This window comes from Paralichthys olivaceus, chromosome 5 (genome assembly GCF_024713975.1).
Source record: "Paralichthys olivaceus isolate ysfri-2021 chromosome 5, ASM2471397v2, whole genome shotgun sequence".
NCBI lineage: Eukaryota > Metazoa > Chordata > Actinopteri > Pleuronectiformes > Paralichthyidae > Paralichthys > Paralichthys olivaceus.
The window spans coordinates 23,728,202-23,872,380 of NC_091097.1; the positions used below are offsets into that span (position 1 = coordinate 23,728,202).

Here is a 144,179-nt window from a genome sequence, read left to right on the forward strand (position 1 = left end):
AATAGCAATAGGCAGGTTTTAGGCTTGAGTTAAATTCTATTGACGGCAAGTCCATTCACACACTTATTTCATCATGACAGAGCATGTAACATCTCATTCATTGGTTATTCAAAGTTCTCATTTTTGTGCAAGTTCTCCTCTACATCAGATGTAAAGGAATCTCTGTGTGTATGTTCAAGTGATAGTAAAAAATGTCACCCGTGAGTTTAATCAGGATTAAACATTGATGTAGGGGCGGCTGTGGCATATAGTGGTTCATTCATTCAACCAGGAGGTCAGCAGTTCGATCTCAGTCTTTCCCATTTGCATGCTGAAATGTCCTTGGTCAAGATACTGAACGCCTAATGGCCCCTCATAGAAAAAAGTGCTGCCCATAGATGCACTTTATGAATGTGTGTGTGAAACTCTACTGTAAAGTGCTTTAAGTGGTCATCAAGACTAAAAAAGTGCATATAAATACAGACCACTTACCATTTATGAGCAAAGACGTAATTTGCCACGCCCACTTTTAACAACTCAATGGTACCAAGATTTATAATTATTGGACAAATTCTCAAAGAGTTATTGCCAAATGCACAAAGTCTCACCCTTCGTAAAAATATTATATTATTAAATATTTTGGTTGATGACGGTTATGCTTTTCTACCCATCTTGCTCTATTATAGAAGAAATGTGTATCTCAGTCCCCAAAGGCTGCATAACAAGTTTGGTCAAAATCCAAAAGGTGTTATTTAATGTTTGCTTTGGGTTGACAATTTTGATCCCACACTTTGCCCTGAACCTTGATCATATGTACTGTTATTAAGTCAAAGCCTACTGCCCAAGTGAAGTCATGATCCATGGGTGTTGAAGACTAAAGTCATATAAGTCCACAACTCTTCACCATGCTGCTCAAAAATGGCCAGTTTTCTTTACTTCTAGAAACACATTGGCTTCATCACGGATCTATTCTGTAGGAAATGTTTTGTTTACTTTCATTGAATACAGCACTTCACATCAGAAATCTACTGAGATTTATTTACATCAATAAAGCAATCAGTAAAACGTCCCTTTTTTATTCAAAACATCCCAAATATTGACCTCAAATATATAATTTTTCCTCAAAGTTTGACTTGGCTTTAGCAGTTTACAGAACACAAATATATAAAGTTACGGCTTTAACAATTTCTGTTCTTTCATTGTAAGCAAGCATGATGCTCTCAAGGAAGACTTTGAAAATCAGAGGTGAAGGTGTAGCATAAATGTTCAGCCACATGGTGGCAGCACATGTTTGGGTTTAGTTGTCATCATCATCATCGAACACATCAGCCACAGTCCTGTGGATGGAGACAAAGTGTAGAAACAGAATGTAGTTTTATTAATGTTTTAACATTAACAGACTTCAATTAAGTAAATTTGTCTTACTTGTAGATTGATCCAGTCACCTCATCAAGAAAACCTCCTGAAAAAGGAAGACAAGTAAGTGTGAGCTGGAGCGTTGCTCATCAAATCCACAAAGTCTTACATTTCTCATTAGAGGGGAAACTGTTGCCTTGCACTGGCATCCTATAACATTCTGCTGTTTATACTGAACTTTCCTCTGGGAGTTCCTGTTGGGTCACCTTTGGCTCCTCAACTTAACCTTCAGCTATTAGTGTATTTCAGTGGGACTTATCTTTTTATGAATATGAGCCAAGCCATTCATAACAGCAGTAACAGTTAATTGGGCAACAGGAAAGCTTTCTTTTTGTAATATGAGACTGTAAAAAAGAAATCTGTGTTTACTTACCAGGCTGGCAAAGAGTTTGGCAAACGGGACACACATGACAGAAACTGCACATCTGTGAACAAGAATGCACAAAATGCACATTTAAGCAGTTCCATAATATCAAAAAACAAGTCTTTCAACTTAAATCTATCTTTTTTGACATTGCTTAAACTAATATGTGGTTAGTGTTCACATTTGGGAATCACTATATAACTTTGACTGAGAATCAGCGCCCTCTGAAACCACATGTGGTGATTAATTTAGTTGGGCTCCATATCTGTATGATAAATGGTTTTCATGTATAGAAAAACAAAGCTAATCAATCTCTGGACCAACTCTGTAGTCCAACTCACTGAAATGAAACACAACTGAATGATTAATATTCCTATTGATCGCTGGCCTCCTGACCTGGAAGCACTACTGTAGTAACAAATACACTTAACTCTTTAGTGTTTTGAAACTTTCCTTATATGCTAATATTGGAGATAAATGCTGGTTTTTGATGACTTCTCAGTCTTTGTGACTGTTCTACAATTCGGGAGTATTCTTGAACTTGATGGGCCCAATTCTGGCAATTAAATATAATTAAGTTACACATTTCTTGCAGGAGATTGTACCCAATCACCAAAAATACATAGTGCAAGATTGATCGTATTATTAGACACTGTTATTGTTATATTGGTTTAATACTCATCTTTCTCCCTTCTTTGGTACCATCCTAATTACTACCACCTTTAGAGATCACCTATATATATATCCTAACCATCAAACATAATATGTTGTTGCACAACCCATTTCTGAAAAAATGTGTTGCATGTTCAGAATGAAAAGCATACTAATAATTCAAACTTGTGTGAAAAGTTTGACTTACTAAATCAAAATCAAATGCCAATCTTAATTACAATTTGTAAAATACAATGTCAAACGTTTGACTCATTGTGTCATGGATATGCCTCAGCGTGTTTGTTTTTTTTCTCTCCAATTTTGCAATTACAATAAAGGCTAACAATTTGGAACACGACAACATATATTTCAACATCACCATACATACCCATACAAAAATTGATGTACAACTATGATGTTGTGATAAATTAAATTAAATAATTTTTTTAATGAAATAAATCAATATTACCATCTTGGTTTTGTGTAAGTATATTACTAATCAGCAGTAAACACTGTGTACACTGGTCTAATGGGAATGTCAATAATTGATCAGATGTTTGGTGATAAACCTAAGCATTAGACAATTTAAATGTTAACCAGATGATGCAATATAGTGTATTTTCTCACCTTGCAGTCATCACAGTGTTCAGACTTGTCTCCCTCTTCACAAGGACATTTGTCACACCTGTCACAGTGCTGGAAGAGGACACATTTAGTCAAAGATAAGTCTAGGGAGCAGATCATCAGAGAGGGCTGCATGAAGCAGGATTATAAATAATAGAGTGGGACCACGTAGAGTGCTGGATATTACTTACATTTTATCATAAAGAAACAAATCTCAGCTATTTAATCTTTTGCAAAATTAGTCTCCTACACTGCAACACGTTTAATGACAATTTAATTACAGGCATACCTCACAGAATTCACAATATGAGCACACAGAGCCCTTGTGATAAGCATCATCATCGTCATCATCATCGTCATCATCATCGTCATCGTCATCATCATCATCATCATCATCATCGTCGTCGTCATCGTCGTCGTCATCTGCACACAACATTGATAGTAAATATATTACTTCTAGACTGAAATACTTGAACAGGTCTCATACTCAATGCCAAACAAAACACATGAAACACTATTGATTAAACATAAAGTGATGCTAGTTATAGTTATTTTCATGAAATGGAAGCACAAATAAAAAACCTCTTGTCCATCATTCAAAGCGCTTTACAACTTATTGATCAATAGATTACCCTACGGTCTATTCTCTACCTCCTGAGCCAATTTAAATGTACATAGCTTTACAAATCACAAATGACAATAATAACATAAATTAGCAATGTTTTCTTTAAATATGCAGCTATTACACTATAACTACCCTAAATCTAAATTCTCAATTACATTTTCTCATGATGATGATTATTAATGAGACGGTTTGGGAATTAGTTTTGAGAATGGTTTATCTTTTTAAAATCACCCAAAAAAATTTGCCGGATCAGTGTCCTCACTTTTATTAAGACTGTTGCAGACATGCAATATTTGTGCCCTGACCCTTACTATTGACTGCCCCCCCAACACACACACACACAGGACACACTCCATATACAACATACCATAGTCAGAAGAGATACGTACTCACAGGTTTCATTGGTCTTGTATCCATTCAGATAAAATGACCAAACATATTTGTACATGTTTCTAGTTAAAGTAGTGATTTATCTTTGCAATATTCTTTGTCTTTGGTAAAAGAAATGCATTTGAGCAGTGCATGATCATTTGATTTATTTAATGAATGAAAGTAGGGTTAAAGGCATATGGACAGTGGTGATTTTCATATTTTGCACATATGAATGTTCACAGTCATCACAAAATCACATTTTAGATATACAAGGCAAAAAAGCTGACAACCATTTCATCTCTTGACAATATGATATTTGAAAGAACTTTTACTACTTCCTCTATACAAAGAGATGTTTCTCTCTTTTTCCAAACGCTCTCTCCCTGGATGTCTAAAAAATCATCCAAAAATCAACTTTTGTAACATTTCATAACAAATGAGAAATTAAACATATGTTCAACTTGGTTTACAAATGACTCAAATATTTCTAATTCATTATATATCATTGCCAAATACACAAAGAATGGTAATGGGAAACTGCATAAAACTCAAAACAAATACCATCATGTAAGCAACTGAAATGTCATCCAAAGTTCTAATTGTATCTAATGATTCAGAACATCAGCATTTTAGAAAATATAAAGAAGTAACATTATTACATTATTCATAGATACATTGAAGGTTATTATATTATCTTATCTGTGTTGAGTAATTTTACAAGTGCACAGACCAGATTTGAAAATTAAATTCTCTGTATTAGATGCCTTTTCAACAGACAGCGGCATACATGATCCACAGAGAAAGAAAGAGATTGAGAGATATGGAGAAAGAGAGAAACCTGATATCTGTTGGTATTCTAAGCTTTTTAAATGAATAAATTTAGGTAGTGGCCCTCCTGCACCTCCCCTCACGCTTTATTCTGCCTCTGTCTGTTTTATTGCACCCAGGCCCCCCCAAGCTACCTCCAATATCACTGTCTCTCTCTCTTTCTCTGTAGTTTCACAAAAAGACGCAAATGCAGGTCAATCTGATCCAAAACAAATGAGAAAGGAAGATCCTGGAGGAGGAATCATTCTGGAGGAACCATTCTTTCAAACAAAACACAAATCAAAAGATCTTGGACTAGTGACCCCAATGACTGATTCCCAAGTCAGGCTTGGTTTGTGTGAAATTGTTTTTTGTTCTTTCTCTCTCTCAAATCAATGCTTCTGTAGTCCCCAAGTTCATATCTAGTGTACTGTACGAAGGACTTCGGACAGTTGGACTTCAGGTGGGCCAGTTCAATTTCCCCAGAGTGCTCATAACTCTAGTTAAGCAGGGAAAAGAACACAGTGTCAGAGACAGCAAGGAAATGAACAGCTGGAAAGGGGTGTAGGAGGGACTTTGATTACCAATGATCTCTCAGACATTAAAATAAGAACAGAAAAAGAGATGATGAGGTTGAAAGAATGTTTTAGAAGGGCAGTGACATCTGTCTTACCCCCTATTCTTCACACGCTCTTGCAATGTACATGCACCTTTTTGAATTTGAAATGCTCCAACTGCACGTCAAAGCATCAACCATCCGTGAGACCAGGACTTTAAAATAACATACAGTATGTGTATCTTTACTGCATCAAAGCTGTGGCCCTAACAGCATATTGCCAATAACTGTTCTGAAACAGCTGATGCTTTAACAGTATACAGTCTACAGTGTGCTTCAGGTGCAAAATAGACAAAAGCATATGAGAACTTAGGAACTGCTGCATTTTAAAGTGACTGACCTCCATGATCGTCATCGTCGTCGTCATCATCATCATCATCGTCATCATCGTCGTCATCATCGTCGTCATCGTCGTCATCATCATCATCATCATCATCGTCGTCATCATCGTCATCATCGTCATCATCGTCGTCGTCATCGTCATCATCGTCGTCATCGTCGTCATCGTCATCATCGTCATCATCATCATCATCGTCATCGTCGTCATCGTCGTCATCGTCGTCATCGTCGTCGTCGTCATCATCATCGTCATCATCATCATCATCATCATCATCATCGTCGTCATCATCGTCGTCATCATCGTCGTCATCATCGTCGTCATCATCGTCGTCATCGTCATCATCATCGTCGTCGTCATCATCATCGTCGTCGTCATCGTCGTCATCATCGTCGTCATCATCGTCGTCGTCATCATCATCGTCGTCATCATCATCATCATCATCGTCATCATCATCATCATCGTCTGCCACCAGACCTTGCTCAGAGCGGAATGGTAGATCTTGCGCCTTGGCAGTTGGAGCCAGTGGGGTATGGAAGGAGCAGAGCAGCGCCAGAAGCAGCGCAAGAATCAAACTTCTAATTGATGCCATGTTCAGAGCTACAACCAGGCCAATTAGGGAAGAATTAACCTGGAATGACTGCTGGAGTCCAGCACCAAAGCTCTTTGCCTATTTGTCTCACACACAACCTCACAAAATAAAACCAATTAACTACCACACAAATAAATATTTGCTACAGTTGGGAATGGACACCAATTATAATGGTATCTAATAGACAAGGTCCAGGGCAGATAAGATACTCCAAGCTGAGATCCACACACTTGTTCCCAAGTCCTGGCAAAAAAGATCCTTAGAGAAAAAGGGCTCCCCCCTTTGAATCTGGGACAGCGACAAGACAGGGTGTTGTTTAGTCCAGTGCAGTACTTGTGTGATCAACTTGCAATAAGAAGCTGAGAGGAGCACTGTCAGTAACTGGTCAATGCTGGAGACATAAAGAGGACTACTGTAAGAGTGACAGAAAGAGAGTGAGACCTTCCAGTGGGGTAAGCTTGGAGGGGGTGGCAGTCAGACTGACTGACAGGGGCAAATGTTAGTGGCCAGGCCTGCACTGTCCATAGGTTAAGTTACTCAGAGAAGATGGGAGTGATTGGAGAGGGGTATAAGGAACGTGTGGAGCATACTAGTTTTTCCATCATCATCAAATCTTCAAGTTTAACTTTAGAAGTTGTGATGACCATATATTGTGAGAAAAAGGAGAGGGATCAGTTGGTTTGGAGCTAGAATAACACGTAGTTATTCGATGTACAGACAGATTCCCCACTAGCAGCAGTGCCTGGGAATGAAAAGGTTAAGTTGTTTTGAGGTTGAACTTGTCTGTCCTTCCAATGCATATATATATATATATATATATATATATATATAAATAAACACTGGCCATTTGGCAGATATTTATCCCATAAGTGGATGTTAGAAATGATTTAATTACTGCCTTAAAGAATGAATTCAGGGAGAATCATAATCACTTGGTAATTTCATGTGCATTTGGGGCTTCTCAAAGGACCCAGTTTGAAAGCATTCTTGTTCTACCATCAAGTGAATGGATGCATCGTATGCAATGTTTTAGGTTAGTCAACCATAACACCAATGGAGGTTTAAAAAAACATGAATCACTCATCTGTGCGTGGATTCTAATCGCAATCTCCAGAATGGAAGCCGGGTGTGTGCACCCAGGGCTATGGGCTATGCCTAAGACCTAAGATTTATGGTGTTATATTTACACATGGAAAGAGGTTGAGTAAATAGCTCAATGGTTCTCTTTTGTTTCCCCAACCCTCCCTTTAAATTAAAATAAGCATTATAGCTTAGACCAAATCTCTAAATTTTACAAAGTTAAAGCCTACACATTTAATCAACTAGATGTAGATTTTTGTGTGGATTTACATCACACAGAATTCTATGAGAAATTATCAAAATGATCATAAAAGACATACGAAAGAAAAAAAAAGTTTTAATATCTGATCCTTCCAATTTTTCCATTTTGCATAATGGTGCTAACTATGAGACAGACAAACAATTGCTAGTGAAAGCAAAACCTCTTTGATGTAGTAATACATTTACATTTATGTAACTGACATTAAATCTCTCAGTTACCCCGCTTCCTGCATTGACACTTAATATTGATATTAATATCAGTGGTACTCTGCATAATCATCCAAATGGAACTTAATTCCTAGAGACACTAACCTGAGATAACCTCTTTAATATCCCATCTAGTGGACAGATTGCCATACAATTTCCTGAAAAGATTCATGGGCCTAAATTGACTAATCTAGGCTTTTCCCCTGCCCTCAGCACAAGACATTTTTGTTGAATTTAAAGTTAGTGTTAGCCCTAACCCTAACATCATATTGTCAGGCGTGCAGCATTACAGTCTGTAGGGGTTGCCAGCGAGTCCTCAGATTGTGGGTCACACCTGCAGGAGCTGTCTTAAAGCTTCACTATTGCCATCATGCTGATGTAGCCAGTGTATATGCACAACCAAGCACATATTTCAAGCCTAGACTGTGATCTCTAGCCCATCTACTTGTCTGTCCCTCCTTCTACATGTTGCCCCCAAAATAGATGGATTTCTGTGGGGAGGAGTTGACAACCACTCTATTTAAAACCAAACACTGTCAGAGTCAGTGTAATGTGAGCCTCCCTGGCTCTGTCCGTGTGGATCCAGTACACCCTCTGTCAATTCTCACTGACACATGCATGAAGAAAGAAGTCAATGACAGACACCCTCTAAAACACCACCTTAACCAAACTTCCATTAAAATCAATACAAATAAGTAATGTTTTAGATGCCATTTTGTGTGTTCTCTGGAGGAAATTCAGATTGTGGCTTAAAATGTTTTTAAATAGCAGAATCAAAACAAAAATGATGTTATGCCTGTTGATTTAAAACTTCACTCTGATCTTGATGGTTAACGATTTGGTCAGTTAAATTACATTTACCTTAAATAAGTTGAAAACTGTTGCATCCTGTACCTCTTGTTATCTCCTTCCTCTATATTCATTGGTGGAACTGAGAGCTAAAGTATGTAAATATTGATGTTTAATGTACTGTACAAACATTGCTCTCAACTGAATATGAGTCAGTTAATTACATTATTATTTCTGGAACTTGTCACAGGTTTGCTTTTCATTATTGGTCAGCCAGGACACCCAAACTAGGGAGAACATGAAGGCTAATGATCTGGGCTAGACCTGTTCTAGATTCTCATATGGTACCTAAGTCAAACAGCTGAAACGGATACTATAGATGACTACACGGCCAATAAATGCCATCCTGGTGCATTTAACCAAGTAAAGACTTGAATCACTTATATCTCTCACTATTCACTGCTTTAGAGAGTGAATAAGTTCATAATTTAGTTTCTAATGGTGATAGATTAGTTGCATTGCGAAACAGCAGAGTTGGAAAGAGCAAAGGACAGAAGGAAGAAGGTCAGATCAAGATGCAGACTGCAAAGTGGCTGAAAGTGGAGATGAGCTCAGACATGCCAAAGACATTTCTTCTCTCTTAGTTTGGAACACTAACTCTGCCTGCATTGACCCACTTGACCCATTTAGTTAACTGCCACTACTGTTTAACTCTTTCTCCCAATATAGTCTTAAAGAAAACATGCCAGGTATCATCAGTTTGGAATTAAATTTGGTCCATATCTGACACTTACTTTTCTTTGGCTTGGGGTGGATATTGACATCTGAGTAGAGACCCCAACACACAACTTAATTTAATTCCAAAATGCATAGTACAAAACCTAAAGAATGGGTGTTATTTAAGGTGCCAGGCAGGGTGTTGTGAGGTGAAGAGATGATATTGCATCAACCCATTCATGAACCAGGTCTAACATTCCCCAGCAGGATTCCTTTGCCTCCCTGAATCTGATACAGTGCCACATCTAACTCAAGCTCTTTCCATTTAAGGACTGTCTAAAGTTGGAAATCACCTTCCATGATAAAATTACACAGGGGGACTGGTGTGTGTGTGCGTGTGTGTGTGTGTGTGTGTGTCAACTTTCTCCCCGACGGGAAGTTTGTTTTGCAGCCAGGCAAAAACAAAACATGGGCACAGACTTGGGCATAAGACAACATTTACATTACACAAATACATGAATACATCAGATAACAACAGAAAACTAAGAGCTTGTAAAACCATCATCAAAGCCAAATATGAGACCCTCATTAGTCATCAGGAGTGAACAGGATATGTCTAATCAACTAGGTCATGATTACAATTTAATAGTTTGATGGCCTGAGTTATAAAATCATTTTTCAACCTGTCAGACTCTGGTAATCTGTATCTTCTGCCTGAGGGCAGCAGCTCAAATTCAGCAAAGAGAAGATGTTGAAGACACTGAAAGATTTCTCAAGCCTTAGCTGTAGCTATCTTACCAAAGGTGAGAGACAGGTCAGGTAACTTAACGCCAATGATCTTACAGGCAACCGGGAGGATGTGTTGGAACTTATTCTTGTCCCCGATACAGAGATTACCAAACCAGGTGATGAAGCCAAAGGTAAGAACAGACTCCATTGAGTTGTTAAAAAAGTGTCATCAATTTACTGCACACACCCAGCTAATTGAGCTTCTGGAGGAAATTAAGACATTGCTGTGCTGTTTTCTTCCTTCTCACCTATAAATCCCTTCATGCCCTTGCCCCACCATACCTAACTGTCCCCCGCCACCTCTACACTCTGCTCTGAAAGTGTCCTCAATCTCTGAACCTTTGGAGATAGAGCCTTCTGTGTTGCAGCCCCAACCCTCCGGAACTCTCTTCCTGATGAAATCTGCAATGCTGCATCCCTGGACAGCTATCAATGCTCAGTCTATTTCTGTCCTGTTTTGTACCAATTACTTTCTTTTTGTCTCTACCTACACATGTAAAGCATCCTTGGGTCTCTTGAAAGGCGCTATATAAATTCAAGTTATTATTATTATTTTTATTACTTAGTACTATTTTCATGGAATGTCATGAATGTTATCGACAAACATACCCAGGTACTTGAAACTCTGGACTTGTTCAACAACCTCTCCATTGACAGCAGTTTGAATTGTTGGAAATGACTTTGTTCTAAAATCTAGGAGATCTGATCGTAGCTACAGGCACAATTGGTGATGTTTTCCACAGTGTGGGCACCTTTTGCTGCTCAAAGGAACATTTGACTATGTTGTGGAAGATAAAAGACAATTAATCTGCACAGTGTTTAAGTAGATGACCAGAGATATTGACAGGGCCAGGGGTCTCATTTATAAAACAGTGCGTTGGATTCATGCTAAAAGTGTATGTGCGCACAAAACCTGGAAATGGTGTATGCAAAAGAAAATTCCCATCTATAAAACCGTGCACATGCATACCTAAACGCAAGTGTTAATGTTGTTAGTGAGGTGGAGGTGAAGAGTGATTTAATGGGACAGTAGTGTTGTCACTACTAAAGAAAATACGCTGCTGTTCATACAATGTGTGAGAGTGAGGATGATAGAGAGAACGGCAAAGGTTGATCCTTTGCCAAAGGAAACAGAGTTGTCATTAACTCCAATGTGCATTGTCCAATCAACCACAAAATTCTGTCAGCTCCATATGTCAATTCACCGTGAAAAGAATGTTCTTTTTTTTACTCCACTGTGCACTGTCCAATTGGAGCCAAAATGAAAACCTGAGATCATAGTCCAGGCCTTAACAGCTTCATATGTCAATATAAACTCAGGGTCATAATGCCACCTACTAACTGACAGTGAAAAGGACTTTTTTTTGACTCAACTGACTATTGTCCAATCGGCATCAAATTCTGTCACATGATCAGAGTCCAAGCCTTAAGAGATCTATTAGTCTGTAGCCTATGCAGTGATACTAATAGCGCCACCTAGTGATCAATGTGATAAAAGTTGTAATGACAGTGTGAAGGCCCTATTGAAATTGTAATGTTTATTATTATTATTAGGGCCCGAGCACTGATAGTGCGAAGGGGCATTATGAAAAATGCAAAAGGAAGTCAGCCATTTTGGATTTAGTGGCCATTTTGGCCATTTTACAGGTTGTGTATTTTAACGAACTCCTACTAGAGCTCATCAGAACAACTTTAAAATCGATAAAGTGTCATCTCAACAACATGGAGATTGAAACCACCTCCATTTTTTTGTGTGCGTCACACAGTCTGACCGTGGCATGGCGTCAAACTTTGATAATTCGCCAAAAATGTATTGTAACTCCACTGTGCATTGTCCAATCAGCCTCAAAACCCATTCACACGATCACAGTCCCATATTCAATATTGACTCATCGTGACAGCGCCACCAGCTGGCAACAGGAAGTGACATGTTTTATACATGAATGCACTGCTGCTGGCTGCAAAATTTAAACCAATGATCACAATCCATGCCTGAACAACTTCATGAGTCAAAAGTAATACAGGGTCATAGTGCCACCTACTGTACAGTGTGAAAATTAAGTTGTTTTTAACTCCACTGTGCATTGTCCAATCGGCACCAAAATTTAAAGCAATGACCACAGTCCCGACCTGAACAGATCCATGAATCAATATTGACTCATCATCACAGCGCCACCAACTGGCGACATGAAGTGATATGTTTTATACTCTAATGCATGACTGCTGGCTGCTTTGCAATATACAGCTCAAATGAGCTCAGTCAGCTGTAAGAACATGATCAGGATTGAGACATTACCTCACAATCAAATGATGCGTGATTGGTGGGCTTGGTTCAACGTTGCGTGACAGACACAGGAACTGAAGCGTTTATCCTTCCCACGGTGCGCTAAACGCATGCAACACAGAACTGTTTTGCCCGGTCCCTGACCACCCTCACCGGCGACTGCATCAGACCCCGAGTTCGCAAGTGCTCGGACCTGCTCAGTGCTGCTTTGCAGCCCTAGTTATTATTATTTTCAGGCAAGTGATTTGCCTTTTTGAGGGCTTAAACAACTTTGCAGGCTCTTCAAAAGTAGTGAGTAATTTGAAAATGGGCGAGGCAAAATGGCTGAACAGCGCCACCTACAACGTACTAGAATGCAGCCCTTGAGTTTGCTTTCACCGATCTAGACAAAAATTGGTACACAGGTGAATCATAACCAGTCAAACCAAAAAGTCTCAAGAAGCATTATGAAAAACGCAACAGGAAGTTGGCCACTTTGGCCATTTTACAGGTTGTGAGTTTTAACAAACTCCTCCTAGAGCTTTCATCAAATCAACTTCAACTTTGGTGAATGTATCTTAACAAGATGGAGATTGAAATGACCCTGATTTTGATTTTTCGTCACAGGGTGTGACTGTGGCGTGGCGTCAAAGTTTGACTACACACCATCAAAACACAAGGTTGTTGTATCTCAGAGATGCATGGTCCAATCTACTCCAAACTGAACATGGAAGACAAGAGTCCCAGCCTGATGACATCTGCATAGAAATCATGACTACCCCCAGTGCCCCCTGGTGCCAACAGGAAGTCTTGTTTTTGCATGTGTATATGTATGTATTTTGTAACTTTGATGATTCGCCAAAAAAGAGGGCTTTATTATAACTCTTCTGTGCATTGTCCTATCAGCCTCAAAATCCATACACACGATCACTTTTCTGACATTCTCCGTTACATGAGGCATCTATTGCACTTCTGTCCATCCTGGGACTGGGATCCCTCACATGTGTCTGTCTGCTAGGTTTCTACATTTTTTTCCTGTGAGTAGTTTTTCCCTACTCTTCTTGAGGGTTAAGGGCAAAATAATAAAAAATAATATAACAAATATTAATATTTAATATTCTTTATGATAACTTAATATATCAAAGTAAATCGGGGCACCACCCTTCAAATGAGGGGAAAAGATAGCCAATTTATTGAATAAGTCTCATCAAATTACTGACTACAAATTTGGAACTCTGATTAATAATTAAATAAATAACTATAATCAAAATTACCACAACAATAGCTGGCAAAGTTGAAGGATATGGAGTTCTTGACAGTGTAGAGGTTTGCAAAATTCACACTTATGCACCATTAAGAAAAACATTTATTATGAAAAAAAATAAAAGTATAAACACACAAGAAACAAAAGATGTACTTACTATATACAGATGTGTATGTGAGTATGCATGTGTGTGTGAGTGAGTGACTGAGATTCAAAATGGCGGCTGGCCACTATGAAGACAAAAGGTCCTCTGGAGTGGTGAGACCATGTGGCTGAGATCACATGTAGGTGTTAAGTTTGTGGAGATGAGTGTGTGAGGTGTTGGTGCCAGGTTAAAGAAAGTAGTTAGATGCATGCAAAGACGTGATCAGCATAACAGAACTAACATTAACTTTCAAATAACATATTACCAAATATCACAACAACACAAGTCAAACTTATAAACATCACATCAAATAGAAATAGGATTAAACAGTCCTTTGCTTAGCCTAGCGTAATAATGAAGCCCAGTTGTGTTACCCGTCCATGAAAAAGGGGAAAAGGTCATTTTTGGATGTGATGTTTGAAGTCCAGTGAAGTGGTCTTGTTGATTTGTGGATCCTGTTGTGCATCTGCTGGTCAGACCTTGTGTCGTGGCCAGTTGTGCTGAAGTTCTTAGGCAGGCTCTTGCGTTGCTGCCTTTGGAAGGTTTTAGCAGCCTGCTCCAGGCAGGCCTGCTGGAAGTTGAAGAGCTTGTGTTGGGAGGAAGTCTCCCTGGCTGGGAGAGCGGGAGCAGTACCTACTCCTCCAGGAGCAGTCAGCAGGGAAGAGGCAGAAGAGATAGAGGAGAGGGGAAACTCGGCTTTTATTGGCCTTGTGACCTCATGGGTCATGGGGCACACAGTGACCAATAGTGGTTGAAAGTTGTCTCCAGGAGCAGTTTTACCACCTATGTGCGAGGATGAAGCACCCTGGGAGACTGAGTTCTGGAAGCTCTCCTTTGTCTTCAGAGCAAAGGAGACATGTTGTCAGGCTTTTGGCTACACATGTAGGCCCAACTATGGTTCACAGATACCAGGCCCCAACCACTGAATCAAAGAAGGGGACATACAGGGGATTCATACTCACTTAGCTCAACAGTCAATATACGATAAGGCAAGAAGGGTTAAAAGGGGGAGGAATAAAGGGGACACTATGTTCTGAAAGGTAGTTGTCAACAATGTAAAGAGGTGGTACGGTCTTTAACAACAATCAGGATCTAATACAATACAACAGTTTGTAAAATAGGCAGAACAGGGTTCAAATGTTTCACTTCCTCAAATAGTGTATGTGGTGGTTGGGTGTGGTTAGGGCGCCAGCTGCTGGACAACAGGGAGGAGTGGCTCAGCCAGTGATCGGACAGGTGTACAGAATCAGGTAATCAGTCAGTCAATAAGAGCACGCTGGTAACCTGGGTCTGGTTCTCTTGCAGTAGGCTGGGTTCCTGAAACGGAGCAGACATGTGGATGTGTGTGGGTCCAGAGACCCAAGTATATGTGTGTGCCTGAAAAGGCTTGTAAGCCAAATAAAGGACTGTGAAACGCCATTCTCTCCTCTCGTCTTTACCCGGAGTGGGCGAAGTACTTCCACAGTGTAGTTTCTTTGTTACTTTGCAGATCAGCACTGTTTACATATAGTTGCTCAGATGTTAAGTTTCAGGTTGTTAAAGGATCTTTAAAAACTCAAAGCCAATCCATAAGAGAGCTGTGACCGCTCCTGTTCTACCTGTCACCCCAACCGGTTGAGGCAGATGACCGCCCACATTGAGTCTGGTTCTAGAGGTTTCTCCCTGTTAATGAGGGAGTTTTTCTCTCCAGTCGCCAGAGTGCTGCTCATTGTGGAAACTTTTGGGTTTCTCTATATTAATAAGATTTTAAGGTCTTGACCTTCTATGTAAAGTGCCTGTATGTATATTATGATTTGGGGCTATAAAAATAAAATTGAATTGAATTGAGCATGAAATTAGATGTTATGTCTAGTTTAGAAAAATGAAATATCTCCTTGCTGTCATCTGACCTAGTGAGTCAACTTTTTCAAGTTATTAGATGGAATTTCAAAGAAAAGTGAAAATCCTAGCAACAAATTAACAAACAAATGCTGTTAGACATAAATGTGATTTATTTCAAAGAGGATTACATAACGTTTTCCATACATACAACATAAAATGTATGTACCTGTAGGTATATGTAATGATGAGTTCAGTTTGTTAAAACGTGCTGCCCATAGATGCACTATATGAATGTGTGGTTGAATGGGTGAATGGCAAAAAAGATTGTCATCAAGATGAGAAAAAGCGCTACATCAATGGAGACCATTTACCATTTAATATCTACTATTTCAAAATACACAGGACAATGACAATCTCAATTTTGTAACATAAAACAAATGATTTGTAATTCAGCATCCATGGAAGGCTACACAGAAAATCTAGTTTCCTTGTAGCACTCTAAATCACTGAAACTGCAGACTTACTGGAATGAGGTTTTGTTTTGTGTAATCAAAACACTTCAGCATACATTTAACTACATAAATAGCACATCTGAAAAAAACAGCAGCTCCTAAGAGCGTAACAATGTAAAGCTTTTGCTGAAAGAACACAATGCAAAATAAATTAACAATCAGTACTGTATGTAATGTAACAATTGACAGATTCCTGCAATTTGTGCGTTTGTTGCCACTGTTCACTATGATAAACCACCACTTCCAATACATCGCTGATGTTTCAGAGAAATAGCTCAGCTTTATTCAGTGAAAGACAACTATCACTGGCTTGTCAAAACAGGGATGCTATTTGGACTGATGATTTCACATTTACATTAAGGCAGTGCTTTTGTCCTCTGACCTCAGCCAGAATTGCTCTGTTCTTGAGAAAGGCTGAACAAGCACTGCTACATTGCTTTGTCAACATTAAAGTCTTACTTGTTAGAACTTTCATTGGATAGCAGCAGCTGGACAAAGTGAGGCACCTCCTGCTTCAGACCAGCCCTGCATCCATGGTCATCTTGTAAAAGGCTCCTCTCTGACTGATGAGATTAGAAGGGGTGTCAAACTCTACCATTTCACCCTTGTCCAATACCAGGATCCTGGGGGAGACAGAAAACTGATCAAATTATTTCTGTTAAAGTAGCACAAAGAAGTACCAATACTCCCAGTACTACCCTTTCTTCTATTTTGAAAATAGCTGTGTGTGTGTGTGCGTGCATGTGAAGGTGGTGTATAGTACCTGTTGTAGTCCATGATTGTGTGAAGGCGATGCGCTATTGTCAGGATGGTGCACTCCTTAAACTGAGATCGGATGGTGGACTGAATCAGGTTGTCTGTCTCCATATCTACAGCTGCTGTGGCCTCATCTAGAACTAGGATCTTGGTTTTCCTTAACAGAGCTCTGGACAGGCACAGCAACTGCCGCTGACCCACACTAGCAAGAAAAGACAGAAGGGTTTCAACAAACTAGAGACAGCACAGTACTTAACTCCTATGGTGTGTTTGGGCCCAAGTCCAGGTCCTTGTGGTCTTGGTCAGGGTTTTTTCTGGATTGTTCCATTTCATTATGTGGTCCTCTCAGGGCCAGCCAAAACTAAATGGGTAGTTGACTAACAATGAGGCCATGTTAGTAACATTGTCTGGGGACAAATGTGCTCTAGTTGATCACTCCAGGGGTGCACTTTGACACCCTTGCTATTTATGCTCTCCAGCATTGTCTGTTAAAGAGTATGGTTGAGTCAATAAATATATTCAAAAATGCTGATGACTTAGTGATTGTCAGTATTCTGCAGGACCATGAGTTTGGATTTGGTCCAGTCTTATTGATTAATACCAAAAACATCCTGCCACAGCACTGACCTCCATCAATGGCACAGCTGTGGAAAAATAGAGTTCCTGAAAATCCTATATTTAGCGTTTACTAAGTCAGTTCCAGCTTTTGCAGTGACCTTCTGGTTTGGCCACAGTGTGGCTATCAAGAACAGGTTAGGGAAGATAGTAAAGTAGTAACTTGAATAACCTTAGTCATGTTTATGAAGTTAAAGCCATTTAGACAGCAAATACTATTTTGGCAGACACTCAACAACCTCTTCAATCAGATTTTTTTCTCCTGATGTTCCAGGGAAGAGGAACATCTTCTAGCAGATCTGGGTCTAGGGTCTAGCAAATGCCTAAAATCATTTGTCCCATCAGCTGTTGAGTTTTTGATTGAGTTCAACAAAACTGCACCAACAGGATTATCAAGACACTCCACCCATTTCTTTGGCAACACCTTTTAAGAGCTGTGACTTGCCTGGCTTACCACCTAATGGGGCAGATTTACATGTTAATGGAAACTTTCAGTCGGCAAAGTGCAAGTCTGAATGTCACAGTGCAAGTCAAGCTTGACTCAGCTTATGAAATGGAGATATGACCTATGTAGATGGCTATATAAATTATTGATTCCACACTATGTGCGACCTCTGTAAAGCTTTGCTGACTCTTATGTGGTTGTTCTGAAGCTGTCGTGAAGCTGATCTTCCAAGAAAGGCCACGCTCAACATTAACAAATAAAAGCCAATTCCTGACAAATGCATCTATTTTTACTGCTGTTTTGTCTGTCTGATCACCAGCTCGTCACTGAAAGTCAAGAGTTCCTGCAAATATCTCAGATTGCAAGTGTACCAGAAAAAGTACTATCTGTGCAGGAAGTCTTGACTGTCACTGAATAATAAAACCAGCAAGTAGAAGCAAATGGCATAAATATACTAAATGTAATTAGTAAATAAGAGTAGCATTAGTGTTTTCACTAGAGAGGTGGAAATTACTCTGACTATTGTTAGTTGAATGCATTTGTGCTGTGGAATAACACAGATGAAGTGTTAAGACTGGGTCAACAGAAAATACACAGTCTGCAATTGAGGTAAACAAAACCTGGCTGTATATAAAGCAACTATACCTGAGGTTCTCTCCCCCTTCACTGCACTCATGACTGAGTTTGTCAGGTAGGCTGGACACATAGTTTTTGAGATGGGAGAACTCCAGAGCCTGCCATAATTCCTCATCAGTGTAGCTGCCAAAGGGATCCAGGTTCATCCTCAGAGAGCCTGAAAACAGCACTGGGTCCTGAGGAGAGATATGTATATCAGTGCTTTATTGAGGTTTAGCTTCAACATTCCTCTTTTGGAAAGCTGATAGTTAGGACTAACAGAGGAAAGCCACAGATCAACCCATTAGTTATGCTGCTGTATCTTATCTCTGTGATTCATCTGTATCACACAACTATTTCTCATTATCCTTGTACCTCCTCTCTCCTGTAGTTTGAGCTTTTCCTCTCTGTCCTCATTTTGATGGTATTTCTGATTAATAAGTGTACTGATATTACTGAAAATGCCGTTACAGCTATGGGTATCACAATTATTCTTGTTATCATACCAACTTGTTTGACAGTGCTTAAATATAATAGTTCCACTGTTACTGTGCTCTCTCTTCTCGCTCCCCCATATCTCCGCATTAGAGTGCATGAGATAATGTATGCTGTGATCTGGAGATGTACAAGTAGAATAAAATTGAATCCCATCATGACACGTCTGGATTTCTAGGGTGAGGGACAAGTTAGCTATTTCCTATTTCCTTAGAGAGGTGATGCCAACGAAACTAGGAGGACTAAGGCTACACCTGATAACCAAACTATGTGCTTCACAGACACACCAAAGCATTATTGTGAGTTATGCCCTGTGTGTCAATAAAATGATACTAGGTACACAATGGACTAATATACACATACTGTATGCATCCTACAACTGGAAATACCAAACATAGTCTGTGTTATTCATTAATAATATTAATAGTAACAATAATAATACTGATAATTTGATGTCTAGCACGTTTTCAATAACAATCAGAATAAAAGTAATAAGATACAGATAATAGAAGAAACAGAAATCACATGATAAAAGCTCTTTTATTAAGATCTGTCTTAAGCAGTGAGATAATCAATTGGCTATGTTTAAAGGCTAAAAACCCAATTGCACAACCTTCTTAATGTGAGGTTTGAAGCACAGGTTTCAGTCAAAGACCACACCCAGATTTCTGGCTGTTTACTTGGTAAATGGTGGTAGTTCACCAAGGTTTGACGTGATTTCATTTATTCTATAAGTTGGACCAAAGACAATTACATTGGATCTGGAGAGGTTTAGTTGGAGAAAGTTGTTTGCCATCCAGTGTTTTAATTCAGCAAGGTACTTGACAAGAGTTTGATTTGTTATCAGGACTGGTGTGCACAGGAAGGAGATGATTTGATAATTGGCTAATTATTAATAATCATCAAATATGATTCTTAACAATAATTATATTATTAATTAAAGCTAATAATGACAGGGCACCACCCTGGTATCAGGGACCAATAATCAAAGTGTAAAAATCTATCTCAATTTGGGAAGTGCAATATGCAATATTAATGATTATAAAATGAAACAGTAAAGGTTTAAGTCTGAGCACTGAACACAATCCAGCTGTATTCACAGTTATACACGAATAATCACAAGATGCTAGTTCTTTAATTACAAATAGAATTTATTAAACATAGCAACATCAATTCAAATCAATAATACTATCTCAAAAGAAGTCTACTATACTAAAGTAACACAAGCAACTATAATGACTGAAACACACATGTAACACCTGTGGTGTGTGTGTGTGTGTGTGAGAGAGAGTTAAAGGAGGGGGAAACAAAGATGCCATACTCGGTCACGTTGGTGACGTTGTATTTTGCCAAATCCAAAATGGCGGCTGAACAACGTCATTTAATCAAAGGGAGGTAGAGAACAAAGGACAACGTGACCTAACTCGTGGCTCAAGTCGCACAATGATGAGCGATGTGACTCGATCACGCTATCCAGTCCCGAGGATGTACATAACCGTCATTATGTGGGTCTGAGTTTGTGTGTGTAAGTGGGTTAGGAGAGAAAGAGAGAGACAGGAAAGAAACAATATGCGGTGATTCTAACACGCGGTAACCAGGCGGTGAACTGAGGTCCGTCCAGCTGGGTACGGGTCCTATATATACATATAAAATACCCGCTATTGCTCTAATGGTGACGTGTCCTAACAGTGCACCAGCACTGTAGGAAGCGCGGAATCTATACACTGCACAATAGCACAGTAAATACACAGCAAGAACGAGGACCCAGTGGTCCGACACAATTTAACCCACAACTATCAAATTAGTCTCTGCCCAGGCTTAAGCATCTTACTTGGTGCTGCTCCACGGTTCGTTTAGCACGGTCCGTGGCTGAAAGCATGCTGTGACTGTTATATTGTCTAACCCGGGACAACGGCGATGAGCCTCAGTGGCAGCAGTCGGAAACAGTGATGTCGACAAAAAGGAGGGAATTCTGTCCATTCTCCTCGACAAACTCTTTTCTCCTTCTGCAGGCAAAATAGCTGACCGCAGCTGACAGTGGATCCTATAAAGTCTGTAAACTCGACCCGCGAGTGAAAGACGTGGGCCTAGGTCTTTTAAAAATAAAATAAAAGACAACTCAAAACGAAACTGAAAGTAAAACGAATGTCTGCAGGTTCCCATTTGGCGACGGGATCCTACAGAGCGACTTCGAGAGGTCCTTGTAGTCACAGCGGCGCAGAGGAAAAAGTCTCTCAGCCAGTGTGAGGCCAGAGTCTGAATTCAAACAGCGGTTTGCAACTCTGTGCAGCGGAATGTATAACATGATGCAAATTAGCCGCTAAAGTTAGCTGCCAGCATTTGGCTGCTTAGCGCATTGGGATGGAGCCCATCATTTCTGAAGAAGGAAGAGTGCCCTAATAACAAATTGAAATTGACGACAAAGCCAAGACTGTGAGCTGAGCAGTCTGTCATCTGTCATGAAACCTTATGTTCTTCTGTGTCCTCTCTGCACTGACCTGCGGAATGATGGTGATCCTGGACCGGAGCTCATAGAGGCCCAGCTTGGCAATGTCTACCCCATCAATGAAGATCTGGCCCTCTGCTCCCTCGATGATCCGGAATATCCCCAGAGTTAGGGATGATTTCCCTGCTCCAGTGCGCCCCACAATCCCTACCTTATGGAGAGATGTATCAACAAATGTTACAGGCCACAGACATACTGTCTGTACATCCAAAGACATACACACATACATTCACATGGATATAACTTATATACATGGCACACAATACCACATCAGTTCAACCACAATCAGTGGCTTCAGGGTAACGATGTTGAGCCAGACCTTTTCTCCTCCATTAATACAGATGGTGATGTTACGAATGGCCAGGTCTAGATCATGGCGGTAGCGAAGGCTGAAGCCTCTGATGTCTATGCATCCATTAGTAGGCCACCCTGGAGAAAGACTGGAGGGCTCATGATTCCACTCGGCCTAATGATCAGATGACACACATTTAAATAAGCATGTGAACAATAATGTGTACGAAGTATTTGAATGTATCCGCTAATAGATATGGAGCGAGATTCTTCACTTAACCCTCCATCTGCATAGTGGTGAGTAGATAATGAGTGAATATTCATTTTTCTGTGAACTATCCCTTGTAATGGAAAATTGTACCCTTTTATTATACCCACTATACCATATACTATATACTGTATTGACCACACTATATATCTCTTCTGCATACCATGTGTAACTGCCAAGAAGACCTTTGGTGACCTACTTTATGGCAGATTTCACTCACAAAGACCGTAAAGAGGCCCTCAGCCTGTTCTCTTATGTCCTGAGATTTTACCTCACTCTGTTCACACACACACACACACACGCACGCACGCATGCATGCACGCACGCACGCACGCACAAAAAGCACACGCCTGCGGTTTCTTTGTCATTCCCTCTACAGAATGCTCTTTGCATGCTGTATTATTGTCTGACCTTCTCTGCAAGGAATAAAATACACTCAAAAGACTACTACTCCACGATTTCTTTTTCAGAAGTCTCGCCAGGTCGAATTTCCATCACACCCTTTAACTTGGCTCAAACATACTGGTGTAAGAGGCGCAACTTACTCATTTTTGGCACAGCTCTGCGAGTGTTTATTCACATGACTTTTTCTCCAACAGCCGAACCACATAACATAAAACTAGTCATTAAGCCAATAACCTAACCATATACTAAATGTTATTACACACCAAACAGGCTTCGGTGAATTCTGTCCATATAGTGTCCACTACATTGTAGAGTCATATGTCATATAAAGCATTGTTTTGTAGCTCAAGAAGATGAAAAATGCTGTTTCACCACATGTTCTCAGAAATGATCCCATTTGCTTTAAAATGCTTCCATGTTGTTTCTTTCTCTACATGTTTAGTATCACACAGCCTGGAAACCTATACCTAAACACTCTGTGTTATGCTTGTGGGATCATAGAAACCTACATGAGGTTTTTTTTTTTAACCATAGTTCTAATTGATTTGAATCTTTAAACTGTAAATAGACTGCATTTATGTAGCACTTAGTCTTAACTCCAAACTCAAAGTACTGGGGTGGGTATGGCCGAGGGGGTAGAGCAGTCCTTGGGCAAGATACTGAGCCCTTCTCATAGAGAAAATACAGCACATAGCTGCACTGTACAAATGTATGTGTGATAGGGTGAACGGCAAAAGCTGTACTGTAAAGCGCATTGAGTGGTAATCAAGACTAGAATAGTGCTATATAAATACAGACTTTCATACGGCACTTCCATTAGGGACAATTTCATAGTATCTTGTCCAAGGACACAACATGTGGACCTGAGGTGCTGGGAATTGAAATGTTCTACCTCGTGAGCCAGCCACAGATCATCTGTATCCCTACAGTATATGTTGATAAAGGAGAAATGCAATGCTACATCAAGTTTCTTGAAACTTAAAGTGTGCCATTTCTGTGCATAACCTACAGCACAAGGACAGGTGTGTTGTGTGAGACTTAAAATCATCATCTTTATTTTGTTTGCATTCTATAAAATCACCATCTTAATGTCTGAGTGAGACAAGTCAGACCAACCTTTTGAGCTGTTTGATGCTCTGTGTAACGTCCAATTGTTTTCATCATGCATCATGTGTATATATACATATACAGTTAAATTAAAAAAGAAACAGGATTCTAATCAAAGATTCCTCAACATTAACATAAACCACAGTCCAAATCCAGCACAAACAATTAATGTAAACTTTCCTCCAAAAACCTAAAAGTGACAATGGTTCTTAGAATTATTTGATTCCTGTAAAGTTTGTTTCTGTGTACCTCTTTCTCTGTGTCACTGTACTCTTTCACTTTCTCCACAGCCACTATGTTGGTCTCCACATCAGAGGACATCCTCACTAGCCAGGTCAGAGAGGCGGTCAGCTACAAATGGACACAGAAGAGCAAACCATTATCCTTTAGGGTCAGTTCACACAATAAGCATGCAATGTCTCCTCTTCTACCACTGTTTGCATCTGTCCATACAGATTTTCAATATTTAAACAAATTATGTTGTAGAAGATGCTGTTTTTCTCATATTTTCTTCAAAATCCAGATGTGTGGGGTGGTACCGACCTGAGTTCATGGTTAGGCACAACAAAACTTTTGGCTAGTCAGCACCATGTAGTAATATTTCTGTTGGTTTGTGTAACAGGCCTGGATCTTTAGGTCAATATAAAATAAATGGTTAAATTTATACTTAAGTGGTCTTAACAAGTACTTTACCCATACATTATACAAGTGCCTATTCTATGTATTATTTACTTCAATGTTTAAGTATGAAGAGTTTTAATTATCAAATGAATAATTCACTGCTGGAAAGATGGCCTTCTAGAAAAACTGGACTGTCAATCCTAGAGGTCACTAAAAGATGGACTGTGGTTCAGATCTGGACCCAAATGCCTTCATATACTGACCTCGGCCCATAACTATAATGGCCCAGGAATCTCCTAGACCAATTGTATGCCTTGAAGATCATGTCACATGACGACACTCAAATATATGAATTTCAATAAACATTCTGAGAAGATTTGATGAGGGAAATGGAATGTAACAGTGACCTCCCACTCCAGGAGTAAATTGGTGTATCATAAAGAGTTTTATGAGTGTTAAGGCTGGAACCTGGCCAACCGGCTACAATATGAATTGTGAGCGTGAGACATTTAAAGGTACAGTGTGTAGAATTTTGTAATATCTAGTGTTGAAATTGCATGTTGCAGCTGAACACCCCTCACCTCAACCTCTCCTTCCAAACATGAAAAAGAACCTGTGGTAGCTTCAGTTGTCATAAAAACTCAAAAGGTGTTTAGTTTGTCCAGTCTGGACTAATGTAAAAAACATGGCGGCCTCCGTAGAGAGGATCCCCTCGATTTAAATATAAAGTATTTGAATATAAAGATCCTTTTCTGGGGTAAAGAAAACTACAATTCATACAATTTAGATGAAACGAACTAGTGAAAACATCATGAGGATTATTCTACATTAAATTTCTGCCAATAGTTCCTTTCACCTAAATCTTACACACTGGAAATGTGAATTTCCAGAACCACACTTTTGAGCTCCATTCACACATCAGGGAGCTGCCACTACTAGGCTAGAGCACGCTTCTCTCACTGAACTGTGGGGTTAGTGGGGGTAGGATATAAGAGGAAAAGAAAGGAAGAGAGAAGCAGGTGTTAGCAGTATAATTCTTAAGATGTTTTGAAATTCTTTAAAAAATTGGTTGTGACAATAAGGTGAGAGTGACTTAATAAGAAAAAGGGAACCTACATTTAAATTTTTTCTAAAATGCACTTCATTTTAGGATGCTCATATTTAAAATTGTATGGATTTGTATGGATTCTATTTGTAACTTGACATGGAAAAAGATACATATTTACATATTTATAATCCCTCCAGTTAATGTGAAAATTGTCAAATTTAAAATGTTATACATTTAGGGAACTGATACCCATGAGTGTGGGAAATGTGGTGCAGCGTGATTGAATTTAAGGGACTGCTGACCGCCTTAGCAGAGGCATGTGCTCTACTAAGTGACACTCTAGTTGTATTACACTTTCTTTGGTTTTACAGTCAGTTGTTGACTCTACAACAATGTTGATACCTCTAACGTATCATAATGCTAATAAGACATTGTCCTGCCTCGCATAGAGAATTGCGAGGCAGCTGACTCCGTCCAATTTCGTGCCACCTCTGCCAGTCCACATTACAGTGTACAAGGATATAGTGGTCAACCGGTTATATGGATAAGAGATTGGGACAGAATCGTATTTGGGTTGTAATTAGTTATTTTCATATACGTTTGCACTGTACAAACCTTTGTTCGTTTTTTAACAGATTTTACCGCCTCTGTCAGTAATTCACTGCTCCTCTCTGTGTCTCTGTCATTTGCACGGCCAACTGCGTCAGGCCAAACCGAGCACGCCCTTTCCAAAAAAACTGCTGTTAACTTTGTGAAGTGACTGTCGTAGTGTGTCAAATAAAATACAATTATTGCAATAATAGTTTCTTTACTACGCAAATATTAATTCTGTGCGCTAACAACTTATTTATCTTGTGCACACAAGATAATTATCTTATAAGTAATTATTATGTGTGCCAAGTGTGAAAAAAGATATGTAGTCCACAGACAGGCAGACAGTTCTAGAAGTAGTTAAAACGTAAAAATTTTGATATTGAAATTAAAGTTATTTACTATATTACTAATATAATATATGAAAAAAAAACAAGTAGATTCAATGCATCAATTATTTTTTTCATGTTATAAGCTAAAAGGCTGTATGTTTCATGGGTATATCAATTCATGTATACTTATTTATTTAACATTTATTTGGATTGAGTAGACTGAGATCAATCATGATATTAAATCCTCAGATTACCCACTCCTATATGTCCATGGCATTCCAGGGGATAGTTCAACTACTTCACTTTGAGCATGTCATATCATATACAGGCAGTCACAAGTTGTATATAACGGTTTCTTGACTCTAACTCCAACCACCAAAACAAAAAAACTCCTATAAATGTGTCTCGTGAGTAACTCATATGACTTACATAGCTTATGCATGCCGTCTCTTAGCTTTATGTTCATAATTCAATACAGACTCATATACAGGTGTGAGTATAGGTGTTTACCTGGAGCGCATAAGAGATGGATAAACCCATAATGCCGGGACTGAGGCTCTCTCGAGCTATGACAGCAAACAAAGCAGCAGATGACACAATGCAGTTTCCTACAAACTCCAGACGAACTGCCAACCACCTTGAAAAACACAGATTGACAATAACAAAGAGCACAATTACCTGAGACATTCATTGCAACTAAATATGATATATTATTTGAAGAAATCAAAACAAAATCTGCTCACTTTTTTACTAAAGACTACATATCAACATCAACAACAGCAGCTATATTTGAATTAAGAATACCCCGACCTGTTTGCTACTATGCTGGGATAGTAAGCCTTCTGGTTGCGGTCCACCCGCTGGTCACTCCCAAAGATGAAGCGCTCCTGCTCGCCAAAGGCTCGGATGACAGAGATGCCCAGCAGTGTTTCATTGAAGTGGGTGTAGATGGGTGAACGGCTGACTGATTCCAGACGCTTGAATTGACGAGATGACGCCACGTAAAACCTCTGGACAGATGTAGGACAGACATATCTGAGAAGTGCAATCACAATAAGTAATGAAAGGCATTGGAGGGGCAACGCATACCCTGTCCATGCTGTATATATCACAATCAGGAAATACTAACTTTTTAAAACCATAATTACATTTTTTATGAAGTCATTACTATGTCATTTGTACCATAAAATGATGAATGGTTGGTTAATCTATATGAACATTAGATTGTGTCTTTAGTCTTATTTGTTGCCAAATTTCATGTATCGCTATACTAAATGACATAATATTATGATTTCATAGCGATCATTATGACATCATTCCTACCAAATGATCCATAATTATTCTTCAATCAATATACATTTTAAGTTGTGTGCATAGTCCTATATGATGCAGAGATACTTAAAAATGCATTTTTGAACAATGTAATTCCTGACTTATTTGTGAGTTTTTCATGATATCACTGCAGTGTTTATTGCGGAGACTGTGGTGGCCCGCCATAGTCTAATATGTCCTTCCAAAGTTCCATATTGATCCTTTATTTCTTCTTTTAACATAAGCATGGTTAATTGAGTGTTTTCTGCCGAGCCTCTAACCTGCTGTCGCACATGCCTGTCTCCCTCTTACACAAACACATTACCTGTCTATCACAGCCAGACCAATAATTAGCAGCACCAGTAGCAGTCCCGCCAACTTTGGGGGCGGCAGAATTCAGCATAAATTCTCAATTTTCAGTGTTTTCTTTCATGTGACCAGAATGCAAGGAAACTGATTAAAATTATATATAATGCAGCTACAAATAGGAGGACATTAGATGAAGGGAAGAGCCTTGTTGTCTGACCCTCAAAATATTTAACTAACCTGTACAAAAAAGTAGAGCAGTCCAAGAACAGGAATGATGATGGCTACCAGCGGTGTGGCAATAAGAATGACAACACAAGCAGCCATCACACTGAACATAGAGCCCATGAACATCTTAGCAATGCTGGGGATCACTGAGTCAATTGTATCCATCTCCTTGGAAAAGCGGTTGACAAGGTTGCCACTGGGGGTTCGCTCAAAGAAGGACATAGGGGAGCGCAGGACGTCATACAGTAGGGACTGGTGGAGACAACGGGATGCAAGGATGCCCCCAATGGACATGGAGAGGGAGTAACCAAAGACTGCCATACCTGCAAAAAGTTGGGTTTATTGTGTAAGATATGCTTTATGAATTTAAAACAACCACACCCACAATCTGATTCAAAGTCTGATGTATCTGAAAAGCATGTGTTTCAATAAAATCGTTGTGTCTCACCTCAGCTGACTGACAGACATGAATGTGATTCACTTTCAGTCAAGAATAAGTCCTACATCCCCCCCATAAAATGAATTGTAAACTGGCCGAAAAATAATAATAACCCTGTTATACTATGACGACGAGCAAAAAAGATGAGAGGAGAGATGACTGGAGAGGAGAGAGGAGAATAGTGGACTGGAGAGGAGGAGAAAAGATGAATGAAGAGAAGGTTAGTGTAGTATTTCTGTTCATTGTTTAAAAATAATACAATAACATGGCTGTCTTATGTCTAATGTATACGTGCAAATTTAAAGATACTTATGTATACTCTATATAATTTGAAATACTTATGCAATTATATTTTTTTAAAAAAGGGAAAAAAAAGAGTATACTGTATAAAGTTATATAAAATATGTTTACATTATCAGTCTACATATGTTTGGTGTAAATGACAAGAAAAAGCATAAAAACGAAATGTCAGAAGTCTATGTGCAATTTGTATTACTCGTCCTACTTGATTTTTAGATTGCTATGTTTATACCTGCTTTGACATTTGAATTTACCAATGGGGATTAATAAAGTATTTCTGATTCTTATATATAGTAATTTATCTTGTTTAATTTAACTTTACTTGATATTCTTCATTTTTCATGCTTGTTGATTATCTTGCCGTTGCAATGCTGTTAATTTCCCAATCTAGGGACAATAGAGGAATTCTGATTGGGATTCTGATTGTCACAATGTGTAGTTTTGTCCTCCATTTTTCTGCATTGTATATCTGCTTCCCTCACCACTCCTCACCCTGAGATAGGCCGAGAGCTCCATACACCCCTAGTCTCATCAGTCTGTCAGGCTGAGTGCCATTAACCACAGGATCATCTGTCCAAAGGCTTAGCCAGTAGTTGGAGAGGAGGGAGACCAGGTGATGGGCAAGGAACAGCAGCAAACTGATACAAGACAGAAGCACCCCGATGGCTTTCAGATAGGCCCAGAACACAGAGAGGTTGACCTGGGGAGAGAGAGGATGCATGGCTATGGTTAGGACGATAGCATAAAATACTGCATATAGATTAACAATGATGGATTCATTGGGCCTCATTCACCAACCGTTCTTAAGAAGAAATTTCTTCTTAAAACCCACTTACGCAGTTTTATGAAGATGGACAGATGATTTTTTTCTCTGGGATTTGTTCTCATGAACAGAATCTATGCACACTGAAGAGCACTCTCATGCAAACTTGACAACTGAAATGCTTGTGCAATATAATAAATAATGATGTTTTTGACTTTATCTCTACAGTTGTATGATATTAAAATGACCATAATATTTGACCATCTTATCCTAAAAAAACATACTATATTATAATTATTTTATATGCATCAAAATATGTAGAAGGGGAGCACACACACAGAACATTTGGTCTTCACTGCAAAAGAAAACACTCTCAAACATGATAAAAAGGAGAATATTTCATCACAAAAACAGTTGTCTATCTTTAGGTTTTACAAATGTTTAAATGTGTGAGAGTTGTACTGCTACAGCTTTTAGTTAAAATGTTCAGTCTAAGTGCCTTTTAATTCTGAAAAAAAGAGTTTGTAGCTAATGACGTTGCCACCGGGGCCCAACAGTAGCCAGAGACAAACCACTCACTTTTTAACATGCTTTTATTCTTTAACACTTGAGCAAACCTCAATTAAACTAAACATAAAGTGGCCAGCAGTTTCTGCTGGCGTGGCAGCTCAGCTCGTTCTGTCCACGTGTCTCTCTCCCTGTGGAAGCACGCACTGAGCCTGACCTATACCTGAATAGGATTTAACACATATTGTCTGAACCTGGCCCGACAAATCAGGTCCTGGTTAGGCTTAGGTCGAGTATCCACAGATGCTCAACTGAAGGTTCACCTGCAGTGCTGTGTTTCCAGTGAAATGCAGCTCCAGCTCAGATAACTGGTTTTCCCTTCCCCCCCTCTCTCTTCTGTGTTTGACAATATTAACTTTGACTTTTAATCTGAAAGTATTTTATTTACCTCAATTATGACTATGTCTTACTTTATGTCCACTGCTGCTGACACTACAAAATATACCATTTTTGTTCAACCATTCCTGTATTCTTAAATGTTCTTTTCAGTTTCTGTGATTTCTTAAGAACAAATTTAAGAAATATGATGTTGGTGAATGAGGCCCATTGATTGGACGTTGAGAATATAAAAACTCCACCTACTCGTCCTTTGCTGGCCTTGTCAGCTTCTGTCAGCTTGCCCACCTCTGGGTTCTTGGCCTTCTTGCTCAGCTCCTTGCCCCTCTGGGACAGCTTGGAAACATCTGACATGCTTCTTAAACATGTAACAATAAAAAAAAGAGTTATTAAGTAGTATTCATCATGAAGTGCAAAACAAGTCATAATTGGCCTCATACAAAAACCATTCCAGACATATGTATTATTATGTGGAAGTATGAGTCATTAAAGGGACTTTTCTTCAGAACTTGCTAATTATCTCGTAATTACAATTATCTGAAGAAATACATATATAAAAAATTGAAAAACAAACCATAAGAGTAGGACAATGATGTTTACCTGTGGGATATTGAATTGATTGGACATATTTAGAAAAGGCTCACACCTTACCCTATACAAAAGGTTTCGCAATTCACACTGCATGTCGGGCCAAAACAAAAGGAATATTTAAGCACAAGGAAATACTACTTAAATTATCAGAGAGCCAGGCGGGGAAGTGAAACAAAAGTTCCAAAAATTCAGACACATTTTCAGGTTTTACCTTAGTGGTGAGCATATATATATATATTTTTTTTAATACTCTCAAAGCACGGTATTTGTAGCAGAGGGCAAAGTAAGAATTATATGACAAATAAAACACTTTGAACTTTAAATTGCACCGCCCCTAATCAATCTTGTGGCCGGAATAGAGTTACAGCCAATCAGGTTAGGTTGACGCACACAGCACAGAGTGTAGCAGCAGCAGCACACATGCTGATGTTTGGGCTCCTGCAGAGAAGTGGACAACTGCATCAATGCAGTGACAGAACATAATCATTTTCCTCTATTTTAACTGTTTTAGTTGGTTTCCACTGCTGAAAAATTATAACAAGGGCTGCTTACAGATCAGGACAGATGCACATTAAAGGTCTGGTCATCCTGTCTCTGTCTGAGTCTGCTTCCTCCTCACTCCCCCTCTGACCTGCGCTCACTTAACACTTTACCAATAAACACCATCACTGATCACAAGTTAATAAGACAAGTACAGGTATCAACTGATATGTTAAAAGTACAAGGGTACGGGGAATTCCGGTTGCCTCCCATCTAAACTTCATATTTTCGACTAATTATTAACAAATGCTATATGAACAAACTTAGCCCATCAGTGTGGCATCTAGAACCAGTAAAACGAAAAAGCTTGAATATGATGCATCACCAGCTGGCACTGCTAACATCAACTATACTAGCTTGGCTAGCAGAGCTACAGGCGAACCTGCTAACCAAGCTGCTATCGACTCCAAACTAGACGGGACACACACCACGGTGACCAACCACGAGCAGCATTTATCTGACCTGAAGTCTGGTTTGAACCAGCTGCAGTCTTCAGTTCACCACCTCCTGTCTGCATTGTCATGCATTGTCACCGCACCATCTCCAAAATGTTTGCACGTATGGGTCAGAGTGGAAGTGCACACATCTCGTCAAATTAGTTTTTCTAAATCCCAACGTTGGGCGTGAGAAATGACATACGCAAGTTTTCATGTCCCATTTTGTGCATATGCAATGGTTATAAATGAAGCCCCTAGTCCGGATGGATTCACAGTTGAATTTAACAAGACACCACCTCTCTCCAGTTTTGCGTAATATGTATGTGGAGGTGACTGGGAGAGCAGTCACGGACAGAGATGCACAGAGACACTCAACTAACCTGAGCTGCAAAGCCAGGGGCCAGCTGAAATAGTAGGCACTAGTTTAAAGTTTGTGAATTCATGTTTTCACATTATTTAATACAGTGATGCTGAAACACGAATGGTTTGTCTCTGGCTGCTGTGGTGAGAGCCCCATGGCATGGTCAACTGCCACACCGGCGCCCAACGCAGGGCTCCATGCAGTCAGAGATGCGGACCTGCAGGAGGAGATGGCACTGGCACGAGTGGTGGAGGACTTTGTGGCCGTCTACCCGAAGCAGGCAGAGGAGAACAGATGGCGGTTGGAGGCGCTCCAGAAGCAGGTGGAGAGAAAAACGCGATAATGGAACCACTCTCTGCTCCACTCCACTCTTCTCCTCTCCAGTCATCTCCCCTCTCTTTTCTCCCCGCTCCAGTCATCTCTCCTCTCTTTTCTCCGCTCCTCTCCAGTCATCTCTCCTCTCTTTTCTCCCCGCTCCAGTCATCTCTCCTCTCTTTTCTCCGCTCCTCTCCAGTCATCTCTCCTCTCTTTTCTCCCCGCTCCAGTCATCTCTCCTCTCTTTTCTCCGCTCCTCTCCAGTCATCTCTTCTCTCTTTTCTCCCCGCTCCAGTCATCTCTCCTCTCTTTTCTCCGCTCCTCTCCAGTCATCTCTCCTCTCTTTTCTCCGCTCCTCTCCAGTCATCTCTCCTCTCTTTTCTCCGCTCCTCTCCAGTCATCTCTTCTCTCTTTTCTCCCCGCTCCAGTCATCTCTCCTCTCTTTTCTCCGCTCCTCTCCAGTCATCTCTCCTCTCCTCTCCTGGTTCAACTCTGGTTCCGGAAACATAGGCTGGGATGTCGATCCTCCACACCTCGTCACACTCATCTCCCAAAACTGAACACAACCATGTGCATATTGCATATGTGCATATTCATTAAGGCAAACATACTAAATGGACAGCGCATGTTATTCTTCACACAATCCTCAGTGCGCACCGTTAGTAGATCAGCTTGCATGTTTTTCTGCAGGTGAAATCAAGTTTGCACATGTTTTTACAAGTGCAAACCTTTAGTAGATCAGGCCCATTTATCTACACAACATCCAGTTAGTCAACTTTGTTTCTCATAACAAGAGCAGGAGAAGCACCGGGTGTAAGCGCATCTTCATCACTTCCTGGCTGCTGAATCTGTAAGATGAATTGGTCCTGACCAAGCTCCTTTATCCTCATTTTTTTTTTTCCTTGTTGGGGTGTTTTTTTGTAAAGAAATACCGGATTTGCCACAGTTCCCCTGAAGCCGGTCAGCTCGCAGCACAAGTAACTCACTGACAGCGGATGTAACTGAGATGGCATCGGCCAATCACATTGGATTTAAAAACGTAAATCAGAAAGCTGCGTCCCATGGAAAATCTGCAACAAACAATTAAAGAGAAGCCTCAGGTCCTGTGGTTGCAAAAGCTATCAGGACCCCATTCACATCAATTTGGTTGGTGCCCTACACCCGAAAGTTTATAGAACAAAATTTAGACAGAATTTAATCAAATACAATTTGAAAAGATTTACATTGAATGCTCATAGGTGCTTATGGTCTACCAGGAGCGTTGTACGAGTAAAATATAATTATATCATTAAATTATGTTCAACATTTTCATCCAGGCCATTTTGTCTCAGGATGTTGGAGGGGGCAGCACCCCAGCTACCCGTATTAACCAGCCTGACTCCACAGCCCAGTTCATGGTTGAGGTATAGGACTCAGACTCCAGTGTTGGGGCAGTTTTCTCCCAATGCTCTGCATCTGACCAAAAGCTCCATCCCTGCGCTTTCTTTTCCAGTTGGCTGACATCGGCTGAGAAGTTGACATGGGGAGTCAAGAATGGATGTCAGTCATCCTGGTTTTCAAGAATGGAGGCACTGGCTGGAGGGTTCAACTCAACCATTTTTGGTATGGACAGATCATTAAAATTTGTCTTACGCCTGCAGGCTCAACTTATGCCAGGCTCGGTGGGAATTTTGCTGGGGCAAGTTCAATTTTACCCTTACCTTCCAGCCAGGTTCCAGGAATGTCATGCCCGATACCCTGTAATGACAGTTCGCCCGTGGAAGAGGCTCCTAAGGACACCATCCTACTATAGTCATGTGTCGTGGGAGTAGCCAGTTGGGAGGTGCAAACGGTGGTCCAAGGACGTTCATCCGACTACCGAGGTATGTCCGCTGGGTCGGCTGTTTGTGCGTCTACCAGATCTCCAGTTGGGACACGCCTCAAAAGTTGCATTTCATCCAGGTGTTTACTAAACCTTAACTCCAGTAATGCTTCTGGTGGCCCTCCATGTCCGTTGACACCAAAGAGTATGTTTCTGGCTGCTCCGTCTGTGCCCACAACAAGGCTTCTCACTGTGCTCCGGCTGGTGTCCTCCGACCCCTTCCCAAATTACCATATGCTCTTGAAACTGCCACTCATCCAACATGTTTTTAGGCTGCATGGCTTTCTGCCAGGTGTTGGGGCGTCAGCCAGCTTATCATCGGGTTACTACCCATTAACCAACAGCCAGTCGGAGCGGCCAAACCAAGACCTTGAGCCTGCTCTTCCTTGTGTCACTCTTACCCAGACCACTGCTCGGTGTCAAAGAATGGCCAACCACCATTGCACTCAAGCACCTGACGACTAGCCCAGCCAGAAGGTTTGGCTAACTTACAGTGACCTCCCACTTCAAACTGACTCCCGGAAACTGGCCTGCAGGTATATTGGCCCTTATGAGATTGAACACATTATTAATCCCAGTGTGGTTAAATTGAAGCTGCCTCCTATCTGAATGTCTACCCGTCTTTCCATGTGTCACTCCTTAAGCCAGTTTCCACCAGCCCTCTTAGTCCTCCAGCCAAACCCCTTCCATCTTGTGTTATTGACAATCACCCTGCATCTACCATCTGGTGGTCGGTGGATGTGCGAAGGTGACGTTGGGGTTTCCAGTACTTGTTGGATTGGGAGGGGTATGGGCCAGAGGAGTGTTCATGGATATCTCACTCACTAATTTTGGATCCTGCTCTCCTCAGACTTCTTTGCCCAGTACCCGGACATGCTTGGAATGCCACCAGGAGGCATCCCTAGAGGGGGGTACTGTGATGATTCCGTTTTTTTTTTTTTACCTACCTGTGCTCGTCTCTGCTTTTGGGTCCAAACTAAACCAAAACATAACACTTTTGGGGGCAGCAACAGCGAAAGCTCCATCTCTTTTTTAGATTAGAAAGGGGGACTGAAAGGCATTCTTGGAGCAATTGGTTGTGGGTAAGACAGCCAGAAATTTGCGGTAATCAAGCCAAGAGGTGATAAAAACATTACATAACTGTTTCTAGGTCAGTTTTAAATGAACATGGCTTAGCTATAGTTCTTATCTGATAGAATGTGCACAGAGGCTTCCCTAATTATAGTTAAGGAAGAAGTTTCTAGATTTGGTCACCCCACCATCTCTAAGACACGATTCAACCCCCGCTTTTAACATCTGCCCTGACTGATTAGATCACAAGTGGACGGCGCCAAGTACACGTATGATTTCACCCAAATGCGTCTTTTGTGTCTTGAGATCCTCAGACCATATTCAAAGCTGGTCTTGAACACATGTGGTAACAAATCAAATATATATTTCAAATATTATACTTGATTTAATCTCAACGTTCCCGTGTTCAGGAACATCCTAAAATTAGCAATTTAAATTTAGCTTGAAGTAGGCCCGGGCCGATAATCAATAAATCAATTAATCGCACGATAAATTAAAATTAACGCGATCATTTTTCCGGCCTCGATATATATCGCCATGTGCATGCGTGTTTGTTTTTCTCTTCTCTCGCCTCCAAGCAGGCTGGATGACAAGAGGGTTCACTCTGTGCTCGGTCTCAGCACCTGGGGGCGTTTGCTGCAGAATGAACGGAGTGAACCCTCTTGTCAGTCATCCAGCCTCTTTGTCTCTGTGGGGGGAGGCGGGGCCGCTAGCATTAGCCACACATGCTACACACACAGAGTGCAGCGAGTGAGAGTCGTGCGGAGCACCGCGAGGAGAAAAGATGATTGCAAAGTCAAATGCCACAGCCCCGGTGTGGGAAGGGTTCGGCTTCTAACCGAATGAGCAAGGTGAGCCCATCAACACGGACGAGCCAGTTCAAAAGTGGTGGCAACAAAAAAAGGCAACACAACAAAGTTGCATGCCCACATAAAGCATAACCACCCGACCCAGTTTAACCAGCTGGGGAAACAAAGTGTACCTCGAGATGCAGAGCCTTCGTCCTGACAGTCAACACTCACTCAGGCGTTCGGTCAACAAAGTAAATATAAACGGAACAGTGCAAAATGGTGTTCGCTCACAGAAAGTGAAGTTCACTACATCGCAAAAGGTCAAAATCACTGAGAAATAAAATTTTATTGTATTTGAAAGGGTGTGCATCATTATGATATATTATCATGTTGACAATAATATCGTTTATCGGCAATAATTCGTGTGACAATATATCGTCCAGCAAAATTTGTTATCGTCCCAGGCCTAGCTTGAAGAAGGATTGTGGAATGGTACTTAGAACACAAAAAGAAAAAAGTCAGGATTAGGAAATAAACATGTTCTTACCTAACGTCTATTCTGTATTAACAAATTCCATGTGCAGATCCAAATTGACAATTAATTGCTCCTTTGACTGGTGATGTATCTTATTCAAATGCATTATAGATGTCCATTGTTGTGCAGTTCCACTCACCCAAAATGAGCAGTTGTGCAGTTGTTCTCTAGTTTATCGGTTCCACTCTTTGTCACAGATTCTAGATGCAGGAAATAACCAAACAACTTCTATGACATACGACTGATCCCAAAAACATCTGTAAAGATTGCAGCAGCCAGCTACAACCGAATCGCAGTTGATCTTCAAAAGCAGATTTCTTCTTTATCAGCATTGCATGATTATTGCTTATGATCAAGGAAATTTAAAGAATACTTCTTGATATTGTATATTTAGATTTCTATCTGTGAGCCAAGATAGAGCCAAGTACAATGTTTCTTACCATTATTTTGAGCATGGTCGACAGCACTATATGTCTGCAGGAACTCAGCAAATGCTCCCTCTGTGGCCATGAGCTGCTGATAGGAGCCCATCTCGGTGACCTCGCCGTCCACCATCACTATGATCAGGTCAACCTGGGGCAGGTAGCTCAGCCCATGGGTCACCAACACACGAGTCTGCAAATACACAGACCTTCTTATCATCCTTTGGTGTAAAAGGTGATTCCTGAACCATTTCAAAGCCAGCATTATCATTGTCATTCATAAACCTTCATAACCTTTCAATGTTTTTTAGGGAGGGACTATTCTTGAAAACTAACAAAACTGCACACACATCCAATCTGGATATTTACAGGATCTTGGATGGGTGGGGTTTAATGGCTCAATTGGCAGATGAAGGGTTGTGTCCTTTCTCTAGTTTGTATCAGAAAACTGTCATACTACATTAAAAAAAAATCACTAGAAGGTTGCAGCTAAAAATGGTAAATACAAAAACGATCACTAGCACAGCTTATAATTGAAGATCTTACATTGACAGATAAGACAAATGACAGATGTGTTCATTATGACAATTTTAAGCCAGTGCAATAAAGGATGCATTTTAGATTGCCTGTAGTTTGTCACATTCCCCCTTTTGGCCCAGTTTTTGAATCCTGCTGTATAAAATTGAAAAGAAGAAGAGGGAATAAATGTTGTAAATGATTACAAACTATAGGAGTCGGGGCGCCATATAACTCACCTGGTAAAGCTGGTGCCCAATACAGAGGCTTCAAGCCCGGACCATGTTGGATTCCGCCTTGCGGCCCTTTCCCGTGTGTCACCCCCATTCATTCTCTGTCCCCTTTTCACACTTAACTGTCTGTCCTATCAAATAAAGGCCAAAAAGCCCCCGAATAACTATAGGTGTCATGTGGTCATGTTGATGAATGAAAGTCAGGACATCGAATATAAAATACATTCAAATCTGTCAATGCTCACATAGTACCTGCCTAAAACAACATTGATCGTCATGACTATAAAGGAATGAGCAACAAATTGAACACATGCAATGTTACTTTATAATAAATCTCAATATGGTGCTGTACATTGGTTTAGGTTGAAATCCTATACAGACCTTGTCTTTCAAAAGTCCCTTCTGGCCAATAACTTGATCAAAGATGTGTTTTCCTACATGAGCATCAACAGCAGACAGCGGGTCATCCAGTAGGTAGATAGCTCGGTCACAGTAAACAGCCCTGGCAAGACTCACTCTCTGCTTCTGGCCTCCAGACAGATTAACTCCCTGAACATAAGAGACACATAGATAGAGACATAAATAGAAATGAAGAGCAGGGGGAAAATGTATAACCTGTGCAAGAACTGTAAATACACCGATCATACTATGCTAACTTATTCATAGTGATGCCATGATGACAAAATTATACTGCCATATGATCAATTCATTGAACTATGCATGACGTTTTTTTCTGCTCAATAAGCTTTAGATAAGAATAGAATAAAAACATGAAACACAAAATTAAAAAAATTAGCTAAACAAACACATGGACATGTCATATAATCCATTAAAAAGGTTAATGTCAATGTATGTGGGTAAATCTCATTGGCCTCTTTTTAGAGTTAAAGGGATAGTTCACCCATAAAATTCACTCATCTACTCACTACTATGCAGATAGAGGGGCGGGGGGTGTAACTGGCGACCGATACTTCATCTGAAATAAAGGTCGCCACTTCAATTGTATCAGATTCGGCTGGAACAAAGTTTACTCCTGAAACTCCAGAAGTCTTTCGAGGACTTAAACACTTTACCCACGCCTACATCAGCAAAGTGGTGAGTAATTGAGTAAATTTAAATTTTTCGGGGACTATCCCCTAAGGGTATTGGTAGCATTTACGTTAAAGGACTTCTTAACATTTTTTGTTACTAGAAAGCACATCCCAGATTTGAAAGGCTCAAACTAGCTTTAGAGAGGATTGGCGCTATCTGCCAGGATACTCCTCACTTTCTTCCTTGTCCTTTCTGTAAAGACTTTTGCCAATGGCTTTTGGGGTTTGCTAACTTTTTTCCTTGCAATTGGCTCTCTGCCACAGTGCTCCAGATCCCGGATGTAAACTGCGGGCCTGGTCAAGGCAATGTCAGCTGGAACGCCATACTGAGCAAACCAGCTGCTGATAAACGCCCAAGCCACATGAGCTACCTCTGTTGAAACCAATAGGATGGTTTTCGGCCATCAAGTAGTCCTATCCACCATGGTGAGAAGGTGTGTGAACTCCTGAGAGGTGGGCAGGGGCCCAACCAGGTCCAGGTCAACATGGTTGAACCTTGTTTCGGGTATTAAGAATTGTGTCAGGGGGGCCTGAGTGTGGTGGTGGACTTTAGAGTGTTGGCACACCACACGTTTCAGCCCACTTCCGAACGTACTTAAGACCATGCCAGACAAAGTTGGCTGCTTTTATGAGGGATTTTTGCCTGGGTGTGACAGGCCATGGGCAGCATTGCAATTCTACCCCCTCTGGTTGTGTCTGGCCTGTGGAAACATCACACAGACATTTGTGCCAGCAGCACCAAAAGCAACATCCTCCAACTCCTCGGCGTATTCAGCGCCTGAACGTCAAGCGTCTGGATCAGAAACTTGATCTGTCGCCACGTGAGAATAGTCCAATCCTAAATGGGCAGCATAGGTAACCACTGGGGAGAGACAATCAGCCACCGGGTTGTGCTTGATGGCACATGTATATCCGTGATGAACTCCGATATGAAAGAAAAATGGCACTGCTGCCGAGCAGACCACAGCGCTGCCACTTTAGCCATTGCAAATGTTAATGGTTTGTGGTCCGCGTACGCTGTGAAATTTCAGCCCTCCAGCAGAAAATGAAAGTGTTAGATAGCGAGGTAGATGCCAAGCAGCTCCCGATCGAAGGTACTGTACTTCCACTCACTGGAGCGCAGCTGTCTGCTGAAGAAATGCTGAAGCGGCTGCCAGGCCCTATTGACCCGCTGATCATGCACCGCCGTAACTGCATAGCGATGAATCTGATAATGCTGGCAGGTTGAACTTCTTCAGCTGCCACAGGAAGTACATCCTCTGTTGGGCTTTTTTGGTGAGCGAGCCTATGTTCAGTTCCCACTCCAGGTCCTGGGTGACAAAGGTGGCCAGGAAGCAAAATAGCACCACGGTGCCCACTGGAGAGTCACACAGAGCGATAGGGGCAGGTGAGACTTGGCTCTTCCTAAGGTCCACAGATCTGTACTAATTTGAGTGCGTTTAGCTCTAAGTTGTCACTGTACCATGTCACCAGTTGGTCGATCTCCCACCCGAAATGAGTCCAATGAGGGTGGTGTAGTCCACGAACTTCAGGGGCTTGATGGACTGTTGACTGGAGAGGAGAAAGAACACAGCCTTGGGGGGATCCTGTGCTGATGGACCTGGGGTCAGAGACATGTTTTCACAGGCTCAATCCCTGCCTCCTTTCAGACAGGAAGTCTCTGATCCACCTGCAGATGGAGTCAGGCACACTCAGCTGTGAGAGCTTGTCCTGGGGAATGAGGTGAAGAGCCATGTTTACCACATCGTCTACAGATCTGTTGGCTCTGTAGGTGAACTGTAGAGGGCATAGCAGGGGGTTGGTGATGTCCTTGTAATGGAACAGGACAAGGTGTTCAAAAGACTTAATTACCACAGAAGTCAGGGTGACGGGCCTGTAGTCCTTAAGTCCTGTGATATTTTGGGGATGGGGCAGGGGGTGGCACATGACATGTCTCCAGTTAGGTGTTAAAAATGTCTGTGAACACTAGAGACAGCTGATCGGCACAGTGCTTAAGGATGGATGGGGAGACAGTCAGCTCGGGCTGCCTTGCGGGGGTTCTGTCTCCTGAAGAGCTTGTCAACATCCCTCTCCAGGATGGAAAGGGGTGATACTTTGGTAGAGGGGGAAGGGGGCACTGTGGCATGTGTCTTTCCCTTCTGCAGCAGTAAGACTGTACAACCAGCTCTACTTCCAGTAAAACTATATGCACCACCATTATGGACTGCACTTTACTTTCACTTCTCAACTGTGCAATATTCAATTTGCCATAATCATCTGACTGTGCAATACAAATGGTTCATGTGCAATACATTCACTGTAGATATTCTCTCACATAATATAGTTCTTTACACTGTATATATATTAATTTAATTCGATTTATATTTTTCTATATTTCTTTTATATTTCTACTTATTACTGCTGTTGTCTTTTTGCTGCTGTAATATTGCAAATTTCCCCATTGTGGGACTAATAAAGGCGTTCCATGTCGCGGTCTGCTCTGAACAACCAACAGCCTTCCAACTACAGCGCAGATTCCGGTGTGTTGATCCACACAGCCAGGTTTCTGTGAAGTACAAGATGGTAGATGAAGAAAAGTGTACATGTCCCTGTCTGCGGAGATGGACAAGTGCTCAAGCGCCGCTCCCCCTCCTAAGTTTCACTGAGTGAGCAAAGGTGAGTGCACGTTTAACCAGAATGTTCATTAATTCCACAGATGAACACAAAAGAGACGTAAATAGATCTGTTGGAGTTGTTCCCTTGAGGTTCATGAGCTCTTCTCTGGTGAAAGAGCTGCGGGTATCGCAGCAGAAAACTGTGTTGATACACAAAACCAGACAAAAAAGTATGCACAAACACACCGAGGCAGCCATTCGCCGTGCCATCTTGATTGACTGCCATGAGCTGTCCACTTGACACTGGATTACCTGGGATGGCTGTTAACAATCGATCCAGACCTTCTCCTGAAGGTCTTTTTGTTTGAAATTCGAACATTCATTCAAATGTGGGTGAAAGCATTAGAAAGCATTTTAAATAAATTGTGTAACATGTCAAATTTATTTGAACTTTGAAGACTGTTTGATCGTTAGTTGATACCTTCTCCCCAATCTCAGTCTCGTCTCCAGCAGGAAGCATCTCGAGATCAGTCTGAAATGCACATGCCTCCACCACATGCTGATACCAGGCCTCTCTCCACTCTTGACCAAACACTATGTTGTCTCTCAGAGTGGAATTCTGGATCCATGACTGCTGGGGAACGTAGGCCACCAAGCCCTGCAGGGTGACACTCACTGTTATTTGCATTGTGTTCTGTAGTTGAAAAAAGCAGTCAGATAGAGCACAGTCCTACCACTCAGAGTGAACCATTTTAATTAAATATCCCCATGGGCTATGGTTATGCAGGTTTTAGACCTCGATGATCACTCACATCAACTCTAATCTCTTTCAGCTGCTCTGGACGTCCTACCCATTCACAAGGAAATTATCAACTTCTGTGAGTTGGAGAAACTATAAATTTAACCTGTTGGCTGCTGTTGTGTTAGGGTCACTGTGTTTTAAAGGTCTCATATTGTACACCTTTTGAAGTTAATAGAGAAACCCAACAGTTCCCACAATGAGCAAGCACTTTGGTGACTGCGGAGAGAAAAAGAAACCCTCGTTAACTGGAAGAAACCTCGACCAGAACGAGACTCAATGTGGGCCATCTGCCTTGACCGGTTGGGTGAGCAGAGAAAAATGAGGAGAGGAGAGATGGGTGGTAAGAGGGGAGAGAAGAGAGACGGAAAGGGGGGAGAAGCAGGATCTTCTATTCTGAATTTTACAGTGAGCCAATGCTGAGAAGCCAAGACAGGAGCAATATGATCTCTCCTTCTAGTTCCTGTCAGCACTCGTGCTGGAGTTTTTGGAACAACTGGAGGCTTTTCACAGACTTCCTGTGACATTCTTATAATAAACAATTACAGTAACCCAGTCTAAAGGTAACAGATGAATGGACGGGTTTCTCAGCATCCTTCTGAGATAGGATGTACCTAATTTGGAGGAAAGCTGGTGGAAGAAAGCTGTGCTCAAAAATTGCTTTATATATGGGTCAAATTACATGTCCTGGTCAAACCTGACTCGAAGGTTCCTCACAGTGGAGCTGGGGGCCGAGCTAGTACCATCCAAGGTGACTATCTGGTCACACAGTGTTACTCTGAGATGTTTAGGGCCAAGTACAATGACCTCAGTTTTGTCTGAATTTAGAAGTAGGACGTTTTGGGTCATCCAGGCCTTGATGTTCTTGAGACATTCCTGAAATTGAACTAAGTGATTAGATTCATCAGGCTTCATAGAAATGTACAGCTGGGTGTCTTCTGCGTAACAATGGAAGTGTATGTGGTGCTTTCTCATGATGTTGCCTAAGGGGAGCATGTATAAGGTGAAGAGTATCCAAGGACAGAACCTTGTGGAACTCCATGACTGGATTTTCTAAATAAAAGGCCTGGATGGTAATAGGACCTTACCAGGAAGCCTGAAGGAGGCTGGATTTTTGAAACTAAAAGCACCCAGGTGGTAAAAATCCCCCTGATAGTTACAGGAAGTTACCAGGAAACCCGAAAGGAGGCTGGCACAATTTATCTCTCTCAAATTGGCACAGTCTCTGTCTCATCAACCTGGATTCCAACCTGTAATCATGCAGCTTTTATAGATGTCTCTCTCAAGCCAGCAGCAAGCACTAGGCACACATTAAAAATTTCTCATGAGAAATGTTTGCGTTCATTCTATCATTTCAGTACCTAGTTCAATGCTCATTTAGACATCACTCAGCTGTCACCTGCTTCTGGCCAAGAAATCCCTTATATGCATGGCTTAGATGGTAAATGGTCTGTATTTATATAGGGCTTTACTAGTCTTGATGACCATGGTTGGAGGACGACTGCTCTATTGCTCAGCCACAGCCACTCTGGCTTTGTGCATTCCTAGACTCAGAGCTAAAGAGTTTGGGGATTTTGTTGGACACTAGGGACATTTTGCTTGTGTTTAATTGTTGTAGAGTTCTTAGTTTCTGGTATTATTTGGAAATTATGCTCCCTGTGTGTCCCCAGCTTTATTTCCTGTATTTGTCCTTTTTCCAGCCCTTGTGATCATTTACACCTGTTCAATCATCCCTGCCTCCCTTTTGTTTATAAATCTCTGTGCTTCCCTTTGTCATCTTTCCCTGGTTCATCGTTTTTTCTTAATTGATCTTGTCATCCTGTCCAGTTATTCCCAGCTTACCGTGTTTGACATGTTCCTATTTCAGCTTTTTGCAGTCTTTTTAGGTTTCCAGTGTTTTTCTGTTATTGGACTTTGTTTTTTTAACCCTGGTTGCTGTATGTAATTTTGCCGTAGTCAAAGGACACTTTTGGTCATTGGATATTTGCATGCTCCTTGCTTGTGTTTGTTGCCTGACTTGAACTGGCAACCTTTGTTCTATACTGCGAGTAAAGACTGTATTTTACCTATGCTCTCGTCTCCTGTATGTTCTTAGTTTCTTTCTAGTGTCACAGTTCAATTTTACTTTTATAGTGCCAAAACACAACATGCAGTATCTCAATGCACTTTACAGAGTAAGATTGAGACATTACGATATAATAGAGAAAAACCTGACAGTTTCTGCAATGACCAAAAACTCAGCCCAACTGGTTGGGTTGAGGGGAGAGAATTAGGGGAGAGAGGGGACAGAGGAGGTAAGGTTGTGAGAGAAAATAGAAGGCGGTGAGAGAGACCAAGGACAGTTCAATTGCTGTATTTAAGCACTGTCAGATTGGTTGTTGTAATGACAATAAAAGAAAATACCAATGAATTTAATGGTGTTATCAATAAGAGCAGCAAATATCACATTGTGGTTATTAGGATTACTATTATTATTGTAGTAGTAGTATAATGGTTGAGTAGTAGTGTCAGATCTGCATCCTCCAGCTGGGTACAGAGAGATGACAGGAGCAAAAAAAGGATAAACTGGGGGTGGGGGGTGGAGGGGATGTACATAGTGGAAGAGAAAACAAGAGAAACAGACAGATGTGTGTATCATGGGAGTTCCTAAAGAAGTCTTCAAATATAGCAGTATAAGTAAGGGATGGTAAACAGATGTTAAATTAACACTGGTTAGTGTTTTCTGCATACTGCTATGTGTACCAATTCTGTATATTTTCTTGCCTGAAGAAACTGTGATTTCTGTCTGTATTTTAGAATCTGAGATACAGAAATTAAATGATAAATTATAATGAATTATCTTTAAGTGCTTGTTTGAGCCTTGGAAATCTCATGATATAAATAATTGTTGGAATAACCAGCGGACACAGTGTCAGTGTGATTGAGTGAGAGCAGCCACCTTGACAGCCACAGTTCCTTCACGTTTGTCCATCTCACCAAGCAGAGCAGACAACAGCGAGGACTTTCCTGAACCCACGTGTCCCACCACAGCTACCAGAGAGCCTTCAGGGATACACAGATTCATCCTGCACAAACATGGAATTTTAGCTCAGTTCACTCTAATTTAACATGACAAACTAAAATCAATGTGTTGTTTAAGTAAGTATGTAAATAGTTGCATGAGAATTCAAATTAACTTTTTTGTGGATTTTTGAGGGGGGGGGGAATAAGCCAAAAAATAGAAGTGATATGTTTTTATACTCTAAGGGCCTGATCTACTAAAGCTTTGCATGTGTAAAAACGTGTACAAACCTGATTTCACCCACAAAAAAAACATGCAAGCTGATCTAATAATGATGCGCACTGAGGATTGCGTGCAGAATAACACGCACTGTCCATTTAGTACATTTGCGTCAATGAATATGCAATATCAGCCGTTTCTGACAGAGTGCGCAAAATATTGGGAAGAGTAGATGCAAATACTTTAATTTAGCACACGCATTGTGATTTACAAAGCCTGAAAATATTTGTAGCTGCTTGTGACTGCGTCTATATTTAACACATTTGAAAGGTAGGTGCTAATCAGCACAGCGTTGTGCACAGATGGCTGCAGTTATTGTGGTGAGGAGATGGCATGGAAGAAGACAGAGAGAAAAGTTTTTTTATGCTCATCGCAGAAAGTGAACTGCACCTGCAGCTCAATATTGGTCAGAGGCATCTCTTCCGAAATTTTATTATGAGCTATTTTTTCTTTTGTTCTTCTTCTTATGTCCTGCCATCATCTCTTAATTTCATTGGTTGTTCTTTTTGTTTTACCAACAGCATTTACTTTCTCGCAGATACTCTCCCATATCAAGTTTCTTTGAGTAATATTAATATTTCTTTGTTGTAGCGCAATAACATGTTTGTTTGCCTCTTCCACTAACACCTCCAATCCCATGGCATTAAGTTTCGCTTGGGGCTTGCGTTCACTCTGCTCTCTGTAATGCTCCATGGCGGAAACCAGTAATGCACGTAAAACACATATTTAAATACTGCTGCCTCTACCATGTTTGCACCTGTTCATTTACGCAATTATTTTTAGTAGATCGTCCGTAAAACGCCCACCAACCAAAAGAGCAATATTTTATAATGCACATGCAATTTAACACTCATTATTTGGGATCTTAGTAGATCAGGCTTTAAGAGTATAAAAGCATGTCAATTCTATTTAATGATTGCTGTGGGCATTTTATACCAAAAAGACAAGCTTTAGAAGATGTCTGCTTTATTTGATCAACTCAGACTCCTGAAGCCTAGTTTCAGCTTCCACTGCACTTTAGAGGGAAATTGCACATGGAACAAAAACATTAACATGTACTGATACTTGGAAACTGGGACGAGCTCTCAGAACAGACAATTTCAGCAGTTATGTAGAAAATCACAGGGCATGTGATAACTTAATTGCAGCCATGTCTTTTAATTGAACGTGTGGACAATCCCATATGCTTAACATTAAACCATTTGTATTTCTTTGCTTCTATATTCACAAAAAAAACAAAACACCCACCTCTTGAGTGTTGGGGATTCAGTTTTGGACCAGCTGAAAACCCCATCCACTATGGTGATACTGTGTGGGGCTGGGAGGAACAAAGAAGAAATATATTATCATACTGCGGTGAAATGGATATATATATATACAGTGGGTCTGAGACCTATTTTTTCATTTAAGTGAATGAGAAAGACCACAGTGTATATACATATTAATATACATATAGATACTGTGCATAAATTGATGGTGCAGCATGAATGTATAGCTCTAACGAGTCAGAGAGCTCAACAAACATACAGTATTAATAGAAAGCGACTCATGAGATAAAAACAAAGACTCACAGCCTGCTACTGCTTTATGATCCACATTGTCTTCCTGAAGCTCCTCGTGGGATAGAAACACTCTTAGCCGCTTCAAGGAAACACTAGCCTAGAGACAGATACAGAGTGAGGAAAACCCACAAAGACAAGGACCCTGTAAAGACATTGTACTAATATCCTTCATGAGAGATCCAATCAGAAGTGGACAAGTTTGTCTGTTCCCACCTGGCATTAAAATGTATCTAGAATGTAAATCTTAAATGGTCTGTATTTATATAGCGCTTTTCTAGTCTTGATCACTCAAAGCACTTTACAGCTGTTTTTTGCCATGTACCCATTCACACAAACATTCATACAGTGCATCTATGGGCAGCACTTTGTCTATGAATACGGCACAGCCGCCAGGGGCAATTTGGGGTTCAGTATCTTGCCCAAGTACGCTTCGGCATGCAGAACGGGGGAATGGGATGAAGACTAAGATCTAGTGAGACAGTGACCCGCTCTACCCACTGAGCCAGAGCCATATCCTTGAGATCAACACTCATTTCCCTGCTCTATATGCCAATACACACTTACGTCAATCTGTCCACGCAGACCAAATACATTTTTTAAACCTGTCTGTGAGTTCACAGATGTGTCTGTTATTCGATTCATTGCGAAACTTAAGCGGGTAACAGGATGTCAGCTGAGGCAGTACTTAATATGTGACAGAAGCTCTTTCCTACTGACTTCTCCTGGAGGAGAGGTGGATATCTCTCCTGCTCAGCCAGCCAAGGAGACTTCCTCCTTACCCAAAGCTCTCCAACCTCCAAGCAGGCCTGCCTGAAGCATAATGCTAAAACCTTCCAAAAGGCAGCGTCGTAAGAGCCATTGGCCACGACACAATGTCTGACCAGCAGATGCATGACAACAGGAACCACAACCAGCAAGACCACTTCACTGGACTTTAAACAGCACATCAAAAAGGACCTTTTCCCCTTTTCACTGATGGGTAACACAACTGGGCTTTATAATTACATTAGGCTAAGCAAAGGATTGTTTAATTCTATTTCGTGTCACGTTTATAAGTTTGATTTGTGTTGTTGTGATATTTGGTAATACGTTATTTGAAAGCTAATGTATGTTGCCAGTAAATTGCCAGTTCTAATAAGATCATAATCTTAGCATATTCAAAAAGTATGGACAGAAATAATGGGGTCAGACGCAACAGACGGTAACAAGAAAACAAAACACTAGCAACCACGTTAGGGGCATTGAAATTGTAACCATAACACAATTATCGTGGGCAACAACTATGAGCAGACAAATCTTTACACAATTAGTGTTTTGAGGTTGGGGATTAGGGTATGGTTAGGGTTAGGTGTTTGCACACAGAAGTTGGGTCTTTTATCAAACTTATACTAAGATAGTAAATTCAAAGCCCAGCATGGTTTCCACAGTCATCAATTTGTGTGTATTGAGTCCAACATTCCAGACCCAGCATCCAGTTTTAAGAAAATGGACCTGTGGGTGCATTTTTGGCTAATAGAGGGGTGTCTGACACACCCGGGTGATCCACACTCTCAGTTATTACCCAGAGAGATGCTATTAACAGGGATGGGCAAAGATACATCCAAATGTATTTGAAAATAAAACACCACATATCCTAGTGTATCAAAATAAACTACAAACACACACACAATATACATATATATAATATATATACATATATAATATACACACACAAACACACAATATACATATATATAACACACACACACACACACACTATATACATATATAATATATATATACACATATATAATATATATACATATATAATATATATATACATACCGTGCACAATCCTCAAAAACGTAGGCTGAAAGTAGCAAGCTAACGTTTACTGTGAGGGCTGCTAACATTACTCAGGTTAAATAGTTAAGACACCGTAATTTTCATTTAGCCTGGGATACTGGAACAGCAATTAACAATTAGGGTACAGAATTATAACGTTTTATGCTAAAAATCGATGCAGAGCTGGCAGCCAACACATTTCTCCCCTTATGCTTCTTCGTTGGGTCTGGCTTTGTGCTGGATCATCCTGGATCCTCATTTTTACTGAATCTCAATGTTCTGATCTCAACATGCCAGAACAAATTACTGAGTAGACACCAATACAAATTACAAAAAAACATTTGTTTTAAGGCAGTCTGGGTTGATTGCCAGGGGTCCCTCACTATCGCAGCTCCATCAATATATGTGATGTGAATGGCAAAACTGAACTGTAAAGCGCTTTGTGTGCTCAATAAATATAAAATATAGACCTTCAAACAATAAAGAAAAATACGTGACTGAGTATTGAACATGTAAATAGCAGCCCACCAACCTGAACCATACTACTGATAACTATTGGTAGCATGTTGAGAGGAAAACGCAGGATGTTGAAAAGTGCCAGTGACACAAAAGCCTTCTGAGCATCAAGTATGTTATGTTCATCGATCAGCACATACACAGTGAAAGTGGATAGGGCAACCTGTACAGAGAGAAAAACATCTGAATGTGATTATACCCCAATTCACTTTGTTCCAATGGCGTCTAGCAGAATTGGAACATGAGCACAAAATTAGACAAGTGACATGTGTGATCTTGTTATTCCATCATCTTGTCCAGTCTGTATAACTGCTGGTGTTGTACAAGTTAAACATCATAATAGAAAGATCAGATGATGATGTCTTGTGTAATTTAGAATGAAACTGTGCAGTTAGTTCTTATATTGTGGTGAATGTATTTTACTCACCAGGAAAGGCGCACAGACCCAGGTGAAGGTGGACATTGCACCCAGATAGGCAGCCTTCTTTAAGACCTGCAATTCACTTTCACGGATATCTGACACCTTGTCCTTGAAGGTCAATTCCCAGGCGTACAGCTTCAGCACTTTTATGCCATTCAGCATCTCATTCATCAGCTTAATGCGATCATCCTTACTCTTCATCTGAGCCACCTGCTCAACACACATGAGCAAAATATTTAACACAACAAATGTAAGCCCCACAGTGAAACAAACTGACAGATGGTTATTTCTGGATCCTGGTTAGAAGTGGCTGTTGATAAAGCTGGACACTGTGATACCTCCCAGTAAAGCCAAAGCCCATTTATCTTACATCAACTGTGAAGTCCCACCTGGTAGGTTTTGGTTTTCATGGCGATAACAGCATTAATCGGAACCATAAGAATCATCACAGTCACTCCAGCCAGCACTGATGGACCCAGGGTCTGTACAGAAAGAGATAAAAACACTTTCTTATTCAGCTGGCACATGCTGACTTAAAGATTTATCGAACATACAGAAAATGTCAAATTTTATGTGAAATACAGCAAAGTCAAATACTCATATGCATACATAGTAACATAATGCTGTGCGGTATTTTCCCGTGACCTTCAAATTAGAAGTTGAGTTGAGAGCCTACTCTTAGTTTGGCCAAGTCAAACCTTTTGACATGGAAATACAACAAAACTAATAATAAAATAAAAAAACATGATACCCAAAATATCAACTGGCACCACCTCGTTGACATTATTGGGCCATTTTGTGTCAAAAACATTTCAGCTGTACAATCACATTTACCATTGCTCAAGAATAATTAAGGGAACACTTAACATCAGATCTTGATGAGTGAATTACAATGTTTAACTTGTTGAGAACAAAATGTCCTTACCATGATCAATGGAAACCAAAATAAACCCATTGAGCTGGATTCAAAACCACACCCAACATCAAAGTCAATAATTTAAATCACAGGCCAACTCATAATGTGACTTAGTAGTGTGTATGGCCTCTGTGTGCCTATACGTACTCCTGACAACATCTGGGCATGCTCCTGATGAGTCAGCAGATGGTGTCCTGGGGGATCTCCAACCAAACCTGGATCAGGGCATCGGTGAGCTCCTGGACAGTCTATGGCTCTGCTTGGCAGCGTTGAATACACCGATAAATAACGTCCCATAGGTGCTCAATTGGATTTAGGTTAGGGAAACTTGAGGGCCAGTTAATGGCACCAATGCCTTCATCATCTAGGGACTGCCTACACACTTTGGCCACATGAGGTTGGGCATTGTACTGCACCAGGAGGAACCCAGCCTAAAGTCTGACAATCACTCTGGGGATTTAATCCTGGTACCTAACAGCAGTCAGGGTACCGTTGGCTATGACTATGAAGTAGGTCTGGGCGACCCTCCAAGGATATACTGTGAGTAACAGACACACATCCAGTCCCACAGTCAAGTTTTTTTTACATTTACATATATATTCAGTAGGCCTAGCCATTTTAACAGTTAACCAAGTGTGATTATTCAGAATTAACATTAAAGATATCAACCTGGCATACTTTAACTGTGACCTGTAAGACTTTTTATGTAAGATATGTAAGATTCAAACTACACTTGGAATTCTTGTGTGCAGGGTTTCTCATTATAGATATCTGCAATTCAATTCAATTATTATCATTATTTATTTATTATTAATATCTTTAATTCCAGTTGTAGAATGTAATTCTGGCTAGTCATATTTCAAGTTCATGATATCTACAACACCACTCTGACTAGTTAGTTTAAGGACCCTGAACTGAGCCGAATTAAAGATATGTTGAACTTAAATTATGACTGGTCAGAATTAATTGTAGGTATCTGAAACTGGATTTATAGTCTTATAATATAAATATAAATCACTGATTCTTCAGAAGTGGGACAAAACAGGATCCAATGTGATCCGATGTTAGCGGTTCCTGGTTCACTTGTGTTATCTATGTCTGACTGAAAATCCAGAGTTTCTGAAGGAGTAGGAAGTGATCAGATCTAAGTCTTTGGTTTGGCTTTGAGCCTGGGACACGGGTTCTCCTCGAGAATCGATTTGACAATGGAGCTAAGCAGTAGGCTTTTGCAGCCAGCAAATCCCGGAGTAGTTTATTGTCTTGGATCTGGTAGAGGTCAGAGATCCTAGTTTCTAGTCAGTTGTTTGTAGGAGAAGAAATACAAAGATATGGTTTCACTTGACCAGTGCAGCAGTATCTCTGAATAAGCTAAAATCTGGGTGTCTGTCAATTAAAATTACTTAAAGGTGCAGTGTGTAGAATTTTGTGATATCTAGTGTTGAAGTTGCATGTTGCAGCTGAACACCCCTCACCTCACCCTCTCCTTCCAAACATGAAAATAACCTTTGGTAGCTTCAGTTGTCACAAAAACTCAAAAGGTGTTTAGTTTGTTCAGTCTGGATTAATGTAAAAAACATGACGGCCTCCGTAGAGAGGGTCCCCTCCATGTAAATATAAAGTATTTAAATATAAAGGGCCTTTTCTGGGTTAAATAAAACTATAATTCATACAATTTAGATGAAATGAACTAGTGAAAACATCATGAGGATTATTCTACATTAAATCTCTGCCAATAGATCCCTTTCACCTAAATCTTACACACTGGACCTTTAATCCAGTCAAAACAGATGGTGAAAACAAGCAGGATCCTATGAGTGTAACATAAAAGTCAATTTAGGAGAGCCTCACAGTCAGACTTTTCAGCAGGCAGCATACTCTCTGAAATGTTTCTCATATAATGTTAAAGCTATTTTAACAGTATTCTTCCCGCAGGAAATAATTGCTAACACAATTTCTCTGCAGCCATGTCAGTAGTATACAGGAAAGTTATCAAAACTTCATTCACACACTAGTTGATGGCTTTGTAAGTACAGCAGCCACATTGCGAGCAACCATTGAAATTGTCACCCCTCTCAAAAAGAAGGTAGTAAACCTATCAAGATCATTTTCACCTAGCCTGGGAAGACAGTCTAAAAAGAAAGACCTCCAACTGCCAGGGGAAAAAAGTCACCACCTCTTCCCCATGAATAGCACAGATACAATGTCCAGTACAGAAACGTTAGACCCACCAGATTTATATTTAGATTACTAGTCTCTCCCTCTAAACTAGGCCTACTTTACTAGCAGCCCCCCGGGCTGGATATGGCCTGCAAGACTGCCTGCAAATCAGCCTAGCTTGATATGAAAAAATAAAACTAAGAGACATGCTTCTAATACACTTTGGGACATCTAACCCAGAGCCATTGAGTTTCAGGGTTGTCTCAATCAGACCTGAATGATAAGACTTTATGTTATGCACCAGTGTTGGCTCCTGCAAGCCACTCGTTACTTGCACACTGGGCTGGCAGCCCAGAGACACAGCAAAACTTCTCTCTCAAAGCAGAAGCACCATAAAGTTTAATATGAAAACTGCCAAATCCTAAGCGAATAGAATGAAAAGTATTTACTTTGCCAGCCGCAATGAGCAATATACCAGTGTGATTATTGTCAACTTTTCGTAGAGTGGAGCTGCTGGCAAAGGCAGGGAAGCTTTTGGAAATTCAAAAAGCAGCGTTTATGTCTATCGCTGTTGTCATGACCCAGCTCCCAGGGCATGACAAATACAGAGGTGGATACAATGGATGACAGTAGTTTCAAGTATTTATTATAAATTAAACAACTAAGTATTAATGATAAAGGTGTAGTGTGTATGTCATCTAAATCTAAACTCTGTGCACACACAAAACGCCAGTCATAACAGACTTTATAGCAAACCTTCACTGAGGTATTACGAGACTTCAGCATTCCTATTAAAGTACTGCTGTTTTCTCGTGACCCATTTTCCATGAATCCTGAGGCAGACTTCTGTGTACAAGCAAAAGAGGCAACGTCTTGCATTGATGAGAGTACCCTTAAGATGGACATGCTTGATGTCCAGTCTTCATTTGCTTTGAAACAGCACTTGCAATTTGAGGGTGCTGTAACCTTTTGATCGAACCATGTTCTATCTGCTGTAAGCACCTTATGTTTGCTTGCTTGATAATATCATGAGTCGGCCCATTTTTTCTGAACATTTGAGCCTGTAAACATTTTCAAGTAGAGCCCTAAATTAAAATTATTAACCCCAAAAATAGTCATAATAGGTCCAATTTAAGTTTTTTTTTTCTTTTTTTCTTCACAACACAGGAACAGCACTGTTACCAATGACCTATTCATGACCTCAGATAATGGACATTTCGTAATACCTGCTGGATCTTATTGCGCTGTTTGGCACCATAGATCATAAGATTCTGACTGGAACAACATGTAGGGATAAAAAGACCTGAATGAGGCTGGATTAGTACTTATCAGATAGATACAATGGATTTGTTTGCATTTACCAACATAAATGAACAATATGTTTAACTAGACTTCCAATGGCATTTATGGATGGCAGTAGTATATTCTGCAACATGCACCTTACAGTTAATTTAATATGGTCCGTCAATGCTTTCACAGTACTATTGCAGTGCCCACTCTAAACATACCTGTTTGGAATTGGCTGTATACTTGGCCTATTGTAATACTGGTGGCCGCTTTCTTTCTGAAACTGTAAGCGTTTTTAGAATATTGTCTTGTGGTTGTTGTTGGTTTTGATCCCACTGTCAACAGAAATGGCAGAGTGCATGTTGTAGGACTAGCATACAGCCAGTGAGTTGGCAAAAGAAAGATTCAAGTATATCCCGGTCCAGGCAACATGTGGCAAATGAAAGCTAGTTAGTAGTACCATTTTCACAGCTTTTCCTCTGGCTATTGGGCTGGATAGAAACCAGAGTTTCCCAAGACTCCTAATAGTATCAGTTATTGTCTCGTTGTCCTGTTGGAGCAAAATTGATTGCTTAAGTCTAATATAATTTGTGCCCTCATGATCAATAGTATTACGGACAGTTGGATGGGTGTCAGTAAGAACATGAGTACCATGTTGGCGCCAGTCCAGACTTACGAAACTCCATTTGGAATTTTCACAAACCGTACAATGGAGTTCCCAACTAAAAGAAACTCTGTTTCCCCATCTGCACAGCTTCCACAGTAGACAGAGAGGTTTACAAGAGCTGCATCAAGGCTGACAGTATTCCTTGTAAGACTTTTCCACAGGTGTGCCATCTACAGGCACAGCAGAATGCAGGCTGGCGACCAGTGACTGCACTCCAGCTGATGCCTCACACTGGCCCATTTTGCTATGGGCTCTCCAGAATAGTAAGTCGGACATTGGGCTCTGTTTACCGCTGGAGAAAGTCATTGAAGGTCACAGTAGTTCAGATTTAATACTGGAAATCTCAGACACAGATACCATGGGCTCACCCTATTAAAAAGTGACCAGCTATGGCTAGCCAAGCCTCCCTAAAAAATACAAACCCAGGTAAACTAGCATCTTGTTATCACTCACTCACAAATGAAACACCAGTCGATGGTTTATATTTTTTATCCATGATCTTGTGGCAACAGCCAGAGACGAGCCAGTTCTTTTCAATATCTTCTCCTGTCTCTCTGCTCATATTCCCTCTTATCTGGCAGGTCTGCAGCTGCCTCTTAAACCTGAGAAGTAATCAGCAAACACCCCTCAGCTGCGCCTTTTACTCTCTGACTAATAAGGTTCTCTCAGAGCCACCTCTATGCCGTGTGTGTGTGTGTGTGTGTGTGTGTGTGTGTGTGTGTGTGTGTGTGTGTGTGTACCTGCCAGAGGAAGTAGAGGGCCAGCACCACCTGCAGGGGGGCAGACCATATCATGTTGATGTAAGTGATGAGGTCCATGAAGCGCTGAGCATCCACTGACATCAGGTTGACGATCTCTCCCACTGTGGAGGAGCGTCGTGCTGCGCTGCTTAAAATCAAAGCCTAAAAGAGCAGGTTCATGTCAGCACAAGTCCATAAAAAAGGTGGGACTCTAACAAAACTCATGTACTTCACTGCTAGTAATTTAGTCTATTTATTCTGTTTCAACTCTAAAATTACTCAAAGTAGCATTGAGTAGCCTGTACCTTCCTGTAGACAGCTCCAATGATGGCAGTGCGCAAACGCATGCCTGAGACAAAGCAGACGTGAAAGTACTTCTGGAGGATGAGCGACTGCACAGAAGTACATATAAAGAGCAGAGCGGTGTAGAAGTAGCCCTGCCATGAGGGGGCACTGGGGTTGGTAACGAAGTGAATCAGCAGCCTGCATGGGATTGAGCGAAGGACGTCAACATTATGGACACGCTTAAAACAATTTTATGCACTTACTGTATCTTAAAATAACAAATAATCTTAGATGTTAACTTGAATAGGCATAATCGTATCCCTTTCATTCCCACTTAGCTCCAATGGCTGATAATTAGTGTCACCAATTGACTATCCGAGCAAGTGTGAAATATGGTCACAAGCTTCCTATCTGTTCATGATTAATGGAGCTTAATAATGGCCAGGAAATTGTCCCAGAATATTATGAGGTCACAGTGAAGCTAACCTTTAGGATATAAAAAATGAATGAATTTGGTTTGACATAATTACAAATAAAAACTGAACAGGCAGGTCAACAGAGGAACACAACCCCATATCTTATCAGCAGTTAGCTTTGTATAGGGTGTTAGCTTTGTCATAGGGAAAAAGAGAGGCAGACATTGCTTCATGTAAGAACAGAGGGAGAGAGAACAGGTTTCTCCATATCATACATTTTCACAATTGCTATCCACTCTCCCTTTGTTGGTGGTTCCTTGTCTACCATTTCTTGTTTGGATCATGAGCTTTGACATCTGACAACCAAAATCACATCCAACTGCACATTCAGACCAAATGAAAAGAAATGCCCTCAAGGTGTTCTGAGATAAAGCAACCCAGCAATAAGATATATCTTAAATTTCTCACCGGAGGATCTCAGGCCCGACAAACATGAGGATATCCTGAATGAGCTTATAAAGGCAGGAGATGAGGAAGTAGGGACCAAATGTTCGACACAATACCCAGAATAGGGAGGGCTCTTTAGTTTTCTGGGTGTTTTTTACAATCAAGATTTCGGACTCTTGCACAGCTCCTCCCTCTTTGTCCTCGCTGTGTGGAACCTGTTTGGTGGAGTACAGCGTTTTCTGCTCTGCACTGCGAAGAAAAAAAAAGGAGGGGAAAAATGTTTTGAACTCCACGATAACTTTCTATTAAAATACTGCCATCATTCATTTTTTGTCCATTTCATTCAAGGGATTTTTACAGTTGAGTCTGAAAAGATGCAAATGTGATTACATCAAAAGTTAACATGAAAAAGAAAAGCCTTCACAATAAGTTGGCCAGCAGTTCTGCAATATTCATTTTCTATTTCTTTGCAGACAAAACCATGTGATTATTAGAAAGCTAAATTAACTACTTTCCAACAGACTTCAAGCACAAAACAATCTTTACATTATATAAAGTGCTTTTAAATAACAGTAGAAAAAAGACCACTTTGAGCAGTCAAGACAGATTCCTAAAATTGATCTAAGGGCCCATATCACACACCTATTGGGATTTCATTTGAGGTATTGGTACCCCCAAGATGATATATCAGTGCTTTAAAGTCGAAAAAACAGCTGCAGTGTGTGTCTGGCGCTGCAGACAGCACAGGCTGTTTTTGCCTGCGTTATTAATTATTTACGAGGCCCTCCTCTGATTGGTTGTCTGCACTCTGAGTGACACGCGAGTTGCGTTGTTATGTTTGGATACACCTGTAGAACACCAGCCACACATTCACAGTCGGAAACAACAGGATGTTTCTGAACGGTAAGTCACACTGTCTCGTGTTTGTATACGTTTTTGAAGGACAGTCAGCCAATGTAGGAGTGAGTAGGGAGTTTCAGTATAGTTACAGTCCCGAGTTAGAGTACGGAGTAACGCTACATCACTGCTGCAGGTAGTAATAGTTTACTCAGTTCCTAATAATGTTTGGATTGAAAGCTCAGTTCATGTAACAAAATGCTTATTTAGAAAACACTGTATTGATATGATACCAGTTGCTTTAGTGTTGTCATTGTCTTAGCTAACTGAAAAAAAAGGTTGCTGAAGAATATATTCTGCAGATGCAGATTTTATCAGGGTAACAATGCTGAAAATTTCTGTTCATGTTCTTGTGATTCCCTGCTGTACTGCAACTGACCTTTTGACCCTCTGGCACTCCGTGTTCCAGCAGTGCACCAAGTGCGGAACCACTCTTTGAGAGCAGTCCTCAGGATTTAGAGACCACAGGTTCTTCTCCTCTAGAGGCTGCTTGTAGCCAGCCACCATCATCCTGGTAAAGACAAAATGGGGGGGGAAGAGGACAGAAGCATTGCATTTAACCGATGAACCACCAGATCCTTATTTCCTCCCTTCAGGATCTTGGTGTTTCAGGCTCTGCACTCTCCCTGCTCTCATCCTTCCTCACAGACTGTATCTACCAGGTACCTTGGAAAAGATCTGTGTCAGAACCTTGTCCACTCACTACTGCTTTTTTCTCTGTACACCAACTCTCTTGGATCTGTCATTCACTCACACGGCTTTTCCTTCCACAGCTACGCAGATGACACCCAACTAATTCTCTCTTTTGCCCAATCTGAAACACAGGTAGCAGCAGGAATCTCTGCCTAACTGACTGACGTCTCTCAGTGGATGTCCACATGCCACCTGAAAATCACTCTTGATAAGACAGAGTTACTTTTCCTTCCAGGAAAAGACTCTCCCACCCATGACCTTACAATCACCATCAACAACTCTGTTGTAGCCCCCACCCAGAATGCAATTAACCTGAGTGTGACACTTGTCAAGTCTCCCTTATCACCAACATTGCTGCAACAACCCACTCATGTAGATACATGCTGCACAATATCATATATATATATATATAATACACTTATTGTAAGTCCGAAATGTAAAAGCATTCAACCCTAGTGATACAACATACAGCATTCATAAGTTCATCAAGACATTAAAATAAGTGGACAATGAGTGATTTCAGAAAAAGAAGAAAGCACACGTGAGAACACAGCCACTGAACTCAAGCAAATTACCTTGTTAGACTGAACCAAGTAAGCAAAAGTTATTCTGTATTGTGTGTGTGTGTGTGTGTGTTGATAGAATAAGCAGGGTACGCCCCTGTATTGCTTTTCATTTCTTTGCTCACCTGGTGATCCACCAAAAGCTGATTCTGGAGAGGAAAGAAGCTCCACGCTCAGGGCATGGGTTCTGAAGAAAACAAATACTGTGTTACACCCAGATCTTGAAGAGGCACAGTTATTTCAGTATATATAGTGGGTTGGCTGATGAGCAACTACAAGGACAGAAAAATCACTGTGGCCACAAGCTTCATTATTTCCCGAGATACAGTGATCCTGACACGGCTGTCAACTAACATGGTTATCCATTCACATTATAAACGCCTAACCTTCCGCTGGAATCTTAAAACACAGTATAAATGACCTTGTTTCGAGGCGAATATTAATGTCGGGGCTTGCAGACACCTGGATGACACCACAGGAGCAGTATGGAGGCATGTTATGTTTTATCACATCAGAAGGACACCACTAACTTCAATTGTACTGGATTCTGCTCTAACAAGGTTTACCCCTGAAAGTCCACAAGTGTTTTGTGGACTCAAAACCCTTCAACCACCCCTCATTAGGCATAGCAGTAAGTAGATAATGAGTGAATTATCTTTTCTTGTTGAACTATCCCTCTAAATTCATCAACCCCCACCATATTGCACACACTCATGGATATCAGTCCCCGAAATAAGCCTGATTTTTTATGTTTAGATCCATGCATTATTCTCTAGGAAAATGATAAAGATGTTAAAAACCTGCCTCTCACAATTCTGATGAAAATGTTTGTTCTCAGACCCATTCACTCCACCAGGTTTTTGTGGTGACTTGCCCAGTAGTTTTTGTGTAATGCTGCTAAGTAACAGACAATCAAACACACACAGGTGAAAACATAACTTCTTGGCGGAGGTAATAATTTTCTCCCCAAAAAAAAAAATACAGCAAAGGACAGAAGTCAGAATCATGTCCATTCTTCCATTTGTTTGTTCTAATGTTAAAATAAAATCTATTTGTTGCGAAATCCTATTAATAGCTAATGGTTCAATGTTGAAAACGCTATTGAAAACATCCTTTTATTACAGGTCAAATTCTATTTGGAGAGAAACCTTACTTGAATGGTGCACAGCACTGTGTTTTCTCTATACTTAGCTTCTGTTGTAAACAGCTAAGTTGGTTTAAAAGAAAAGCCTTGTGTAGTTGGATTTGTCTTTTCCTAACTCCTTGCAGATTGTTGGTGTCTCTCCTTGACCTCATGATACCTCATTTTCCATCTGGGTCAAAAATAGTGTTTAGGACGTATTTTTGTTTTGTTTTACTTTTTGACAACAGCATCTGTCCTGAAGCAAGTGTGAAATACTGTAATCCGCTCAGCTTTTAATATAAGAGAGTTTCCAGAGGCACAGTAGCCACTTTAAAGCAAGTTCATATTTTAACCAGGTCTAAATCACTGAGTAGATATATAAACATTTTTAAGTTTTGGAGATTGCAGTTATTTTGACTTTGTGTGAGGGAGAGGAGAGTGAAAGAATGATATAGATGTACAGCGTGAGGTGACCTTACCGAGTCTTTTACAATCTGGGAGAAGAGGGGTGGCTGGTCACTCAGGCAGGACAGGAACAGAGCAACCAGTAGCAAAGCATAGTAACTATAGAAGGTGGTGTACCGCCACAAACACACTGACCGTTGCTAAAATCAAAAACAGATCAAGCTTTTAACCCACAGAACATGATAGTGATATTAAAATTCTTGGTTCATCTGCCATAATATTGCCGGGACTTACTAATCATATCAAACCAGTAATACATTCAGAGATTTATTATCAATGGTGTTACTATATTTACTTCGGCCTTAATCGTTCTTGACTGACCTGGTCCAGGGCCTGGAGGATTTTAGACCTGAAGGTGACTGTGGCACAGAGCAGTGCCAGCAGCCAGTAGATCAGCAACACTCCAGATGACTGCACCCCTTTAATCCGTTCATACTGGATTAATAATGAGGCCAGCAACTGGAACACATACACATTTAAACATAAGAATGGACATAATCACTTAAAACAAACACCTATATTACACCAAAATTTCATGTGGTGTCATAAAGAGAGCGCTCGCATTTATTGCTGACCACAGTAAAGCTGCATTCTTCCAGTTTTGTTTGCAGCTGCTTCTGCTTCTTCACAACCTCAAGATGTTTAAAGGGGACATATACAATTTTCACTGGGTTTTTTTACATTTATTTGGGTCTTTGGGGTGGCTACCAATGCAGACAAATGTGAATATTACCACAGCTCCCCCTAATCATTCCAAAAATAGCTGTCTATCTGTGGAACACATTTCTCAAGAACCAGTCATCGTATTGGCTTCACACATTTGTATTGTTAAGAAAGTACAGGTTTGAATTTAGTGTGATTTGGACACATAGGTTCAATATTACTAAAATGGCTGGAATGTATCAATGTAAGTTGCGTTGTTGATCCTGTTCATGGCAATCAATGGCAATGACAACTCATTATCCCCTTCAGGGCTCTGTGTAATGAGTTGAGCTTCATCAAACTCTGAATAAAAAGGTGAACAGCACTTTGTGCAGCAGTGGTGGCACCGAGTACCGCAGCCTGTCTTTACTTGCCAGGGCTCAGTGACAGCAGGTCCCTGTTGCTACTTCTAGTACAAGTTACTTCAATTGTATTGGATTTGGCTGCAACCCCTGAGACTCCTAAAGAGTTTTTTGGACTTAAACACTTCACCCACTCCTCCATCTGCATATTGGCGAGTAGAGTGAATTTTTCTTTTTCGGTGAACTATTTCTATAAAAGCACTGCCTGAAAATTTCATAATTTGCAGCCAATTAATAGTCAGTTTAATTTAATTAAGAGCTGCGGGAGCATTCATTTTATCATTTCATTTAGAGCATTCATTTTATTTATTCCTTATATCTAGATGCCTTGTTTGATGCGAGTACAGGGGGGTTTCAATTATCAGGTTTACCAGATTTATGAAATGTTCTCATGGATTCCATCCTCTTACCAACTGGATAAATCTGGAGAGGATATACTATTCAAATGTGTATCCAGTTTGTCTGTAAGGATCATATCTCTAGGTGACAGTGGGTGTGGATTGTTTAACTACAATTCATTATACCAGCTGATTTCTGCCTCTATCGTTGTTAATTGTTGATGATGCTTCTGTGAAAAGCAGGCTGAGATTAGTCAGAAAATATATTTTGTTTGTTTTCTAGTTATAGTAGGCCTACAATTAAAGGTCCAGTGTGTAAGATTTAGGTGAAAGGGAACTATTGGAAGAAATTTAATGTAGAATGATCCTCATGATGTTTTCACTAGTTCATTTCATCTACATTTCAACATTCTCCCAGCACAACAGAGGGGAGGGATGAGCAGTGGCCCATTAGCATTTAAAGGAATATGCAGTCTGAACAGGGCACTTCACAGATTGAAAGCTTGAAAAGAGCTTTGCGATGCTTCATCCTTTTGGTATTTTGACCAAAGTATATCACATATATTTAATTAAGACCCCCAAAAAATGGCAAATTGTGGAAATGGGGCATGATATGTCTCCTTTAAGGGTTTCATGTCTTATAAGAGAGCAATCTTATACTAAGTACACTTTTTTATTTCCAAAACTACACACATGCTATTTAAAATTCTCCTTATATCATTTAATCTTAATTTCCTTAAAACTATAATTTAAAAAAGAACATTCCAATTCCAGATCATTACAAAAGAAGACACCCGTCAACAAAAAATTTGAAAAACGAACTAACCATGGTGAAGCCGAGTATAGTTGGACTGACTATGTGGTAGGTTGCAGGGACACCGCCATGACTTCTTTCCCAGAATGAATAGAAAACATCTGACCAGCAGATTATCCACAGTAAAGAACCAACAGCCTGAGGAGAGAAGTACAGCTCAGTTTTCTGACATGACACAACCAATCTCTTTTACTTTTGTAAATCAAAAACCCCCCCATTCACAGTCCCTTCACTTAAGCTGCTTTCAGACATGCACTGAACCCCAGAGAATCTCCAGACATTCTCCAGATGGGCCGTATGTTAGAACGCAAATGTCAGAGTGGCAGGAGGTTCCTCTGCACCACCCCTCACCTGAACACTGCAGAGACTTCTGTGTTGTTGTGAACGCTTTCGAAAGGAAAACATTTTCAAAGTAATTTGTTCCAACATTCTCCGGAGTTCATATCTGAAAACGGCCTCAGTGATTATTCAGCAGTGTAAAAGTGAGAAATGAGCCATGGGCTGAACATGTCTAGCTCTCTTTCATGTGCTTCTCATCTATTTTTGAAAATGTTCATGTGTATTGCTGATCACTATATATGTCTTCTTGGAGACTGTCTTAAAATGTGGGAAGTTATTTTCATATTTAAATCATATCACATCTGCCCTCTCTATATGACACTGACTTTTGATTTCCTTTTATAAGGTGTAACTGACAGAGTAGATTAACAGTGAGAGTACAAGTATTAAAATAATAACAGTACACATAACAATATGGGATTTGTTTTTTTTTGAAAAATGTCTACTTAAAATAATCAAGGTTCACAGCACTCACAGTTTTAGCTTTGTTGAGGTAATTCATACATATGTAGCCACAGTCGTGGCTGCGGAGGTAGATGAGATAGATGGGGGCACATATCCAGAGGTAGAGGCATGGCAGCCACACAAGGACAGTGTTCTGGAAACACTGGGTGAGATCTGGATTTTGAGTGTACCAGGTATGGTTCCAATCCTGGTACAGGCAAGAAAAAGAGACAATAGGGAACAAAATGTTTTTATGTTATTAAAAGAAAGTAACTGGTCTGTTTTCATATAGCACTTTTCTAGTGTCGATGACAACTCAAAGCGCTTTACATTACAGTATTTGCTATTCACCCTTTCACACGTGCAGCACTTTCTCCATCACAACTCAATCACACAATGACGGCACAATGACGGCACAGCCCTCAGGGGCAATGTTGCGTTCAGTTAGCCCAAAGGGACACTAAGGAGCACGGAATTATTATTTTCATTCATACAGGCATAAAATGTGACCACATAAGTAAGGTGAGTAAATTACTTTATTGTCCTATCAAAGAATCATCTACAAAATAGTCAGACAAATTGGGCAGCTGATATGCAGCCATACACTGTCAAGAACACAGACTTTCAACACATGAGCTGGAACATGAAAATCACAGTACTCGCTGGGACTGTCGCAACGTGAAGCTAAAAAACTGCTAATGTGAATACAAATACAACACAGTTCAACACCTGATCTTCTAAACACTGCACCTTAATGATATTTAAATGTTTTGGGAAGTAAGCCTATGCTGTACATTTCTAAAGTTACGCTGTCAGCTGCTAATATGTTCATGTGTATAATATATAGTTTCAAATTGATGAAAATTAAAAAGTTTTAAATTGTATGAACACTGCAATCTAATGGATATTTATTGACTTCTATATACAGTTGCACCCTACTCAACAAGCAGTGCTGCACTGCAGATAGCTGTTGAGAGGTGCTACCGGAAGCGCTGCAAGCGGAAGTAGCGAGGCTATCGCTTACACCGCGCGTGCAAACGTGAACACGGCTCCAGAGGAGGATATCAGAGGACGTTTAGGCTAAAAACGTGGTGTAAATGAGGCTGTTTTGAGTCGAATTTGAATGTCGGGGCTTATGGACACTTGGATGACACCACAGGAGCAGTATCGTAGCTCTGTCGTGCTTCACACAAACTGATGCTCACGTTTATTTTAATCATTAATTGACGATTTCAGATCATGACTCAAGGGGGGGCTAATATGTGTCTGCCCTGATCCTGAAGCAGCGCCCGTGATAAATGTGCAGGGGCGGCCCCAAATAATCTAAAACCAAGTCAACAGAGTTTTCCCTTTGGCCATCTGTGTCCCTGTCTGGTTCCGGCACTTCTCTCATCTCAACTCAAGATTATGTTTTACTTTTTAATAGGCTGTTGATTAATCATGGTAATGACTGTATTGCAAAATCCATGTCACGGCCCATTATCCTATCAGTGATAACTCTGATACCGGGAGGGCTGGGAAATAACAGATAAAAACCACATTTATAAGCCCTAAGCCACCGAATTTTGCTCATGTCGATTGGATAGTTTAATACTTTCCCCAATGCGTGCATTTACTAACTGTCGGGTTGCCACTATGTTCCGTGCCATATCACCCTGCCGCATGTCCTCCCTCCACCGCTGACCTGCACTCACCTTACACTAACAACAAACACTAACACTATTCTGAGGTTATGAGGACACATAGGCTACAGGACCTGTGTTTGTTCCATTCGTGATCGGACATCCTCAAGTGATGATTTTACAAAATGTGATCGTCAGTCTGGGTGAAGTGCGACAGGGACGGGGAGGTATGCAACAATCGTTCCTTAATCGTGATCAAGGCAAGTTGGAAATAACGGCGATGTTGATTTGAAGTCAGACGGGACAGAGAGCGGTCCCCCTCAGTGTCATTGCAAGCACAAGCAATGATCATTTTAAACAGTAATACAACATGCACTGAATGTAGGTTTGCTAATCATACACGGAAAAGAAATCATTCTTTAATTGCAACAGATTGCCTCACAGTGGTTTTAGCAGAACTGCATACTTCATACAACTATTACATATCATCCTCCTCGTTGTCATTAATGACAAATACTCTGAGTGTTTTCATTGTAACAACTTCTCTGTCAGAGCTGAAACACGATGGTTACACAAACTGTTCCATCTCTTTTTCTTTGTCGACCTTGGCATTAAGATCTGACCTTAATAGAACAATTCAAGGAACTTCTACCGGCGTGCAGAGGAAATGTGTGGCTCACCTGAAGAGAAGGGACTCTCTCTTAGTAAATCACATTCACAACTGTCAAAACGAGCAGCTTGATTTTTTGGGGGGTTTTTTTATGATTACCTCTGATTTGATTGGTCACGAAATGCAGTCCCTCATACACGAAGTTACAGATCCCATTGCGGGGCTTATTGAATAACGATAGAACATAACAAAGACCAGCGTTTAACATTCTCCGCAGACTTACAGCAGAAGTTCTTGCGGGAACAACCGCTTGTGTGTGTTTCGACCGGAATGCAAATTCAACAGCACCCAGCGAGGTTCAAAATAAACTCACCCAGAAAGGATCGGAACTATCCAGCTTGCAGAACCCGTCAAGCCCCATTCTTCTTCTTCTTCTTCTTCTTCTTCTTTTTCTTCTTCGTCTTCTTCTTCTTGTTCTTGTTCTTGTTCTTCTTCTTCTTACAATTGGCAAACCAGCTTATAGGTGCATTACTGACACCTTCTGGACTGGAGTGTGGTGCAGTAGATTGGCAGTAAACAAAGCTAAACTTAAATACAAAGTATATGCCTTGATGTCTTTCCTTACAGTGTTTTTAATGTCATATTTTGCTTTCGTCTGTTAATCCTTCGAAGTTTGTTTTGTTTCTTTTCAGCATTTCATTGAAAATGCAGCCTCACTGGGACCGTGGCGGCTTTCCTGTCGTTTGCATTCTTCAACACCACTCTGGACTTCCTCAACACAAAGAAAGAATTTCATTGTACAGTACTGGATATGCATCTATGGATATATTTTGTGTATGAGAAAGGTTCTGCAAATAGATGCACTGCGGAATGGGTGAAGGTAAAACTGTAAAGTGCTTTGAGTGGTCATCAAGACTAGAAAAGCACTATGTAAATACAGACCATTTATATATAACAATAGACGTTTTGAACTTTGGTACCATCTTGTCTTAATGTATTCATTTTTGCTGCAGACTGGTGTCTATGGATGCTATCACAAATTCCCATGGTGGTATAAGTGACATTGAAACAGTGGGGCAGACATTTTTGACCATCCTCAACATTACATCTGTACAGCACCATTAGGAGAATAGTGCCTGTCTAATTCCACACATACACCCTTCTCTCCCAGCAATACCCAAGGTCAGGGTATAGATAAAAGGCCAACTAGCAGTACAATGTAGTGTCTACGCTCATGGACTTTCATATCTTATTTAGATGCCCCAGACAAAGAGGCACCAAACTCCAACTTTTTTGTGTATTACACCCGTGGCAAGACGCAAGGACACAACGTGATTTAGGTATGCATGCTGTTGGGACCTATGGTTGGGACCTAGTATTTGTGAACAGTAGTTTGGCCTACATGTGTAGGTGTTTGTACCCTAGTGGTTGAATGTACTTATCGCTTTGGATAAAAGTGTCAGCTAGATAAAATGTAATATAGCCAAAGCCTGCAACCACATGTTTCCTTTGTCTCCCAGGGTGCTTCATCTTCACACCTATGTGTTCAACCTGCCCCTATTGGTCACTGTGTGCCCCATGAAGTCACCAGGCCTGTAAAAGCCCAGTTCCCTCTCTTTTCTACTCACTGCTCCTGGAGAAGAGAGGTACCTCTCCCTACCCAAGCTCTACTAACCTCCAAGCGGGCCTGCCTGAAGCAGACTGCTGAAACCTTCCAAAAGGACTTGCCTACGCACAAGTGATTGGCCACGACACAGTGAATGACCAGCAGATGCACAGTAACAGGAGCCACAATCAGCAAGACTGCTTCACTGGACATCAAACAGTACTTTCAAAAGGACCTTTCCCTCTTTTCATGAACTGGTACAACTTAGCTAAGCAAAGGACTGTTAAATTATATTTCGTGTGATGTTTATAAGTTTTACACACACACACACACACACACACACACACACACATATAGTAAGTACAATTTATTTAGTTTCTGTGTCTATACTATTAATACTTTCTCAATAAATGTTTTTCTTTGACACACATGTTTTCATTAATGTTGCATTAGGGTGAATTTTCTCAACCTCTGCACTGTCAAGAATTCAATATCCTTCAATTTGCTAACTCCTGACATGGTAATTGTCATTAAGGTTATTGATTTAATTATTAATAAGAATTCCAAATCTGTAGTCAGTAATTTTATGACAATCAATAAGTTGAATCTTTTGAAGGGTGGTGTTTCAAAAAGGGATGTCACAATGAGATTTTTGTGTCACAGTTATTGTCAGGGGAAATATCACAGTTCACAATATTCATGATTATCGCTACTATAGGAAAAAGACACACAAGCATTTTTTTAATTAAATGTTTTATTGTATTTCACACACAACGGGTCAGCCTACCCTTTTACATTGAGCTTTTTAAACATCCATTTTAGCGTTCACTGTATCTGCCTTTTGAGACCAAACTAAGAACACAGTATCTGCCTTTTGAAAAAACAATACTGTGGGAATACTCGGCCCACTCCGGGTAAACAAGGGAGGAGAGAATGGGGTTTCCACAACAGTCTTTATTTCAGGTCGCCTCGCCTGGCAACCACACACATATATCAACGGGTCTTTCAACCCACACACACATCCTCACACGTCCTCCGGCTGCTTCCGTGTCAGGAACCCCGCCTACTGCAAGAGAACCGAACCAGGTTACCAGGGTGCTCTTATTGATCGCCTGTATACCTGATTCTACACAGCTGTCTGATCACCGGCTGAGCCACTCCTCCCTGTTGTCCAGCAGTTGGCGCCCTAACCACACCCCGCCGTCACAGATATAATACAAGATTATATATATATATATATAAATATTTATAAAAAACTAAAAATATATGTCTTCTTCTTTAATGAAATGGGTCACAGGCTGCAGGACCTCTTCTTCTGCATCAAGACTGTTGAACAATATAACAGAACGACTTCCAGTCCATGTTATGGTGCAGAATTGTGAAAATGTTCAGATTTTCAGTGCTCAGTCTTGACCTCTGAGGGGATAAGAACTGAACACACTTGTAGCTGGGATGCACATGAACGTTCTGGACAATTTTGAAAGGAGTGGGATTTCTTCCACATGTTCCTTCCACCAAGCCAGTGGGTCAGTGTCAGCACTGATTGGCAAGGACAAGTACAGTTTCACCTCAGAATCTACCCTTTCTTGTGGCGATGAAGATTGATTTGCTGTTGCTGCTCTGTTCTGTCTTGCACTGGTCATTTGCTGCAACAATCCAGATAGACTTTTGCCTTTCTTCTTGGTGATGGAAGAAGTGCTGCGGCTCCCCTCTCCTTCTCTATTGTCATCACCTCGTGTGGCGGCTGCTGGAGGCTGTTCTGTGTGTGGAGGGTCTTCTAGTCAGTTTTTATAATGGCAGTCAAAACGCTCTGATTTTCACCTTTAGTCATTAAAAACTCATCATCTTAACCATTGTTGCATATTTAAGCTTATCTCACTGTTTCCAGCACCTTTGTGCATGCTGAGACACTTTGATTTGCTGCAACAATCCAGATAGACTTGTGCCTTTCTTCTTGGTGATGGAAGAAGTGCTGCTGCTCCCCTCTCCTTCTCTATTGTCATCACCTCGTGTGGTGGCTGCTGGAGGCTGTTCTGTGTGTGAAGGGTCTTCTAAGTGTCGCAGCTTCATCCACGCATGCCTTCACTGTGTCATCATAGATTCTCAGCTAAGTTTCCCTTAAACCAAGGATCCACAAAACAGGAGATGTTCAGCACTATTTTCATTCCCTCTGTTTACCTCAGCTGTAACAGGTCTTCTGCTTCATCTGTTTGGTGAGAGTGCTGTCTTCCTGATTTGTGAGTATTTCACTGTTGATGTGCTCCATGACTGGCTTCACGGAGATAAGTGTGACTCGTTTCTCAGAGGCCAGGACATCAGTGAACTCATGGAGACGGCTCAGGAACTGGTTTACATCCTTCAGGACACTGATATCATTTTCTTTGGGCGTGAGATGCCATGTACTTCTGTCTCCAGCTAGCACTGCACAGACGGCCTGCTGCTGCTCCAAGAATCTAGAGATCATTTCAAAGGTTGATCCCCACCTGGTGACCACGTCGTGAATCAATGCATGCTAAGGGATGTTCAAGTCTGCTTGTTCCCTCTTCAATTCTCGTTTCTTCTTCCGGCTTCGAGAAAATCCCTAGACCAAGAGTTGGCATGCCCTCACAGCAGATTCCACCCTTTGAATTTTGAGGACTTTCTGTCTTCATCTTCCAGTCGTGGAGCACGTTTCCCACCATTTCAGCAAAATTCGCTGCTCTGTATTCATCTGGAATATACAGCCTCTCAAGGCAGTGCGTTTTCAGGTGCCAATCAGAGGTTACATACTGAACAGTAAAGCTTATGTAGGGTTCTCCACCAACAACACCACCACTGCTGGTCCACAATTTGTTGTTGCACCAAACCATTCACCTTCTTCCAGCTGTTTCTCCACACTGGCTCTCACCTCCCTGTACATCCTTTGGATTTCATTCGTGGAAAAGTATTCTTACTAGAACTTGTTATTGTGGCGCTGCCCTTTTCATCAGATGTCGGCTGGTCAGAAGCTAAAGGTAAACAAGGATTTCTCCTCTCTCTGTAGGCACCTGGCTCCCATCTTAAATGACGGGACAATTGGAGGCACTTGTAATGCTTCCCCTAACTTTTCAATCCACTCGATTTTGAATTGCAATTTTCCAGCCTCTTTGAAAACTATACGGGAGCCTACTTTAAAGAGAGCATAATAACATGTCAGCCTCATAGCCATTGGAGCAATGGAAAAAAAAGTTGTCCCTGGATGAATTAGGCAGTTGGACAGGTTCTGACACTTGGTGATTTTCAAACCCTGAGATGAAGAAAAATATTTCTGGTTGAGCTAGATCCACCAAAACTTAGGTGCACTACCTGGGTCCCCGGAAAAACATTTGGTGAAATTTGGGGCCCCTGGGTGCTTTAGGGCCCGAACTGAGGGAGGTTGAATTTGAACCCAAAAGGCCCAAAAACCTAACTTTTGGCCTGCAACACCCAGAACTTTGAAAACATAGGGGTGGTAGAGGAGAGTCGGGACATTTCTAGGCATTTAACATGGTGGAAAATTGCCACCAATTGTCCCAAGGTCATGCCTCAAAAAGTGCTTCGATCCTGGTTAGAGGGAGTGGATTGGCAGCCTTCTGTTTCTGGAGCAAATTAGGGTCCCATCTGGGGCCTTCCCAAGGGCCTAGGAGCCACAAATTTGACTTACTCATTTTTCAGAAGGAGCCACTGGAAGCCGCATCACCGATTTTTACCAAAAGTACTCATGGGCCAAGGTGACAATCAATTAGGCCCATTTTTGAGGTTCCTTTTTGATATTCAGCCCCAAAATGACACCGGTGCTCAAGTGAGACATGCTAAATGCTGTGACACCACCTTTGAGACTCTACATTGCTCCTGTCTGAAGTTAGTTGTACAGAGTAGATACGAATCTGATATGGTAGAATCTCGATCCTGGGGCCCACGTGAGCACAGCCATAGACGGATTACCGCATGGGCAAAGTGGACGTGTGCCCAGGGCCCCAGAGCCAATAGGGGCCCTCGGCCTTCAGAGTTGTTGTTTTTTTTTTGGTACAATTCTAAAAAAAAAAAATATTGGAATGAATGTGGTTTTGAAAATGTAGTATGATAATAAAATCATTTGAATGTTTTAAAAATTATAAGATTAATCAGTAATGTGTGATGACACAATGACATACGTACGCTGGTGGTTGCGTTTTTAAAATGGAGAAGCGGGCGCTCAGTGGATCAGCTAAAAGAAAACAAAGGAAAGAAAAAGAACGAAAGATGCCGCTTTGGTGCAGCATATTCCATCCATTCTGACTCGATTCCAACTGACAAGTTTACATCTCCACAAAGCGGACATAGAGCTCATGACAGCTGTGTGCCTTCTTATATCGCTGCGTGATTTTGCATCGAGAGGTCTTTTCACAGACTTTGAAAATGAAGCCTTAGCTGTGCCAGGCGTGTGCCAGACGTACAAATATGACCTCCAGCGCACCAGAAAGCACAAATGATTTGAGGACGATAGCGCAGAAAAAGATTAGGTATTTGATGGGAAAAGCAAATTACAAATAGAAATATTAAATGTGGCTATCGATAAGTAAGTCAGCTGTCTCAGCCACAGAATTGATGCATACAAGCACCTGTGTGATCTGTTTGGATGACAGTAATTTTGTGTGCGTGTTGCCGGGTGTTGTTATGTTACGAAATGGGAAGAGCGCCTCTGCGCACGCGTTGTTTGCGTGTGTAGACATGGGCCTGTGGCGAGTTTGTGTCCAGGGCCCGTGGTCATGATAATCCGTCTATGAGCACAGGAGTGTAGTTTTCAAAAAGTGTGAAGCTCTTTTGGCTGAAATCAGAGGCCGGTCCACTACTAGGCATTAAACATGGCTTTTCATCCCCATTCATTGTGAATTACAATTGTCCAGCCTCCCGTGAGGGCCACAACACACGTAAAGCTTTGAAACCGCAATGGGAGCACATCTTACGGAGAGCCTCGAATCCGCAGACGCTGTTGAAAAAAAGTTGGCCCTTTCTGAGCTGCTCATCAGACAGGGTGTTAGACTTAGTGCTCCTTTTTTGGGGTCCCTGGATGCCTTATGGTGTCAACTGTGGCCTGTTGAATTTTCACCTAAAAGGCCCTCAAACAGTTCAATTCAATTTTATTTATATAGCGCCAATTCATAATTTACATTATCTCAAGGCACTTTACATTTAAAGGTCAAGACCTTAAAACAATATTAACATAGAGAAACTCAACAGTTCCCACAATGAGCAAGCACAGGTGACTGTGGAGAGGAAAAACTCCCTCATCAACAGAGAGAAACCTCTGGCAGAACCAGGCTCAATGTGGGCGGTCATCTGCCTCGACTGGTTGGGGTGAGGAAAGAAAAGTAAGGGGGGAGGAAAGGAGAGATGGGTGGAAAGCAGGGGAGAGAAGAGAGAGATGAGGTGGAGAGAGAGAGAGACCGGGAACAATTGGGCACCAATCACTATCAGGGCTGACTATAACAATAACAATGTAGTGATCTACAACAGGATTAGATATATTAATGAAATTACTGAGTTATTGTAATTAATGATAGCTATGGTGATGGTAGTCGTTGTTGTCCTGCAGTCCCGGTGCCGGAGTTATCTGAAACGAGAGAGAGAGAAGAGCCAGAGGGACTATGGGAGGACAAAGTGACACAGTGAAAGAGGGTGGGCTTTATCTTTCTACATGCAAGGCATAGAGCTTTGAAAACACGGGTCAGCCATCAGGACCCACAGCAGAACCAGTGCGTAAGATTTCAGGCCTCTAGCTGGTCAGGAGCCAAAACAAGGGCCAAAAAGTCGAGAAATTTCTAGGCATTTAAAAATGGGATTTCCCCGAACTTTTCACTCCCAATAATTTCTCCTCCTAGAGCTTTCATCAGACCAACTTTAAATTCAGTAAAGTGTCATCTCAACAACATGGAGATTAAACCACCTGGTTTTTTTACGTTCATCACACAGTCTGACCGTGGCATGGCGTCAAACTTTGAGGATTCGCCAAAAAAGAGGGATTTTTTTTATAACTCGTCTGTGCATTATCCAATCAGCCTCAAAACCCATTCACACGATCACAGTCCCGGCCTGAATAGATCCATGTGTCAATATCGACTCATCGTCACAGTGCCACCTGCTGGCGACAGAAAGTGACATGTTTGATACTTTTATGCACTGCTGCTGGCTGCTTTACAATATAAACCTCAAATGACCTCGGACAAGCTATAAGAACATGATCAGAATGATGACATTTCCTCAGACCGTGTAAACATTGAGGTGCGGAGAAGGTTAATCCTTCACCAAAGGAGACAAAGTTGTCATAACTTCATTGTGCATTGTCCAATCGGCACCAAACTTTAATCCAATGATCACAGTCCTGGCCTGAACAGCTACATATGTGAATATTAACTCAGGGTCATACCGCCACCTACTGAACAACGTGAATATTAAGTCATATTTAAAGGTCCAGTGTGTAACATTTAGGTGAAAGTAGGGCTGGACGATTATGGAAAAAAAATAATAACGATTATTTTTGATTGATATTGAAATCACGATTAATAAACACGATTATTCATTGATTTCAAAAAAAGTGTTTATAGCATGCTAGCAGAAACGTCACCGCCTCCGTTATCGCTCGCTGTCGCCGGGAGCCGGTGGGATATGGAGCTGCATTGTAAAGAGTGTCCTCAATGGAGGACTGTGTTGCGGTGGCTGAAGTTTGTGCTCTTGCACATTTTTGGGTCTTTTGCTCCATCAATACTTTGTCATAGACCACTTTATGGCTGAACTTTAAACGGTTAAACATATTTGTCGCGTTGCCCTGGCGTGCAGACACGACGGCGTGACAAACTTTGCAAACAATCTCTTTCTGCTCTACGTCTGACGATTTGAAGCCAAAATGTCTCCAAATGACCGAACTTGTCCTACCTTTCTTTTCAACTAAAGGCTCAGGCTGCTTTTCTGCCACGTTGTCAAATCGCTCTTTCCACAATTGATCCACAAACTCACTGCTGCAGCTGCAGGCCACACAGGTGCGTTCACTGTGCTTTTACAGCGCAGTAATTTGCATACATGCTGCGCGGGGGCACATTAATCGTTTGTCTTCGATTACAGTGTTTTCAAAATCATGATCAAATTTCGATTAATCGTCCAGCCCTAGGTGAAAGGGAACTATTGGCAGAAATTTAATGTAGAATAATCCTCATAATGTTTTCACTAGTTCGTTTCATCTAAATTGTACAAATTGTAGTTTTCTTTACCCCAGAAAAGACCCTTTATATGTAAATCCTTTATATTTACATCAAGGGGACTCTCTCTATGGAGGCCGCCATGTTTTTTACATTAATCCAGACTGGACAAACTAAACACCTTTTGAGTTTTTATGACGACTGAAGCTACCACAGGTTCTTTTTCATGTTGAAGGAGAGGGTGAGGTGAGGGGTGTTCAGCTGCAACATGCAACTTCAACACTAGATATCACAAAATTCTACACACTGTACCTTTAACTCCACTTGCATTGTCTAATCATCACCAAACTTTAAACTTAAGATCGGAGACATGACCTTGAACATCTCCATATGTCAATATTAACTGAGGGTCATAGTGCCACCTGCTGACCAGTGGGAAAACGTAGTTGTTTTCAACACCACTGTGCATTGTCCATTCGGCACCAAAAGTAAAACCTGTGATCAGAGACATGACCTGAACAGTGTCAATATTAACTCGGCCATCTACTGATTTGCCATGAAACAGGAAGTTGTATTTTAACTCCACTGTGCATCATCACCAAAATTAAATCCTAAGATCAGAGTCCTGGCTTTATCTGCTCCATATGTCAGAACTAACAGGGCCATTATGCCACCTGCTGATTCACTGTGAAACAGGATTGTTTTTAACTCCACTGTGCATTGTCCAATAAGCCGCTCAACAAGTTGTTGGCAGTCCAGCCCTCAAATACATTGCCCGTCATGATGGGAATAATGAATTATTGATCATTTTACTTCTTTGTAATAGTAAAAAGAGCAAGAGAGACAGAAAAATCCCCACAGACTCCCTGCAATGATGCTACCTGGCATGTCATTGAACACAGTGTTGCTCACCTTCTTCTCTGGGACAGGGAGGGGTACAGGTATGGAGAGACTGGGCTGCTGCCGACTCATCTGTTGTTAAGTCTGCTAAAAAGGGCAGGGACCACTGCTTTAATATGAAGATCTTGCTAAACATTTCCCAGCACTGATTCAATGTTTGTGAAATGTAGACACACACATACACATACATACATATATATATATACACTCAATGATGATGGTTTAATAATTTTATATTCATTTTGACCTATTTTGTGGGGCCCCTGTCAGTCAGGGGCCCTTGGAATTGCCCTAACTTTTCCCCCCCTATAAGGTTAACACTCATACTCCTCGAAGCACAGGCAGAGGTGGAGGGGTTGCAGCAATCTCTAAATCTGACCTATCTATCAACCCTCGACTGAAACATAGTTATAACTTCTTTGAAAATCTTATAATCAGCCTCATCCATCCAAGCCTGAAATCACATAAACCAATTCATCTAGTTATCATATGTCGTCCGCCTGCCCCTTACTCAGAATTTCTATCTGAATTCTCTGAATTTCTATCAGAACTAGTTCTTAGGAAAGATAAAATCATTATAGTGGGTGATTTCAACATTCATGTAGATGTTGCCAGCGACAGCCTTGGTTCAGCTTTCAACTCGATTGGTTTCACTCAACATGTGAATAAACCCACTCACTGTTTAAATCACACTAAACCCTCTTCTGTCTGACCATCTTTTAATTACATTTGAATTTAGAATTATTGACTACACCGATTCTGGACAGAAATTCTATTATAGTCGGTGTTTATCTGATAAAACTGTGAAGAAATTTAAAGAACTGCTTCCTTCTACATTTACCTCTCAGCCATGTGTCAGTACAATACAGGAAAGTTAAAAAAAACTTTACTCCCACACTAGTTGATAACTTAGTTAATAGTACAGCAGCCTCATTAAAAACAATCCTTGACGCTGTCACCCCTCTAAAAAAGAAGTAACTCAGAGGAGATCAGCTCCGTGGTATAATTCTCAAACGTGTTTTAAAACAGACATCATAGAAGTGGCATTCCACCAGTCAATATGACTTTCACCTAACCTGGAAGGAAGGCCTGATTTATTATTACAGCATTAATCTATATTTTAATTAACCATAATCACTCTACTTTAGCACCTAATCAAGAATGTTATTTAAATATTATGAAACTCAGATTTCTTTCCAGTGAGATATTGTGATTGGGCTGTTGTAAATATTACTGTTGCTGCTGTTGAAATATTTTTCAAATCGATCATAATCCATTTTTTTCTATTTTTAATGATAATTTAATAAATTAAAAACGTGTATTGATAACTGGGTTAAAAAAAAAAATCACAGTTCAAATCCATTCACTACAAGACTCGTCTTACCAATTGTAACAGAGGTCTCTGTTAGTCACAGGTCCCTCGTCAGTGAAGCACAGGATCGCCATGTACAGTCCTTAAGTTTATCTTTATCCCTGCAGACACACTCGTCCTCTGTTCAGCTGTCATCCCTCTGTTCAGCTGTCATCTCTCTGTTCAGCTGTCATCTCTCTGTCCTCCGGCCTCCTGCGTCCCAGCATACTACTGCTGATAAAGAGGAGAGCGTCATTAACCAACCCTGAACACCTGTGCACAATCAGACTCTTTCCCTGGCACCAATCCCAGAGCCACATACCCGCTCTCTCCCTCCTGCAGCTGACGCTGATCATACCCCCACTACTACACCAATGTTTTGTGATTATTATTTTTTATGGCACACACACACATGCAGAAATGAAGCGGCCATCATACATGTTGTCTTCAGGCAGCAGCAGCACAGTGGTTAGCAGATGTCGCCTTAAGTTAATTGTACAGGCTGCGCACAGCACAAAAAATGTTCATGTCTCACTGCGTTCATGTAGAAATACAGGAAATAATGTGCAAACTGCTGCAAACCCCATTCACCAGCATTGAAATTTTTGCTTCCGCTGTCTCCGATGGTACTGGGCATCTGCAGTGTCCGCGCAGGCGTAGAGGTGATACATTGCTCATTGCAGACAGATAAGAAAACAGAAAAAATTGTAAAGGCAACCAAGAAATACCATGGAATCAAAGAACTAAGTGGGGAGGCAGTGGATGGAAAGTTAAGTGGAGAAATCTCTAACTCTCATGCATGGTGGTTTTGAATGGTATTGTTCTATTTGCAGTGGAATGCTAGAAGCCTCATTGCCAAGATTTTAGTAGGATTATATAACATTAACATCAGCCCCACTGTTCCAATGTCAGTGATACCACCATGGCAATTTGTGATACTGTCCATAGACACCAGTCTGCAGCAAAAACTAAAAGATAAGGACAAGATGGTACAGACGTGCGCAGTATTGCAAAGTCATATAGATCAGTATCGGCATGTTATTTATATTAACAGATGCTTAAAAAGAGCCAGAAAATGGGCATTCCAGCTCTGCATTCTTCATTCCACAGTTTGACATAGCAGTTAAAAGATGAGTCTCAGACAACCTGTCAGTTTATACAGCTGAATTACTGGCTATTCTGTTTGCATTGCAGTGGCTGGGGGAGAGTGGCCAGGCCAATGAGATTGTCATTGCATCTGACAGTATTTAGTCAATCAAATCCTCATGCAGACAAGATACTGTCTAACAAATGTTTCATGTTCTCCTCAGATTACACCAGAGAGGGTTGCGTGTCTCCTTGGGTTCCTGCTCAGTGGAAGGCAATGAGAAGGCAGATATATTGGCAGAACAGTCAGGTCACCATTAAGCAAAGCAGAAATGACCCATTACAATACATATCATTTAGCTGACGCTTTTATCCAAAGCGACTTACAATAAGTTCATTCAACCATAAGGGTACAAACCCAGAAGATAGCTAGATAGATAAATAGATGAACTTTATCGATCTCAGTTGGGAAATTGATGTGTCACAGCAGCGGGTCAACATTCACGAAGAGTAAGAACACAAAGAGACAGGGTGCAAAATTGCAGTATTTGTTTGACATGAGTAAAATAATAACTATGACTATGTGTAGTAAAATGAGTAGGAATATAATATGAGCAAAATAAATAAATACATTGACAGTTATTGCAGCAGTAATTACTAGTATGTAATATCAGAGGTGGGAATTGTACAGTCTTATTGCTGTGGGCAGGAAAGACTTCCTGTATCTGTCCTTGCTGCAGCGGAGCTGAACCAGTCTGTTGGAGAAAGTGCTCTGCTGTCTGTCCACCAGGTGGTGAAGAGGGTGCTCTTGATTGTCCATGATGGATAAAAGCTTATTCAGCTCCCTCCTCTCCATCACCACTTCAAAGTGTCAGGTTTGCACCGACACCGGTCCACCAGCAGACCACAGCAAAGACAGTACACTGGCTACAACAGACTGATAGAATATTTCCAACATCTTGCTGCACACGTTGAAAGATCTGAGCTTCCTCAGGAAATAGAGTCTGTTCATTCCTTTCTTGTCGACAGCACCAGTGTTGGTTTTCCACTTCAGTCCGTTGTCGATGTGGATGCCCAGGTATTTCTAATCCTCAACTGTCACAACCAGGGTTATTATAGTTAACGAAAACTAAGACTAAAACTAAAACTAGCAATGAAAAAATAATTTAGTTAACTGGAATACAAACGACAATTACAAAAAAACGAAAACTAAATAAAAACTACAATGAACAATGCAAAACTAACTAAAACTAAACTGAATTGCAGATAAATTAAGTTTTGTTTCCCCCCTGGATCACTGCCTGTCCTGCAGGTGATGGTTAAAGAATGAAATGAAAGGACTTAATAAACCATATTTGGTGTCACACATTGTTTCATCCTTTTTCAGCTTCTACAAGTCGAAGCTTTCTCTTAATACCTGGACAAACTCAAACTAAATAAAAACTAAACTAGTCGATTCCTCAAAATAAAAACTAAACTAAAACTACAAAATCACTTATTGAACTAACTAAAACTAAACTGAAATAAAAAAAGCCAACTGTAAAAAATTAAATAAAAATACAAACTAATGAAAATTTCAAAACTATAATAACTTTGGTAACAACATCTTCTCCCAGAGTACACAGTGGCTGTGAAACCGTCCTCTTCCTCCTGAAGTCGACCACCTTCTCCCTGGTCTTGGCCACATAAAAAGAACAAAAAAATATATTTTTAAAAAATTACAAAAATAATTGTTAGGTAAGATATCAAGGAACATTCATCATCTTCTAATAAACTACAGGACTTGGGAAAAATTATTAAATTTGAGTTTTGTTTGCTCCACTCCTCCGCACTCCAGTCCAGAAGGTGGCGGTAATGCACCTATAGGCTCGTTTACCAACCGTCAATAAACATCAGAAGAGTAAGAAGAAGAAGAAGAAGAAGAAGAAGAAGAAGAAGGGGGAAAAAGACGGTTGCGTTTGAAGGACTGGTGCTGCTAATGTACCTATTAAACGCTCCTAGAAGTAGATGATGTGGGGTCTAAACGATCGGTAAAGGTCTATGGAAGAAACAGCAGCTAATTAAAACCCCATCAACCAGAGATCGTCGGGCTGGTCTGAAGGTAATTCATTAGTACGAGGATCCTCCTGTTTCCCTTTGCTGCCTAGCCACAGTAAGCTAAACTAGCTTAACAAGCTAGATGAGTACCTACTGTCGACACATCCTCACACACAGTGCAAACGTCGCTACAGAAGTCAGGTGTGTTTGTTTTTACAAAATCGAATTACGTTAAGTGCACAACACGAGCGAGGAGGGGGCTCATCTACGGAGCGAGTGGCGTGAACGCGTCACTGTCAAATCAAACACCGGTTCAGCGTGAGCTGAGGTAATCAGGGGGAAGATGTCAGCTTTACCTTCTGATCACCGTCCAGTGTCGATCAGACTGGGACGGGACAATGACGGGCAGAGGAACAGCAGACTGATGGGCTGTTGTGTGTTAATGCAGTGGTCAGTCATGGACAAGAACAGTGAGACCTGTCCCTGAGCAAACGAAAGTATTAAGAGATTGCCTGTGATGTCCCTTTGATGTGCACAACTTGACCCCACTACCTTCTTATTCGTATTATTCCTCCACGGCTTTCTCTGATAATCTCCAGGTGGTCTCTCAGTTAGAAGTCAGGCAGACGCACATTCTCTGGTGATTTATTTACCCCCTCTTACATATAATGTGGAGGCTAAAGGATCAGTATTTCTGTCCACCTGTTTGTCCGTCATTTTGTTTCTGGAGGAGAACCTGAAAACATTTGGATTTATTTCATGAAATATCACAATTCTGTTGAGCGGGTGGTGTATTGGTGCTTTGATCTTTATCTTGATTTCCATGACGTGTCCAAATGGAGAGTAGGCTCTCAACTCTGTTGTTTGTAGTATTTATTTATCACTGGTACTGAATTACGGGATTACTCAATACTAGACACCTTCACGCTAAAATGAACAGTAAGTAAAGGCGAGTGGCCATTAAATCCTGTGTGCAGCTCTCAGGTAGTATGGTAGAATTATCAACTTGTTTTAAGCATCCCTTAATGTCATGAATTCTAATCTAAAATGATACATATATATTACATACCACTGATGTATACCTGTGTTTGTGTTATTATTAGGGCTGGGTTTAAAAAATATCTGATATCGATTCATAACAAGCACGAATCCATTTTTTTAAATATATGCCTTTTCCCATGAGTGACCACATTTTACATAAGGACAGCAGCAACATTTTTCAGCAACAGATTTTCAGAGAAATCTGTGTCTGAAGATGGAGCGAGACAGAGTTTACACACACACACACACTCTCACACACATACACACTGGGCCTCGTCCACAGTCAGAGTAACACAGTGAACAGAGATAAAATGAGCAGTAATAAGTAATAATGGTGGGTTTCCACTACGTTCCGCTGCTGCACTCTGATCAGCACCACTGCTTCATGATCGGGGCAGAAGCAGCAGTTGGTTGTCCTCCCTCCATAATCCTGCTGACCTGCACTCACTCTAATTTATAAACACAACACTCATTACTACTTATTAGGACCTCAGTCCACTTGCCGTGACATCGGGGTTAAAGTGATGTGACACCATCGATTAATAACTAAATAAATGTGATGGGAAAGACAGAATTCAAAGTTCACTGCTCTTTGAAAGGATTATTATTATGCTTATTATGCCTCCCGGCACACCAGTGTGCACACCATTTTGGAACCACTGCTCTATGCTTAAGTAAGATGTATAGGTAAGATGCAGAAATACATATGGCATTTTGCTCAATGTGGCAAATGCAGACCACAAAGAGCAGATGTATATTATTGTGGAATTTGTTTCTATAGTATTTAACAAATTTGTATTGACCATAATTTGTCTGATTGTCTTCATAAATGTGACCTCAAACTAGTTTTGTGTTCTCAACATTTCCAGTTAGAATTTTATTGTAAGATAAATGTGCCCTGTCCTTTCTGCTAGGTTTGCTGCTGGATTGTGTTTTTCCCACGTGGGCCTTGCACTTCCGCCTCCAGGTCCAACTGTCTGACCTCTGCACCATCACTTTACCTGGCCCATGGACTTGACTTCAGCACCAGGCTTCAAAAGGAGGGCTGCTGCCTCATCTTCCCCACGTGAAGTCGGAGAGATTACCAGGAGCCCTCCTCCCCGCTCTCCCTCCTTATCTCTTTCTTCTCCTTCATCTGAACCATCGTCACCCTTGTCTACATCCTCCTCTGTCTGCGCCAGCTCCTCAGTTTATCAGAACCATGTAAAAGGTCAGACCCAGCAGACAGAGGTGTCCTCCACGTCTGTCTCTCGAGCAGCACAATCCCTCTCCACTGCTAAACCCAACACCATCTGCATGGATTTCTGCTTTCACACTTTGGTACAGCCAAGTCAAGATTGTGAAGAAAAGGACAAGAAAGGGGAGATGTATGATCCTTTCCACCCAACTGAGGGAGACAAGGAGGTAAGGATGAAGGGGGAGGGTGGAGAAGGGGAGAAATATGACCCCTTTGACCCCACTGGTTCCCCTCCATCAGACACATATGGGAGTGACAAAGTAGGGGGAGGGGAGAACGTGGACGAGAGAGGAGATGAGAAGGAGAAAGAGGAAGAATACCCAGATTCCACTGACACTTTGACTGATCTGCTTAGCCCCTGTCTGGTCATCCAGCCCCCTTTGGGGAGTAAAGTGGACTGTGGTACTATCAAGCATGGAGAGCAGAGGCAGAGTGCTGACTCTGACCACTCGGAGATAGAAGAGGGGGAGATAGTTGGGGCTGCAGAAAGAAATAAAATCAGCAAGAGAGCAGAAAGAGAAATTCTCTCTTTGAATTCTCCCACCGTGTCCTTTTTTGGTCCAAAGCCAGAGCGAATCCTCCGGGTGCTGGATGGGGAAGGCTTTGTGTCTTTGTGTGCAGAGGGCAGCTGGGAGGTGGACAGGGAAACTGAGGAAGAGCCTGTGGTGGGGGTGGAGGACCTTAGAAGGAAGTTGGTCAGTAGGCGGAAGGAAAGATATTTGTCCCTTCCCACTTCTTCCCCCCTTTCTCCTCAGCCACCACCACCACCTTCCTCCCATCCGCCAGCTTCTACATCGTCTCCACCTCTCACACCGTCTGTAGAGCAAGATAGCAAGAAGCACAAGGCCTCCAAAAGTTCCAAGGACAAAGAAGGACAAAAAAGCAAGGATAGGAAGGCTGGAGAGAAGGAGGAGAGACGAAAGAAAAAAAGGAAGGAAAAATTGGAAGGGGAGGAGAGGAGCAAGGAAAAGGAGCAAGGGCACAAGACTGGAAAGGAGGTGAAGGGAATGAGGAGCAGCAGCCATAAGAAGAAGAAAAGACAGCACAACTCCCCAGAGACTTTACGAAGCTGCGACTTGGGCAGAGGGGGCAACATAAGACACTCTTTTTCAAGCCTATCTCAAGAAAGACATCAAGAGAGGTTAAAAGATATAGATAGAGATATGGACAGAAATACAAAGCAAGGAAGAGGGAGGGAGAGGCATAAAGAGAGGGAACAAAATCGCACAAGTAGCCATAGAAGAGATGAAAGAGATCGAGATTCTAGCTCAAGAAAGGAGAGGGAAAGGAAGGGAAGACACAATTTAAGTAGCAGAGAGAGATGCATTTCAAAGAGGTCCATAAGAAGCAGGGAAAAGAAGGAAGGTGAAAGAGATAGACAGCGTGAGAGGGACTGGCGGCGGGATGGTCGTCCTGTTGTCCCGCCATCTATTCAAGACCTTAATGGCTCTGACCTCTTTGCTATCAAGAGAACCATCACAGTCACCACCACCACAACCACCACCACCGTACCCGGCTCTCCAAGACTTGCCCCAACCTCCCCCTGTTGGCCTAAACAAGACCCTGACAAGCCTCACAAGAGGAAAAAGAAGAGAAAATGGCACTCGACTGGAGAGGTGGAGGACAGGGGATGTTGTCGCAGCCGATCACGGTCATTCTCACCTCCAAAGTATCGTAGCTTTGAGTCAGACCAATATTCAGAAAAATTTGAGATTGACGTGTTGTCTTTGGATGGCGAGGCTTTGGACTCAGACTACCCATCTTTGGAGGATACACCTCCTGCTGCCCTTGTGCCAGAACCACCTGTCCTCAGCCCCAAAACTAAGATTACCTTAAAAACTGAACGACGTCATCAGGGAAAGAAATCTCGCACATTAAAGAAAATTGGTCAATCTAAATCCTCCTCTTCAAGTAGAATCAAAAATAAATGCCTCTCCTCAATGATGGTCACTTCAGGCTCTCCCTCTGTCTCATCTGGGCTTCCCTCAGCAAAGCAAGCCAAGAAATTGGGAAAGGACAAAGATCGAGACAGATGCAGTAGAAAGGATTTGGGCCGCTCTGGCAAGTCCAACAAAGAAAGTGGTGGCAGTCGGAAAGGGAAGCTTCAGTCCAAAGTTTCTGTGTTGGTGCGTGAGGGTGTAAGCAGCACCACAGGTACTTCAGTTGGCTCTGGAAAACTAGGCATGGACCTTCTAGGGCCAGGAGGTACAGGTGGGGGTGCTGGGGGCTCTGTGGTGGGTGGCTCCATTGCAGTAGTCTTCTGCAGGGACAATGAGAGCAGATCTCCATTTCTCAAACCCTGCTCAGAATTGCCATCACTGGGTGGTCGCAGTAAAGATCTGTCCAGTACGGGTAAGAGAAACAGCCTGGCTGTAACACCATCGTCCTTAACTAGTTCTGCAGGGCTAAAATCCAAGAAAACAAAACCCAGCTCCATCACATCCACTTCCTCCTCTTCTGCCTCCTCCCCCTCCTCATCTCTTGTAACGAAGCACTGCCGTCGCCTGGCCAAGAAGTCTAGAGATAAAGGTGGAGCTGCAGTATTAACTGCAGCTTGCAGCCAAGCAAATACTACAGCTGAGGGCTGGGGCGGGGCGTCTTTAGATGTTCAGTCTGCGGTTGGAAATGGGAACAAGTCAGTCAGCCCACATACTGACCAAGTTGGCCCTCCACCCTGTTCTTCCTCCTCTTCCTCCACCAGTGTGCTCCCACCCTCCTCTCCACAACAAACGCCTCCACTCTCTGTTGCTCCTATGCAGGACACAGGGGGTTCTTCTCCAGACTCTCAGACTGTTGACAGCAGCTGTAAGACTCCAGACCCTATTTTCCTAGCTGACAACTGTCCAACTCAGACCAGCCCCACACTACCAACGTCCAGTCCAACCAGTCTGTCTGCACCGCAGGGAGCTGGCCTCAGCATCACCTTGTCTACACCCACAGCCAAACCGCCTCCTCTAGATGATGCTCCCAAAACTCTGGTCTCACCTTCTTGCTCATCCTCTTCGGCAGGCTGTGGTCTCACTTCCCTTTCTCTGCCTCTGTCTTCATCAGACCCCTCCTCTGTATCCTCTTCATCTGCAAATAAGCCTCCTCTTCCTCCCCCTCCAGCAGCAACTGCCCTCCCCTGGAGTCTGCAGACTGGAGTGGACTGCACTACTGGAGGAGTCTTGGCATGTGAGTTTGCTCAATAGGTCCACAGAGGTCGGTCATGTTACTATTAGGCCTGCAACAAACAACTAATTTAATAAGCTATAATATTATTTTGATTTAATTGGATAAAACAAGAGCTAGAGGCGTGGCTGTCACTTACAGTGAGCAGAGTGTCTCTGGCAGGCCACAGCAAACATAGCTGTATTGACGCAAAACCTAGCAATGTAGGACCTTCTTGAATGTTTTTGTGCTTTAGAACATAACTGCTGTGAAACAGTCAAAGTTGCGTGTTCTTATGTTTGTATTTGGTGCTCTCTATACAATCAAGCCTACAGGTCTCTCAACCACTGCTGCTTTCTCTCTGTTGAGCCAGGGAAGCAACAGTTGTCATAAGTGTGGGCAAACTTTACATCGAAGCCTTCAATGAAGACTGTTAGCTGTCAAATGTGTAACGCCTATTGTGCATGGCATTGTAGCACAACATGCACCTAAAAGTTGTTTCTGATCTACCAGTAAACCGAGATGTCACCTTCACCCACGTTATATGAACTTTTCCTGAAATAACGCTGTCATTTTTTGTTCCCAGTGACTGCTCTGCTCTTTAAAATGGAGGAGGCCAATATCGCCAGTAGAGCCAAAGCACAAGAGTTCATTCAAGCAACCAACCAGGTGACAGTGACACTGTCTCTCTGCATTGAGCATAGTCTTCATGAAGATGAATGATGAATGCGGTATCCATATGTTATTAAAAGGAATGTTAAAGGCAGTACTGTTTAAACAGTTTATCTCTAGTATGTGTTTCATCAATGTGGCAAAATGAGGCTTGGCATTTAATGGTGCCTGAATGAGGGTATCTAAATTCATCTGAATCATTCTTTTGTTTCAGCGAGTTGGTTATTAACTTTTTTCAATCTGTAAATTACCAGTTTTTCAATATTTAAAATACATATGTGTAAATTCATGGTTTTAAATAGATTATGAAAACAGAAATAAGTAATAAGTAATTGCACCTTGGAGTCACTGGACATTATTCTTTTTTTTTTTTTTAATAAATCGACTTGTGACCACAAAATCATCAAGCATCAAACTGCACTTTGTTTACCATAGCACTACTATTTCATGCACACCTCTTTAGAATGGGATTAGGGCAAGAATGTGAGTAATGCTTCTTTGAGTTAACTTCAGTAGGGAAAAGAAATGATGGAAACAGAATGAGTTAATAAACAGCTTTTTTTACTTAATACTAGTGTTGGTTAATTAAGTAGCAATAGCTAAAAATTGTGTGCACTGCTTTTTTAATACACTTGGATGGTCAAACATTAGCCAGCAAAACCTTTTAAACATTTTGAGATTTAACATGCTATTACTTTGTGTCATGTCTTTCATACAGATCCTCTCACAGGCCAATCAGAGCCAATCACAGCAGCATGGTCCTCCCTCCTCTGCAGCTGCCTCCTCACAGATTCCTCCCCCTCCCTCTGTTCCTCCGCCTCCTGAGCTGAGCCCAACCCAGTTCATACTCCACAGCTCTCTTCCATTGGTTGGCTGTTCCAAAACTCCACCCTCTCACCTACACCCCTCTATAGGTGGTGGATGTATTCAGACTCCACCCTCAATTATGCCTTTGGGGTTGTCAGGAGTGAATGTGACCTCTGGTGACAGTGGATGGGACAATGGGAGCAAAGACCCTGATAAGGTAAGGATGAGCACATCAGGCAAAGTTGCCTTTAGGAATCAGTCTACCTGGAAATGTGCACATGTGGATCTCACGGTAAGGAGGTGCTGAAAGATGTATTGTTTGGTCTTATCAGCAGTGGTATCACTAATAAAAGTTAATTCACTGGTCCATAATCCAGTCCGTGAAGGGCAAAACCAGATAGAATGGGCCAGAGTGTGCTCCGCTGCATGGAATTCATTGCATGTTGGTGAGATGAAGGAGTAAATCTTAAGAAGCCAGAGTTTACAGAAGGGAATTAATTTAAACTGGATCAGCTAGTTGCTGCTGTTAAGATCGTGACAGATTTGATTTTATTCAAAGCTTTAATCCCCAAAAGCCCAGGTTTCTCTAATATGTAAAACTGGCAAGGAAGAGTTGACAACAGAATTAGCCTCCATGTGCAACCAAAAGGGGGACCCAGAAGACAGAGCTACAGTGGGCGAGATAGTGTATGTACAGCAAATTAAGAAAACCCATGCCAATAGAAAAAAACACATGCATATTAAGAAAACAACTTCATCAATTTGACGAGACAATAAAGTGACAACATATGCAAATACAGAAACACACTGCAAAATGTCACAACACAAACTCAGAAAACAGCATCCATTTTGGATGACACGTGCTGCAAAACGTCACAGCACATGCATATACAGACACATGCTGCAAATAGCAAAAATGACACAGGGAATCTTTCCAGGGGACCAGAAAAAGCGATGAACCTGGCTGTAGTTGAATGCTTGGTGAAGTTATTGGTCAGCTACTTGTCAGTGGTGATGGAACATCACAAAGCATTCAACTACAGCCAGATTTAAAAAGCTGATTTCACATGGAACAGCAGCAGAACATCACTGTGGTATGAAAGTGAAGAGAAAGCATGTTAGAGACATTCCTCCACTTCCTCTTCTTTCTCCTCTTAACAAATTACTTTACTCTAAAACACAGACACACACACCAACAAAGACTCAGCTAATGTCTGACCCTGCTACTGTATAAATGTAGTTTGTTTGAAATGACAGCCACAATTTCATTAATTCATCTCAGCCTGACTCTGCTTGCTCTTTTCCCCTCTCTCTGGCGCTGACACACTGACACATGGTTTGTTAGAATGAGCGGGGGGGGGGGGGGGATTTGTAAAAACACACATTTGAAACAGTAAAGAGAAGAACATGTTGGACTGTGGAAGCCTAATTTAAATATTTGCCCGGCTGTCTGTGCAGTTAAAGGGATAGTCACCCAAAAATGATAATTCACTCATTATCTACTCATTATTTACAAGATATGTCCATAATATCTTCAGTTGTGTTGGATTCAATGTTTACCCCTGAAACTCCAGCAGTGTTTTGTGGACTCAAACACTACACCCACCCCTCCATCGGCATAGGGGTAAGTAGATAATGAGTGAATTATAAGTTTTGGGTTAACTATCCCTTTAAGGTAGGTGAACTGACAGTACTGTAGGAAGTGTTATCTTTTTTTATTCATGTGTTGCACTTTAAATAGTTATATTTTACTCAATACTCTAAGAATTGTATTATTTATATAATTATTAACATGTCTGATATCTGAATTACCCAGTACCTGAAGAAACTGCATACCCAGGAGAGGGCAGTGGAGGAGGTGAAGCTCGCCATAAAACCTTACTATCAGCGCAAAGACATCAACAAGGACGAATACAAAGACATCCTAAGGAAAGCTGTGCATAAGGTCAGCATCAGAACACAGGCGCAATGACACGATTAGTATAGGAAAACACTGATGAAGTAAATGTGTGTATGTGTTTACTTATGTTCATTATTATCCTGCCAATTCAAGTAATCTGACAAAAGTAAGAGGATGTTACCGCTGGACACAATTTGAAATGATCTGTGGTCTTCACTTGCAGTTCTAGACATCGCAGGAGCCATGTCCAATATAAAGCTTAGATCTTGCCCACAAGACCTGCAGAACTTTGGCGAGTTCCCTGAATTTGATTCTGTAGTCAACACAGACCCCTCATCTATTGATCTTGTGCTCAACGCCTGTTCCTGTGCTGCCATGAGTGTGCCTCTGTGATGTCTTTCAGACCAGCCTTTTCAAGCCACTGGTATGATTTTTCGATCAGCCACTTCTTCTATCTGCCGGTGGTAAATGCCGTGCAGGGGCTTGTCCTTCCATGATGGTCTCTCATCTTCTTCCTCGTCCTGATCTGCTGTCTGAGGTATTCACTAAGCATAGCATTACTCGGGCCCATCTTAGTGATGTTCTGGATCTTTGTTGTTTCATCCTGGATGATGGCTCTGATGCTTACTAGTCCTCAGACTATCTCCTGCTTAGTGTACAAAAACCCTTCATGCACTGTGAGGAGCTTGGTTATCTAGCTTGGACCTTGTTCTTTCCATCCAGCTGACTTTTCAGGACCTGCCTTACTCTGTGTAGGTAGTTGGCTTTGGCAGACTTCCTTGCTGCCTCATCATGGTTTCTATTGCCTGCGGGATCCCAAGGTATTTTCTAGCTGTCCTGAACATCTACTATGTTGCCTTCTGGTAGTTCAACCCCCAGTTGTATTCATCTTGCCTTTCTTTGATACCATTCAACCACACGTACGTAGTCTGAATGACATTCCAATGTTGCTGTGATGAGGAGTAGATGTCTCGCACATTCCTGGCATACAGCTTGATACCATCCATGTAGAGGAGGTGGCTAATGATTTTTCCACTTCGGAATCATTATCCGTAGCCACTCCTTGTGCTGATCGGCCTGAGGGTGTTCAGGCATATGCAGACTAGCAGTAGGGACAGAGCATCTCCTTGATATGCCGCACTTGATGGTTACTTGTGTAATCGGCTTTGAGTTCACCCTAGAGTTGTTTTCCACAATCCCAATTCTGCTCTTAGAAATATTAGCCACTGAGCATTGATGTACTCTGAGTACATTAGAGGGTTTGGTTCTTCCAGCTTCTACTTCTTTACTGTACCTCTTGAGGTGGGTAGCCAGAGCTGTGAGTCTGACACCTTGTTGTTCTTTTTAGGTAACTCTTTCATTACCTTACCTTTGTGTTGCTCAGATAATTGGCTAACCTCTCTCTGTCTTGCCTTGACCTTGGCCTTGAGCCCTCTTCTCTATGGGGGTTATTGCTCCTTATGGCTTACGCAGTTCATCTTGTAGTTGGGTTCAGTATCTTGCCTACATTACGCGTAGAATGGGGGACAACTTTATTAATATAACAATATTGTATATAAAACTTCAACTTTATTATAACAGCACCTGTTTTATTTCCTTTATTTGACTACTATATAGCCTTCTGACTTGAAAAGAATAGTTCACCCTAAAAGGATAATTCTTACATTATCTACTCACCCCTATGCCAATGGAGGCTGGGTGAAGTGTTTGATTCCACAAATCAGTTCTGGAGTTTCAGGGATAATCAGTGTAGCAGCCAGGGCGCACCCAATCTAAGACAACTATATTAGGGCTTATTTTCAGACATAAAAAAACAACAGGAAAAAATAAAGAAACATGCCTCCATACTGCTCCTGTGGTATCATCCATGTGTTCACAAGCCCCGACAGTCATATTCGACTCTAAACGAGATGATTTACACTGTGTTTTAAATGTCCGCTGATATCTTCCGATGAGGTGCATTCAGGGACAGTAAGAAATGCTAACGTCTGCTAGCTTAGCCTACTTCCATTTGTTTTTTATTTGGCTGCAACACTGTTTACCCCTGAAACTCAAAAAGTGTTTTGTGGACTCAAACACGAGCAGCACAGTCTCCAGACTTAAACCACATGTAGCTCATTTGGAATGAACTGCACAGAATGCAAAAGCAAGGCAACCTACAATTGTAACATACTCGTACTCAAACTGGTTCTGATTTATGTTTCATTTCCTTTGTTCAAAATGTCACGCAGCTGATAAATGGGTCAAACATTTTGATTGAATTCAAGATTTAAGATTTTAATCTTAATTATTTATTCAATGATATAATTTCAGAGTACACTGAAATACACTATAGCCATTTATAGACATGAACTCTAGATAATATCTGGACAATAAGGTCTGGAGTTTTTTCGCAGTTTGCCTTTCATATATGAAGAACACATCAGGAGATTGTCTGTTCAGACATGTTCACAACGACAGAAACATTTTAATTTTGCCCCGGAGATCACTTGTTTTTGTTTACTGCACATCAATATCACCAAAAGCTCTTGAATCTTGTTGTCTTTACAAGTTGACATCTTCATCTGTGTATTTTATGTGTGTTTCACTTTTTCCTCGAAAGATATTTATACTCTTTTTGTATTGTATTTTTCTTTCACTGTCCATCACATGTTAACATCATCAAAGCGTCCACTGCTTTATTCTCACATGGGCATATTCGGGCATTATTTGGACTTGCAGGAAAAACTATGAAGCTTCTGATTCTGACATTTGTTGTGTCACATACAGCCCCGCCGGATAATTTCAGGAGAATATGAACAAAAGCACTATTAATCACACTGTCACACTGTTCTTCTCTCAGATCTGCCACAGCCGCACAGGAGAAATCAACCCGGTCAAAGTCAGCAACCTTGTAAAGCTATACGTCCAGCGCTACAAATATTTTCGTAAACATGGACGCAAAATGGATGATGAAGAGAGGATTGACAGGGAGCCTGGAGCACTGCAGTCCTCTGACTATTAGCAGACTTTTAAAAAAATGATCCTCCACACCGCCTTCTGCTCAAGACCTGGGCCATCCACTGATGATCCACTATTTTTGTTGATATTTTTACTGCTTTTGTAGCCCACCTTGTTTATGCTTTCATGTGATCTTCAACTGGGCATACGCTGTGCGACTGTGCGTCGTCTGCCTTGCAGTGTACAATGTCAGAAACTTTGGGTGGCTGTTGTCAGGCTCTGTTGGGTTTATTCTTTGATATAATTTCAGAGTACACTGAAATACACTACAGACATGAACTCCGGATAATGTCTGGACCTTTTCCGGAGTTTGCCTTTCATATATGAAGAACAGAGTGAGAGATTCCCCGGTCAGCCCTTTTCATGGTCAACAGAAAAATCTCTCTGGAGTGTTCAGGTATGAGCCTGATTTTTATGCAATTTCTTAAGTCACGCATCTCATTTTAGAGTCAGACCAGTTTTCAACTTTGTCGTGCATTGTTTGCCTTACAGTGTACAGGGGGGTGCAGGACGCGATCAAATGCTCCTGTCACTTGTCGTAGTGACGGATAGATTTTTGACATGTCCAAAACTATAGTTGGCCGTCTTTAGCCTCTGTAGAAGCAAAGTAACGAGCCGGATCAGATTTTTCCTCACTGTGTCACAAAATGGCCAAACACAATTGTCAGAAATGTAGATTATGGCTGGAAGCAATTGCACAGCAAGAAAGAAAGTTGCACAGTGTATGCCCAGCTTTGTGGAAATCTCTTCCTTTATGTCTGTGATCTCGCTGTGGTCTTACTTGCAAGATGTAATATGTTGAAGAAGTGGACACTGTCATTTGCACCTTGTAGTAGTCCAATACACCAACCCTGCAATAAAATACCACCTTTGTTAAGTGCATAGAATTTTTGACTGTCCATTAGAAGCTTTATAGTGGTGGTACTAATCCCAGGGCTATTAATTTTTTATTTTATTTTTTTTAAAGCAGCATTTCATTAGGTGTTAATGCTCGTTTGTCCTCCCCATCCCAATGTATATCAGAATTCAAGCTGAGAGAAGATCTAATTCCCAGATGCGCACATAAAAATATATTATATATTGTACCTTATTGTGTAACAGTACACCCGGCACACATGCACATACCCCACCCTATCTCTGAGTCTCTGTGGACCGTATGCAAGAGTTGGCCAATTTAATGAACTCACAGACACTTGACCTCTCAGTTTTTTGATTATGCTGTCTGTTGTGTGCATGTGTTACTGAGGTTGCTCAATCTCTTTATGAAATTACTTTACAGACAAAACATAAATGTTGCTTGAAAACCTGTTCAAAGTAGAGTGCTTTTCTTGATTTGTTTGTTCTTATGTGTCCATTATGTGTCCTCCATCCATTTTGAAATAAAATCCCTAGACCTGATAAATAGCCAACATTGGTCTGCAAAGCTTTGTTACTGACACAAGGTGGCACATTTCCAATTACAGGACTTTGCATTGACTTCCATTCATTGTGAACAGCCATCCAAAAACTCAACTCCAGCTGAACCTGAAACTTATCCAAATTTATTTCGTACCCCTAACCTTTACCAGGTTCTCAGAAATGATGTTTTTGCCACATAAGGACCTGGCTTTGGTCCCTATGATGTCTACTGGCCCTGAAAAAGATCCCATTTATCCTGATAAAGGGCTTAAAGAGGTAACACAAATGAGTACACAAATCACTAACACCAAGCAACACCCCTGCAAAATGCACAGCTCCAACTTAGAATAATGACTGACACTCACGGATGAACCGATTAGAATTTGGTGGTCAAAGGTCAAGGTGGCTGTGATCTTAGAAAACATGTTTTTGGTCTTGTGAATGCAACATCTAAAGAACACCTTACGTATTACAATTTAAGGTTAAGTGTGCAGCACCTAGTGGTGAAGTTTATATTGCAACCAACTGAATACTCCTCATTCTCTACAGTAATGAGGTGTCTATAGATCGATATATTTATAACTGTTGTCATATTATTTAGTCTGTAAACTGTAGTTGATAGTGCATGTTGAAAAGCTGTTACTGTGCTACGGTAGTGCTCTATCACTGACGTTAGGTAGCTGAAATAGCTGAATGTTAATGCAATCTAACATTAGAAGAGAGCTGAAGAGTGAGAAGGAAGAGGCAGGGGCAGACAATCTGTGAGGTAGAGGCACGGAAGACTTCCCAGAGCTGCAGCCGGAGGACACAGGAGGAGAGACTGAACCACTGCAAAGGGACCAGACTGAAGCTACACAGGTTTGTCTTTTTATTATGTTCTTGTGTGGCTTGCATGATGGAAACAGAAACAATATAACACACATAGTGTTTTCACACCACAGCTCTGTGTTTACATCTGACTGAGTAATGTAACTGTAACATTAGCTGTGCAGTGCATGTCAGACACTGACTATAAAACGTCAGCGACACCACTGAACACTTACATGAATACTTCATAGGGATAGCATGTTACAGGAATATTTTTGACTTATAAACCTGTTACTGTTTTACATATGTGGGATAAAAAATGTTACAGCCTACAACCCCTAATTATTGAAATGATCATATAGTCAACATCATATAGTGCTAATAACAAAGCCTTACCTGTGTTTCTCCATTGTTTGTGATTTCAGATACTTATTCAAGAGATGAGTGTCAAGCAGCACAGGTAGCTGACAGCTGCAGGCAGGGTGACCCACCTTTTGCTGGAGTGCCCAGGTGTTCCGATGAACTGTAGGCACACACCGTTCAGGTAGGTTCAGGAACATGTCCCTGAATGTACAAACAAGGCCAAGACAGTACATTGGTTTCACACTTGGTTTCTGAGTTTCCTTCCAGGCTCTCTGGAAGCTTCATACAGTACCACAAGCACACACACCTGCACAAGTACACATACCTGCACAAGTACACACACAACTGCATATACATCATCAAGGATATAATTAGCACCCGCAAGGACCTATTGTTTTTGCTAGGATTTTTATTTTTTTTTATTTTAACCTACAGTTATGAAAATTGGCACACAATGTGTATCATTCCCAGACACACATAAAAGCCTCTTGTAACTCTAAGCCACACCCAACAGGAAGTCTGCCAAAATCAGTAAGTGTCATCTCAACAACATGGAGATTAAAGGTTGGTAAAAGTTTTGGGTTTTCGTCACACGGTGTGACCACGACGTGGCATAAAAACTTGATGACTCGCCATCCAAACACGAGGTTGTTGTATCTCAGACATACATGGTCCAATCTACTCCAAACTGGACATGTATGACAACAGTCCTGACCTGATGACATCAACACAGAAATCATGACTTCAAATCACAGCGCCCCCTGGTGGCAACAGGAAATGTCTTTTGTTTGCATGTCTTACACTTTGATGTTTCCCTCCTCGTCCATTGACCACAACCATGTCAAACTTAGAACGACCTCAAGACATTAATGATGCAGTCGTGTGGAAACGATGAGTGTGTTATGTGCCATGTTAGAGGCGTGGCATCAGATTTCACCGTGACAAAAGAAATTGCCGTTACTTCAGTGTACATAGTTTAATCTCCCTCAAATGTCATGTGTGTAACAGCCTCCCTCCAAGACATTCACATGCTTCTAAGGAATGGGTGTGGCAAAATGAATGAGCCATTTATACAGAAAGAATCAGAAATACTTACTACGTGTTGTATTTGAACAAACTCCTCCGAGAGCTTTCATCAGATCAAGAGGGATTTCTTATAACTCCTCTGTGCATGGTCCAATCAGCCTGAAACCTCTTTCACACGATCACAGTCCCACCCTGATCAGATCCATATGTCAATATCGACACATGACCACAGCACCACCTGCTAGTGACAGGAAGTGACATGTTTTATCATTTGAAACACAGCTGCTGGCTGCTTTTCAATATTCATCTGAATTGTACTCAGAATAGATTTAACACCTTCATCATACTTTATTGTCAGAATTGTGACATTTTTCCACTGCGGTGGGGCAAATCATACTCATCACACCAGGGTTATTACGAAGACAGCTCGTCAGCGGCTCTTCTTCAACATGGACTCCAGGATACTCTGCAACTTCTACAGGTGCACCATCGAGAGTATCCTGACCGGCTGCATCATGGCCTGGTATGGCAGTTGCACCGCCCTCAACCGTAAGACTCTACAGAGGGTGGTGAAAACTGCTCAGCACATCACCAGGACGGAGCTACCATCCATGGAGGACCTCTACACCCAGCGTTGTACGAAGAAGGCTCATGGGATATTAAAAGTCCCCCATCACCCCAGCAACAAACTGTTCTGTCTGCTGCTGTCACGGCAGACGGTACCGCAGCATCCGGACCAGGACCACAAGACTCAGGGACAGTTTTATCCCACAGGCTGTAAGACTGCTGAACTCCTGAGCGCTGTGAAGGTCACTACATCTGTTTATAGCAACATATTCATTTACACATTATATTATTCATACGCACAAAGAACTATATTTATTTATTAAGTTTGCAATAATTCAAATTCTGTCATTATCTTTTCTATTCATCATATTTCCAACCATATAAAAATATAACGAGTGCAATAATTCATATCTGTACATTCCTCCCCATAACTGCTGCTAAATCCTGACTGCACATGTATATATCTCACTTTAGCACCTTATAATGTTTTATTATAATGTTACATTCTTTTGCTCCTTTTAATGTTTTATTATTTTATTATAATGTTTTATTTTTTTGGACCTTATGTTTTATTATTTTATTATAATAAAAAAAAATGTTACTTTTTTTGCACTAGTTAATGACATTTGTACTCATTGTTTCATTTGCACTAGTGAATGGTATTTGTATTTTTAGTTACTCTTATTTTCTGACACTTGCATGTTGAGTTGCTTGAGGTGCCTGGGATTTAAGATTTTCATTGCCAACATGTACGCTGTATCTGTTGTGCAGATGACAATAAAACCTTTGAACCTTTGAAAGGTTGATGCTTAATGCTTTCAAATCAAGATGATTGAGCTGTATCTGTAATTGTTGGTCACTAGAGGGCAGCGTAAGACCATGGTTTGCCCTCAGAGCTGTAGAGAATTCTTTCTCTCCTGTATTCAGGTTGATAATGCCTTGAAAACTATATGTGTCAATAAGTACATGTTAGTACATGTTGACTTTACAACGGTGTAGAGGTTTTGTTGTGGAAGTTTTCTGGAAGCTGGTGAAAGGAGAACTCAGGCAGCAGCTGATGTTCATGTAGAAGATTTGAATGTAGACTTGATGCATCAAGGAGACCAGAAGGTGGAACAATATACAAATATCCAATCTGCCTCAAAATGGACATTTACAACGAGAGTCACTGTGTAAACACCAGGACAATATGTCAGCTACTGGAAACTGTAGTCACACTGACACTCATTTGACTTATCTGGGGGGGGGGGGGGGGGGGGGGTCACCGAACTGCTTTAAAGTGAGCCATCGTGTGAAAGCACGGTGAATAGATTTTTGTTTGTCTACTTGTGCATTTATATTTTAGTTGTAGTTTCTCATTAATTATATATTTCTCTTCATGGCGTATCCACTCATATCAAATGTATTGTCCCTTTACTGCACAATGACTGAGAAGCTTAAGGGGAAAGTCTGTGAAAAATGTCACAATAATTTCGTAATGTAGTCACATGTTTGGATGCTTGTTAAAAATATATGTTTCATCAGAGGTTATGATAAATTTCCAGATAATAATCGAGAAGAAACATCCTATTTTAACAGAATCATTCCACTTCAAAACGATAGTACCTCTGAGTGTCACTGACATATCAGGAAAGACCAATTTCAATTTTCAAAATTAAACTTTAAGCTGTGAAAAGGCATTTTCATTTTTTTAAACTATTACAACAATTATTTATTTGTTAATGAATATCATTTGATAAAACGCATTTCCAGAAACTTCCTCTCCATTTCACAAAAATGTAAACACAAACCCCAAAATTCCACAACCTTTGACTTGTCTCGCTAAATCATACAATGGACTCAAAAAAAGTTTTCTTTATCCTAAAACAAAGCACACAAAGACTCCGAAAATCTTTTTTGTAGGATATTTGCATATTCCTTCACTTGTGAAAACTTGTGTAAACAAGAAAACCTGCAGGAAAAAATATAAAAAGTTCGACATATGATGTTAGAGTAAGCAAGGTAAATCTTTCTGCCTCAGCATCATGCCTCTGGGCTGAGTCAGGACCGTCAGGACACAGGCCTTCATCTACATCATGGGCAATCCTTTCCCTTGCTGAACAACGGGAGAATCCATTTTCATGCTGAATCAAGTTTTATTCTATAAGTTTTATTATGGAAGCCAACTATTGAGAAAACACTGGTTATTGACAAACCTTTCTTATTTCTTATTATTGTTGGACCACAGTGAAAGCTCACGCCAACAGAAGGCTCAGCCTGCTCGTAACCTCTCTTTTCATGCCTGAGCAAATCATCTCGTAGATCTTCAGAAATTTAAGAAAACGTTCAGTTTTGTATGGTCCTAAAGTAAGATGATTGGATACGTGTGCGTTCAGTTTGAGTGGTTGTGTGTTAAAGACAACTGGGTGTTAGTTGTGTTTAACCATTGGGGCCTGTGTGTGTCAGTCTGGGTCAAAGTGGACCACACTGCTATGTTTAGTGAATGAGGGTGTGTTTAGTTTTAGTTTTGCCATCTATGTGTTTGATTCAATAAAGTTGTTTTGCCAGTTGACAGTTGTGTTGTTGTGTTTTAGCAGTTCAGAAAAACTGTAAGACATGACAACAGGCTGAGGGTAAATGTCGGGCATAGTAGAGATACAAGACTGGACTAGGTGGAACAACCTGATGTGGCGGTTTCACCATTATCTGTACAGTTCTAGTGAGCAATTTTAAGAGAAGCAATAAAGCATATTTTATGTAGCTTTAAATTACTCCAAATGGTCCTTGGAAACCAAATTCATCAAACCATTGAGCTGGGTTTAAAACCTCACTGAAAATCAAAGTAAAATATTGAAATCACAAGCTGATCCATGATCGGTGAATTTCATCATGGCAACTCATACTGTGACTTAGTATAAACCCCGCGCGCCTGTATGCACTGGGCTTAATAATTACACTAGGCTAAGCAAAGGACTTAAATTCTATTTCGTGTTTGTGTTTAATGTTTAAGTTTTAGTTGTGTTGTTGTGATATTTGGTAATATGTTATTTGAAAGTTAATGTTAGTTCTGTTATGCTGATCACTTTCCCTGCATGCATCTAACTACTTTCTTTAACCTGGCACCAACACCTCACACACTCATCTCCACAAACTTAACACCTACATTTGATCTGGCCAATGCACCTGATAAGTATTCTGCCATGTTGCGCAAAACTAGCAGCAGCAAACTCCGTGTAAACAAACAGCCGATCGTCAGCTGTGCTGTGGCTGCGTGCCTTGGTGACATCACCCCAGTGAAAGCCCGGGATGTAAACAAAGCAACTTGGACTCACAGGGGACTAGTGCTGGAGATTCATAGTAAATAAAGAGTTTTGCGGCAGATAATGCGTTATTTAGGGGCTGTATTGTGGATGCCCCAGTCACTTGCGTTGTATGGATATGCACCGATCGTGTGTGGATCTCAAAGTGTCCGAAGGACTCCAAGTTACTCCAAACCTTTATGGGTGAGTAGATCTACATACCATATGCTGGAAATAAGGAGCAGGTTGAAAAAAACCGAACTTCTCCTTTGAGGCAAATTAATTATTTGTTTACCACACAATTCACACTTACGTGATTAAAGCTATAGCAAGTACAGTTTAGGAGTAGTGGTCTTTATTTATAATGAATGGTAAAAAAAAAAAAGGAAAGCAATGGTTGCCTTAAATGTAGTGGTGTAGTGAAAGGCGATACAAATGTGTGTGTAATGTAGCAACTCAGGCTTTCAATCACATCTTTATTAAAATGACCCTGCAAAACTAACATACATACAGGAGACAGGAATATTCCAGTAAGAAGAAACAAAGAAAGAATAGTCACATTTCCTTCAACTTCACATACATTGAGCAGAAACTGGTAACTGTCCAATTTATCATACAATATAACAGGTTTTTTGAAAGGAAACAAAAAACAATCTACCCATCTCAAAATGAATAGGTAATTTCAAAGTTTATCATGGGAGAGAATAATCGTGTTGAGTTCGAATCATTTGTGGTCATCACTAATAACATTTAGTGGCCGATTAGTTGGGCAATGCAACAAAGCTGCTGCTTCTAGTGACATCAAATCTTGTATATGCATGAATTGTGTGCAACAATATCAAATGGAATATTTCAACAGATTCTTGACAGCTAGCTAAATGTGTGATACTGAGGAAGCCCTGACCCCTTTCAGGCTTTTGAGCCTTGGCAGAAATCGAGGGCCAATTTAAAGGATAGTAGGAAATTGATTTATGAGTGGTAGTCTACTGGGAGAGTGGCCAGATCAGTATTCATCACCTGGTACCTCCATCTTGTAACCATTCTCACTAGAGCCATAGCCATCAGCAGATGGCACTGACTGCTGGTCCAGCATCCCATCCTGACTGTAGTCCTCCATGTGAGACGGGGCTCCTCCCTCATCCTCAGTGCCCATGTCATCCTGCGGGCCCAAGCCTTCACGCAGGGATGCGTGCCGTTCTTCCCTGCGATCCCCTTTATCTCTTTCCCCTCGCTCCCTTTTGTGCTCCCTGTCTCTTTCCCGATCTCCCCTGCGCCTCTCTTTGTCCCTGTGGCTACGCCTTCGATCCCTGTCTCTTTCTCGATCTCTACGCTCCTCCATGCCTTCACCCACTTCTCCTTCATGTTCCTCGAGGATCCGCTCCTCACCATCAGGGGCAACATCTCCCTGGCTGACCTCCTCCCCATCCAGCCCCTTGCCTCTCTCCCTTTCCCTCTTACGATCCCGGCTCCTGCTCCTCCTCTTCCGCTCTCGACTCCTCTCCCTGCTTCGGCTGTCTCCTACCATTGCACCCCCACGCTCCCTCTCTCGCTCTCGACGCCTACTACCACTGCTACCATCCTCTCCTCCTCCAGTCGGTCTGTCTCTCTCTCTTTCACGCTCTCGAGAGCGTGTGCGACGACGGCGTTCCCGTGACCTAGATCTTCGACGGTCTCTATCCTTTTCCCTGTCGCGCTCCCGGCTTCGTTCCCTCCGTTCTCCACGTTCGCTCCGATCGCTATGAGAGGTCAGGAAAAAGTGAAAACTGTTATACACAGCAGGAAACAATTGTAAACTAAACAGGTCTTCTCTTAAAGCACTTACGCCCCCAGGGTGCGATCGTCATAACGTGACGCATCATCTCGACCAGAGTGCTTTATGTTGACATCAGCTCCACCTCTCCTAGTGCCACCCAAACCTCCACCTGATAAAGAAAACAAGCAAAATGAGATTTCTCCACAGGAAGCTTTAGTGTAGCATTTGCATAATGCTGGATGACAGATGTCAGGATTTTGGCAAGCAAGAGCCAGTATTACTGCATGCCCAAGGATGCAACACAGTTACAGGGTCACCATGACCTTTATTTGTCAGCATCGGGGGCATGATAAGAAACATGAAATAAAAAACATTTAAGAGCCTACATCTATGGCTTTGATTGTAGATCACCTTAAGGATCAAGCTCTCAAATGGCTAGACAATTAATTCATCTACACAAAAACATATTACAATTTCCTCATCGTCAAAAAGATAGAATGATAGAAAAATGGTATTTCCATAGTTTTTAAATTAAATTAACAAAACAAAATGCACAAAACATGAAGCTTTCTGAAGTCACTATTAATATTTTAATTTAAAATTTAATGAAAACAGATGCCAAAAATGGGGGCTGACCTAGTCTGCGTGGATGCCATCCTTTGACAGTGCGTCCTCGTTCCACGTCCACTAGCACCCTTCTACCATCAATCTTCTTCCCGTCTGCATGTTTATAGGCGGCTGGAGAAGAGGAATGGGAGAGGGAATACAGATGTGAGATCAGAGTATGACTGCATCGATATGGCCAAGGAAACCAACAATGCATTATTATACTGACCAGGAGCAGGCGAGGCAGAGATGGCTGAGTAAACTTCCTTACACCCAAATAACTGTTACTTCAATACCCAACTTGACTGTTTATTGTTTAAATTACAGTGGCAGTGTGTACATTACTGAGGTGGGGTAAAGTCTACATTCTAGACATTTGATATAAGCCAGATTGTTTTAAAGATGACACATTCTATTTTGATGGATGCTCAATCCCAATCACATGTTAAATGGTGATTAGGACAGCCAACCAGCCCTTCTGGAACCGTTGACAATCTAATTTCCACTTCTTTACCAGGGAAATGTCTTTTCTATGAAAAATATTTCTTGAATTAGTGACTGTGCCAACAGCTTGTCAATGGTCAGACATATAAAATGCATTTATCACTTTAAGCAGTGTAGACTTTTCACCAGAGATCTATGGTATGAAGGTAATCTCTTCTGATGATCTTTTGAGACCTTTTACACTCTGAGAAGACAATAAGAATGTTTATTACCTCACCAAAAGCAACTGACCAATGACAGATTAACATATACCATTTTAAATGGATGATGAATGAAGATAGCATATTAGCTCTTTCAGCAACAAAATGCAGCATCCACATTGCAAGATGGAACGCTTCCAAAAGTCCTTCATTCCTATTGCTGTCAGATTCTACAACGCCACTCAAAATGTTAAATAAGTGCAACGCTGTTTTTTTCATATATAACTATTCACAACACTATTTTAACATTATTCCTCACGTACAAAATCTGTGTTACATATCAATTGTATCATTATTATTATTATTAAGCAGTAACAGGCCCGCACTTCTTTTTTATTCTTTCTATGTCGTTTTATAAGCAGTATTTATTGTTACACCAGGTTTTTAATGCTCTTAGCTTGATTGTTCTCTCCCTTGTACGTCGCTTTGGACAAAAGCGTCTGCTAAATGACTAAATGTAAATGTAATGTAAATGTATTATTATGTTATTTCACATGCCTCGTATGAATTTCACCGATCACTTTATATATTCATATTTTAGTCTACCTATGGTTAATTTATACCCATACATTTATACACTGCTCAATAAAATGAAGGCAACATTTACATCACACATAGGATCTCATTGAACAAAAAGTATATGTTATATTTATGTTATCCATTGAGGACAAAATAAATGTAAAATGGTCAATGGTAACCAAAATCATTAACCCCTTGAGTGCTGGTTTTACAAATCCCACCGAAATCAAAGAGAAAATCTTAAATCACATGCTGATCCAACTTGTGAATTGTCATCACAACAAATAATTAGGTTGGGTGTATGACCACCACGTGCCTGTAGGCAAATCCCAACAATACAACGATGTAACAATGATACAGGACATCCCAGACATTCTGAATTGTATTCACATCTGGGGAATGTGAGACCCAGCCAATGGCATCCATGCCTTCCTCATCTTAGAACTGCCTACACACTCTGGCCACTTGAGGCTGGGCACAACGAGGAACCCGGGTCGCTGATGCCATCGACTGGCCATCATGGTTCACTAAACCTAAATTCAATTGAACACCTATGGGACTTTATGTATTGGTGTATCCAATCCACTCGCCAGGAGCTCACTGATGCAGGTCTGGGAAGGGAACGGGACACCATCCGCTCATGGGGAGCATGCCCAGAGATTGTTGGGAATGCATACAGGCACGCGGTGGAGGCCATACACACTACTGAGTCACATTATGAGCGGCCCTGATGAAATTCACGCAAGTTGGATCAGCCTGTTTAAATTTTTTACTTTGATTTTCAGTGTAGTTTTGATTCCAGCCCTCAATGGGTTGATGATTTTGGTTTCCATTGACTGTTAAGTAATTATGCTCTCTACAATTATACAAAGATTTCCAACATGACTAATTTGTTCATCAAGACCTGAAGTATGATGTAAGTGTCACCTTAATTGATTTAAGCAGTGCATTATGTCCTTATTCTGAATTTTTATAAAAATGTTGTTATATTGCCTTTTTTTAATCCCTTGTCTACCTAATGTTGACATTCTGCTACTGTTACAAGTGAATTTCCCCGGCCCAGAATCAATAAAGTTTTATGTCATCTTATCTCAACTAGGGCTGCAACAACGATTTGATTAAACTGATACAAGAATTCAGTTTTCAATGTCTTTTTTTTTTTTTTTTTTTTTTTTTTTTATAAACACAATGTCTCTTGATAGTGACAAGATGCAAACACATGTATAACCAGGTTTAACAGGCTATCTTAGATAGGTCATTTTAAATTGATGGCGGCAGTGCAATGGGGCATCCTAATTGTTCTGCTGAATGTGGACTATGATTACAACAAGACTACTTGATATACTATATGTCTAATCACTCTACCATTACTGACAGTAATTCCTCAATTCAGTTACCTTCCATCACGCTTCAAACTGTTTACTCTAATGCCGTAATTGCTCTTATTTCTCTGACGTTCTCCATTACACGTTGCATCTATTGCACTTCTGTCCGTCCTGGGAGAGGGATCCCTCACACGTGGCTCTCTCTGAGGTTTCTACATTCTTTTTCCCTTTGTTAAAGCCCTATGAGACAAGGGTTAAGGCTAACCCTAACCCTAATTTAATTTTGACCAATATCTGTTATGCAGATAGGAAGAGCACTGAAAAATATAGGTTTTTTTCAAATTAACTGCAGGAAAAAATGAAGTTCCTTCTGCCTTTTTTATCAGATTAATACTTAATTGAAGCAGTCAACAGATAAATCGATTTTAAAAATTATTGTTTGTTGCAGCCCTAGTGTAAACAATACAACATGGAGTCACACACACTAACAGCAATGCAATGAAGAAAATACAACAGACCTACAGCTCAACCGTTTTTTCCCCAATACCTTGACTGTGGTGGGCCGCCATAGTTTCATAAAGATCTGTTTTCTCACAAACATGTTGACCCATTCGTCACAGATGGACTGGCTATTGACACGATATATATATACACATGTATACACACGTGTGTGTATATATACAAATATGTATATATATATATAGACATGTATATATACACACACACAAATTCATATAGTTGGTTAACAGCTTAACTGTAAATTAGGAACATCAATAGAGGACAAAAGGATGGAATCCAACAGTGAAGAACATTTATCAACAAGGATTCAACAAGGCATTTGGCATACTTGCAACTTTGTGTACATTTTGCCTCACACCCATTATACCACACAACAGCCTTTCAATCCATCTTGTATGATCGAAGGATGCGGCGAAATCCAGCCTGGTCATGGTGGCTGCTAGACTGGTCTGATGTGGTGAAGATCACTGAGGGATTAACTTTTCTGCCCAAGCAGAGGTCCTTACCATAACCCATCAATAACTAACTATACTGTTAATGGTCTTACCATAATCCCTCAATGACGGGCCGCATGACAGTTCCTGACCCTGTTGTAGGGCTTGAGCAAAATCCTTCAGCACCAAAATACACATACTGTCACAACACCTCTATAGGGGCCTTACCAGAACCCCAAGACTTCCTGTGTTCACTAAGGATTTCAACTTCCTATCCAATGATAGGGCCTTACCAAACCCCCAACAATCCTACCAGGATGACCAACTTACAAACATAAAAAAGTAGGGGGAGTTGCCTTTTCACAAACTCAACCAGCTAATGAGAAAGTAACTATACTTTGTTTTTATCTGAACTCAATTGAGACATGTTCCTACAATGACATGTTTTGAATATGAATTGGGCTGTCAAACTGATTTAGTGTGTCCAATGTATGTAAAGAACATGTCTTTAGTTGGAACTAAGTAAATTACTTTGATCTGTTCATGAAGGCTAAATCAACTATCTGCCTTAAGGTATGTAATGAATACATGTATTAATAGCCCACGACGTAGGATAACTAAGATAATCCCCCCTCATCTGCCTTTTCTATTAAAGCCAGCACAGACTGTTAGTTTGGATGGAATTTACTCTCTTGATCACACATGGACATGCACAACCATCTTACCAACTTTTTGCAGCTAACAGTCTTTTTTGAAGTTTTTATTGTAAAGTGTTCCGACACCTGATGACTTGTCTCCTTTGTGTCTTTGGTGGCGTTTGCCTCCACCATTTCTCAAATGCTTACTCTCCAGCAAGGACGATACAATATTTAATGTGAGCTACAAAAGTCCCAACATTTGCCGGTTTACCGCCCCACCGCAGGAGAAATACCCACAGTGTGTGCTGTGCATTATAGCATACCCAACTAAACGATTAAGAAATTAGTAGACAACGATTTTTATAAGGGACTAAATTGATAATGGAATCAGTATACATCTATTTTTGATAAGCACTTAAATCTATAATGAAATCTGTAGATAACTATTTTGTAAGCGATTAAACAGTTCTTGCAGCCCTATCTGGCACTATGAAACTTTATATTGTCAATTCTTTTTTCTAATTTCACCGGCTGAGAATGCACGTTGACCATTTGAAAAAAATTACATTTCCGAACTTGCTGATGTCTGCAAAAATATGACTTTTTTGGAATTCTATATATAAATGCCTTTCCTTTAGACCTATATTTACACAAGAATGCCTAATTTGCTACATACCAAATAAGACTGAAAACTGGACAAAAAGCTCAGAAATTCAGGAGCTGCATTAACCAAACTCCACAAGAAAATGGTGGGACTAACAGCTGTGTTACAACATTTCTCTTTCTTGCTCAATGACCATGTGGGCCTCCATACAGCTAGTTAATTACTGTTGTATAAGCATTCGATAACCCGAGGTGGCTTTAACACAAAAGGCAGAATCATTTGGCAACCAATAAGTCACTAGTGGTCATGTGTGTGTCCAATGGTCACAGATCCAATTAGCATTCATAGCACTAAAAGCTCTATAGGGTTTGCAAAGATGCTTTACCCAATGAACATCGCTCATTCTTCCCTATAAAGGAGATGGAGGGTGGAAAGAAATCTTACCCATCATACAAACCCATTATACCAACCATATACTGAGCTGTGGTAGTAGGGTGTAGATGTATCATAACCATCATCATCTGCCAGCCAGCTCTGGCCAATAGCCATCACAGATTGGCGGCTGCAGTGGCAATGAGAACAACACACAGTTAATATACTGTTTAGCCCCACATCCCCCCGCAGATCACCCCTGCTGTGACAGCATAGCTGTGATTCAGCAACTCTGGTCTTGAAGAGCAAATCGCACCAATAACCCAAAATGGTGTCACTGTGTTGGATGCACCATATACTTGTCTAATGAGACAGTATTGTGGCATAATTCACTGTGGCATCGCCACCAGCTTAAAATATCTCACTAGTGTGGTGAAGATGAACCATTCTCACCATGACCAGGGTTGAGGACCACCAATTAAGACTTTGACAAACAAGCTCAAAACCAAGTTATAAAAAATAATGGGTTTCCATAAAATCATACAGCTGAAACCCCATTCAATACTCAGTGACCAGTCTGACCGTTTGCTTACCGTTAAAGTCCAACCAGGCGAACTGCTCTTCCACAGAGCTACAACATCTAACTGTTAAGACAATGTGCCCCTTGACAGACAATGATGGGTCAGGGTCACCGAGGAAACACACTTCTACCTCTTGGTTCTCCCACTTTTCCAATGATGCCCCACTGAATCAAGAAATTACCTTCCTCTGCCAAACTAATAGTTGGCTGATGACAAGCATCAAACACAGACACACACATCACACGACAAGGCGTATTCAACATGCAAACCGTAGCATATACATCTGTAACTATTGCTCTGACTCCTTTGATGCCAAACAAATCAATTCTCTTATTAGCTATAATGGTCACCTTCCCAAGGTGTTGAAATCTGCCACCCCCATATAATTACAATAACATGGATGTACAACAAAGGTTTGGGATAGGGGGTTCACCTGAAGAACCACCCTGCAGGTCACAGAGATCAGTCCTCGTCAACATGTGATTAATGGTTTTGGCTCAGTGTTCAACATTGGTACTCACAGTGCATGTCTCGTTCATGCTCATACTCAATGAATGCATAGCCCCGTGGCTTCCCTGTCCTCTTGTTGTAGACTATGTAAATCTGAAACAAGCAGATGGAGACATCATTATACACAGACCTACCACACCCCAATAAATTCATATATTACAGACTTGCCCCGATAAAAATCTTCTTAAGATCAAAAATTCATATAAATTAACATGGTGTACAAATCATATGGTTCGTCACTGAGATATCTGCTTCATACACACTGTTCATATTTAAGGGAACACTTGTCACAGTATAACACCAAGCCAATAAACCTCTAAATTGTAGATATCTAGAAATTTAAGAGATTGTGAATCAATTTCACCTGCTTTGGTGCAAAGTGACAACAGACGCACTGGAGCGGTAACAGCAAGGCAAACCCCAAAAAGGGATTGGTTTTGCAGGCAGCTGCCGCAGATCATTTCTCATTCCTTATTTTTGGATATTGCTAGTGCCATTCTTACGTCTGGTAGCAGGAGGCAGCTACTCAGGTTGCACAGATGATCCAGCTCCTGTAGAATGACACAACTCAATGCATGGCTTTGCATTTGCTGTGTCATGTGTGCCACACCCAAATCTGATTGAGAGCAACTGGGACATTGGGTCTCGGTGTATGCATTGCCACCAAGATTTTGAATCCGGTTGACATCCTATGTGTGATTCAAGTGTTCCCTTAATTTTTTTGATCAGTGCCTTTTGCTGTGCAAGAGTCCATCAGGTTTCAGCTTAAGTTTACACTTTTTATGTTAAGTGTAATTTGTACACTTGCTACAAAGATGTTAGAAACAGCAGCTAAACGTACCCGTTTGACAGGGCCATACACCTCAAACTCCCGCCGAAGCTTGGACTCTGTGGTATCATAGTTCTACAAAAAAGACAAAGATGACAGAATAACATTAAAAAATGATGACATTTGCTGAATCCAAAAAATGAATGTGTGATTTGAACATACTTACCACTCGTGCAACGAACAAAGTCTTGAAGGCGTCCCCTTGTGCATTAGGGTCATTATGTGGGTCCCCTGATAAAATGCAAATAGCACAGCAGGTTAGTCTAAACCACAAGACCATTCATTCTGGTCCAATTATTTGGCAGAATTATATACTGCACAGTGGAGACAGATCACAGCAAGGCAATGCAATTCTGTCGGATGATTCACATTCAGGTTTAAGACTTTATATCATTACATCTAGGCAGGTCGAAAAACATACATACATCTGCATACATCTGTTTGTATGGTAAGTTTATTTGAACAAGCCACGTCAACCAACGCTTCCGTTTTCAGAAAGTAAACGAAGTGCAAAAAAATTAAGAAGGCCACCTGTAGGAATTTGAGTGTGCATGCACAAGGGTAGCAGATTCGCATAATAAAGGCCCCAATAATACCATATAAGGCCATATTTCCTCCACAATGCCAAAGTGTTCATTCTTTGAAAATTACAAAGAGCAAAACGATATTGAATCCCTATTTCAGGAACGCAAAGAGGACAGTCTAGATCAGTGGTTGCCAACCCGTTGATTGTGAAGGTTGTCTGTTGTTCACACGGGAAGCGTGGCTGCTACGTGTAGCGGAGCTGCTGGTTTATCTACCGCATTTCCTGCAGTACAAGTCGGATAATATTCTACACTGAAGGTCAAGATATTACAGTATGAAGATGTGCATCTTCCACTCTGCCAATAACATTCAAAGTCCCATTAGAACAAATAAATGGATTCAGAAAGTAAAACGCTGAATTGCTTTTAATTTGAAACGGGTTTGGGAAGTGTTGGACATACGTACGTTTGTAACATAGACAGATGAACATTGTGGTTCAAATCTGTATCAACAGACAAAATTATCTTTCATGTGAGTTTTAATGTTGATCTGATTAATTTATGTCACAAACAACACACAAACACTTTCTGTCTGTGTTTTAAAATAAATCGGAAAATGCAAACCTGCATTTGTTTAAAAAAAGGGGGGGTATTGGGAAATATTCGCAGGAGCAGAAGATGCATGGCTTCATACTGTATAGTACTTGTATTTATTTGAGGACACAGGACTACTTTATACAAGGAAATAGTCAAATCTATGGCCAAGCCTATGTAAAAAACAATGTGCTATAGTAGCAGAACGAGTTGAACTGAGAAGCTAAATATTGTGCCTTGAACAGATGTTACAAATATGAATTAATAATGTTAATATTGTGAATTGAATAAAGTTGCACAGCTGCCTTTCTTTGTTTACATTTATGCTCATACATTCAGCCTTTAACATATTTTGCAAAAATAATAAATGACCCTCCTCAGTGGGTTTTTGGAAGATATCGGGGTGGTAGATCTCAGCTTACATTTAGAATAAAAAGGTGATCTTGGGCTTGAAAAGGTTGGTGACCACTGGTCTAGATCAACAGTGGAATTAAGACTAAAGCAGCTGTTGCCATGTCATGGTTCACACTACCAGCTGTGTCAGGGCACATCCACCTGACCTTCACTACACCAAATGCATGCTCTGCCAGGGCACAAGTGCACACTTGTGTCATAATATGATGCATGATATACAGGTGCATCTCAATACATTAGAATATCATGGAAAAGTTTGTTTATTTCAAGCATTTATTTCTTTTAATTTTGATGAATAGTGCTTACAGCTCATGAAAACCCAAATTCAGTATCTCAGAAAATTTGAATATTGTGAAAAAGTTCAATATAATCAGTATGTAGACTCATGATGTCCCACTCTAATCAGCTAATTAACTCAAAACAACTGCAAAGGTTTCCTGAGCCTTTAAATGGTCTAAGGCTGGTTCAGTAGGCTACACAATCATGGGGAAGACTGCTGACTTGACAGTTGTCCAGAGGACAGTCATCGACACCCTCCACAAGGAGGTCATAAAGACGCTGGCTGTTCACAGAGTGCTGTATCCAAGCATACTCTGAAAGTTGAGTGGAAGGAAAAAGTGTGGTAGAAAAGGTGCACAAGCAACAGGGATAGCCGCAGCCTTGAGAGGACTGTGAAGCGGCCATTCAAGAATTTGGGGAGATTCACAAGGAGCGGACTGAGGCTGAAGTTAGTGCATCAAGAGCCACCACGCAGACGTATCAAGACATGGGCTACAACTGTCGCAGTCCTCATGTCAAGCCACTCCTGAACCAGAGACAACGTCAGAAGCGCCTTACCTGGGCTAAAGGACTGGACTGTTGCTCAGTGGTCCAAAGTTTCATCTTTTCAGATGAAAGTAAATTTTGCATTTCATTTGGAAATCAAGGTCACAGAGTCTGGAGGAAGAGTGGAGAGGCACAGAATCCAAGTTGCTTGAAGCCCAGTGTGAAGTTTCCACAGTCAGTGATGATTTGGAGAGCCATGTCATCTGCTGGTGTTGTTCCACTGTGTTTTATTAAGTCCAAAGTAAATGCAGCCATCTACCAGGAAAGCTTTATGGAGATGCTGATTTCATTTTCCAGAAGGACTTGGCACCTGCCCACACTGTCAAAAGTACCAATACCAGCAAAGACGCCTGACCTGAACCCCATAGGTCAGGCCACAGGGGCGGCTGCAGCTGAGGGGTAGAGCAGTCGTCTGCCAACCATAGGGTCGGCAGTTCGATCCCATCTGTATTGCATTGGGCAAGATGCTGAGCAAAGAAGTAGAAGAGCTAGAACCAAAAAAGTGCTAATAGACGCACTATATGAATGTTTATGAATGGCAAACTGTACTGTAAAGCACTTTGAGTGGTCATCAACAAACCACTTACCACAGAGAATCTATGGGGTATTGTCAAGAGGAAGATTAGAGACACCAGACCCAACAATGCAGACGAGCCGCTATCAAAGCAACCTGGGCTTCCATAACACTTCAGCAGTGCCACAGGCTGATCACCTCCATGCCACATCACATCGATGCAGTAATCCATACTTTTCATGTCCTATTAAAACCCCTTTTTTTTTATTGGTCTTACGTAATATTCTAATTATCTGATACTGAATTTTGGGTTTTCATTAGCTGTAAGCCATAATCATCAAAATTAAAAGAAATAAACACTTGGAATATTTCACTCTCTGTGTGTGTGTGTGTGTGTGTGTGTGTTAGAAAGCTTAAAAGGTTCATCTTCGTAGGAAAGTAGAACCAGAGTTTTACTCAAGTATCTTTACTCTCAACACAGAGCCTGAGGTCAGAGAGAAAAGCAGGAACTTGTTATGGGTGCATAAATAGAATAGAGGAATAAACCTAAAAAGTTGTCTTCATTGACCATACACAATGAATAAGGGATGTACTGTAAATTAGTGACAACTTACAAAGCTTGAGTTCTGTCTCCACCACTGCTTGCCTTCTCTCGATTTTCTCTCGCCTCTGCAAAAACAAAAGATTTGCATGAATTAAAGCTTCAATAATTTTCATTATCAGGTACACCTTTCTGAAGCCCCATTTCAGGCATCCTCTCTTTTACTATAACGGATGACCTTTAAAATGTTGTCCTTGGTTAAGTTTATGTAAATATTGAGGTTGTCCCACCAATTTCATAATGAACTAATTTTTCTTAACATCTTGCTGTTCTATGCCATTGTTTCATTGTAGAGCTGTACACATCACATTCATTTGTCCAGCTTCTCCTTGTTAGAGTTAATTTACTCGTGTTCTTGTTTAAGCAGATGTAATAATACCAGACTATATAAAATCATACACTTTAGACAGTTGTTAAGTTAGGAGAAACTTTATAAACTTTGTGAAACACTGTATTATTGGAGCCTTATTGTAAATCCGTTATGCAATGCCGTCAGTAAAAACAAGCTGGTGCAATTAATTAGGATTAATAAAGTCTTGTCTTATCTTAAATCAAGCGAAAATTGCACATTACAATCATTGAAATCAAAACTAATTTTTTGTAAGTCTGGCCATGATACATATACCTTTGTCGGTGAAATATGACTCTGGGACTGCTATATTTTTTGGGGGACGCTATCCATATCCAACCATATTGTAAGTAAATGTTTGTGTGTGCTGAGTTTCGTGACTTTTCAAGCATGTTTGCTGATCATAATGTGATCAATTGGAATTGCGAAGCTTAAATCTCTAGGGACCACTACACACAGCAGAACCCATTCCCGTGAATGATAGGTAGGGCTGGGCCATATGGAAAAAACCTGATTGGATAGATTTTTCTTATCAGTCGATATCAATATATCGCACTATAAATCAAATAACCAGAATTTGTTTTGCACATTTTAATTTATGCTAAATGTTTGTATGTACAATTTTTTTTTCTTATGTACAAAACAGATTTTACTTGATTGTGCAATCATCCTGTGCCACTGCACGTTTTTAGTTATTAATAAATGATGTTGGATCATGACTCTGAATCATTCCGGTCACTTTAAACCCGATGTCTTTACTGTGTGCATCACATTACGTCTCATGTTATGTAGCAGGTTTAAGCATGTCTCTTAAACTCTAAAGCGAATCAAACAAACACAAAGTAAACGTATGTGTCCTAATAACTTGTTGACCCTGACACAGGACGACTGGACATTTAATAAGCGTCTGTCCTGAAGCAGCTCTGGTTATTATTATTCAGCGGTGGAAACCCGCTAAACTATGAATGTAGCCAAAAACACGTTGATGTTTAGTCACATTAATGCAGAGTCGTCCACCTCTATGCAGGAGTCGAAACATTAACACATGTGCTGCTGGTGCTTCTACACTCTACTGTGTGCATCAACCTAACCTGATGTGGGTGTAACTATATTCCAGCCCAATGATTGGTTCGGTGCAGCGTTATTACCATTGGCTGTTCATGTTGTCCCTCAAAACATGAACGGGATGAGTTCTATGACATTCTATCAACATGTCTTAAAGTTATATCGCGATAATTATTCATATCGTTTTATAGCCCAGCCCTTATTATAGGTAATGAATGATGTGCATTACCTCAAAAGCTGCTGTCAGATTTTTTTTTTTTTTCAGGATGAAAGGCTGTGCCACATTTAGAACACACAAATGAAGATGTCTGGAGAGCTTTTGGTGATAAGGGCTGATGCCAGTGTCAATCTACAAAACTGGACATACCACACTGCAGTTGTATGCTTCTGCCAACCAGTGCAGTTTCTGTGTACATATTTCTACATACTTTTTTCATATAAAAAGGTAACTGTAACCTTTACCCTTGACAATTGAAACACAGTAAGAGTACTGTGCTGCATTCCTGTTTGAAAGCCAAATATGGGGGGGTCAAGACTAGGGGTGTGCATTGTTTATCGTCTGCGATAATATCTTAATTGTTGTTTTAACGATGTGCAAGCTCATGTTATCGAGTATTGGGTAGAGCCAAATGGAGCATGCGCCCTTCTCCACCGGCCCTGTGAGTGAGGGAGAGCCAGGTGCCTCGCAGGAGCTCCACAGGCCGAGCCGCAGTGCGCAAAGCCTGGATACAGGCACAAGGCATTCTCCATCAGCCCAGCATTTGATGACAATAGATCATTTTTCCAGCATTCTAGAGATCACAGAGCCTGCCTTCTCATTCACTGTGTGTGGGTCTCTCAGCCTTATCCCTCTCTCTTTTTCCCTCCCTCCCTCCCTCACTCTAACTCTCTTTCACCCACTCGTTCCAGACAGACAGCCCAGCCAGGCACCACCAGCGGTCTAATTATCGTTATCGGCAAAATCACAGAAAATAGAGATATTATTTTTTGTCAATATCGCACAGCCCTAGTCAAGACCCAATTGTTCGGATATTCGCCAGAGTTCATGTTTGAAAACGGCTCAATACTGCACAGTGGTCATGAAGACTAGAAAAGCGCAATATAAACAGACCATTTATCACAAATCTCACCTTTCTCTCCAGCCGCTCCTCACGGGTCTCTGCCCTTGTTGGTGGAGGAGCATCTCTCGGGTCCTAATCACAAAGGGAAGATAAAAACAGTTGTTGCACCGAGGAAGGCTGGTACACTATCAGAATATTGCAGAGGATTAAGTGTTCACCTCGAAGTGCCTGATGAATGGAGCAATGCCACTGTAAGGCTGGTTGTGATGTTTCTCGTGAGGCAACTTCTCCAGTTGAGGCAGAAATGGAATGGGATCCCGCGGCGCAAAGAGAGCCAGCAGGTTTGGCGGAAGAAACTGAGTCATCTTTCACCTGATTTAGCAGTAACGTGTCAATAGCATCAAACACACTGCAGACTGCTACAAGTACAAAGCCAGTAAAGCAAGCCATTGTTTTTATCCCCACCGTCAAACCATGAATAAAAACCATATCTTCCATATGTAGTTTGTGAACCTCACCTTTAAATAGGCACATCTTGTACAAATACTATAAAGTACTTTAACTGTGTAGTTTGAGTAATACACTGCCAAGGTACCAACAAGTTAGCTAGCCCAGACATTCATATTCGACTGGAAATGAAACGAAAGGTCCTCTGATATCTCCCAACAGGGTGCGTTCAGGGATCGTCAGACGTCTGATAAGCTTAAAATATGGTTTAAATGATGCTGTTTCAAGTCAAATATGAACATTGGGGCTTGTGGTCACTTGGATGACACCACACGAGCAGTATGGAGGCATGTTAGGTTTTTTTCTGTTGTTTTATTACATCTGAAGATTTGGTCACCGAGTAATTTCAATATTGAATTGAATCGGAAATCGAATCAAAACCTTGTGAATAAATTTGGGAAATCAGTGGCCAGTACCCAGCCTTAGTTATGAAATTACCAATATATATTGAAACTGTCAAGAAAAGGTACAGGGCTCCAGACTAACTTTTAACATTGGGTGCACCCAAACTTTTTCACATGGCTATGGACACATGGAATTGTCAAGCCAAAGAGTGCGCTGCCGGAGTTTGACAAATCAGTTTGGAGAGCGCGGACCACTGTCACTTATTGTTGTAGTCTGATTTTTTAATTGAAAACCTTTACAGTCTTATAGAAGTATTATAGACAGTTACAGTCTATAATACTTTTTAAACTACTTTCTAAACAAAAAAAACTGAGTTCTCGGGTTTGTCTGACTGATGAAAGAAATGAAAAAGCAGCCATTTGCAGTATTATAAAAGATTGTGGATGTGATACATTAAAATGCATCGAGATACATCATTGTGCATCGAATCTTTTACTGCTGAATCGTAATCAAATCGTGAGGCTCGTGAAGATGCACACCTCTATAAGGAAATAAGGTAATGTGTTAAGACGACATCATCTGTTGCGATGCCTTACTACATACGTCGTCATGCCAATTAGGTTGACATACCCAACCCTATAATTCACCAATTATACATTTTCTTGACAGTTCCCACATACATTGGTAATTTCTGAACTGGAGCTGGGTTTTGCCACTGATTCCCAATTGGTTATTGGAAGACATGGTTTTTATCCCACATCAAGGTTTGACGAATGACAATTATAGTGGATTACTTCAACTATGAAGTACTTCATAGTACAGAGTATTTGTACATGTAGTGTAAGATTCAGAGATTCACAGTGTCAAAGTTCTTATCACGGTATTATATCAGTATTACAGTGGTATTATTAAAAGGGGCTGCAAAGGTAAAACATTGTTAATACACAAACTATAGTAATTTCCCCATGTTTTGTATTAACATAATATATATTTTATCCATAAAAACTTGTTACGTGCAGACGTCAAACCCAAAATGTCAGAGTCGCGACAAAATGTCAACGTTTGTTAAATGCACACAATTTGGACAGTGGCTGTTAGCATTTGTTAGCAACGGCCAGAGATTAGTAACAGTTCACCTGCTGTTACAGCCCAAACCTGCCTCCTGCTGCTTTTGCCGTGAATACACAACACAAAGAAAATGCTGTGCTTGCATCTCGGAGACTTTTGACTTTGGTTGATGTTGGACAGTATCAACCGAATCCTACCAGTAATTACAGTGATTAAAGATTTACAGATTTACAGTACCATGGAGAATGTCACCACAGTGTACCATTCGAGTGGTAATCTTCTCATCCATACTAAGAACTTCCTGTTTCAAACATTGGTTGGCAGTGGATGACTCCAACACAAAGACTAGTTTAAGAAGCACTAAGTGAAACGGCATAATGCTCATTAACTAAGAATTTGTTCGATCAGGCTAAATTTTGATCAATAGGAGGGTCTTTGGCAGTAGTACTCCAAAATAACACGTCAAAAGTACTTCATTTGATTTATACAATTCATTTGGGCTGTTAAATCAAAAGAAAATACCACTAATGGAAGAAAGGGTGCTATCAGAGTAAATAATATCACACTTAAATCTTTCTTATTTCTAACATGACATTTCTCTGAATGGAATGACCGGTCGGGTTTAGTGAGTGTTCGAGATACTAGCTCCGTGTTAACATGCATGTGAATATAATCCAATCATACTTTCATAGTATGTATTATGACTCTACTCATCGTTTTATTTTGAAAATCCGGAAGTAGTTGCAGGCTTATTCTCGCGCTAAATCCGACTCAATGATAATTCATTAAATAGTGTTCATGTTGGGGGACCGTACATATACAGATCCTCTTTAATGTGGGTGTACAGTGATACTGCAAGTCTCGTCTGGAGACAGTAAGAACAGTGATCGATGAAGCCGCTCCGTCGTGTAGCATGAAGGTCTGAGTACAGCGTCGGGTGTACTCCTGGTGTCCATCGGTACTGGTCCGACAGAGGAGACACACACGACGGCTGGCTCGGCCGCATTAAAGTACACGAGGGGCCAACTAACAACGGAAGGACGGATTCGTGTGCAAATGTTTGTCCGCCGCAACAGTGGTGCCACGTGGCCGCTGCGGAGCCCAGTAACCAGCCCAGCAGCACGTCCACGCGCACACACACACCAGCACTCCCACAGCGAAGGATCGGTGTTATATAGACAATCGGACTCACTCTCTTAAACGTGCACTCGCGAGGAGCTCTGCACTAGCCACTTGGCTAACTGTGCTAACAATGAGCCTCGATCGCGCCCCTTACCTTCTCTCTCCTCCGAGGACTGACGAGGGTCACACCATGAACCGTGCTAAGAAGCGCACGCTGGATGCAGGTCTGCTCGACCAACACGCGGTTCGGATGAGGTTGATAACGAGAACAAACGGTGCGCTGGAGCGGGCACACACAGGAAGGCCGCACATTAGTTTTCAGAGTACGGACGGCTGCTGCGCTCCCGGAGTAAAATGGCGGGTTGCCGTATGGCGGCGACTGCTGTCGTAAAGTAAACCGCAGCCGACACGCTTTTTTTTTTTTTTTACTTGAAAAAAAAAAATAGTTATGAATACAAACCTTGAAGGCATATATCAACGAATCAGTGCTCGCAGTGGTGTTGCTACAGTATTAAAGGAAAAAGCAAACGTCAAGTTGAAAAAGAGTAAAGGGCATAAATAAAATAAATAGACTGAGGGGCCTGACTCAATCAGTATAAACCGTAACTGTTGAAGAGATTTTGCAAATGTCATTTGTTCATTATATTATCCAATGATATAAAACTTGACTTTTAGATGTTTTCAACTGTGAATAAAGTGTTTACCTTACACAATCAGGTTATTTATTTAAAGGTACAGTGTGTAGAATGTTGTGATTACTGATGGTGAAGTTGCATGTTGCAGCTGAACACCCCTCACCTCACCCTCTCCTTCCAAACATGAAAGAGAACCTATGGTAGCCTTCAGTTGTCATTAAAGGTGTTTAGTTTGTCCAGTCTGGACTAATGAAAAAAACATGTAGAGAGGACCTCCCTCCATGTAAATATAAAGTATTCAAATATAAAGGGCCTTTTCTAGGGTAAAGAAAACTACAATTTGTACAATTTAAATGAAACAAACGATTGAAAACATCATGAAGATGGTCCTACATTAGATTTCTGCCAATAGATCCCTTTCATCTAAATCTTACCTAAGTGTTCATCCTTCATAAACCCACTTACTCCCACCATATTCAGAGGAGGTCTTGTTATATCGTCAGATAAGAGACAACCTGGAAATGAATACCAAAATTCTTGTACACACTGGAAGAAAACATGTTCCACAGTCTCTGGGTCCCTCTCACAGAAATGATAGGAGTCGTTATTCCAAATAATTATTTCATGTAGGAAATTACTGGTTTGGTAAATGTCATTCAAAATGTTTAATGTTGCTTCTTTTGCTCTTTTGCTCTTAGGATCAGAGAAGATATGTATCATTTCCTTATTTTCCTCGCCTCATCCTCTTTGTAATCTCAAAGGGTGTTGTGTTTTTATAACACGTATGAACAGAATTTACAAGTGGTTCTGACCTGTTGCACGAGTCTCATGAAATGAGTCTACTGACATTCAAAACAAGTTTGTCACTGATAGTATATTCCAGTAGTTTGGAGCGATTATAGATAAATATATGAATTACACTTCATAATTATGTTGAAATTATTCTGTTTAATCTGCAGACATAACAGCAATGTGGATGTGCTTTGACACTGCTGGTGGCTAGTTGCTCTATACATGCTAGTTTATTTTCGCCTGCTTTATACTGTAAAATATAACAATGAACAAAGGCATACTAAGCACCTGCAGAAAACATGCCAGTTAGGGTTGGGCGGTATGAGCAAAATCTTATATCACGGTATGAGTAATTTCATATCACGGTAACGGTATATATCACGGTATGGTTTTTTCCCCCCTGTAAATTCAATTAATGGCTTAAAATAATAAATACTGTTGCATTTGATCATTTTCCTCTTTTATTTTTATTTGCTCACAGCAGCATAACATTATTTTAAAGAAAATATAATAATATAATAAATAATAATAATAAGACTCTGCCAAGCTCTTTTGGACGAGAGGAGCTGCTGCAACTTTTGTTTTTGATGCAGCAGGTGCGCCACGCATCTTTTGGCTTTCATAACACTGCTTAGCATGTTTTATCTTTAAGTGGTGGAAGAGGTTACTGGTGTTTCCACCTCCGGCAGCCACAGTCGCGCGACACTCTTTGCAGAGTATCACGTTTTGTTCGTTGTCTGATTTTCTAAATCCGAAAAAGTTCCACACAACAGACGTAGCGCCCTTTTTCGGAACGAGTTCCTCCTCCTCTTCGTCATGAGTGGGTCGGGCTGCCTCCGTTCCATCGTGACGTTCACTCTCCGCCTCCGCCATGATTGTTATCACTCCGGTAAAGCTGTTTCTTCTTCATGTGCTCATGCAACAACGCCAAGCAGTCTGTTGCAGTGCCTGCAGTGCCCCGTGTGTCGAGGCGGTGTAACTACAGTGACTCAGAGAGATGCCGCAGACATCTGCTCTTTCTCCGGTATAAACGGTATTGCACAATCTCTACCGGTAGACATTTTATACCGTCACACGGTATAATACCGTCATACCGCCCAACCCTAATCACTATCATCAAAGGCTAATTTAGTAAATGAAATAGTCTCTGATCACTGAGACCTGGCTGCATCCTAATGAATTTGTCAGCCTAAATGAATCTACTCCCCCCAGTCATATAAATACAGACATTCCCAGAAACTCTGGTTGAGGAGGTGGAGTTGCTTCTATTTTCAACTCCAGTTTATCAATTAATCCTAAACCCAAACTAAGCTACAACTCATTTGAAGGTCTTGTTTTTAGTCTTCCATACCCATCCAAGAAATCACAACAGCCAATCATAATTGCTGTAGTTCGTGCTCCTGGGGCTCATTCTGCATTTTTTATGGAATTCCCTGAATTTTTATCAAGTCTAGTCCTAAAAACAAATAAAGTTATTATTGTCGGTTACTTTAATATTCATTTAGACAATAATAATGATAGCCTTAATATTAGAATCAATTGGTTTCAGTCAGTGTGTACATACTCATTGTTGTAACCACACGCTTGACCTTGTAATATCACACGGTGTCAAAATTGAGCATCTAATAGTACTTCCACATAATCCGATTCTATCAGACCATAATTTAATATTCTTTGATTTCTCATTATCAGACTACATACCATTAATAAAAAACTCATTTTCTAGATGTCTACCTGATAGTGCTGTAGCTAGATTTAAGGAAATCATTCCAATTCCATTCAACCCTGTATTATCCAGTGACGTAACCAACAAATTCTTTAAATCAGAATCAGAATCAGAAGTACTTTATAAATCCCCGTAGGGAAATTCAAATGTTACAGAGCCCCTGAGAAAAGAGGTGAAGCAGCAAAAGCAGGTATAAACATAGCAATATAAAATATAAAAATCAAGTAAGGCTAAAAGAAATAAAAGATATACATCTAATCTTATCAAGACATTATGGAGAGGGTGTGGCGGAAAGTCCAATATTGTCCTTACTTTGGACAAAGTTCTCCTCTCCATCACCACATTACCTTGAATAAGACATAAAAAATGTAAATAAAAATGAAATAATAAAATAAAAATATTTCGAATAATAAAGTATATGTATATATTTTTTTAGATGTGCAATATAAATATTTTATAGTTAATAATGAGTAAAGTTGTTTCGTTCATCGACGTTGTCTGATTGGTGACGTATTTCCGCCCTGGGGCGCAAAAATCTTTGCCCATAGAGTCTCATTAAAAGTTGCACATGCGCAGTAGCTCCTCTTCAATACAAGAGATAGGACCATGCTGGGGCGCGCCCTCTTTATATACAGTCTATGGGCGCGCCTCTCCTGCGCCCAGAGCCACGCCCACAGAGCTCATCATTACCTGGTTAGCTCAGGCTACATGCTACTGCTAACCGGCTAGCGCTGCGGTGTTGTTGCTGGGGATGGTCGCCTTGAAACTATACAACAACAAAACCTATTGATTTATCTATTATCATAATCGTACCACATATACTTACATACCTCAAGTGGTTTTTGATGTTACTATGGTGATTTACCGTTTATTTAACACGTCTAATGAACAGTTTGAAGCAAGTTCAGAATCAGAAATACTCAAACTTTAACTAGCTTTAGTAAAGGGTTGTGTTGTCATTTGATTGTGTGATTTGAATTTGAATAAGTTAATATTAATGAGCACATGTGGAATTCACAGTGAATCAGACTCTGAGAGAAGTTGAGGGACTTGATGTGGACTGTGATCAACAGCACTGTGAGAGATTATCACCCTTGAATATTAAAGATATGGTAGAAAGACATTTTATATATTTATACAATGTTAATTTCTTTCAGTACATCAGTTTGGCTGAAATCTGTGGTGCTTCCACCTGCTGAACACAGAATAAACTGTAAGTACCCGTCTTGGCTGCTTAACACAGCTGATATGACATGTGTCAAAAGTATTATAATTTATATATTGTACAGTATCTGTAAATAATCGTGTTTTTCCTCTGTTCCTTAATCTACAGATGTGACAATGATTTCAGTATAACTTTATCGTGACTTTTTTCATTTCATGAAGCAGTGCAGCACCTGACGTCCTCAGAATCCACTGTGGCAGCAGCAACATGGTGGAGATCGGCAGCTTCAGGCTGGTCAACATGAGGACGACCTGCACAAGCTTCATCTGCACAACACTAAATGTGTTCCTCCCTCAACTTAAGATGACCTGCAACTGTTTACAGTTGGCAGTCATTGCAAAGTGTCACGGATAATATTGAGTCAATTTCTATATCCATTATGGTTGTTAAAATTAACACTGTTATCACAACAATGTTCATCTTTTACTTTCTGATTTGATAAACTTTAGATAAAAACTGTGTTTTCTTTTCTTTTTTGCCATAAGATACTGATATTTTGTTAATCTCTTATTGTATATTATTATGCGCTTGTTGTTTTCATTCATGTAAATACACTGGTGTGATACCTTGGTATATGTTTGCTTGCTTTTTGGTATATGTCTATTTTGGAGTTACAGCCCCCCCTGGAGAAAACTCCACCAGCCGCTTTACATGGTGAGTTGTTGGTCGATCTGTGATCTTTGTTTTCTTTTGACTTTTTTTGTTGTCTCTTTGTTCCACTGAGCTATTCAATGACAATAAACACTTGAATTGATATAAAGCATTATCCCTACTTTTGTATATAATGTTTCAATTTTTACTCATATTTTCAGTCTTTCTATATTTTCCACTTGTGCTGCTACTTTCCTCATTATCATCAACCTGCAGAACCGGAGAGCCTGTGTTCTCCACCATTTTAGACCTACACATGCGTGAGTTCCAGACCCACTTAGAGACATTGACCATCTAGTATTCATTGGAATGAATACATCATTGGTTTTCAGCACGCAATGATAGACAAATATATACAGTAATGAACAGCTCTAAGCAGCACTCCACTGCGATTTCCATGATTGCCTATACGAAGGTCAAACAAAAACTCTTCAAGTTTATGTTTCCTTTAAAAAACACACAAAAACCAGTAAAGTATTTGTAAAAATAGTAAAAAACATTTATTGTAATCACATCATAAATCCCTCCATTAACCCTGACAGTCCTCAAGCAGGTGAAGAAGGTGGGGTCAGCTCAGGTGCTGTTGGATGGGCGCTGCTGACTTCTTCCAACGCTGTGGTTTTCTCAACCCCAGAGCGTGGCGGATTCTCTTCCAGAGTGAAGTCTTCTTTAGGTTCTCAGAGAGAACACTGGAGAGAGAGTTCTCCTCAGTGACATCATCCTTACTCTCTCCATTAAGCTGAATACTGGAAGCATCAGCTTCATGACAGTGGCAGACCTCATGACAAGAAGCTTTGAGCTTCATCAGCTCTTCTTGAAGAGCGTTTTTCTCATCCTGAGGCAGCTCGCTGGTGTGAGTCTCCTTGTCCGTGGAGTCAATCTTTTGGCTGTGAGCTTGCCTTTCCTCCACCTCTGTCACCACAAGCTCAACCCTGCTGAAATCCCTTATTAAAGGGGCCACCTTCTCTTCCAGATCCTTCACTTTGTTGCTCTGTACAGCCAGTTTGCCATTGTGGGCTTTAGAGCGAGCTGCCAATTTCTCCTTCACCCTCATCAGAAACTCATCCTGCTGTTTGAGCTCCTCATCCAGAGCCTTCATTACAGCCAGTTTTCCAATCATGGCTTTAGAGGGAGCTGTCATTTTCTCCTTCAGAGCCACATTGTCCTCTTCCAGAGCCTTCCCTTTGTTTCTCTGTATAGCCAGTTCAGCCAGTTTGCCATTGTGGGCTTTAGAGCGAGCTGTTATTTTCTCCTTCATCCTTATTAGAATCTCCTCCTCCTGTTTGAGCTTCTCTCTCAGAGCCTCAATCTTAGACTGCAATGTTCCACGAGTCTGAAAAACAGAAACATGGAATTCATTTTTAAAAGTCCACTCAACACAACCTGAACATACATTTCTAAAAAAAAAATTCTTACCAGAATGTCCATTTCGGTAAAGGGGGATTTGTAGCTAAGAGAGCGGTGTCTTCTTGATGATTTTTTACTGAACTAATCAGTTGTGGTCTCCGTAGGCAGGATTGTTGTCTTCACTAACGAGGACTGTGGTCTTCTCAGTTGACGGTCTGTTATTTATAAGTTTGGTAGTTCAAAGGAGCAAAGTCCTCTACAGTCTGTAGAGTTTTTGATCCTTTGATTGACATCTAAGGCTTTACAGGCCAGCAATCACTTTGATGGTTGCCCCCACAAAAAACATTAAAGAAGGTTTTTAAGAAGCAACAGTTTCCATGGCGATTTTTATAACTACACAACATGGCTGCCCCTGGGGGTTTATCAGGTTGACTTCTATATGATGCACATCGTTGCAGGGCATTCACAAATCTTTAGCTAGGCAGCTACTATACACATGTTCCACAATCCCTCCCCTTGATGCTTGTAATATTTTTATTTTTTATATTTAATTCTTTGTTTCCTATTTTTATATTTTCTATATTTATACTTGCACAAATACATCACAGCAAGTGACTTGTTTGTGTAAACCTGCTTTGCAATAAAACCAGATTCTGATTTATGACAAACAGCAAGTTAGCGCTGAACACTTGCAGGCCACAGGGTTAAGTGGAACTAGACCGTCTCCTATGGCGACATTTGTAAATACACATGACTGACCCAGAGGGTGTTTGTTTGTATCAGGTTAACTTCTGTATCTTGCACATAAATAACAGTGTACAGGAATCATTAGTATTTTAATGCAGTGTACACGGCTGCTGGGCTAGGTAGCTATTATTAGCACGCAAATGCCAAACAGCAAATCAGAAATACTTGAGAATTTGTATCTGACTTCTCTGAAGATTCTCTACTGCCCTCTAATCTCTTGCGTTTGGCATCAGGACTTGCTGACAGTGATTGCAGCTTCCTTCTAGGCGTGATGTGTGTTGTTGATTTGTTTTCAGTTGCAGTCGCACTGGTTGTTGCAGGTATACAATGGCAGTGCAATATTTCTAGCTAACTGCTAGATTCAGAACATTTTTATAACATTCTTCATACACTGTCAAGGTACGTTTGGGATATAGCACTGCTGGTCAGTTCTCTTCTTTGGTCCAAACTGGAATATGTCAACAACAACAATGAAATCTTGTATAGAAAATAGACTGTATATGAAGATAGACGACACATCTCCACTTGCTCTAAAAATATCTCAGGTAGTGATGCTGCCATCTTGTGCTTTTGCTGTCATTTGGTACCTGAGTTTGAGCAGCAGTGATCTTACAATCTGTTCTCCAACCTCCATTCGAGAGGAGAACTTTGGTTGAAAAACTGTGAATTGTTGAAATTGGACCAGATTAAGCTGATATTAAAATCAGCTAACAAGCCCGCGAATAAGGTAAAACGTACACCCGAGGATTTTCCCGTAACTGGTACAGCTGAAAGGCTTGGCTAGCAGGATGTATAGAGTACGAGTCATAAGAAATCCAGCAGTATATGGCACCTCCTTTTATTTTGTCTTAATAGTGTTTGTTAATAGCACTGTGTGTGTTTCAGGAATGTGTACTCAGTAAACACTAAGAACGAGACTCAGTCTGTAGTCTAATGATGCAAACTCTACTGACTATCTGAGCACACGGCAACAACTATTAATGATGCACATTATTTATCAATTATATTATTATTATTTTTGTATATATTATTTTGATTTAGTTTTCGAAGGTTAGTTTTTTTTTTATTGGTTTGTGCAGTATGCAGTAAACTGTTAGCTATCTGTTTTTGGGTAAAATTACTGACATGTTTATTTTTGTTTATTGATCGAATAAATACCTACTATTTCACAAAGAACTGGTATCCTGCAGTTCCAAGACACATGAATTAAAACAAGCATCAAGGACACTAGAAAGGAAGTGGTGCTACAACAACAGTGTTGAAAATCATCTAGCCTGGAAAGATAGTGTTAGAGCATATAACAAGGCCCTCCACAAAGCAAGAGCTGCCTACTACTCCACACTAATAGAAGAAAATCAAAACAACCTCAGGTTTCTCTTCAGCACTTTAGCCATGCGGAGTCACAACTCTATCGAACCCAGTATCCCTCCTTCCCTGAATAGCAATATCTTTATGACCTTCTTTAATGATAAAATTCTAACTATTAGAAATAAAATATACAATCTCCTGCCCTCAGTTAAAACTAATACACCATCAAGCACAGAAATCTCAGAAACAGCTGAGAATCCTATCAATTACTTAGACAGCTTGATCAGTTTAACACAACAATCTCATCGTCTAAACCCACAACTTGTGTCTTAGATCCCATTCCTAAAAAATAACTTAAATCAATTCTATCCATAATTAATATTACTTTACTGAATATAATCAATCTATCATTATCATCAGGATATTTACCACAGTCCTTTAAGCTAGCTGTAATCAAACCCCTTCTCAAAAAAACCCACCTTGGACCTGGAGGTTTTAGCCAACTACACACCAATATCCAACCTCCACTTCCTGTCTAAAATCCTTGAGAAGATTGTAACCAATCAGCTGTGTGGGTTTCTCCAGGAAAGTAATGTATATGAAGACTTTCAGTCAGGGTTCAGAGCTCATCACAGTCACAGCCTTGACAAAAGTCACTAATGACCTAATAGCCTCAGATCATGGGTTTGTGTCTGTCCTCGTCCTGTTAGATCTCAGTGCTGTAGTTCGGGAGGCAGACACCCCTTCTATGTTAAAGAATAGGCTTAAAAGCTTCCTTTTTGATCAAGCTTTTATAGTTAGAGCTGGTCCAGGCTTGTCTTCGACCTGCTCTTAGTTATGCTGATATAGGTCTACAATGTCCAGGGACACATGACACATGGAGCTTCTCTGTCCTCTTCTCCCTCCTTATCACATGAAATAAATGAATGTCTCATCAATACATATTATTGACTTGACTTCTTCCCCCGGAGTCCCTGTGCCTTATTGTTCGCAGATCCAGGGCCGTGGCTGCGGCCACATCGTGAATTATGATGGTGGATTACGAATCAGAGATTGTGATCATAACGGCGGATCCTTTATCAAGCTGGCTGATCGTTATCGTAATGGTGGACCATGATCGAGGTGGCAGCTGATGGAGGATCCTGATGGATCATGATGATGGATTATAATGGTTTATCTTGATCGTGATGGCAGCTGATCGTGGACTATGATTACAACAAGACTACTTGATATACAATATGTCTACTCAGATACTCAACCATTACTGACAATAATTCCTCAATTCAATTACCTTCCATCATGCTACATACTATTTATTCTAAACAATGCTGTAATTACTCTTATTTTTCTGACGTTTTTCATTACACGTGGCATCTATTGCACTTCTGTCCGTCCTGGGAAAGAGATCCCTCACATGTGACTCTCTGAGGATTCTACCTTCTTTTTCCCTGTTAAAAGATTTTTTGTTGGTAGTTGTTCCTCACTCTTGTTGAGGGGTAAAGGGCAGAGGATGTCACACCTTATTAAAGCCCTATGAGACAAATTGTGATTTGTGAATATGGGCTATATCAATAAAATTTGATTGACTTGATCGATTGATACAGTCAGCAGAAAAAACTATTGCCAAGAATAGCGGAGGAGTACGAAACTGGCTGTCAGCTAATTGTATATATAATTCTCCATAGACGCTCTCAGGATGGGAGACGTTGCACAGGCGACTGGATGGGTAGGGGGCGCCAGGGAGCAGGTCAATGGCGTAATCATGGGCCTGTGAAAAGGTAGAGTTTGAGCTTTAATTTTTCAAAAAAACATCAGCAAGGTTGTCATACCCAGGGGGAATGAGTGTCATATCAGGGGGCACTGGTGTGGATACTGGAATACTCTGAGAGAGGGCTGAAGCAGACTGTAGGCAGTGTGAATGACAAAAAGGGCTCCAGCCAGTTACTGAACCGGTGGACCAGTCGATGTGGGGATTCCACTGCCAGGGCTGACCAAGGTGAGGGAATGACAAGTGTTTTGATCTTTTCACAGTGATTGCCTGCCAGAATGAGATGTGGTCAGTCTGGTGAGTGACTTGGGCCAACAGTCTACCATAGAGAGCATTTACCTTGCGGAAATGGCTTCTTGAGTGATGAGGGGAATAGTGACGCCATGAAATGAGAAAAATCATAGGTCATATGTTTTGCTAAAAGCCACATATCAGTACAAATTAATTTATATGGACAGCTACTGGAACAGGTTGATGTGGTCAAGTTCACTTTGATGAAAAATGTACCTGGTGCTCACATATAGATGAAGTCAAAAATAAATTTAAAAGATTAATAATATATTACGATTAATGTCAGGGTAAGATTGAGGAGCTATTTAAAAAAGATAGATTTGGAACAAGCTCAGGCTCTCCTGATCTGTAGTGGAGCATTTAAAACATCACCAGTTGCAGCAATGCAAATTGAAATGGGTGAGCTGCCTAAAGGATCAGAAGAGTCAGGAGTATGTTGACACAATAATTCACACCCTACAACAGCTGTAATACAGGAGTGTTGGGAGCATAATAAATCCAGATTTGCTTAGTTTCAGCAGTTGCCAGTATTAAGTTAAATCATCATGCAGAAAAGATATAGTCTGTGCAATTTTTCACGTGTTCCTCAGATTACATCAGAGAGGGTTGAATAACTCATTCCTATGGTTCCAGCTCACGTGGGAGTCGAAGGCAATGAGGAGGCAGACAAACAGTCATTAAAACGTGCAACAATCGACATTTAGGTACCGCTTAGCAAAGCAGAAATAAAAACATTAACGAATACAGTCACAAAACATGGCAAGAATACACAGATTTAAATGACACAGGAAGACATTTGTACAAAATTAGGAAAAATGTAGGCACTGGTGAGAGGAGCAGAGGAGAGAAACTCATTACCCGTCTGAGAATTGGTCGTACAAGATTAAACGATGCGCTTCATAAAATAGGCAAGCACCCAACTGGATTCTGCAAAAACACTGCAAACTAATGAACTACTTCACAGAAACGGGACTTAAGAAAGTATATTCTTTTGGTTTTGTTCTCTGCCAGTCTACTGCTTCACACTCCAATCCAGCTGGGGGCGGTGATGCGCGTGTATGCCGGTCTGCCGGCCGCCATTAAACACCAGAAGAGGAAGAATAAAGAAAAAGAAAAAGAAGAAGAAGGAAGATAAGACTGTCGCCTGAGTCACGGAACTGAAATGGCGGCATTAGCGGAGAGGATGGAGGTAAGGTCTCATTACAAGACATACACCACAGTCCTTTGTTTTATTCCACGGCTTTATCTCGTGTATCAACGCCACATTAGTTCATCAGACAAACTGTATTAGGCTGTTTAGACGTTTTAGTTTTCATACGCATGAGTGCTGGGAGTCGAGGATGCTTCCATTTTAACTTGGCCAACGTGACTCGGTTAAAGCATCTGCCGTTGCCGTTCATTTATTCGCGTCGCATTTCAAACGGAGGTCTTGATTCATTTGAAATCCATTTTCGAGCGGGGTTGACCGTTTAAGCTGTAACAAACCCCGCCAGCCGAAGTGAGCGATGCGCGCAGGAGAGACGTCGTTGGCCGGCAGCCTCTGGCCATTGTTGCCGGACCGCATGGTATGCGTTAGCTGCACAGCTAGTTAGCAAGATGCTCTCCAGGCGTGGGCGCTGCCTCTTTCTCCCGCTGGATTACTTAAACCAGCATGTAATGGGCACGTGTCGCGCCTGGGCCAGCGTGGGTTTCCCCCCCCCGTCTGATTACGTTCATTTGTCGCGATTACATTATTATTTTGTGTGGGGATTCATCGGTAGTCGCACAGCGAGTCGAAGCAAACCAGCGCGTCCTTAGTTTGCATTACAGAGATCAGAGGACGGGGCTGTTCACATGTGCCAGTATCTGGGAGTCTGGGATTATTAGCGAGTTGCTGAGTGATGGCTTTAGACGTGGTCCATTTGTCTTTAGACGTGGTCTGTGGATGGCCTGGATCGCAACCATGTGGTGCTCTAATTATTTGCGGACAAGTAGCTGAGACACCCGCCACAGTGAAACTTGCGCTAATGTTAACAAACTACGGGTTTAGACTGCAGCACCGTTTATAGTCGTGCCGTTTTGGAGGGGAACACGTTCGGGGGTGGTTCCATCGTGTAAGGATGTGATGGTAAAATCCCATTCATGAGTTTGGTGTTCAGATCTCTGCTTGAAAGGTTTCTGTTGAATTCAAAAAGCCAGACAGGTTCAGAAGGTGTTTCCTCCGCAATGATTCCCCACAACAGTCTTAGGCCTGGTGGAAACACTCATCAAAAAACCCCCCTAAGGTGCATGGTGAAGAAAAACGTGGGGGACTCACACGTCACTCTCACAATTACAGAAATATTTTATTACATATATTATATAACATTATTAATAGTGGTAACTGTAAAGTTACTGTAAGAAGCTTCATTACATCATATTTAATTTATATAACATGACCCGGAGAATCAGGCATGACAATTCAATTCTGTTTCTAGAGGAATGACATAGGTTATTAACAGTCCTCTGTCCTCTTTGGTGCTCCGGTCATTCATTGCAGATACGCGGTAGAGAGTGTACCACATTAATGCATTGTGCATGAGTGAAACGAAAACTCAAGTCCAGACCCAGTTCTGCCGAGACCCTCAGCAGTACGTGTCTGAAAGTGGCTTTTGTTGGTTCCCTTCTAGTGGTATAAGCAGCCCATATGAGCGAAACCGCTTGTACCACCATGAGTATCTCAATCACGTGTAGACGGGTTCTTTACTGCTGAACTTTTAACAACACACTGTGCAGTAAAGTCGACTCTAAAATCATCGTGGTGATACTTAGCGTTGCCGTTTGCTTTACGGCTGCAACCTTCATGCTTTTAAGAGTGTGATGTAAAGAGCCGTTTCCTCAACTTATAAATGCAACAAATATCAGCTCATAAAAGCAGTAGAATGTCAGTGCTAAGCCTCTCCTAGACTGTAACTGTGTATATCTTTTGAGGTTTCTCAGGGGGAGAGCTCAGCCAAGCCTGCTGCTGAGGATATGACCTCAAAAGACTACTACTTTGACTCATACGCCCACTTTGGCATCCACGAGGTAAGAAACCATTTTGCAAAATTTCTAAAGTTCATGTCTTTCTTACCATGTTTTGACTTTTATGCCCTTTGGGGCCTTTTTTCTGACACTATAGGAGATGCTTAAAGATGAGGTTCGGACGCTGACCTACCGCAATTCCATGTTCCACAACAAGCATCTGTTTAAGGACAAAGTGGTGCTGGATGTGGGCAGCGGGACAGGCATCCTCTGCATGTTTGCTGCCAAAGCTGGAGCCAAGAAGGTTATAGGGGTATGTGTTAGGTTAATCAGAAATCATCCATTTGTGTAGTTTTCTAGATTGACTGAACCTAGCAAGTACATCCGAGGTGGAGTGGCCTAAGTAGAGAAGGTGTGAATTTAAATGTGTTTTGTCTTCATAGATAGAGTGCAGTAGCATCTCAGACTATGCTGTGAAAATCGTCAAGGCCAACAAGATGGATGATGGTGAGTTAATGATCTTTGCTGACACATGTTGGGTTTCTTTATATGCGGATCGCGGCCATGAAATTTGTGTTGCCTCCTGACCTACTCTTGTGTATGCAGTTGTGACTATCATCAAGGGGAAAGTGGAAGAGGTGGTGTTGCCCGTGGAAGGAGTCGACATCATCATATCGGAGTGGATGGGTTATTGTCTCTTCTATGAGTCCATGCTCAACACAGTCATTTATGCCAGAGACAAATGGCTGGTACGTATGTTTGTGTATGAGTGTAAGAAGGAAAGAGCTTTGTTTTATGCTCTACTCTCCAATCTCATATTTCCCCTCCCTCACTGTTCAACACAAACAAGCATGTCTGTTTTTTAGTAAACACACTTGGGAAATCTAGGCATTAATACCTTTTACTTGATCCAATAGTGTTTGCTTATTCTGGTAACCCAATAAGTACACTCCAAATTTAAATTATTTCACACCAGCAACAAATCCTTTGCATTATTCAGGCGAGAAGTGGAGCAGCTGGGTGCAGCAGGAAGTCAAGTATTAACTCTGCCGCAGAGATCGCATGATCAAACCCCCACTAGCTTGCAGTGCATCCAGCAGGGGAACCCCTGCTGTCAACACATAGAGTTCTCCTGACTTTCTATGGGCATTATGCTTGTGGACAAGGAGGGTCAAGTCTGCAGATAATCTGGAGCATTTTACTGGGACATTTGCATTCACACATGCACCTCCTCTGGTGAAAATCTGAAGTTCAGCCCATATCTGAAAGCAGCTGTTGAGTGCCTTTCTTGTTAACTGCATGCTATGTATAGACCTGTTTACAACAGTCTGCACTAGGGCTGCACCTATCAAGATTGTTGTAATGATACATTTTTCGATTGATCTAACGATAAATTTGTATTACTCAATTGATATAATAATGAATTTATCAAAAATATATTAAAAAACTTGTTTCATTTATATTTATTTCGTCATCTGCTCTTGAATACAAGCAAATATGAGTAAACACAAAAAAACAATGTATGCGCTGCAAGACATTATTCCACAACAAAATAGCCCAGTCTGAACTGCCAATCTGCCTTCTACGGTCCCATACCAAGTCTCTCAATAACTAAATAAATGAAAAAAAGTAAAATTCAAGTAACTTTATTTAACACTGTAAATTCAAGTCTATAAAAATCATTTTAAGGTAAAATTAGTGCAATTTGAGTAACAGTGAACTTTTGAAAAAGGCATCTTGAAGTAAAGTGCTTAATTTTGAAAAAATAACCTGCTGAAGTTCTGCGCCTGAGTTTCTTTTTCACTTCTCGCCCCTTCACAGAAGCCAGATGGACTAATTTTCCCAGACAGGGCAACACTTTATGTCACTGCCATTGAGGACAGGCAGTACAAGGACTACAAAATCCACTGTAAGTAGTCTTTTCTCCTGACCCAACCTAAGCCTTTGAGCTGCAGTGTTTCCTTTAGGTTAGAAGTCCTCTGTGATTCCTTGGTTTGAGCAGAATTACAACTATAGCGGAGCATTGTTTGTTCTAAACATTTGAGTAATTATTCAACCCACAGATAATGACTATTGTTAGGAATGGAAACACAAAGAACGCACAAGGCATAGAATCAACATTTTGTGTTTTAATTTGACTGTTTGTGCTCTGTCAGGGTGGGAGAATGTGTATGGGTTTGACATGTCGTGCATCAAGGAGGTGGCGATTAAGGAACCCTTGGTTGACGTGGTGGACCCGAAGCAGTTGGTCAGCAATGCCTGCCTCATCAAGGTGGGTCAATCAATGATGGATTGAAACTGAACAGGGACCTGTATGACTAAGCTGGTTTTGTGAATATCTAGTCAACTTAAAAGTTTAACTTTTAGCATAATCAGACCTAGGAAACTGCCTCTGATCTTACTTTTGCTGAACAGCTAACCTGCTTCTGTACAGGTTGAGTTTGTGATTACAGATCAAAACCTTTAAACTGTCCAACCACTGACCAATCTAATCACCGGAAAACCAGATGCAAAGATAGGCACGATTGTGTCCGGCACATAGGTTTACAATGAAGTGAAAAGTTAATTTTTTATAGATGAGTGGAGTTGCTTTGCTGTTCCAAACTCTGTCCATATATTAAATACATCAGAGCTGTCATGGCTTCATTTGACTTTGATTTCTGACAGTGTTGATGCTTTAACTCTCTTTTACAGCAGCTCTGAAAAAAATCGAGAATAAAAGAAACATCCGATGTCTTAATCAAAAATTACCCATAATAAACATTTTAGTCTAAATTCCTCATGTCATCACAGTAATTCTCTCCACTGCTTCTCTCTGAAATACAAAACATCAAAGTTGAGAAGCAAACGAATACAATGTTATTTAAAAGCAAATCAAAGTCAGCAGATAAAATGTGTCATTTAAAATTGATTAAGGAATGAAATGCAATAAAGTAAGACCGTAACTCTGGTTCAAATGTGATGATATTCGTAAGTGACGACTCAACCTTTTCCCCTTACATACACCTTTAAGCCAGATGATGATATGTTAAACCTGCTTTGTCCTGCAGGCCCAAGAAATATCTCTGTACTTTGGTGGAGAGATATTGACTCTGATTGTGTTGTGTGGTTGTTTATTCAGGAGGTGGACATATACACAGTGAAGGCAGAGGACCTGACCTTCACCTCACCGTTCTGCCTGCAGGTGAAGAGGAATGACTACATCCATGCCCTTGTGACCTACTTCAACATAGAGTTCACCCGCTGTCACAAGAGGACCGGCTTCTCTACAAGTCAGTCTGCTCTTACACACAGTCCACCTATAGTTTTTACACAGCAGCAGTTGGTCATACATACTGCAGACACCGCTTGGACAGATAAACAAAATAACTTTTCTGAAACATTGATAACTTCTTAGTTTATTAGTTACTCTTAAAACCAATAAGCTAGTCTTGCATGACAGTTCGGGGGATTCTTGTAAACCAGGAAATCAGTAAATGGTCAATGCAAACAGGTGATTTACTGTCACCATGCATATTATTACACTGGATGCCCATTTAGTAGGCGTCTTGGTAGTCAAGTGAACCCCCCAAACATTGTTACCTTAAAAGAAAAGTCAACCCATCAAGCTGAGTTTTAGTAGGAATGTTGAACCTTTTGACGTGTCATAACTTATGATGCTACTATTGTGTTTGTTAGTTCACTGTCAAGGTTTCTGATTAGCAAGAGCTCTTACAGTAATGTGTGAGGATGGTCAAAACATTTTTAAGAGAACCCTGATGGGGTAATACATAGTCCTCAACTTCGGGTCCTCTATCTAGTCTAGGTTGTGGGTTCTGTGCAGTATCTTAGCTGTTCCCAGGACTCATTTGTCTGGACGAAGGCCTCAGATGTTGTACCTGGGTTCTGATGGACCCTCTCTTGTTGGGACATTGGTACCTCTAATCCCTACTCGGCACAGATGTTCCTTGATACAATTCTAGCCATCTGGTTATGCCCACACCTTGGGTCTTGTCTGTTGAGCAGTGTACTGCCACAGCACTGCTGCTATGACAAATCAGCACCCATAACACCTGGGAATCACTGTATCAGTCTGATTTTATCTCTTGTGGTGAAATAAAAGGATCTGTCTAACAGCAATAGTATACACTTTTATAGACTTACTATTTGACAGCATTTTTGAAATAAAATATTACTTAAATTTATCTGCCTGACTATTGATTGATGAAAAAGTACCTATCACTGCGTTTTAATCGTTATCAGGTGAATCTCACTTGAATTGCGAGGCTAGGGAAAATTCACACTTAATTAGATATCCAGATTACGCAGTTATATTTGATTTTCCACTGTCGTAAGTCATTTGCTACATTTACAGATCGTGGTTACAGCTAAAACCACAGCAAGGGTTTCTCGATAAAACAAGCATTTTGTCTCTATCATGGGGATTTGTATGGATCTTTGGCTTGTTTCAAATGAACACATTTGGCATTTGACACTAAATTCATTCACTGTCTCTATTTCCCAGGCCCAGAGTCTCCCTACACCCACTGGAAACAGACAGTCTTCTACCTGGATGACTACCTGACTGTCAAGACTGGGGAGGAGATCTTTGGCACCATCAGCATGAAGCCAAACGTCAAGAACAATGTAAGCAGAGCTCTGGAAGGTCTTCTTTAAATCGAAGCACAAGTATATTTGAGTAACATCAACACTGTATCTAGTTTCTGTTTCCATCTTGTCTGACTAATTGCTATATGGGTTTTCAGAGAGACCTGGACTTCACGGTAGACATCGACTTCAAGGGTCAGCTGTGTGAGATATCAAAGACGTCGGAGTACAGGATGCGTTAGAAGTTGCTCTCCCTCCCCTGTTTCTTCGGTTGAGGACAGATGATTCGGTTTGACTGGAAGGCTGTACAATAGTTTGAAGCTCCCATGCAGCAACATTTTAAAGATCTTTTTTTTTTTGTGGTTTCTTTTCATTTACTTGTTCTAACATTAACAGTATTAAAGAGGTTTTCACATTCTTACAGTCAAGAGTGCATTGATTCAGTAATTCATTATGCAGTCGTCTCTCAACACTCGCTGATTGACATGTGCATCCGTGTTTGTGAGCAACATCGTCTTGGTTTTTACTTCGGCAGTCATTGCACAGTTGATATTCATGTAGACAGACTCACATATCTGCATAGTTTAACTGTCTTTTCCTCTGGCCTTCCCTATGGTCATTACATGAACCAGCTACTGCTCTGCCCTTGGCATCTGTTGAAGCTGTAGGTGTTTTTTTCTTAGGGTGTTCCGAACAGGATTTTTGGGCTCGCAAGCTGATTGTTTGCAGTAGTATCGGCCGATACTGATTACGGTTGATCCAAGTCACCACTTATAAGATTTCATCTCCCTGCTCTATATGAAAATGAAAGTTAATACAGATTTTGTCAGTAAAAGTCCATTATTACTTGTTGTTGTTCCTTTTTTTTCAAGTCAGCACCACATTACCAAATAGACACGTACATCACCCAGTTTGCAGATGAAATGTTTTTAAAAAAAATCTGACTGAGCCAACACAAACTCTTGTTACACAGGGAAACATTTCCATTATATAAGGCTCAAATAATTGACAATTAGTTGCAGACAGCACTTCATAAAGCTTCTCCTCACTTAACTACTTAGTGCAATATTTAAAAGGGAGTCTGGTGATGTTGCGAAACACAATCATCTGCAACTTAAATGAGCTAAACCTGCCATCTGCATCACAGTCAAATTTTGATCAGACACCTGGTAACAAAAGAGAAGATATGCAAGATGCCTCTCATTTGCTATTAACATCAGCTCCAGGAACTAATTGGAATACCAAAGTATTGACTGAAAAAAATTATGAGTGAGCAGTCTCAATCCCTTCTCATTGTTGAGCGATTGCTAATATAACTAATTAGAGGGAATATTTGCCAATTTGTGGCCGATCAGAGTAGCTGATCAAAAAACCCTTCCTCAACTTTTGTACTGGTCAATTAAAGTTAAACATAACTACCACTATAAACTGTCCACCAGATAACTCAGGTTTTGTTTGACATAAAATCACTATCTGAAAAATAAGAAAATTACACAGGGTTATATTTGTGTAATTGTGGAGGTCCTTTGTCAATGAGAGGATAATGACAGACCCAGAAGGTAAACTGCAAACACACCTGAGGAATGTGTTATTGTGTGCCTTTACAGTAGTGACAGTTATTTAATAGGTAACACCAAAATAGACTTGTAAATTATGGATCATTTTTTGCTGGAGATTTCAGCAGTGACATTGCCACTAGTCCACCCATACCACAGGGTAGGCCTGTATGATAAAGCTAAGATTTATTGTCATTGTGATATCAACATGTGCAACATAAGTACAGTAAAAGACTGCTTGTACTGTGATAAATGATGTTCCATGTGCCATGCCTTCATGTTCTACATTTCAATATTTCTTAATAACAAATTAAAGTTATTCAGATCATTGACAGGTTTTTCCAAAAAGAGAATGGAGAGAACAGAATTGCGAGGCAGCTCTGTCGAATCTCATGCTGCCAACTAAATTTTACTGTGGAATCTTGTAGTGATCAAGTTTGTCTCGGGTCAAATTCATATGAGTGGTTGATTATATAAAAGAATTGTGAAGCTTACTTATTATAGTCCCAGAACCTGAGTTCACACACTGACTCCGCTGCTCTCTCTCCCTCTTTCTCTCTCTCTGACGTCTCCAACATGCTACAGTTTAATTGTTGATTTGTTTGAATTGATGCCACAATATCAACACTGGTCATCACATAATGATCAATTCTTTTCTTAAAGTAACAGGTCTATGTTATGTAAAATAACCCTTGAAATGTTTTCACGAGTTTGTTTCATCTAAATCGTGAGAATTGTGGTTTCCATTACCCTAGAATGGGCCCTTTATTTTTAAAAACGTTATATCCTCTACATGGAAGCAGCTATGTTTTTCACAATTGTCTAAACTGGACAAACTAAAAACCTTTAGAGTTTTTATGACAACTGAAGGTCTCCACAGGTTCTATATCAGGTTTGGAATGGGAGGGTGAGGTGAGGGGTGTTCAGCTGCAACATTCAACTTCACCACTACATGTCACTAAATTCTACACACTGTAATCTTTCTTCAGGGCAGCACAGGCATTCATCAGCCATCCCGCTCACTCTTTTCCCCTCTCTCTCTCTCACTTGCTCACATCGGACTATTGTAAACTCATACTGGGTAAAAACAACAGATGTAAACTGAGGGAATGTATGGAGGAGATGTTGGGGCAGAGTTTGGCTTGATGCGGTTGGTGCAGTCCAAATGATTGTGGCACAGAGAGGAGCAGTAAATTACAGACAGTGAAAACTGTAAAAAAAAAAAAATAACTTCATGGTCTGAACATGTATGAAAGGCCCCAAATGAACACTGTTAGTGGCCTCTGTTCCCCATCTCCCTATGGCTGTGGAGCCGTCCGTGGCCCCTGCATCCGTAGCTGGGTGGAATTTCTTTCTTGAAAATTAAGTTGGAATGCAAATAATGCTTTTCATTTTTATTTCAGTACCTGCATAGGGCTTACTGTATGGGTTCTATGGTAGCAGTGAAACCAAAGCAGAAGGACTTGAACATGGCATATTTAATAAGAAATGTATATTCACTCATCTCACAACTATGCAGATGGAGGGGTGGGTGAATTGTTTAAACCATTTTTTGAGCCATAGTGTCCTCTGATATCTTCCAAGCCACGTTTGCTCGCAGGCACACACCGCACACAAGCTCTCACCCAAGGGTGTGCACGGGGTGCATGGTAGCATCGCTACTTCCGGTAGCTTTCGCTGCATAGCTGAAGTTTTGCTGAGAATCTCTTATGTCGTCACAAGCCCCTTGGGAGCATAGAGGTGCGAGCTTTTGCTGTGTGTGCACAAATGTGAACGTGGCTCCAGGCGACAGGATAACAACTGACATTTAGGCTAAGGACATGGTGTAAATTATACCATCCCGAGGAAAATTTGAATGCCGGGGCTTACAGACACTTGGATTTTTGATTTCTTTCTGTTGTTTTTTAAAATGTTTTATCACGTTTAAAGACATGGTCACCATTTGCTTCAATTGTATTGGATTTAGCTGCAACACTGTTAACCCCTGAAACTCCAAAAGTGTTTGGTGCTTTCTCACCACAGTTTCATTTTTATTATGTCTACTGCTATATATATATATATATATATATATATATATATATATATAAAAGTAAATGTGGCCATTTTTGCATCTGCTGCTTAGTGTTGTGAGCTGTGTTTTATTTCATCAGCATCTTTCTAGAAGTAGTGTCACTCTATATCCTTGTTACCTTGTATGATTTTGCCTGTTCCATGCCTGTTTTTGGGTGCCGTCTGTGCGACCCCCTTGGACCGTGAGTTAAGTTTTTATTTACCATCACCTTTTTTTAGGCAGAAGTGATGAAGGATTTCTTTACACAGACAGAGATGGGTGTCAACATTGCAGCTGACCGGAGACCTGAAAGAGAAGCGGGTGTCGACATCACAGCCATCTTGAGACGCAGCCAAACAGCGAAAGACAAACCATTCACTTTTCAGCATCTTTATTCTTAATCAGGAGCAAACATACATTTAAATGAAACTCAAATTGTCCAGAAGTTTCTGCTGACTTCGTGGCAGCTCAGCTCTGGCACCGGTTCTTCTCTCCCATCTCTCTTTCTCCTGTGTTTTCCTCTGTGTTTCTGAGGTCTCTCTCTCTCCAGCCTTTCGTTGTCCTTTATCCCTCTGTGCGCTATTCACATAAAGGTTTTCACAATATTCATACTGAATCTGTGCAGAGTCTCAAATGTCTCATCGCCTATGTCTTTGTCTATGTCTTGCTTACTGTTAGATAGTAATGACTGTTAATGCTGGACACGAACCTGTACACAAAACAACCTTTTTAAGTTCTAATTCTTCTATCCATTTTTATGCTGTAGCAATAGCTACCATCTGTGTAAAGTGGTAATGATCTCCTTTTCACAAAAAACAAAACAAAACCTGTTCTTCCTGTAATAGGAGCTTTGGATCCATCTGTATGTACTGGTATAAATGTTTCATATAATGTTTGCAAACTAGCTTCTACCAAAACTTCAATCTTGTCACAACCTTTATGTCCTTACACTTTTCCAGAATATAGAAATCAATAGTCACTGAGCCAGGTTGGTGTTACTGATAATGGTACAGTGGATATATAGCTTTTCTGACTTAATGCCATGTCTCTTGCTACTTTTACACTGCTCCATGCCCAACACTCCCTCTCGGCCCTTTCAGTCTCTCAACCTGGAGGAAGTACCTTTGTTGTTGGATGTCTCCTATCTGAGAGTACCTGGTGTATTTGTTCTTCTTTTGATGTGATTGGCAGTTGGCAATCCAGCTCAAAAATGTATTACCGCCATCCACCAGACTCGAGTGTGGAACAGTAGATTGGCAGAAAAAAACAAACTCCTTTCAGAAGATTAATCACATCGCCTTCATATTGGGTAAGTTACATCTAAGCACCTATAAGATAAAAAGTTGAACACTTCATTAAGGTTTGATTGACCGGTGTGTAGGGGCATGTCATCAAATACGTTTCGCCTTGAAACAGGTAGTTCTTTCAACTAAACTATATCTCGTCCAATCTGCAATTTTGTAATTTTGAGGCCACATTCTTTCTCCCATTTCAGTCTAGTCTTATTTGTAGAGTACCTTTTGGTAGCCTCCATTTTCTTCCAAATTCCGTCCCCTATTCCATAATGCCCTATCATTAAAATACAATGATTTCCCTATCCCTTTAACATTTTTCTCAAAAATATCATACATCATAATGTTAAATAGCACGAGACTGCAAACGCTGCAGGGTTCCATTTTCTACTTGATATATTCTTGAATATTCTATACCTACCTTTATTTCTATTGGCCTGCCATACAAGAAGTCAGGTACCCAGTTGTATAACATGTCTCCCACACTTAACTTACTTAACTTGATAAGCAGTCCCTTCTTCCACAACATATATGCTTTTTCAACTTTGAAAAAGACAGCTACTACTATATCCTTATTTGTTTGGGCTTTTCAAATGTCTGACTCTTGGCATAAAATGTAAAATATAAGTGCTATTGGTCTATAATTTTCAGGTCTGAAGGATCTTTATCGGATTTGAGGATTGGTACAGCATCATTTTTCAAACAGATTTTTTCCACTCAACGATGCACCCCAGTTGAGAAGCAAACTCTGGTCATTGGCAACTCGGTCTTGAGTAACGTGAGATGAGTAACACCATTGGCCACAGTCAATTGCATGCCAGGGGCCAGAGCAGGTGACATCGGGTCCAAACTCAAGCTGCTGGCTAAAGCTAAACGGAGGTCACTAAAGTTAATGTTGAGTCGGTGTGTGCTTTTGCAAAAACGATGTCGGACTCTGTAGTTTTCTCTGTACCTCTATGTAATACTCCCGGCGGTGACATATTTAGCCTCATGTTCTAATTAACTGCTGGCTGTCGAGGTGGTGTCCTGCAAACAGTGTGGGCTTTGTAGACAATTGGCAATCTTTTTGGAGGAAACTTGGTCTTGTTAGGAGAGACGGCGCTCATCCCACTTAGGATGGAGCAGCTCTTTTATCTAGGAGCATTACTCTAGTCTATAAAATGACAATCCGTAGTTGGGACCAGGACGCAGAGCTGCAGTCCTACACACTTCTCTGCGCTCCCTCTGTCTCAGTCACACAACCACAACCCCATAGAGACTGTCTGTCCCCTGTCCCATTCAATTATTTAAATTAAACAATAACAGAGGAGAATTCCACACAAAATAAATAATAGAAAATGAACACAACCTCTGCAACAACACAACAAACAAAAACAATTAAATGTGGACTCTTAGACATAAGATCATTATCCTCAAAGGCTGTTTTAGTAAATGAAATAGTCTCTGATCACAATATTGATTTATTGTCCCTCACTGAGACCTGGCTGTCAGCCTAAATGAATCTACACCCCTCAGTCATATAAATACACACATTCCCAGATTCCCAGTTGCTTCTATTTTCAACTCCATCTATCAATTAATCCTAAACCCAAACTAAGCTATAATTCATTTGAAAGTCTTGTTTTTAGTCTTCCACACCCATCCAAAAAATCACAACAGCCAATCATATTTACTGTAGTTTAGAATTCCCTGAGTTTTTATCAAGCCTAGTCCTAAAAACAGATAAAGTTATCATTGTTAGTGACTTTAATATTCATGTAGACAATAATAATGATAGCCTTAGCATTCATTTTAATATTGGATTCAATTGGTTTCAGTCAGTGTGTACACCAACCAACTCATTGTTGTAACCACACACTTGACCTTGTAATATCAGTGTCAAAATTGAACATCTAATAGTATTCACATATAATCCGATAATATCCATATATATAAGACCATGCCATTAATGAAAAACTCTGATGTCTACCTGATAGTGCTGTAGCTAAATTTAAGGAAATAATTCCAATAACATTTAACCCCGTATTATTTGGCGACGTAACCAACAAATTCTTAAAAACCCTAGCTCCATTGAGATTGACTGACATGCATGCAGCTGAAAATGTCAACATTTCAGGAGACCTCGCTTGTACCTCAACTGCTTGGATCGTGGCAGCAATGGTGTCAGACGGCAGCTCCTCAGAACATCCTCTAATAATGACTCCTCATCCAGTGGCATCCTTGTCAACGCATCTGCATCATTGTTTTCTTTCCCCGGCCTGTACTTTATTGTAAAGCGGAAATCGGCCAACTCTGCAACCTACTTGGAAATGGTCGTGTTCCATTTTGCAGTGGACAGGAAGCATGTGAGTGGGTTGTTACCAATATACATGGTGAAGGCACATAATACAAAAATCACAGTGATTGACCATTACAAAGCTAGAAATTCCAACTTGCCCGCATGGTAGTGATAGTTCTTCTCAGCTAATGTCCCGGAGCAATAGGCAATGACTCTCAGCTTGCCATCTTGCTTTTGATACAGTGCTGCTCCCAAGCCTGGGTGTGATGCATCTGTGTGTACAAGGAATGGCTGAGTGAAGTCAGGGAAGCCCAACAGTGGTGGGTGGTAAACAGTCAATAAGTTGTTCCAGTGCCTGTTGGTGCTGTGATTGGCTTGTAAGTGGGCACTACGTGGCTTGCTGACATCGTTTTTTTTGTTTTGTCAGGGACCTTATTTGGGTCTGTTTTCAGGAGGTCATTGTAATGAACATTTTGTCATTTGTGGATGTGATATTGCATGAGCAGACGTGTATCTGGAAGACTGACCAAATTGTTTATCTAATAGGGCAACTTTAGGTTTACGATTATTGCTCAGCGACTTTAACTTTATGGCCTCTTGAAGCCTCAACTTGGTATCTTTTGGCATATGTTTGGGATCTCACATCTGGGGTCTCACTCTAGGGGTTATCTACAGAAACGTGAAGGCTGGATGTCTCCTGCACCGATTAAGACATCAGGAGGGTAATAAATACCTTTACACACCCAATGGGAGGGGGCTGTGAGTTATAGAGTCTCCTCTGTTCTTTGCTCATTTGTGCATGCCATTCAGGTGATGTGTACTGTGAGTCCATCTACAGATGCTGAATTAAACTTGCAGAAAAAAGTCTTTGAATTTGGGCTTGATTCACAGAAATTGCCACCACAGTCACACAGACAGTTTGCTTTCCTGGAAACATCTCAAG

General features: G+C 40.8%; 6 protein-coding genes and 2 long non-coding RNA genes across 11 annotated transcripts; 3 read left to right on the top strand and 5 right to left on the bottom strand.

Annotated features, from left to right (window-relative positions):
* Positions 1–996: 996 nt before the first annotated feature.
* Positions 997–6,519, bottom strand: LOC109639460 (uncharacterized). Its single transcript, XM_020102939.2, has 6 exons — positions 5,795–6,519; positions 3,324–3,457; positions 3,038–3,106; positions 1,769–1,820; positions 1,405–1,441; positions 997–1,316 (listed from the first exon to the last, which is right to left on the bottom strand). Exons 1-6 carry the CDS (start codon positions 6,381–6,383, stop codon positions 1,277–1,279), a joined length of 921 nt encoding a protein of 306 aa, XP_019958498.2. The 5' UTR covers positions 6,384–6,519; the 3' UTR covers positions 997–1,276.
* Positions 6,520–15,871: 9,352 nt separating this feature from the next.
* Positions 15,872–66,709, bottom strand: abcc1 (ATP binding cassette subfamily C member 1 (ABCC1 blood group)). Of its 3 annotated transcripts, none has more exons than XR_011241051.1 (31): positions 66,597–66,709; positions 64,023–64,199; positions 63,221–63,346; positions 61,314–61,451; positions 61,007–61,132; positions 59,530–59,591; positions 58,528–58,659; positions 57,273–57,500; positions 56,409–56,586; positions 56,104–56,265; positions 50,726–50,818; positions 50,343–50,546; positions 49,932–50,078; positions 47,585–47,672; positions 47,262–47,331; positions 45,672–45,798; positions 42,416–42,592; positions 38,631–38,798; positions 37,519–37,693; positions 37,218–37,278; positions 30,823–30,934; positions 29,403–29,610; positions 28,184–28,494; positions 27,137–27,336; positions 26,837–26,963; positions 23,984–24,085; positions 21,983–22,129; positions 21,656–21,810; positions 18,693–18,859; positions 16,995–17,189; positions 15,872–16,854 (listed from the first exon to the last, which is right to left on the bottom strand). XR_011241051.1 is itself a non-coding variant. In XM_020102964.2 (31 exons), the coding sequence occupies exons 1-31, from the start codon at positions 66,642–66,644 to the stop codon at positions 16,746–16,748; spliced, it is 4,521 nt and encodes a 1,506-aa protein (XP_019958523.2). In that variant the 5' UTR covers positions 66,645–66,709; the 3' UTR covers positions 15,872–16,745. The 3 variants fall into 3 exon arrangements, 2 of the variants coding, with proteins under 2 accessions (XP_019958523.2, XP_019958522.2); XM_020102964.2 differs by having other exon boundaries at positions 21,656–21,814; positions 30,823–30,931; XM_020102963.2 differs by having other exon boundaries at positions 21,656–21,814.
* Positions 66,710–68,575: 1,866 nt separating this feature from the next.
* On the bottom strand, positions 68,576–77,487 carry LOC138407807 (uncharacterized). Its single transcript, XR_011241130.1, has 3 exons — positions 77,283–77,487; positions 75,911–75,985; positions 68,576–68,895 (listed from the first exon to the last, which is right to left on the bottom strand). It is a non-coding gene; the product is annotated as an uncharacterized lncRNA (long non-coding RNA).
* A 2,741-nt stretch (positions 77,488–80,228) lies between these two features.
* scaf1 (SR-related CTD-associated factor 1) lies at positions 80,229–93,588 on the top strand. The gene is made up of 6 exons (XM_020102959.2): positions 80,229–80,436; positions 82,328–85,824; positions 86,387–86,469; positions 87,191–87,496; positions 89,096–89,224; positions 92,022–93,588. The coding sequence occupies exons 2-6, from the start codon at positions 82,422–82,424 to the stop codon at positions 92,181–92,183; spliced, it is 4,083 nt and encodes a 1,360-aa protein (XP_019958518.2). The 5' UTR covers positions 80,229–80,436; positions 82,328–82,421; the 3' UTR covers positions 92,184–93,588.
* Positions 93,589–100,080: 6,492 nt separating this feature from the next.
* snrnp70 (small nuclear ribonucleoprotein 70 (U1)) lies at positions 100,081–118,372 on the bottom strand. The gene is made up of 10 exons (XM_020102958.2): positions 118,156–118,372; positions 115,178–115,331; positions 115,029–115,091; positions 112,498–112,552; positions 109,179–109,243; positions 109,025–109,087; positions 108,195–108,276; positions 102,008–102,109; positions 101,441–101,540; positions 100,081–101,354 (listed from the first exon to the last, which is right to left on the bottom strand). Exons 2-10 carry the CDS (start codon positions 115,322–115,324, stop codon positions 100,622–100,624), a joined length of 1,410 nt encoding a protein of 469 aa, XP_019958517.2. The 5' UTR covers positions 115,325–115,331; positions 118,156–118,372; the 3' UTR covers positions 100,081–100,621.
* Positions 118,373–121,615: 3,243 nt separating this feature from the next.
* On the top strand, positions 121,616–123,139 carry LOC138407709 (uncharacterized). Its single transcript, XR_011241038.1, has 2 exons — positions 121,616–122,367; positions 122,544–123,139. It is a non-coding gene; the product is annotated as an uncharacterized lncRNA (long non-coding RNA).
* Positions 123,140–123,505: 366 nt separating this feature from the next.
* On the bottom strand, positions 123,506–124,595 carry LOC138407710 (golgin subfamily A member 6-like protein 25). The gene is made up of 2 exons (XM_069524935.1): positions 124,447–124,595; positions 123,506–124,363 (listed from the first exon to the last, which is right to left on the bottom strand). Exons 1-2 carry the CDS (start codon positions 124,456–124,458, stop codon positions 123,599–123,601), a joined length of 777 nt encoding a protein of 258 aa, XP_069381036.1. The 5' UTR covers positions 124,459–124,595; the 3' UTR covers positions 123,506–123,598.
* Positions 124,596–129,530: 4,935 nt separating this feature from the next.
* On the top strand, positions 129,531–136,906 carry prmt1 (protein arginine methyltransferase 1). Of its 2 annotated transcripts, none has more exons than XM_020102968.2 (10): positions 129,531–129,680; positions 131,441–131,536; positions 131,631–131,786; positions 131,917–131,980; positions 132,080–132,222; positions 133,295–133,382; positions 133,630–133,745; positions 134,595–134,745; positions 135,978–136,099; positions 136,219–136,906. In XM_020102968.2, exons 1-10 carry the CDS (start codon positions 129,654–129,656, stop codon positions 136,300–136,302), a joined length of 1,047 nt encoding a protein of 348 aa, XP_019958527.1. In that variant the 5' UTR covers positions 129,531–129,653; the 3' UTR covers positions 136,303–136,906. The 2 variants fall into 2 exon arrangements, with proteins under 2 accessions (XP_019958527.1, XP_019958528.1); XM_020102969.2 differs by having other exon boundaries at positions 129,541–129,680; positions 131,450–131,536.
* Positions 136,907–144,179: the final 7,273 nt, after the last annotated feature.

Excerpts from the sequence above, each read along its gene's own strand:
- LOC109639460 (XM_020102939.2), bottom strand. The coding sequence starts at position 6,383 with ATGGCATCAATTAGAAGTTTGATTCTTGCGCTGCTTCTGGCGCTGCTC. Across the intron at positions 3,458-5,794 it reads CGACGATGACGATCATGGAG|ATGACGACGACGATGACGAC; the intron begins GTCAGTCACTTT and ends TGTTGTGTGCAG. Across the intron at positions 1,821-3,037 it reads AACACTGTGATGACTGCAAG|ATGTGCAGTTTCTGTCATGT; the intron begins GTGAGAAAATAC and ends TCTTGTTCACAG.
- abcc1 (XM_020102963.2), bottom strand. The coding sequence starts at position 66,644 with ATGGGGCTTGACGGGTTCTGCAAGCTGGATAGTTCCGATCCTTTCTGG. Across the intron at positions 29,611-30,822 it reads ACAAGGCCAGCAAAGGACGA|GTCAACCTCTCTGTGTTCTG; the intron begins GTAGGTGGAGTT and ends CTCTCTCCCCAG. Across the intron at positions 18,860-21,655 it reads GGATCACCATCATTCCGCAG|GACCCAGTGCTGTTTTCAGG; the intron begins GTCAGTGCAGAG and ends ATCTCTCCTCAG.
- scaf1 (XM_020102959.2), top strand. The coding sequence starts at position 82,422 with ATGGACTTGACTTCAGCACCAGGCTTCAAAAGGAGGGCTGCTGCCTCA. Across the intron at positions 85,825-86,386 it reads TACTGGAGGAGTCTTGGCAT|TGACTGCTCTGCTCTTTAAA; the intron begins GTGAGTTTGCTC and ends TTTTGTTCCCAG. Across the intron at positions 86,470-87,190 it reads TCATTCAAGCAACCAACCAG|ATCCTCTCACAGGCCAATCA; the intron begins GTGACAGTGACA and ends TCTTTCATACAG.
- snrnp70 (XM_020102958.2), bottom strand. The coding sequence starts at position 115,324 with ATGACTCAGTTTCTTCCGCCAAACCTGCTGGCTCTCTTTGCGCCGCGG. Across the intron at positions 115,092-115,177 it reads CATTCATCAGGCACTTCGAG|GACCCGAGAGATGCTCCTCC; the intron begins GTGAACACTTAA and ends CTTTGTGATTAG. Across the intron at positions 102,110-108,194 it reads GCATGAACGAGACATGCACT|CCGCCTATAAACATGCAGAC; the intron begins GTGAGTACCAAT and ends CCTCTTCTCCAG.
- prmt1 (XM_020102968.2), top strand. The coding sequence starts at position 129,654 with ATGGCGGCATTAGCGGAGAGGATGGAG. Across the intron at positions 131,537-131,630 it reads CCCACTTTGGCATCCACGAG|GAGATGCTTAAAGATGAGGT; the intron begins GTAAGAAACCAT and ends CTGACACTATAG. Across the intron at positions 131,787-131,916 it reads GAGCCAAGAAGGTTATAGGG|ATAGAGTGCAGTAGCATCTC; the intron begins GTATGTGTTAGG and ends TTGTCTTCATAG.